The following is a 144,179-nucleotide window of genomic DNA, read 5'->3' as shown; positions in this document are numbered from 1 at the left end:
AGGAATTAAATGATTCTACATTATACAACAAGGAGTCAAGTGATAGCATGGAGATGATATGGGATTAGAAGATCTTTGATATTAAATTGTTACTGAACAGCTAGAGAGCAAAATATTCTGCTGTTTATTGTAGCATCAGCTCAGAGATGCCACAGCACTGCGAGTCTCTATTACAGAATTCCTATCACAGTGAAGCAGACTTGCTCTGGACGTGGCCCTTTCTGATTCAGAAATAAGGTAAAAAACAGCTGAAATGCATGGATTAACTCCTATACTGATCGGCCTGAATTCATAAAGTGATCTGTTACCTATTTACAATTGATTTAGAATCTTAAAAGGCACAGTGATCTGTTTTACAAAAGTAAAGCATATCAATTTTTAGATCTGTCAAGTCAATGCCTTTCATAACTGTTATTCTGCTTTTCTGAAAAGCAGATTTTTAAAAATCTTTTTCCCATGACTAAAAATCTTGATTTAGGACAGAGCCAGGAGCAAAAAATAGTGGGAAAGTTTTTCTTTTGATGCAACTACTATTAGGAGATACTCTGAACAATAGGATAGATTTTTGTTTGGAGATTTGCAGTCTAATCCCAAGGAGACACAGATTTTAGAATAACCTTAATAGCTGTGGGCTCAGCTGACAGTTGGCTGTAGACCCATTTTTAGTTACGTATTACAGTTACGTTTACTGAATTTCAGAGCAAATGATAACTTAGTTTACTGCTAAAATGTCAGTAAAATGCTGACAGCAGTTTAGGAATGCCTAAACATGCACACCCTTTTTCCTGGGTGTGCATGTTTACCATTGGCAGTGACAAGTAAAACACCAGTGACATAAATTCGCTGATTATAGAAAAAAAAAGTTTTGATTCAGTAATACATTTCCAAAGGTCAATGAAAATTTTCACTTTTAAAATCCCCTCAATCCTTATTGACACTTTTTGGTGCTGCTGTATTGTACTACATGTTTAAGCTGTCTGTCTTTAGAAATATATCTTGTGTTTTGATAGCTCAAGGAAAACTTAGCATCTGACATTTGGGAGTCCATCTCTAGTCCCACATCCCCCCCGATATCCCTATCTCATGCAGATATGGTATACAAGATAAATTCAAATAAAGACAGTGTTAGTGGTACTGGTTTTTAAAACCAGTTTGAATGCTCCTTTCTAGTCTGACAAGAGAAAAAAAAAACAAGAGCTTCGAGAATCTGGCAAAATTTTGTCTCATAGAGAAATTCTGCCTTCAGATACATACTGGCTGATGCTATATTTCTTGGTGTCAATGGAACTGCACTTATTTATAAAAACTTCCCCTTCAGCTGTTTAAAAGGTTATAGGGTCAGAATATTTCCCTTAATCTTTAAACTGGTCTCCCTGCCATGCACAATCCACTGAGATTCTTCTACAAGTTTCTTCTTCTAGTCAGTGTCAGGAGTAACTTCCCCCTGTCTTTCCATTGTAAAATATAATCAACTGAAAACTGTATAGCAACCCTCTATAGATTGTTATCAGGATGAATGATTTCATTTCTAAATACACCACACTGTGAAGATGGGAATACTTAAGTTGTTAGTTAAGTTCTGGTTTCTATAATTTAAATATGAGGAAGATCTTGTCAGAAAAGTCTCTTTATGAAGATTTACTTGTTGAACTGCTTCAAAAAAAGTTTTATATGTGTAAATCTTCCAGGAGTACTAAAAAGAGGATTTTATCTCTAACATTTGGACAGGACATAGAAGGATGGAAAGAATAAGTTTTAATGAGATTTCCTTGTGGGATGTAGTTATGATTCTGGTATTTATTAGCGGGCATTTATTTGAATATGAAAAGCAATATGAATAAGAGTGAGTTGTTTGAATATATATCCTTTGCTCCACATACTGTCATTCAAAGTTGTTGTCAGTTATATAGAGGTTGGAGGGTCCTTTTCATTTTTGTATGAAGGTTTGTTGTTTTTGTGTTTTTTCTCTTTGTTCTGGTGATTTTCTTCCTGGCAGGAGGAAAGCAGAAAGGTTAACACATCAGGAAATAAAGTAGAGAAATTATTTTCAAGTTTCCCAGAATATGTATGTGTGCAAGACATGACTGAATAACTGTGATGCTAAGCATTTTTCATCTGTTGTTTTTAGTGTTTAAATTACTTTTTCAGTTATTTGATTTTATCCTTACCAGACTTTGTCTTAAGAAAATTCAAGTTGTAGGAGGGAAAGAAGCATTGTATTATTCTGGAAATTTCAGAGCATGCAGAAAAGAAAATATAACAAGAAATACTCTGCTGTCAGAGGTATTGACTATTCCAAATTCTCATTAGTCTTATATTTCCTTACTAACTAAAGTCTAACTGACATATGTAATTTCATTATGATAGGTATCAAAGCAGTGAACTGACTGGGTTTACTTCAGTGAATCCCAGGTCCACTACAGATATTATGTGTAAGCACAGTGCACATTTTCAATTGCCTGTCTAGGTCTTGATTTATTTTGACTTTTTTAAAGATTATGGCATCTTTTTAACAGAATTCTGACATGTCCATCTCCTCATGATTAGCCTATATATTCTAAACAATGAAGGCTCATGTAGATTAAAGTTAGTTACAGTGAGTTTAGTTACAACAAGAGTATATGTAATCAAATATATCCAAACTAAATAATCCCTTACATTTTAAAAGGAACCACAACCTAACTTGCTAGGCAAAAAGACTGCAGAGGGCAGTGTTATACCCTCACCAAAAAGGGTCTTTCACTCCAGATGTTTGGCTAGCTGATAATCAGGTCCCTTACACCAACAGAATAATGACTCTGTTGAAGGCAAGGAAATTACATCAGTGGATAGGCCCAGTATTTCCAAATCACTGCATAAACTTGACAGATAGAAAATCAATAGCACACAATTCAATCATACCATTAAGCTGCTTGACAGAACGTATATATGAACAATTGATGAACCAAGTATTAAATGAAAGGGTTTGGCACTATATGACTAAGTGTATAATTGATAATTATTGATTGCCATATGAAAACATTAAAGTGCATTCAATACTCTGTGGAGAATGTTTCAAGAGGTGACATACAGCACAAGTGAAGAGAAAGGAAAGCTCTAAATATTACTAGAATAATGTGTTTAGGAGAAGTTTTCTGTAAGTCCTTTGATTGTCTCCTTTTGTTGTTTGTGTGATTTTAGCTTTTTTTTTTTGTTATTTCCAGAAATGGAAAAAAAACCCAAAACTAAAATCAAAACCAAAAACAACCTCCTGCTAGGGCAAACAGATGTAGAAATGCAAATAGAAAAGAAATATAGTGTTGCCACATAAGATTTGATTTATAAGTTCTCAATTTAAATGGGATAAATTAAACATCAGTGCAAGGTAAAGTGAAGACTTCAATTTTGTCAAAAAGTATAACAATTGGGATAATATATTTGTAAACATTTAATTACAAAATTAATTAATTCATTAAAATAATAAGCATGAATCTTTGACTATTAAAAAAGAATTGGTCAATGACAGATATACCGGGCATAGTGGATCACCAGGGATCTGCAGGATTTTCAGTTGCTTTGAAAGAAAATTAATTCCCTTGACTCACAAACTATTCATATCCATGAGACACAGGTGATGTGATCCACTAGCCTCTAAAGTCAGACATTACTAACTAGTTTCAAGGAGCAGAAAACCCTGCTGTGAGCAGCTGGGAAGCACAGAAAGGAGATTTATGTTCCAAAACAAGTTTGTTCACTTCCTCTCTCTGCTGCACTGTGGGAGCAAGTTCCACAAGAGTTAACAATTATTTCTGACTCCTAACTCATTTCTAGTAAGATATTCATCAAATGTTTGCAAATCAAATGAAAGGAGTTGTTTTGCTCCCGCACAAAGAGCAGAATTAGCCTGGGAAGCTGTTGTCCTTGTCTTGTTCCCATCCTCTGTTCTGTGTGAGCAGAGGTGAGGAGGCTGCACAGTGAGCTGCACTGGAGAAGTGAGGGGTAAAGCCAAAAAGGAAATAGTAAAGGGATAGAAGATTTCTTTTAGTCATGTCATTTCCTTACTTTGCATTTCCATGTGGTGTGCACACAGATATGCTGGCAGAGCAGGAAGGGCAATGTTTGAGTGGGAGAAAGGCTGTGGGCAGTAGCTGATTAACTGTCCATGCCACTGAGAGTGAAATCACATGTTTCTGGAGCCTAAAGTTCTGCTTCTGTGCACAGATAGAATTTCACTGCTATTCTTAAGTCTTGACTCCTAAAGGCCAAGACTATATATGCACTGAGACAGCACTAAATGATTTTTCCTAATGTTTCCAGCATGGGAGCAGAGAGAACTGACTTAGTCTGTGATGACTTTATTTTCTCCAACAATGTACTGTGTGTTTGGGGTTTCCCCTTTTTTGCCAAATATCTCTGTAGGCAGCACACTGATGTGAAAGCTCTCCATGGATTCTCTCAAAGCCACTCAGCTCCTGTTTTTGACAAAAATTATTTTCCTGTATCAGTGTGGCAAAGAATTCAGGGCTGTATAGCCACTCATCTTTGAAAAGGGTTGATTAGCTGTGGTACAATGTTGTGCTGCAGCACCAGGAACACCAGCACCTCACTCCCATTGTCCTGTCCACAGATGGGAATTGAGCACTTCTGTGGAGAAGGGATACAAGGAGATGTGAGCAAAGGCTTGGCTACCACAGGCAGTTCCCACATGACAGCAGCAATGATGTTTGGTTTCCAGGACAAATGTTGTGTCATGAGTTTTAAAAAATTAAACTTCAGTAACGGATGAATAAGACTAATAGTAATTAGGTTAGTGTGGCTATGTAGTTCCCTTGGTATTAATATTTCTTCAGTTCTCAAAACACACCAAAGAGAAAAGTTATCTTTCAAGGAAATGTAATGTTTTTAAATCTGTAGAGTAAAAATTTTATTTCAAGAAAAGTTCTTTTCCTGTAGCCATAAACTGAAAAATCAGTACTTGTAGTTAACAAAATGCTTCATCTGTGTTTCAATCTATTCCAACATTGTTGCAAGAATCAGGACTAATGAATCCTTTCTTCTTTAGACTTAATTTATGACAGTGAACAAAAGGTAATTTTTAAGTTTTGCCTACCCATTGTTACACTCAAGTATCTATGCAATGAGAAAGAAACGTGTTTATAAATTAAACATCACTTTGTACTTCAGTGGCATTAACTGACTAATTTAATTGAAAGTCCTTTGTAGAGACTAAATTCAGAAAATGAACTTCATTACATGGTACTATAAAAATATTTTACTTATTTGGAGAAAAATGAAGATTTAAACATCTATTAGATGTTCTCTGCACTATTTATTATGGTTGCAGAAGATAAATCTATTCTGTACAAGCCAGCTGATGAAAATAGTTCCACTTTCACTATTTGCAACAAAAATGGAGATGACCAGACGTTCATTTTCCCTGGGATACTGAAATATGGCTTTCATTATTGCTGCTGGGCTTTTCCTTATCCTAGCTGCAAATTCAGTCAAATGTTGAAAGTGTGCCCTCCAACCATTTGAGATGCAGTCCCAACTGCAACTTTACTATGCTTATCAGAAGGAAATCCAGAGAACATTAAAAATGAAAAATTCTTCAACTTCCTCAGCATATCTAATTTTGAATTTCAGGCATGAAATAAGAATTAAAGGATGTCATAGCACAAGTCATAGTACAACACTAAAATAATCTATGTGAGGATGCTCCATTTGCTAAACAAGCTGTTTCTCATTGATAAACTTTGAGACAGTCAGTTCCACTTTGGCATGCACAAGAAAAATACACTTAAAAGTTTTGAATTACAATAAAGTAATCATGTAAAAGGTTATGCTGCTCAGCAGGAAACAAATGTAGAATTTTTGCTTTATGAGTGGTTGCTGGTTATTTGGTTTAATTAGTGACAATACGAATGGCAATGGAACTTCCTGAGGTAAATGAAAGCCAGCTCTGAATAGAACACCTTATGATTTGGTTTGTATCTGAAAGACTTCCATCTGCAGTTGGCACTTACCATCGTGCAGAGCAGTATTGAACACTAAAATCAGTGATAATCAATACCAGTATGGTGTATCAATAATAATACAGGTGCCGCATGTGTCAGAGCACTTTTGAGATTAAGGATTAATTTACCTTCTTTACAGTGATTATTGGTCCTCTATCAGCCTATTGAGATTCCATTTGCCTTTTTTCTCCTTGGAGAAATTAGGAAGCTTCCGCTCTATAGACAGTCTTACCTGATCCAATAATCTACTCTTTGCCATTACCATCATTTTGTAATAATCATAGCAGCTTATAATCAACCATCAATTATAATGAGGAGATAAGCAGGTTGTGCACAACTATGTGTGGTAGAAACATGTCCAGTGCAATTTTCACATGGAGCAGTGCTACTCTGCAAGGATTAGAAATATTTTTATTTTTCCACTGCATTGGTTATCTTGGCTTTTCATGGCTTCATCAGCGAAGAGTTGATTTAAAGAAATTTTGCACTTCTGGTTTGCTTTCCAGCAACACATCATAAAGCAGTTTTCAAAGATAGTCATAATGAGTGTTTTACAGATTGAGAAACTGAGTCCAGGCAACTTTCGAAATTTATTTGAAATGATGCAGTGAGGGATAGAACCCAGGTTTCCTGGCTCACAGTTCATTGCTCAAAGCACTATGTAATGCTAAGTTACTTTAGAGGATACCTTTAGATGGCAGAAAGTAACCAGAGTAGAATAGCATCTCCTCCTGCTATTCATGTGCAATGTGTGCAGTCAAGCTCTCCATTTTCTCATTCCTCAGGGGGTCCATCATCTCTCACCTCCTGTTTGGCAGACCCTACACTAAGTAATGCTGCACAGGGTTAAGAGAAAAGGAAGAAAGAACGAGAGAGAAGGGATGGCAGCTGTGCTGCAAAAGGGAACCATAGCAGTCCTTTTTAGTCTACAAAGTGTTTAGCATTCACACTTTACATTTTAGAAGAAACTTTTATCATATCTATCACAGAGACACCACAGGCAAGGAAACTAAGGGAAAAATAATAATTAAAAACTCTTCCTCTCAAGACATGGCTGAGCTTCTTTTTAATTCTGGTTTATTTTTTCAGTAAATATTCTTTTAATTTTTATGATGTTTATCATGTATGAATTCAATCCATGATCCTTCTTCCCCAAGTTCAGCCTCACTTACACCTTGAATAAACTCACTTGTATCCAACATTTACTATTTGCCACTTAGCAGCTGTATGAATAATGGCAATGATTGCTGAAAAAGAAATTCTTTTACTGAGGAATGTTGAAAGGCTAGGCTTCTAGGGGGAAACATGGGAAAGATGTAAATGCAGGTCTCAACTTTTATTCACCACATCCTATTACAGACAGTGAGAAATTTTTATGAGAGATTTTTATGCCTTTATGTTCTAATATATCAGTCAAAGGCAGAGCAGACTAAGAGGGTGCAAGCAGAAATTTGATGTGAGATATTTAATGTGAGTAGCTTTAAAAGATTATACTGTAAATTCACTTTCTACCTAACACCATGAACCCCTTTGTAGAAATAAGTGTTAAATGGTATGGCTTCTTCACCTCACAGTTTAGGTTGCTATGTAGACTACATTTCAGAGATGTAGAGACCTTTTTCCTTTTCACTTTTTTTAAACTATTTTTCTTGTAATTTTTACAGCGTTCACCCAACAAATATCTTCAAATAATAATTTGAGGAAGTTGACAAAGGCAGTTCATAAGAAACAGAAAGCAGCATTATTGAATCAAGCTTGGATTAACTGCATTGACAAACACAGACCAGAGTGAAATTATTTTCCTATTACATTTTGATTAGTTTGTGGCTGTCTTCAATTTGTAATTTACCTTTTAAGAGAGTCTGGATTGCTCTGTGGGAGCCTCCCTGGCAATATTTGTCTCGGCATGGTCAGTGGAATATTGAGGTTCCAGACAAAGAAAGACTTTGATTGTGCTTGGTGAAATCATTAAGATGGGCTCCAAAATTGGAAGACTTTGAAATAGGGAAGAAACTCATGCTGGATGTCTGGAGTAAGACACTAGGACTGGTGAAGGAAACACCTGCAGAAGGACAGCTTTATATGGTAGAATTTGTTTCAAATTCTTGTATTAAGGGTATAGTGCTAGCATACCCCTCCCACTATATAAGGTATTTCATTTTATGGTATGAAAATTGTCAATCAAAAAGAAGTTGGCTACTTCCAAAATTTTCAAAGAGGATGTTGCCCTTTTATATTCTGGACATGACTGGGAAAAAACCCAAACAAACAAGAAAAAATTCTTAAACCTCTTTATAATCTACTTTCAATGATGCCCTAAGATGTTTCTTTCCATTGCAATTGCAGAATTTGTTCCATCTCTCAATGCAATGTAATATTTATATATAATTAATGAGACTTTAATCTTGTTAAGCCACTGAGCTTGAAATAAAAGTATATTGTTTCTAGATTTATGGCATATATTTATTTTTATTTACAATTTACTAGAGTAGGAAATTTAACCTAGTCTCCCTTCTCTGTCTGAGTGTTCCCTCCTCTGCTGAAGGACTTCTCATTCTTCTGCTGGTTACATTTCTTCCTGATTGGATGAAAAAAAATAGTCCCTCAAATGAGGAACTCATTCAACAGCAAGCACTGAAAAGCCTCCCGCATATTTTCTCCTGCTCCTGAACACATTTCCAATGCCCTCAGACAGGACTGAGCTTAGTTTCCTTTCATTAAAATAATTAATTTATCACAAGTTTGTCAGAAGAATACTGTCTACTACATCGTTAAAATGTGACTGAATTTACTAAAGCTATAAATAGGCAAGTGTCTGTACTTACATGATGCTGATGAACTAAAATAATTTCTGCCTCATATATTCCCCTGATTTCCAATAAGATAACAGAAGAACATACATGTATACACTGTCCTTTTCAAAAGCCTCAGTCTAACCCTTCTCCTTAGAGCTTTTTATCCCTGATCCATGGAACTTTGAAAGAAAACAGGAGGTATACAAAAAGCAATGATGAATATTTATTATCATTTTATGAACTATAATTCATGAGTCTTCAATTGCTTCCAATTTAAAAAAAAAGGTCACCCCCTCCCACCCTGCCAAATAAAAAAAAAAAAAAAAGGCACTTGAAGAGATAACAATAAGCTATTTTTGACCTAGGTGGAGCCAAAGAAATTTTAGACAAAATACAAAATTTTAAATCAGGGAAATAATTGAATGACCTCTGCCTGAAAAACTATGCCATAAATTATCTTTACACTCTGTGGAAACATTCTCCTTTGCCTTTAGAGTAAATCAGACAATTTTCAGGCCAAACCAATTTTCTAAATCATAATTAGACAAGAGGCTAAAATAGGTCTTTGTAATGGAAGTGGGTTATAAATTTAACATGATATCCATAATTCATCCCTGAAGAAAGGTCGTTTACATTCTGAAAGCTTGGATAATATAACTTAAAGAGCTGGCCTGCTAAATGGTGTAACAGTCTATCTTGCTTAGTTTACTTTAGAATTTTGATTCATACTGTGCTCAGTTCTTTTCCCAGTGGGAAAGCTAGATTCTTAAACCTCTTTCTCACACTTATTAAAATAATTCCCTCCTCACCAGGACATCAGCCTTGGGCATGCCCAGTTCTTTTGCTAATAATTTTGTCTTTTTCAACCCTTAGATGATGAGTTCTGAATTATAATTGACTAGCAAATAGCTTAATTTTTGTATATATACACAAAAATGCTTAAAATACTAATCTAACAGAGGAAGAAAACATCAGCTGCCATTAAATAGAGCATTAGGCATTTAGCATACACAAAGGAGTTGGAAATGCATTTGAGTGACTATGACAAATATGTCAGTAGACAAGTATATGTTTGAAAAAACCTTAACCTTTTAAAAAATGAGTTGTGAAATATATATTCCACATAGCAAAATTAGAAATTCTTGGAATTTCACTAAGGAGGCAACTGAATTTTCAGATTTCTTTCATTATCATGTCAACCTCCTGCCAATTTACATGAAAATGAATTCATTTAAATCAGATTTTTTTTTTCATTGTAAGAAAAGTAAGATTAGTCTTTCATTAGCAAGAAAGAGAAGAAAGGAACATTCTCCATAAACTGATAACAGCTGTATTTTCCAAGAATTTTTAGAGAGAATATTGACTTTAATTGTGCTACAGCTTCTATCACAGTACAGAAAAATCTATAATGTTTTTATTTTCATAGCATTGCTTCCACTGCTTTAAGTACTGATCAGAAGTTTCTACAATGCAGATCAGAGATCATTATCATGGAATAAATCTGACAAACTCTTGCTCAAGGCCACAGTAGTTAATTTGTAAAACTAGACGACACAGGTACCCAAATAGGAAAGCCAGAGTCTCTTTTACACCAGATTCTAAATCTGTCATTTAGCTAAATGACACAGTAGTCCTCAACAGAGGAAATCATCACTCTCTGTAACTCCACTGTGCCAGCAAGCAACCTGCATCCTGGGTGATATTTCACATTGGAAACGTTTGGCCAAAACCACCAACCACTTGCCCAGCTCTTACAAAAAATTTGCTAAGTCCATTCCCTTTTTGACCTCATTTTCAGAAACTGTGTTTCATCATTTTGGCCTTTTTCTAGGCCACAAGCAAGAGTGGCCCCATGCCAGCACTGTTTGTCTCACTCAGGGCTGTTTTGAAAATGTTGAATCAACATCTAATTGAGCAGACAAGCTGTCTCTATTTGCCCCTACATATCCATTTGTGGTTTTTCATCCTCCCGCAGAAAGACTTTCTCATAATAAGCCTTTGATTAGATTGCAAGCTCTTAAAGTCAGGTATTGGCTTTCTACTAACTGTGTGTACAGATCAACTTTAATAAGGCCTTGAAACTTGTTTGGCCTTTGGTCAATACTGTGATAGTAACAGATGACAAATTTATCCAATTCCTGACTTTCAATACTCTGTTTTTCTCTACAACACACTGAATGCTGCCCCTGCTGCAGCATTTCTTTTTTCTGCTGTAATTGCCTTCCCTTGCATACAACCTAGTAAATAATATATGCTCACATTAGAGTGTTTGGCCCTGTGGGAGGACGTTCCAGTCACCTCAGTGGTTTTTTCATACATGCTACTGTATGTGACACTATGAGATAAAGTAAGTAAACAACCAGATTGCAGTTTGAATGGTGCCACAGCTCAGATCTACAAATGCACAAACAGAATAAAGAACCTTTCTGGTCAGCACCATGTATTTGATAATTGGAGAAGTATCTTGCAATTACTTTACTTGTGATTTAAGGGATTTGCAGAACAATGAAATAAGGATTATTAATGTTCTCTGAACATTTTACACATTAAGAAAGTGAGGTCCTCTGAGGTAAAATGACTCATACAAGGTCACACAAAAAACCAGTACAACAAGAAACACGACTTGTTTTTTGTATTGATATCTACAATTAACCCCATACTAACAGGTGAAATTCCAGGGAAGTCAACAACACAAAGATTTTACGAAGTTCCATGGTTGCAGGGCAGGCCCAGCAGGTCACATAACATTTGCAATATACTAAAGGTATGAAGCCTGTTATAAAAATTGGCTAATGTGATTGCACAAGATCTACAAAGGCAAAAAGAGTGCTTCTTAGAAATATGAAGGCTTACAGCTACTTATATCAGAGTACAAAGTGGGGAATGTGACACTTAGGCAGTAACCTTTCCTTTATACCATGCACCACCTTTGCCCCACGATTGGAGGGACTAAACTCAAGGACAAAGGGAGCAAGGAGTAAGCCATTTGGTAATCTTATCATGTAGCTTCTGCAAAATATTCCCTGCAGTGTAGAATTGTTCAAAGATGCACATGCTGTGTGTGGCTGAGTGAGAGAACTGGCTGCCATGCACTGAGGTATATTGAGAAGAGAGAGAAACCCAGTGACCTGTTAATAGGCATGCTGTGTGTGTTCCCTCCTGGCTCTGAGTCCCTGTATCAGTGATCAGCTGTATCCTTTTCAAACTAGACAGTGCTTAAATTTTGCTGATTGTTGCAATGGTTTTGAGTCTGGGAGATGAGCAGTTTATAAATGTTTTTCAACAGCAAGTGACTCCTCCACATCTCAACAGGAGCAACTTTCGTCCTGCTCAGTTCCCTCTTATTCTTCGAACTGAACATGGACTGCGTGTTAATTAAATCAAATATAGCACTCTAGCAAAGCTGGCTTTTAAATCTAATACTGTGAATAATAAAATTAAAGCACATAAGACTATTTTTAAATGTTTGTTAGCTATGCAATAATTTTGTATCTCTTTAGAAGCCCCGATTTTGAAAATGATGGGAAAAAATGATTTCCCTTATATTAGGTTGGATACTGTAGGATTATATTTTCTTGACAGCTTCAAAAAACTAGAAATCATGAACCTCTGGGTTAAAAAAAAAAATGTGGGACTAGTGCTTTACTTGGGCACACATCCTGAGATCATTCAAGAGAATTTCCAAAGATGGCAAGAAATATCCACCTACACATCTGTTATTAGGACCTCAACTTTCTAGTGGCTGGTTTTCTTACTGGTCTGAAAGGCTATCAAAAAGTTCTATGATGTGTGTAAAGTGCTGTTAGCTTCACTACAGGAACATCTGCTGAGTGATAGCTAGACAACATATCCACAGAAAGATATTTTTTCTGCTTATTTTCCTTTCAGTTAGGATGGTGGCATAGATGGGAAAAAAACCTAACAATTTAAAAATATTAATGTCATAGTAAATTACTGGATAACTGGGATATTGTAGCCTAAAAACATGTTTGGAAACAGATTTCATATTGCTGCATTTTTCTATTTTTCAAAAGTATGGTTCTGTGAATACAGAGAAAAAAATAACTAAAGGATAGGATAAGTTTAAAACTGTGTATATGTAAATATATGTATCCTATATGTAAATAGGATCACTGCATAATTTGTGTATACAAATAAGTCACACAATATATGGCAGTATTCCATTGCAGTAGCAGCTACAACTGTTGTGGAAAAAGGACCAAAAACCTGTAAATGAACAGGACAAGCAGCCTGTTGCTGTATGTTATCAGTACAAAAACTGTTTACAGGTTCCTCTGTCTATCTATATATCTTTCCTCACCAAATTACAAGGATGTCATAGTTTAAATGCTCCTAATTTTTTCTTATTTAATATGATAAGGGTAGTCTTAGTTGCTTGGGGAAGACAGCACAGCACAGTGTGAATAATAACAATCACATGACATACTAATGGAGAGTAAATTTAGCATTTTTTTACAGAACCACAGTTGTTTCCTGTTTTGCTCATTTCAATGTTGCATCATAGAATGTTTTATGAATGTTATTCATAAAATAATGTGGGGCATTTTTAATATTTTTAAAAATAGTGAGCTGAATTTGGATAGTTTCATTTGCAATTTAAGTAATGCTTTGTTCTGATGAGATCTCTGGAGGTGGTTTTGACATTTAAAAGTGATGTGAAGAGATTCAAAGTGATTAAAGCTGTCAAATGTTACCCTAATTGTGTGACTGCAATCTTTTCAGCCTCTTTCAATGAGTGTATACATTATACACGCTGCACAGCACTTCTGTTTAGATTGAGGTTTTTTATTAATGCCATCCTGATTGACAGAAATTATTGCAAGATCACAAGTGGAACTAAATTAGTTTGCCACTGCATTCAAGCAACATGCATAGCCATGAACTTTCAAGGTGCAGTTATTTACTCAGCCCTTCCTCCTTTTCCCCCCAAAAAAAACAATGTTATGGTAGTGACAAATGATATCATTCACATTCATACTGTCATACTGGTTCATAGGAATAAAAAAGTTTTGCCATATTAGAATTATTTTAACCTTCAGTTTGTATTCAAAATGCTACTTGACAGGTCATTTATTTTAAATATGGTTTCTAGCTAAGAAAAGTATCAGATATATTCTAATTAATTATGAACAAGTCAGATTTTCATGACTGATATTTTATTAATATCTTGCTATGTATTCATGGAAGCTGTAATACTTATTGATACCTTCTTGTCTATTAAAAATAAGAAAGCTTCAGAACCACTTTGATACCCTTAGATATTCATGTCTTTGCTATCTGGAGTAGTACTATTCCAATTATTTAAGAATATTTGGATATGCAGTGGGGTTTTTTTAAGGTAATTAGGTTCAAATGCAGTACCGCCTTCACAGATTTGTCTTTCTATGCTAGTAGGAATAAAGGGTAAAAATTAAATGTTTCATGAATTTTTTTTGATCTTGCAGAATACTTAGAGATGGTGGTGTGGTTTAAAAACCTTTGTGTCACAACTGTTCAAAGAGCCAGAATGAAATGCAGTGTGTTTGCTTAGGACAAAATGGCTGCAACCATCCCCAGGAGTTTGTGGCAATATGAAATGCCATGACAGTGATGTTCCTGAGGATTCTTTAGACAATGAATGAAGTGTCTCCTGGCCTCCACATTTCGAGTGACCACACAAATACTGGAAATCTTGAAGCTCCTATCTCCCATATCCTGATTAGTTGTGCTGCCAAAAGAGCTCAGCAAACGTGTAGGCTCAAAAAGAAATCAAAATGAACCTTGATACTGATGATGACAGCAGCAATTACTATGACAAGATTATCTCAACTGAAAATATAGTAGTGAGGACATCACACTACAGAGAAAAGTTTTTAATGGGCTCCAAACTCTAGATCAAACAGTCTTACAGCTAGGAAATGACAATATTTGTTAATATTACAATTTAAAAGAAGAAAGAAAAAAATCTAAGAAAAGTAAAATTTGGGTACAACTCCTGCAGAAATATGTTTCAAAGAAGCAAAGACAGATAACATACAGATATTCAATTTTATTTATGAATATTTAGAGGATGGTGGAGTGCATTTCAAATGAACATTTAATCCATGCTTGTCTTGTAGGTAGGATGAACACAGTGAACAGGTGTAGAGGCTATTGCCTCTTTCATTTTCTGCCTTTTTTTAATTATTTAAAAAAGACACAGAGAAATATTTACATAGCATATGTCTCAGCAGCACTAAGCTATGAGACAAATAATGCTTTAAAAATTGCATAACAACTGCTACAAAGAGATAGGAGGTAATTCTCCAAAGGAATTTTTTCCCTCTTGTGTTGTCCAGTTAGATTTGCTTGCAGCTTTCTCCTGCTCAGTGGCTCATTGTTTTCTGGACTACAGAGAATAGAAGAATTAACATGTGAAATGTTAATTGTCTTAGCAGTAAATTATTTTATTGGTTACTCATTGGTGGTGATCTATTTTCAGGCTTTTTTAATGCCATGTTCTGCATTGAGGGAGTTATTTGTGTCATTGATACCTTTGGAATGTTGTGCACTTTTCAGTCATATTGCAGTCTCTTGACAACATCGTTAAGAATTAATTATAATTCACAATTATAATGGTTAACAATAAAGCTCAAGTTTAGATGGCTTTAGTGTCTGATGAGGGTAAGTAATAGACTTGGGTGAATAATTCATAGTGAATAATTTATTCAGTGAATTTGCCAAATAATATCTGCAAATAATTCTTTAGGTTGTTTGCAAGCAGTTCATTGTCAGTATTCCCACATTTGAAATCTGAGCTCATTTGAATGGACACATGGGCTTTTATGGTGTTTTCCTGCTCTCTGGTAGTAATTCTAAAACAGAATATTTTAATTTACAGAACTGATAATTTGCTTTGTATAAAATGTTTCCCAGTGTTTTCTTTAAATTGAGCAACTGGCTAAAGTGCCTTTACATTAAAGATTAAATCAGAAGTATTTAGATAAGTAATTTCTAAATTAGTTGTTTTCAAATTCAGGTTTAATTATTAAAGAATTATAGTAGGTTTTAAAGCACAACTCACTCTTTCTCAGAGATAGCATTACTTTAAGTAGAACCTGCATCTGGTATTGGCTGCCTGTAATTGTGGTGTGGGGAGGTGTCTGAAAATGCTCAAAACTCAGCATTCGGCTGATAGGTCTGATTTTGTTCTAAGGAAGAAAAAGCATGGGCTCAGTAAGCTCAGATGATTCAGCTAAGCTTAACGAAGCTGTGTCCTTGATCAATGATTTAATTACCTCCTGGTTCAGCTGCCTGGTATGGCGTCCACGCTCCCGCATGATTCCACATTGCTGGGTAAATTCCTTGTGTCACCACTGCATATGTTCATTTATCTTTGTTGCCCAGGCTGCAGCACTGCCACTGCTTTAGTGCCTCCAAGCTGGCTTTTGGAACCAGCAAGTTTGCAGCTGCTGGAAGCTGTGCTGAAATGAGGCTGCACACAACTCTTCTGAGGAAGAAGCTGCCTCGCTGTTTCATAGCAGGAGCTTGTGTTCTGAAAAGAGAGCAAGAGAGTGTGAAAGATTTTTCCTCAGTTTTCCCCCCCAGTTCTCTGTTAAATGAACATAAATCCACAGAGGAGTTTTATGTAACTCCACAGTGACAGAGCATGCTGTTATCAAGCACATAAAAATGTAGGAAGAACCACACTGAGTCAGACCAAAGGTTCCACCTTACTGAATATTCTATCCTAAGCAGTAACCAATTGCAGATGTTCACAGAGGAATATAGAAAATTGATGAGTACAGAAGGCTTAATCCTTACCTGTATGTAGATTTCATAAAAGCCAGTAGACTGTTTGTGCCATCTGAGGGAAAAGCTCTTTGCATTCCAAGACTGCTTTTATATTAGTGGCTTTACAGAGTTTGAATGGGAAAAAAAGAGAAAGAAGTAAAAATTGAATAAACTTGCACCCAATATTAATATATAGGGAATAAAGATTCTCTATTAGGAACTATAGAAAACTCTCCTTTAGCTGGAGTACACAAATCAATCCTTTATCCCTGTAATATCTACAAAGTTCTGGAGCAGGCAGGATAAAACTACAGTGATGATTATGATGTCCTGCTGCAGGCTGTATGTATTACATGGAAAAAATAAATCCTAAAAGAAGAATGAAGTGTTCAGTTGTAACTAATTAACTTTTCCTAGGTATATGTGTACTTCTTTAAATATGTGCAAATATTTATTTGGAGGTGAAATCACTGGACGTGGAATAAATTTAGGAGGTTTGGCTAAAACAGATTCCGTGTGCTTAGTCTTTGGACATGATACCTTTGAAAGGGCACTATCAGCTCAGCTCTTTTACTCAACACCTCACACACCAAAATTGCCATTCTGAGATAAAAGTCTGACAAAAAAGGTCATCGTTCAATTGAGGTCTGAGAACTTTAAAAGTTCAATCCTTGTCAATCATTGAGAGATTTTCAGATCTTGGCATTGTCCATCACACAAGGGTGTAACAGTCCTGATATCCTGCTCTCCTCAAAATACAGAAGATCCATGAAATAAAATGCTAGTTTGGGCTGAATTTGGAGACTGACTTAAGGGAAAAAAAGAAAAAAAAAACCCAACAAGTTCTGAATACTTTAGAACATAATGCCTTAGAGAAATGAGAAAGGACAAATTGGACAATGACCAATGAAGTCCTTTTAATCTATCCTCAATTATGTAGGAAATTTGATTTTTTCTAATAGAGAGCTAACATAAGGCCCTGTGTTACTTGCAGCATAGATGGCTGTGAAAATGTGAAGTCTATTCATTTGATGTAAAAACATATTCTCATACCAATAATACAGATGATGACAAAAGAAGCATTTGTTACATATTAAACTGCACTTTCCTAGAAATGTTTTGTTTAGCTATTACAAATACCTAGTAAAGCACACACATTTCAGATTAGCAGATTGTACTGTTTGGGATATGTAATTTGAAAAGAGGTGAAACGGGGACTTTCAAAATTAGATAGTTAATACATTTAAAATTAGATAGAGAATACATTGGTTTATAAAATTTTATGGAAAATCACAAAATGAAAACCCAGTGCTCATGTAGGAGACACAGGAGTCCTGCCCCTCTATTTGAATAAGGGAGAGCCCAGCGGGGCACACCTGCGGGGTTCCTCTCTGGAGCTTTCAGAGGGAGTTCTTGTCCTGAACTCCTGGCCCATGGTGTCCTCTTCCTTTCCCCATTGCTGAGGTACTGGGAAGGTGCAGCCTTCCCAAATCACCTACCCCATATTCCCTATTGAACCTGTCCTTTTACCCCAAGGTTCAGAGGTTCAGGCTTGTGCAGACTCTTTTCCAGGAGCCAGCCTGCCTGGGCTCTGCAGCAAACCTGCTGCCCCAAGTCAGCAGAGATATTCAGACCCTTTCCAAAGACCTACACACCCACACCTGCACCCATCAAATTGTTTGTAAAGACATTAGCACACCTCTTCCCTATCAAAGTCAACGTATTTTCCAATAGCTGAGAAGTTTAAAGTTTTATCCTGTTTCAAAATTAAAATTGTACAGTCTGGAATTATTGCATTTCGGAGTTCTCTTAGGGACTTTCTTATGGCTCTTATTGCAATGAACCACTTATGTGCAAAACCTCTGGGGAGAAATCTTCTTATACTTTTAATTAGAAGCTGACATCTGGGAGAAATGAACCGCTCCCAAATTTACTTCAATGTTTATGATATATTTTTAGCATAAGGCATCCCCTGCCACAGAAAATTATCAACGTACATGATCCAAATCAATGCTGTTTTACCTTGACTTATCTTGACCCTTGAATTTGCTGGCTGGAGGCTGCATGAGCCCTCAAGCCTTTCTTGCTCCCTCTGTGCCCTGGGCACCTTGCCCAGGTACCCTTTGTGTGCTGTGCCCTGCTCCAGCTCTGCACTGCACAGTGCTCCCTCCCGCAGTCACTCCCTGCTGGTGCTCTGCAGGATGTGCTCTCCCGTGTGCTCTGGGAGCTGGCTGAGGATGCTGTCCTCAATCTCACAGTCCTCCTCATTATCCAGTCACAGAAGAAGGATCTGAACAGGAAAATCAGGGTGATAGGTAGGAGTAGGGAGACAGAGTGTCTCAGAATCTCTTTTAAAATAGGTCTTTCAAGCTACTCTCGCTATCAGGGCAGTGGAGACCTTAGGCTGCCTCTTCATGAAAGGAGTGTGGATGCCCTGTAAAAAGCAAAGATTTCCTATGTGCACCCTAGGACACCAGTAAGCCTCAGGAAGGTTCCACATTGAATGTAGTTTTTGTCTTCCTCATTCAGGAGCAGAAAAGCAGTCCACCAGCCCAGGATGCATGCAGGTACAAAGCCAGGCACTTAGGTAGTTGAGAGTCAATGCTTCAGTATAAAGTAGTTTAGCAGCTGTTACAAATATTGTATTGAGCAATTTTAGGCTAGTGGGAAAGAAAACTTGGTGAAGGAATAGCTTATTCAAGGCTCTCTACAGAAAATAACTGTAAAAAAGTTTTTCAGACACACATTTCACAGAACAGACCTTGCCTCCTGATAGCAAGCCCACTCTGCAGGCTTGGAATCCTGGTGTGCTATTTTGGTATGCTGGAAATATACACTCCAAAGTATATAGTAATACTACAAGAGAAGGGAATAAGAGTAGGCTGAAAGGCTGGAGGGGGAGAATGAGTCTGTGGAAAGATAATATTTAACACTTGTGGGTAGCATTTCATTTTCCTTGTACTTCACAAACATTGACTGATTAATAATCTCACAGCAATACACCAAGTCAGGTAGTACATTTCCTTCCTATTATTATTCCCAGTGGGTGGTGCTACGAAATGTATAGAACTAGATGGGGATGGAGGGGATACATCAAGAGCTGTCTGAATTCTCAGTAGTATCCTAGAGAATTCTTCCTTATTATTTTGATTTAAGCAAATTTTAGCTTTTGAAATCAGAGCCCATAGAGTGCCTCATTAACAACATTTTGCTGGCAGTGCTTCCTTTTTTTCATTTCCAATTATAAGGCAACAAGTGAGTTCTTTCTTTGTGTACGACAGCAATGCCAGTCATTCGTTTCTGCAATATATTTGTTGTTTCTGTTGGTGGAGGGAGAGGAAAGAGGCACTGAGTACTGGCAGTGAGTGGTATGCTCTCAGCAGCTGTCACTGCTGTCAATTACTTGGTTTTCATTTATAAAAGGCAATATGGGATCTTTAGCTTTTACAGTACCCAAGAAAGGCTGGCTGGTGATTATTGATTTTATTTAGTCCAGGGGAGCTGCTCGCACACAGACTACAGTGAGTTGTGTGCTTCCTGCTGCTAGCTCTCTTGCCACTTACTGTTTTCAATTATTTATAAAATCCAAGGCACATCTCAAAGCAGTTCAGCACAGCCTCTGAGACAGCTGCTATTACTGTGGTAGTGCTCCATCCATGTGCCTACCATTTCTGTAACAGGAATTGACGTGAGCAAATTGCCCTAATGAGGACTGGTGCACTAGGAAGGGCTGGACAGTAGAACTGTACAAGTTCTGGTACAACCATCACAAGCTGCAAGTGCCATGGTGCTCACTTTCCAAAGCAGCCACCACTGGCTATCAGCAATTTGCTGGGCTCTTTTGTGAATGAGTCCATCCATTTTGTGTTTGCCCTACCTTCTCTGAGTGCTCCGTGTGAATAATGGAATGAACAGGTCTGTTTTCTTCAGTGATGGAGAAAATGATAAAAATGTTCAAAAAAGCAAAAAAACTGTTTTGTTCACACAAAAAGAAAAAAAAATCCATGAAAATTTGTCAGCAAGGTTTTCAAAGAAACTTGATTTCAGTCAGGTATTGAGAGAAAAATGATTTTTTAAAAGAGCTTTAAGGGGAAAGAGAACCAAGAAGGCATTCCTGGTCATACTTGTTTCCCACTTTTTTCCTTGGAGATGAGAGCTATGAAAGAATGAGGGGCTGAACTCCTTGCTATTTTCACCCTCAGTTCTGTGAGCTAAAAGAGGGCATTGAGGCTGTAGTTGAAGCAGGACAAAAGATCAACAGATCTTGAAGAAGTGCCTGTTATTCCAGAAAATAAAATTGGATAAAACTGAATTTTTGTGGGAATTTTTATTACTCTGAGAGGACCTAAGATGTCCTAGTTATCTTCAAAGCTACACCAGAACAGAAAAGGAGTCAATTGCCATTGTTCAATGAAGAGTAAGCAGAATATAAAAGGTCTGGTCAAAAAAAAAAAAAGTGATGGGGATTAGTTGAGAAGTTGTTGACCAGCAAAGAGACAGAAATCTGAAGTTTCTTCTAAGGAATTTCCAAACATACCTGTTTTACATATATTGGTAAACTGCAAGCCCAAAGATGTTTCAAGAAATACAGTATATAACTCAAAGTGTGGGGACACTATTAATTTGCTTTCATATAAGGGCCCAAAACAATTCTGGCCAGAATAGAATATTCATATTGCTAGCAATCACAGAAAATAGGGTAGTGGCACTTAGAACTCATAACTCTGAAAATTGAGCACAATATAGTAGATGCAGATTGTTACTTTCAAGAAGCTGACAAAATGTTTCTCATTTAATGCTATTGCTGAACCTTTTTAGAGTACATTACATAGAAGTCACTTATTTTGTGTTTTTAGCTTTCTCAGAATTGTGTTCCTAACTTCATAGTTCCTTATTTGATTCCCAGAAAATGGGGGTAGAGTAAAACCCTGATATATAATCAGTATATAGAGTACACTTGATATATAATTTTTTAGATTTATGTTTCAGGTAATATGAACTTGCTCTTTAAATAGTGTTTTAGATTCTTTTTGTCTTAGTACGCCCCTAGCAGAAGTAATGTAGCTTTTAACTCTATTTCCATGAAAATTGCTGAAAAAATACTTCTAAGATTTACTTTGAAAGCATATTTACAATTTTGGTGTCACTTTTGAAAGGAATTTTTTTACCTTCATAACTTATACAACTGACAAAGGAAGCAACTACATAGAACAGTGTACAAGAATGAATATATATTTATGGTAAACTTTCTAAAGTACTGTCTCAGCTGCAGTCCCAAGTGCTTTTAGAGGTTTCTTTTCCTAAAGGGAACAAATTTATCAGCTATAGTTTTCTTTAGGAGCCAGACATTGATGGTGCAGTTCACACCATCTTCCCAGGATGCTGATACTGGAGGCAAGGAGCTAGATTCACTTTTCCAGCCCCTGGCACACAAAATAAGTGTCATGAGAAGCCCAAGCTTCTTATGCCATGTAAAGGAATGTGCTCCACATTTTCAAGGCCTGTGTACACTGTAAGAAAAGGAACTAAGAATCTAGAAAGCCACATTGGAATGAACAGAAGTTTCATCATTCATATCAGAGGAAATGATAATCAGCTGATATTAAAACAAACAAACAAAAACCCTATAACAGCCTTTTGTTTAAATGTAGTAATTGTTTCAAATTTCTTGTCAGCACTTGTTCATCCAACAAGTTATTATATCAAATACAGTGTGCACTGTAAAAATATCATGCAAGGACAAACAGGAAAGTTGCAGTATGTGAATGACACAGGGAAGAATGAAGATGCAGTTCTAGACTTTTTTCCAAAGAAAGTGTTGCTTGGGGACAACTTCTGTCACTTGTCTGAAGATTTGCACTGAATCAGCAGGGTCAAACACAGACCAGGAGGCCTGAGCAGAAGGATAATTTTTCAAGGTCAAGGCTTCTTGTAACACAGTCTTCTCTTTTGTACAGGTAGATCTTATTTTCATTGTTTGTCTTAATTTTCATAGACTGAAAAAAATTTATAGAACCAATTTCATGACAGATTTAATGTTTTCCCTAAACACTTAAACAAGAAGGCAAATTGTAAATGTGTTGGAACTGTAAGAGAATGTTTATCAGAGTACTCATCATGACAACATTATACACTTCTAGATGTGATTTCTTTAAACCATATTTTTGTTATTGTATTTAAGATAATAATCTTAGAGGACATAAGGAAGAAATTAAATCCCTTTTGTATCATTGGTTGTGAGCGAGTCAGTCAAAATATCAGATAGGAAAGCTCTGGTTTGTGTTACAGGTTATAAATAAACGCTGCTTTTAAATCCAGATATGTGATCCATACACTAAATCTTTTCTTTCCTGAAACGTACTAGAAAGCTTGAAAAGCAGTAAAATAAAATGGTTATTTCCTCTGAAGGAAGGCATTTTTGAACTGAGGCATATGTGTAACATGGTAAATTTTTGAAGATGAAAAATATGGAATAAAGACACTTCAGAGTAATTATTAAAAAAAAAAGCAGCTTAATTCATCAGCCTGTTTTTACACTAGAACACATTTATATGCTCATTAACACAAGTAAAGAGGCTTGAGATCAGTGTGGAGGATCTTCTTGTGTGAATTCACTTGTAGAATCACAGTCCAATAACAAATGATGCATTTCAGACCACAAATTATATACATCCATTGTCACAGAGTGAACAACAGGTCTAAAGAATACTGGAATCTCAAAACTAAGCATTCTCTAACAGCAAAAGCTGATTCTAATCTTAGATAATCTAGAATTAAATAAAAATTATATTACTATGAGATCACTGCAATCAATTAGTGTTTTTGCATTCTGTATAGATTTTACAGATCTAGTTTTTCTTGAATTAAATAGCAATAGTAATAGTACCGGTAACAGAATAGCAAAAAAAAAAAAATAATGAAAAGGCTTCTATTAATTTATAAAAAAATTATAGAAATAGGAAAGCTTCAGCTAAGCTGAGTATCCTATTTGTGTCACAATGGAAGTTCAGATTAAAGAAATAACTTTTATTAAAACTATTGTAAAATCCTTCAAGCAATTAAGAGAGCTACAGTGTTTTGTTTACCTTAAATTGAAACAGACATCTTGGGACTTTCCTTTTTTGATTTTCTTTATAAAATACAATAAATAAATAAGTAAATAAATACATACATATATACTTATATATATGTATATATACATACACATATACATATATATACATACATATACACACATATATATATATGCACTCCCCCAGTTTTGCCCTTGCTAGTTCCTAAAACTTCAGTGAAGTCACTAAGAGTCAGATAATGAAATTAGGCTGTGTGGTGATGGAGTTGTTCCAGTGAACACTCCCACATTTATTTACAGGCAAATCAGTGCTCCTAACTCAGAACATCTACTGTTTTTCAAAAAAGTAAATTCTCAGTCCAAGATTCACTTGTATATCCAGACATTAAGAAAATATTTTCCTCTCTATTTAAACATGCTTTTTTTCTCTCAACATAGAAATGGGGAATAAAGTGGAGTTTTCTGTACATCACAGCAAAATTTGTGAAGAAAGCTTGTGTAATCTTGTAGACAAAGTGCACTTGGATGTCAGGCAAGTATTTTTAATAAAATTGTAGAGGTAGTTTTAGAAAATATCTAGCTAGACATCTGTGATGTGTAGACATCATAAGGTTAGTCATCCTCGATGAGCAAAAAGGTTCTATTATGTGGTTTTACAATAAACTGAGTGCATTAAAGATAAAAGTCTTGTCCTGTCAAATTCAAAGGGGAAATCAGTGGGATTGATCATGATAATACATTATTTGAACAATGCTTTTAGATGGGGTTTTCACTAAGACAGCAGGCTGGACCATGCAGATGTTTTAGTCCCTTGGAAACTGTCCCATCTACATTTTGAGGTAAACATTTAATTTGAAAACTTCTGTTTTCTCCAGAATTCAATCATTCTATCATTGCTAAAGATTTTGAATTTAATTTACTGTATGACCATAAACTTGACTGTACTTGCTTGCTCAGATCCATAATCAAATAATCCTACCAGAATTTATATTTAATTCAGTATGCACTGTTTCTTATTGAAGTTAGTCCTTCATACACGTTGAAAAGTTGCTACTTCAATAGCCAGACATGCACAGGGAATGCAGAAAGAAATGCTTATCATTAAGAGTGTTCATTCCACAGAAACTATCACCAGCTTTGATAAACAGATAAAACCTGGTAAAAGTTTGATTCCCATAACTCCTCAACTTTCTGATATTAAAATATTAACTTCTATGAAATAAAGATTTATAATAAGTGGAATAGTGAAATTCTGTTGGGAGTTCTGAAGTTTTCATAATGATTGGGTATGCAGCTAAAGAGAATACCATTTGCATTGTATACTTTCCTATAATCAAATTTTCAATAAATCATGTAGCTATTGAAACATAAAGCATAAATCCATGGAAAACTTGAAACAATTAACATTTATTTAGTTTTACTGAGAAAATCCTTAAGCCATTTTGTAGAGTGCTAAAACTCTAGGGTTTTTTCCTGCTTGCCAATGCATAAATACTGGTTAATTTATATTATACAATTTAAATATGTAAACCTTACAAAAATTGTATGATTCATTAACTCTAAGTCCAAGTTTAGGTATTTGTTTAAAAGTCTGTCAAAAATTAGAAGGCCTCATGACCAGCTTCTCAACCCTTTTAAAGTAATGAATGTCTATGGAAGTCAATGTCAATGGGCATTGGGGAAAATCTGGTTGCTAATAAATGGATAGTTGTAGAATATCTTCTTCAGCCAGCTGACATTCTTGTTCAGGAAATGAAGCAGGAAACATTTCATTATCACTGAAGGAAAAAAACCTAGTGAAAAACAAACAAGGCACAGTGAAAGTTCAGACATGAAATGGATTAAATTTGTCCGAGTTCCATTAAAAATAATGTCACTAGACACCAGCTGAGGTTCAGGACCTTACTTCTTTAATTAGAGTTGATTCCAAGATATAAAACAAGGACCACTACCAGGCTTTCTGTCTTATTGCATAGCTCTTACCTACCCTATTTTAATCAACTGAGTTCAAACTGATCTTAATAAAAATAGATTAGCATTCATCAATATGTGGAGGGAGCATAATATAAGAAAAACATGTCCTTGAATGATAAAAATATTATCATTTACTACATGCAGAGGAAATTTTCAATGAAGTTGAACTTTTCCTTAGCTCAGTGGCTGCAATGTGCCTGAGGCCTGTGGGCTGCCTGAACAAATTAACAAACTGGACTATTTTTTTTTCCAATGGACAGAGACATAAACTCAATTTTGTTCTGAGTTGTTCAGGATAGATACCTAAGAATACAGACTTGCACTATGCATGCTGAGGTGATTGCACTGGAAAGACTGAAAGTACAATCTGGTCTCCTGGTTTTGTTTTTCATTAAAATGTCTGTAATTAAAACCTGTCTGTTCATATGTTGTTTTTTTTTTAAAGCAATGGAGACACTGTTTTAATGTAGGAAAAAACTGGCTAGAGTGTATAGGAAAGCCCAGGTCAGCTTTTACTAAGGTTAGTTGGGGTGTGCCAGGAAGAATGTCAGCTAGTTCTTTCCAAAATGCTGTGGACTTCTTTCAGAATCTCTTCAGAAGAATTACTTCTGCATTCTGTTGCTTTATTTATTTCACTTGTATTACATGGAATCTGGTTTTGTGTTTAAGTTGATAACTGATTTTTATTAAGGCAACACAGCCTCTCTCACAGTCCTAACCTCCAGAGGCCCCCAGACTGGGCAGTGTGGCAGCACCACTTCTACCCTGGACAGAACAAAGCTGGCACATCCTCTCTGTTGCTGCTTCCTATCACAGTGAGTAACTTATCCATTCAACTCAGGCAACTGTTTCAAGGCCACTGCTTAAGGAAAGGAGAAAATTCCTTTTTTTACCTAAGTAAAAAGTTAGTTAACATCTTAAATTGATGAAGAAAGAAATGAAACTATCTCTTCACCTTTGGTGACCGAGATGATTTTCATCCCAATGGAAGTCTCCTCATACCTTTCATGCAGCACATACCATCGGTGCTCCCAATAAAGGCAGTGAGTTTTCAACTGGAAAAATTCTTGTCACAATTTATATGGCTCAAATAGGAGGTAGACTTGGATAGAGCAGAGCATTCCAATTTGAGCCACAGGTAGCTGTAACTCTAGAAATGTGTGCTTTTTCATTAAAGACCTTGAGGGTTTAAGTCATCACTGAACAGCTTAAGACTTACTGAGATACAACCTGAGATAAAAACAGAAACATTCTTTGGTCTACCATGATCTCTGATTCTAATGTGAAATAGATCACAGATTAAAGCATAAACCCCAAAGAATTAATACACGGACATGAGCTGATAAGCTTGAAAAAAATTTTTTTTTCCGTTCTCTAATATTCTCATTTAAAAGATTTCAGATGGGTTTCAATCATTTTTTTTATTTTATGTTTACTAAAAAGATATATAAGAAATGGAATTATGACAAGTCTTTTGAAATTCAATTAATTTCTATTGTAAAATCATCTTTCAATAAAGACAAGAAAATCCATTCCCAGGAATAAGACTATATTTTATCCCTACTTAGATATCAGATATTGCAGTCACAAATGTAGAGAACATTTTTGCAGTCTCAATTTGAAAGTACATTAATAAATCTGAAGAAAAATATACTTTTTCTTCCTGTAGAGTAGCTTATTAACTTGCACTGTGAAATCTGAAAAGTGATTTAAATAATAAATTGTCGAGCCTAGTATCTGCCCAAGATAAAAACCTAAAAGATACCCATTCTCTCTCTTTTTACTTTTATACAGCAAGCTAATGAGGCCAAAAAGCAAAGCAAGAATTGTTTCTCCTGTACAGACAGTCACTACCTGTTCCTTTGCACAAATATCACTGGGATGTATCCACATATTTATTTCCTTTATTTAGTTTCAACCCCCAAAACCATAAGGAAAAAATATCAGATTATTAAGATCTCAGAAAAAAAGGGAAATCAGAACATTAAATAAAGAGGTAATTCTGGGCTCAGAGTTTAAGTGTTAATATATAAAAATTTTTTGAACCATTATTGAAATGTTGCTAAAACTAATTTGTTTTGTTTTGTTTTGGTTTTTTTTTTTTTTTAACAGAGATCACACTTTATTTTTAATGTTCAAGTTTGAAAATGCCTTTCAAGTAGGCTTTACTAGATGCCTTTGTTGAAAATCTGGCATTTTATGGATCACTCTGTCACTTCTCTGTGTTGGCAACAGTAAAGAACAGCTCAGCCAAAAAAAGGGAATATTTAAAGGACAGTTTTCAGGAAATATCAAGAGGTTTCAATAAAATATTTGTCATAATTTTTAATCTTTTAGAGAGGTATATTATATTTACTAACATAGCATGTATGCTACTATTGTCTTTGTTGAAAATGTTAAAATTACTGTTAATTCCTGTAAATTACTGTTAATAATGTGATTTATAAAGAAGAAAAAAAACTTCTTGCTCCAGATATGGCTTTGGTACTTAAGGTGAATTTTAGGATTAAAATAGAATATTAAATAAATGCTTAATATTTTCTTTTGAAGGAAGTGAATAATCATTTCACTACGAGTGAAACTATGCCAGGGGATCAAAGTAAAAGTAAAACCACAAAAATCTTGTAGTATAGTGAGCTTTGTGCAAGCAAAGGTATGGAAACACTTTGAGACAAATCATGCCCTAATTTTATTGAAATTGTGCAGGAATAACTTAACTGAAAATTTTCATCATTCTGAAATATGGATATAATTAAATTGCTTTTGGTTCTATTCTGTTTTAGGAGTGAATGTTTGTATTTTCTAAACAGATTCCCTGCTGCCTCTCCCCCAGCTGAATGCATTTCAGAGAGAGTTGATGTGCATGCATGAATTTGTGTGCACATACGAATTACTCATAGCAAACATTTGTTTGTTCAGAACTGTCCAGATTCAAGCTTTGAGTCAAATCTGACACTCATTGGCACCTGGACAAGCATATTAAAGCACATGTCGTGAGTTAGCACCCAATTTGGCTTTAACTTTGCATATATATATATTCTCCTTCTATAAATTTTCTCCTATGGATCAGATTCCATGAACACACAACAATACAGAAAGGCAATGATATTTCTCTGTTTCCAAAACACAACAATATGCTTGTAGATTCTTAAAACAAAATGCAGGATAGATAATTTGCTTAGTCTTAGATGTTAATGTACAATATATTTTCCCATCTCCTCCCATTTAGTGAAATTACTCCAGAAGAAAAATATCCCTTTTTATTGAAGTATACCAGATTAAAGTGAATTATTAAAATGCATAAAACAAGACAGTAATGTATAATGTGGTTTGTGACAAAATGTACTGTAACCTTAACTGTAATTATATCAAATATATTGATTTAAATTTCATAATCAAATTGTGCAGGTAACGATCCATATCTTTGGTAATTGAGTTGTGTGTGCAAATGTAATTATAGTAATGGTATAAAAATTTGATGATGCCATCTAGATTAGATTGAACTTTGGGTGTACTTTAAAGAATATTCAGGGATTCATAAAAAATCAGTTTATGTGGAACTATATTGTAACCCAGGACTGATGTTTTCCTGAGAATGGAGTTTAATCTCTGTTGAAAGTGTGGCCAAAAAAGTTCCAATCAGGAAAGCATCTTCAAGTTATATTTTCCTGTTAAAATATAGGACACAGCTGATGAAAACCTTTGTAGAAGACAGCAACTTTGTTTTGTGTAGAACCAATTTTGGGTTTTCCTGAATGGGTTTTTTTGGTTAACAGCACTTTTTATAGATGTTAAGAGCTTCAGTGCTGAAAAGTATTCTGAACTTCTAAAATAACCACCATTGAGATTACACTTTGCAGTGCAGAAGGGAGAGGTATTTGATAGTTCTATACAATGCTGAAAGTATTTAAGAAACAACCCCAAAACCCCATCCCTCAGCAGTTCTTTATATAGTTCCAAATGGTCAGGCATCTGAAATGAGAGACATTCCCTGGCTTTGTTATCAGATGCTTTCTTGTGATGGATACAGCCATGGAAGCGGGGCCTATAAATTTGCTATAATCACACATCTTTGTTTAAAAGCGAGCTATGTTCCAAACAAAATTTATAAGATCTGCTGTAAAAACTGAAGAGAAAAAAAATAAAGATACATTGAACTTTATCCCTGTTTCTGAAGAAAATTCTTCCTTTTGTTTTGTTTTCGGCTCATACAGACATTATTAATCTTAATGACCTCTATATGTGTTTTTAAATAACAGATTTTGACTCAAAAGTTCAATTAATTTTTTATGAGTTGATGTGAACTTTCATTTACTTAATGGGAATATATTGGAGCCATAAAACAACAAATATTTCCTGCAATAATTTATCTCATTAAAAAAAACTTGCTGTGATAAAATGTTCCTCACACAAATGTATATGTTGAATCCATAAGTAAATTTAAAAACATTAAATTGGTGCATTTCTTGCTTTTCTAAATCTGCATTATTCTCATATCAACATCCTATGGTTCATTTATTGCTGGCAGAATCATGTATTTAGCAGAATTTTTATTGCAGTATTGAAAAGGCAAGTAAGACTAGATTGTCTCAGTACTTGAAGATACAGATGTAAACAAAAAAAAGCTACACAGAATTTCAGATTAATCAAATCTGTTCCTGGAAAAAGTGAGATTCGAAAAGATGTAGGCAAAATTTGGATATGTGTGTGGATAGTGTTATGTGGTTGGTAAATATGCAGCTAATTAGAGTGTTCTTGGATTGAGCACATGAAGGAATGTTGAATGTTCTGTCACGTGGTCATGCACACCATTCAATCACAAAGAAGAACTGCTCTTTAGAATTAAGAAAAATGTCATGGCACTTATCTGCTTTCTAAGGCCAATGTGGCTGTATGCTCATGGTCAGATGTGATGAAACCAGAAAGAATATAGCATTGTTTTCTTATTTATTTACTCTCGTTCTCTTTCTTTATTGGAAGATATATTGTGTGTAGGAGACATAGGGGTACATCTTGTTTCCTTATCTCCTCTAGATCATCTCTGAAAAAAAGGATAAATAAAAAATTCAATAGAAATGTCCTTGTTCTACAAAGAAAAAATGTGACTTGTATGAACAAGTCTAACAATGAAGAGAGCAACAAAAACCTTCTTCCAAACAGAGGTGAAGAATAGAAGGTGACAAGGAACCACATCTCATATTTGTTTGCTCAAAATTGACTGCGTTTTATAGCAGCTTTTAAGTAATTTTTTTTTCAGATTCTATTCATGTCACAGAAAAAAATACTAATACTGATTTCTGCTAGTACAACATAGTTGTATATTAAAGTATATACAACTATGTATATTAAAGTCAGTGACATGTATTTGAGCAGGTATTTGTTTTCTGAGTTACAAGTATGCTTTTGCAGAAATCTACCTCTGGAAGGAGGGGTAGATTCTATCAAAGTAATGGCCAGTCTCTTTCACACCATTGCAACAAAATTGTCCCTGGGTCAGAGGGTCAATGAATATTCCCCAGTCATATGCAAATCACGTAATTGGTATTCATATTGTATTTCGTCTTAAAAAAATAAAATTAAGAAAGGTGATTAGTCCAATTGACGGTCCAATTGATTAGTCCAATTGACTTTTTCCTTCAAAACTTGTGAGAGTTCCCAGCTACAGTCCACTTAAATTCTGCTTCAGAATATCTAAGTTCATGGGACATATTTTGGCTAGGAGAAATATGAATCACTAAGAGTTTGGGTTGCCTGAGTGTTATCATAGCAGTGATTGCCCTGAGCCCCACACCTGCAGGGAGAAGGTGCTGATTCACCTGGTAATTATGTACATGCCAGAAGCTTAATCATGGCACTTGAAAGGTACTGTAAAACAGAATATGTGCTTGTTAGACACGGTTCTTAAAATCACATTGAAAAAGAAAAAAATAGGACTGATTAACAATTTTTCCATGTGCTCAGAAAGTCTCGAGAACAGACATATTTCTAAGTATTTGACATAAAAAGTGAATAATTAGAAATGGTCTTAGATTTGGAGGGGGACAGAAAGCAAGATTCTTTTTTCAAGGAGAATTTGTAATTAGGCCTGTGAGCTCCCATGTAGCCACTGCTACACTTTCCAGTGCTTTGAGAACTTGGACATTTTTACAAAGGTCAAAGGAGTTAAACAATGACATGCAACTAAACAAGAAGAAATTAAGAGTCATCTTATTTTTTGATATGCTTATGAACAAAATATATTTTTACCTCATATATTTCTTAAATGATATGCCTATTTATATGCTAATAAAACAGATACATCATGATTACTTCCCACTGTTTTTAAAATCTAGTTTAATCCTCAGAATAAATAAAATTATCGATGAAGAATGTGTAAGTAGTATTAGAAATTCAACAGGAAAGATAAGATTCAGATCATCATATTCTGATTGTCAAAATAATCTCATATTAAACTGATTTTTCAGTAAAATGAGTGGATTTGACCAGAATTTTTTTAAACTTAATACCAGTTCACTTCATTTTTTCTGCCTCTGTAAGTCAGCAGTTGTCAGAGGGATAGTGTGTTCTTCTTATGACATAATGCACTTGAATTTATTCATTTCTCTTTATTGATCTACTTATGAGTCTTAATAATGTAGAATGATCAGAATTTCTTTGTGAAGTAATAAGTGGATTGCTTTTGTAGGAAGGCATTTATTTTGTGAGCCAGATGCAGAAACACTAAGAATATCACTAATTGAGACTTAAAGGTATCAGAGAAAAGAATTATGAAAGGAAGAAAGCTGGCCCAAAGTGTTCAGAGAGAAAAAAGAAATTTAAATGTAAAAATGTCTATGTACAATATTGATCTACTTCTTATTGAATACATTTTTTGTGCAACACAATTGTGTGAGTCAAACTAGTTTTCTGTAGCTTATCCTAGAAAGAAAAGCTTTCTTTTAAGAATAAAATTGTAGCCCTCAATTTCTTCATTCAAAAGCTTTCTGAATGAAATTCAAGATTACCTTTTTTCTTCTGAAGCAGTTAAATGATTTAGCTGTTCACAGTGTAGTTGTCTCCTGATTATACTTTAGATAAAAGAATATTTTAATGGTCTTGCATACAGCAAGCAAATAAAAACAGACAAAATTATCCGAAACTTCTTGCTGATCTTTCAGTTTTATGAGCTATTCTACAGCAGGCTAAAATGGAATTTATGAATACTTTTGTTTCTGAGAGATATTTAACTTCCACAGTATAAAGCTCTTACTATCCCATTCAGTAGGAATAATTTGCTGCTTTGCACACCTCCTAGGCATAAAGCTGTCAGACAAACTATTCTTTAAAATACTGTAATCAGCCACCAGACCTGATTTCTAAAATCCACAGGTGTCTTTCCAACATGTGATTCCTGCTTTTTGAAAGATTAATCTAAATTATTTAAACAATTGAGCAGATATATGCACTTACCCATATTCAGCATTACTCATTTATTTCTAACTTTGATCTCAGCAGTCCCAGTTCAATAAAATGCATAATCACATAAGTGGTCATCAACACAGGGAACTAATAAACAAAAAACATAGATGTGCTGCAAAAGCACCTGAAGTGTATGGACATGAGGGCACTGATGTGCTGGAAGCCACTCCTGATTTGAGCTTTTGGGCTCTGAATCAAGAATCTGGAAGGTAAAAGAAATATTCATTCACATTGTGTGTTTTGTGTTTAGGGCTGTCACTACAGATTCAAATGTGAAAAATATTCTGTTGCCTTACACACATTTGTAAACATTTTTACAGCTCACAGAGTGTGATTGCAAATGAAATATTAACACCCTAAGAGAGTCTGGAAACAGCTGAGGGTCATTACAGGGCTGGCAACAAAAAATATCTAATGCACTTTCTAGAAATAGTGAGAGGAGATAAACCTGGGATATGAATATTGAATTGTTAATTGTTCAGAGCTGTGCACATGTTTACAGAGTCCTGGGAAAGCAAGAAAAGGGTAACAGTAACTTTCAAAACCATTGCCTTAATAGCAAATACATATTCTCACAATCAAAAATTATATTTTAGGAAGTAAACAGCAACATGCACAGTGCTACCAGATTACTGTTTAGAAGCATTTTGGGGGTTGCTCTCATTTATGTCCTTGACTTTCATCTACCAGTAAAAAACCAGTTGGGTTTATAGTATGTTTAGTCATGTTCCTAATTGGGTTTGAGCTGCTGCCACTGGAGTCACTCTGATATCTAAGTGCATAACTAATGAGAGTTCCCTGATAATTAGAGGTGATAGCTACCATAAAAGTGAAAAGAATACCAAACAAGAATACCAAACAAGAATAGAAATGGAAGCTTGGGTTTTCAATATTGTTCCCCAAAGTATGCGTTCCAAAAAAAATTAAATTTTCTCACAATTCAGGAAATTCTTCCTACTATTAATCTGAATCCTCACACATTCAGCCCAATTTCTGCATGATACTTTGTGTCTAAAACTCTTAGTAAATTACAGAGTAAATTCATAGCACAGAACAGCATCCCAGTCATCCTTCTGGAGCTTAAAGGATTAAGGGTTTCAGTTTACTTTAGTGTGTTTCTGAGAGAATACTTTAGGATAACAACACACAGATAAAGATAAGGAGTTGGGAGATAATGTTCCATTTTGCTATTTATCTAATTACTATTACCGCAGAAAAAATAAAAGTAACTATTATGATAAAGAAGATACATTAGAAGAGATAGAAAAGTGATCATATCATCAAATGAAATTACCAAGTTTACCTATTCAAAAATTTGTCCCAAAATAATGAATAACAACAACCTCTTTCAGGAGGCTTAAGATGAAAATCTACGAATAGAAATTTCAGGTTTCAAATACCTTTAGAAGTCCATTATTTCTTGGGTTGATGGTTCTGAATAACTATTTTTTTAAAATTAGCTGAAAAATAAATGTGGCTGAGAATTTAGAATGGAATTTTCCCACATACTTCAGAAAGGAGTATTTGCTTTGCTTCTGCTCTTGCAATGCTCTCTCAGGATGAAAGGCATAAAGACCATATGTACTTATTTATGCAATTATTCCCGTGAAGAGATCCTGTGAATGAGAGCTGTACAGTATGAGCAGCTCAGAAATTGGCTCTCTTACTAAGAGGCATGGTATGTGAAAGTACAAATCCGAACTTCCCATTACACAGTAAGTCACTGATCTTTTTTTTTTCTTAATTGTAAGGTTCTCTACTTTCAAACTGACATGTGGAATTTTTAGCCCATGCTTAGGGCTGAAGTAAGGAAAGAACAAAAGCTGAAATCGATTACAGTTTCAATCAGAATAAATGAAGAAATCATTATTGTTTTGTTTGATCTTGCTGAAAAATAAAACCTAAGCATTTTAACATTGTAATTGTCCTTTAAAATAGGATAGGTTTAAAAAAACTAGAAGGTCTAATGGATAAAAATATAAATTGAAAAATGAATCTTCTCCGATACCATTTTTGAAATAGCTGGATAAGTAAACCACAATTTTGCTATGGAAATGGGAATTACTGCTGTAGCGACTCTATCATTTCAGCAAAATCCTACCAATAAGTTACCATAGAGTTTGATTCACTGTTAAGTATTTTGAAGCTTTTCTAGAATGAAAGGCTGAGACAGCTGTAAAAATTGAGTCTCCACCATTCCAGCTGATTCAGCAAGGAATTAGCCATGCTCAGGAAGTCCTTTAAAAGATACTCTATTCTGAGGCATCAAACCATGAAAATATGTGGAGTTACTGTAATTGAGCAGTGCTGAACACATGTCCACATATTAAATACTCTGATTTAAACAGTAGCACAAAATCTCTGCCTCACATTGGAGGCTTTCTCTTATATGTATCTGTCTTCACAGAGCAGTTGGAAGAAAGGATAAGGCCATGATTTGGAATCTTTATGTCCAATCTTTCAGAGCAGCCTTCCCTCTTGGTTTTGGAGCACACCAAAAGGGCATTTTTCTGTCCATGCAACAGCACAAAGAGTGGGATGACCCTTCTCCAGGGTGCTTGTAGGGAAATTGCCAGTCTCACATTCCTTCGTTGCCTCTTGAAGTGCTTAACCTTCTCTTCGCAGTTTGGCTCCAACACGCAATTTTATACAATTATCAGCACTTTGATTGTAGTGCCATCAATTATACCAAGGAAAAAATTCTAACCTTTATCATTCTGGGGAATAAAAGTGGAAAATTTGAATGATGAATGGAAAACAAATGAAAAGAAATTAAGTATTATTAAATTCGTTATTGATTATTCAACTTCAGGAATTATGTAGGTACGAACTCATGCTTTTCAGCACTCAGAAAGGTAATAGCTAATAGATCTTCAGTCAAGCCATTGCAGTTAATACTACCTCATTATACTACCTCATTACCCTGCTGCTCAACAGTGCAACAAAAACCATCTTTAAAACCCCTGGGGCAGTGTCCTAGAGTCTAGAAATTCTAGTCTCTACTCTCCTACTCTACATGATAAATTTAGAAGAAGAAGAGTTATATTATTCTGTTCACCTCTACTGTAGTCTTCATACTTCCACAACTGTCAGAATGTTTCAACATCTGCTGTGCAAAAAGGCAGTGAATGTGTAATCCAATTTTAATACACATTATTTCATCACCATGTTAGTCCTTATGATTCAATTATCCCCTCAGTGCAGGTCCTGCAGTGAAGTTCTAGCCTGGATGTTTGCAGGAAGACAGTCATGCTTTCAGGGATGGAACTGGAACTGCACAACCTGAGCTCTCAATTTCATGAACTGAGATCTACTTCCACTTTTCCATAGTAGGCATATAAAACTGCTGTGCTTTATGAAGTCCTCAAGAAGTTTTCCACTTAGACATGAACTTCCCCTGAGGAGACCAAAGTACTTTTTTCCTAAATGGACTATATATAAAGATGCCAAGATTCATTAGTGTATGTTAGGAAAACATTGCTGCAATTTGGTTTAAGGAATGAGGAAATTTGAAATCATTGTATGGTTATGTAGAAAGTAATTTGCTAAGAAGTGGCCTTGACTTGGGGAGTTACAGTAATAGCATAACCAGGTTTTCTGTTCTGATCATGCTGTATCAACTGTCTGGGTGATCTGAGCCAATTTGGAAGGTATCTCTGAAAAGAAAATGTTTTCTGTGCTTTGTAGTAATTCCTTTCCCTAGGAATTATTTATAAATGGCCTTTTACATGAAATAAGTATGGAAGGGTTTAGAAGATAAGATCTTTTTTTCCCCCTAAACGTATTTGATCCTCTTGAATTTTTAGGCATTAAAATTTCAGTTTCACACATACAATTTTTTTTAATTGTTTTTGATTTATACTGCCAATTTACAGGTAGCCATGAATTCAAAAGTATTTTCAGAAACAAACAACAAATTTCCCTTTATATTCTGTGCTTCTCTAATCTGCTGGTACCCTTTTATACATGAAATAAAAAAAAACCCACAAAATAGGAAAAAAAATCTGTTATCCCTTCTTCTTAAATGTTTGCCACGTGTGTGAGTGCATCGACACTTTGAACCATCTGTCAGTTTTTTTCCATTAGTAAATGATGCCAAATCTTCATTAGGCTATGTCACAATCACAGCTAGATATGTCTAAGGTCCAGTTACTTTTCAACTGGACAATTTTTCAGCATTTTTCTTTTTCTTATTCTAATTGTTCTTTGGAAGTATGGTAATGCCTTTTTAAGTGGTTTTTAAATCCATATTTTTTAATCAAAGCTTTCACATATGCTGGGATTCCTTCTTAATTCACTATGTCTTTTAGTTATAAGTTGAAGAGTATCTGATTTCTCATTGTGTGTTTGGTTACATTTCCTCTTTCTAGATCATTGTTGATCATGATTCTTTTAATTTTTTACTTCCCTAATTTAGAATGGATATATGCTATTGAAGAATTGTTCTTTTTAACCTAATATTTTATTAAGCAAAAATCTATAGTAGGCTTAGTTGCAATAAGATTAGACTGGAAAGTGAATTTTCTTCTTTCTATTTTTCCATCTCCATCTCTCCATTTTCATCTTCCATAAGAGACCCTAAAGCAGAGCTATACAAGAAGAGCACACTGCATGGGTACTGCCAAGGACACCTTTAGATATTCCTTCAGCCTCTTTCATGAATCTGGTCACTCTTTTTAAGTCATATTTGGAGTGTAATTTTTTTATCTTTCTACAACTTTTTTGAGTGTTTTATTTAGAGCAAAATTTAACTATGACAATGAATAATTTTTGGAATTTTATACCTAATCATATCTGTAGCACGACTATTTTGAAGGCATGATAGAGCAATAGTCATCTTCTCCAATAAAGCAGCTTAGCTGAAATTTATGTGAGTTGGAACCCTTCTAATTCAATATTTAATTCAGTGCAAAGTGTTTTAGTATACAATAAGGCTAATGTTATCAATATCATATGATCATGTTTGGTCATTTGGTACATCTTACATATAATTTATCTGCCTGAAAGTGTATCCTTTTTTCCATAGCTGTATTAGTTGATCTAATGAAAGCTACTACCTTTCCCCTGTGAATTATCTCACATATCCTTAGACCTTTAAGATAATACCAGTGGTGCCCCTACTTGTATAGTCTCAGTAGCTCCAATAAAAATTAGAAATAAGAGAGACCTCCATTGCCAGAGCCTATTTGGCATACTCATAATTCAAGCAATGAATTGCAATACACTGAACTTGGATTTGCACATATACACACAGGTTTGTTAGAGGAAAAATAAGACTTTGTTGCACCATTATGTTCTTATCCAAACATAGGTGTCATTCTGTTTTTCCTATAGCTTGTTAATACACACTATTCAAACTATGCAAAGTAGTAAAATGAGATGAAAATCTGATCTTTCTCAGCAGAGTAAAACACTACTTCAGACTCAACTGTCTGAAGTATCAGTGCCTTTTAGTTATTTTCCCTGAGAAACCACTTTGACAGCAAAACTGTGTCTACTGAATTCAGCAGAATTATTTTCAATTTACACAATGTGAGAGGAGACCAAGGCCTTTACTTGCAGATTTCCCATCCAGCAGTTTATCAGGCTCTCATATTCACATGCATATGTACACACATAGATATTGATATGAGCATGTGAAGAGTCCGTTTTACTTTTTCCAGGTTCTGCTTATACAGATGTTAATTTACATATTTGGAAAAGGTAGCTTTCATCCTGGAGAAATGGGGAGAAAAATCCTCAAACACATCTCATTTTGTAACTCATAAAGCCTTTACATGTTTTTATTTTACAGCTGAAATAAGAGGAGGGGAAAATCCCTTTCTCATCTGTCTCTGACTTCAGTCTCATAACTGTTCACAAAATAAACGTTATTCCTTCATGTCAGCAGGCTGTGAAAGTGAGGCTTGAAATGGCTGCCTGATTACAACCTTAACACCAACACCTCCTTAATCAACACTCCTTAACTCCCTCCAAATAAGCTCTCTATGATGTTATGATTTATTATATTGACCATGGCTTTTTTCCATCTACATCATGTAGAAAGTTGTAATTTAGTTCTTCCCCATCCCCTGCTTCCCCTTACTGAAGTGACTGCCTTTGATTAGATTTCCTAGGATTTAGTTCAGAGGGAATTTATTTTTATTAAACTTTAGAAAAGGAAAAAAAAAAATAAAAAAAGTGTGAGTCCCTAAGAATAGATTTTAATAGGTTCACTGCCAAAATAAACCAAAACAAAATCCACAGTATTAGATCTTTGATGTCATTTCCTTTAATATTTTACTTACTACATAAAAGCAGAATTTTCTGCTCTCCTAGTATCTAAATTTACTTTTTGAGGAAAACCTTGAATCAAAAACGATAAGACTTCATAGATTTTTGAAGCAGAAGAGGCAATTTATTCTCTACAGTACTTTCCAGAATGAACAACTATTTCTCAAGAGTTTTTAACCAATTATAAAATGAAACATGCCTTCTTATTTTGAACAATATATTCTTCCTATGTGAAACAGATTACTTATACTAAAGGACATGTATCTATTAATAACTATCAGAGCCTAAGAAGAGCTGCAGTACATCAAAATACCATTTTAGAAATAAGAACATAATCAGAAAATATTCCAGACAATTACAGTCTTCTGCAATACATTATTAGCTGTAACCTTGATCCCTAACCCTGTCCTATAAAAACTTTACCTGTTGGGCATATTATCATTTATCATTCTATAATGTGATTTTCCCCTGCTCAGATTCTATTGCATATATTGTTTTGATGCTTTTGAAACAGATACACAGTCAGACAGACCAATTATCTTACTCCTTGCCTGGTAAGGATAAAAAATATTATGAATCTTAGGCTATAGGTGACTTACATAGCTCTCTAAGGAAGGAGAAAAGGTTTTAACAGCTATTTTATCCCATGCTATTTTTGTGACTGTCAGCATGATAAAAATGTTATTTGCTGTAAAAGCTTTGGTGTTGGATTGTACTTACAATCTCTATTTTGCTTGAGAAATCAGGCTTACCTCAATCCATTAACATTTGGAATAAGTGTAACAATTACAGTTATAAGAACAAGTCATGTGTGCAATGTGATTTAAATGTGCAGTTCTACTGGAACAAAGTTTACTTAGAGATGGCATTATGATGTCAAGAATTATGCTTTGAAATAAATTCTGCATCTAAAATTTCCACACCTCTCACATTCATTATACGATTTTAGGCTGCGCAACCACTTTTCCAGGCACACCCTTCCAGTGCTCACCAACCCTTTTGGTGAAGAAATTTTACCTAATATCCAATCAAAACTCCCCAGGGAGAACTGGTTGCCATTTCCTCATTCCTATTTCTTGTTACTTGAGGGAAGAGCCTGACCCCCACCTGGCTGCAGCCTCCTTCCAGGCAGCTGTAGGGAGTGATGTGGTCACCCCTGAGCCTCCTCCTCTCCAGGCTGAGCACCCTCAGCTCCCTCAGATGCTCCAGAACCTTCCTGGTTCCACTGCTGCTCTCTGGACATGCCCCAGCATCTCAGTGTTTTCTTGTGATGAAAACATCTCAGTGTTTTCTTGTGATGCAAACACTGAGATGGCCCCAAAATTTTCCTTGTGGTGACTGGCCCCAAAATGAGCACAGGATTTGGGGCTGAATACAGGAGGATGATCTCTTTCTAGCTACATTTATTCTAACATCCATGTGAAATATGTATATTTTTGTGTGTTTTTGTTTATATAGGTACGTTAGAGAGCAATTCTGTACTTACTGTACAGTTTGGAAAGGTAATGAGAATAGGAAAATAGACAGGAGTACTTTTGCATTTAGAATTAGCCAGAGATACATCTTAGTTTTCTTACAAGGCTTAAAAAAGATGCAAACTGTAGGTATAAGGGAGTATCCAGAATGAGAGAAATAGAGGTATTTCAGGCTTGGTTCTATATATATAAATTTGTCCTTACACTGTCTTCCTTTTTGGATCTTTCAAGAATTTTATAACATTTTCAATGCCGCATAATATATTGATCAATAAAACCTGCTAATCTTTTTTAAACTCCTTTTACAAAGATTTTAAATTTGAGGTTTTTTGCTCAACCTTTCCTGGAATTTGCCACCCTTTAATATCTGCTAAGGAAAATATTTAATGACTTGCAAATCAGAAATATTTGTAATGCAGAAAAAAAGGCACGTCAAGTTTTCCTGAGTAAATTACATGGAAATGGGTCAATTACATAGTATGGGCAAAAATAATAACAACAAAAAGAAGAAACCTTCTCTATTAGTTGTGATCCAAAGTATTACAGTGACAAAAGCTAGAAAATTCAAAGATGCAGCACAGGCAAGATACAGCCAAGATACAGACATCAAAGTCTTGGGACTAAATTCCAATTATGTGTCTTCTTTTGTAAAATGACTCTCAGAATTCTTAGTCATCTAATTTTGTGAACTCCCTGCTATTACAGTAGCATCAAACTATTGCAAGGAGGGCTGGTTCTCTTTCAGGACAATTCCATTTTTAACCTGTTATTAGGTTGTTCTGTGTGCAGTTGAATTTCTCTGTTAAATGTGTAGACTGCAGGCTAAAAGCTAGGCTTTGATTACAACTAAAATAAAATAATAAAATAAGCATTCAATTAAAATCTTGCAGAAGTAAAAATTAATAAAATTATAGCTTTGGTGGGATGATCCTCAGCATAATGGTCATTGTGTAAATAAAAAGACAGCAGCATGTTTAGATTCTAATGACACAAATGAGTTTCTAAAAACCTTTATCTTTTTCTGAAAAGGAGATAGAAGATTGCTTCTCCAAAGAGAAGATTGAAAATTATTATCTGGAAGCTATATGAAAATGATACATGGAGATCCTCTTTGATTAAACAAGTCAACAACCTTTCCTTCAGAATTCCTCTGCTTCCTGCATCCTTCCATCTGACAGCAGACAGTAATAGGAAGAGCAGAAAAGAGACTCTCCAGTCTTTGGGTCCTGTCAGAGCACTGAGAGCTGACAGTGGAAGTGTGTGCCCTGACTTCTGCATAAGAAACTCTTCCTTCCTGCAGTGCCTCACAGTCCCAGCTCAAGAGGAGCAGTCCTACTTCAAGAAATAGATATAGATGTATTCATATCTTAACTCTAACACATTAACTGCTTTTAAGTTTTTACACTCGTAGTTCAGGAGCTAAGATAGAGAAAATGTTTAAGTGCAATTGTGCAGGAACAGAATAAATCTGAGAAAAGGGAGAAAGAAGGGGAAGTAACTACAGGGAAATTAAGGAAAAGCAACATATATGCCAAAAAAGAAAATAAACCAACTATGAAATTGCTCCTCAAAGACAGGGAGCAACTGAAAGTAATGTACCTGGGAAGCTCCAGTCTTCAGCCAGATGACCAAACTACTGAGTCAGCTAAAGAAGGAAAGTGACTCACAAGAATAGTGGATCCTGGCAATAACTTTCTTGGTGTGAGCTTCTGTTTGTTTCTTCTTCTTTTCAACCATAAGGAAAGGGAAGGGAAAAAGATTACCTGAAGATTTATAAATAAAAGTGAAATTAATGAACTTGCCTTAAAGCAGTAAATAGAGTATTCCATGGCATTTCCCTTAGTTTTGATTTACAATGTGTATGGATTTGGTAAAATTTGAATTGACCAGTTAATTACTGTATGTGCATAGATGGAGAGAGATAGCAGCTTATTTTAGAATGTCTATATTAATATTATATATTAATTGGGAGCAAAATCTAAAGTTAAGACTACCTTTAACCAGTACAAAACCCCAGTGATTTCTCTGTGCTCACTCTTAAAAAGGCTTTCAAAGCACACATTAACTAATGCTATATCAGATAAGTCAGTGACCTAAATATACTTTTTTTGAGAAGGATGTGATATCTTATTCATCATTCATTCACCTAGCTAAACTGATTGTAGTGCTGAAGGCTGTGTATGGGACCTATTACTGCATATTTAATGGCTATCATTTCTGTACTGTGCAGATTATGAATCAACCTTTAAATCAATTTTTTGCAGAGCTAAGTGGATACCAAGCATAAGATAAATATCTGTCCTTCAATTTCAGATGATACACACTCAAATGATGTTGGTAGAATTGACAAGACATCCTTTAGTCTTTACAGGAGCATGCCTGGGATGCCACTTTTCAATTGGTACAAGTGTTTCAAATGGTCCCCAGAAGTTCTCTGCACATGCCTTCTCTTCAGGGGGCAGACAGAGTGTGCCAGAAGCCGAGTCAGCACTGTCTGAGGAATATTCCAGAACTGGGACATCACCCCATTTTCAGCAGTGCATTACTGCTGCTTTCCTGGCAGTGCTACCCTGTGCCTTTGCCTTCCTCACCCCTCACAGCAGCCCTGGGGAGCCTCACGGGCTGGGGCACTGATAAAGGAAAAGGACCTGGTAGTGCTTACATCCATCTGTGGAAACACCAAACACGTGCCTCCAATGCAAGCACTTGTGGTATCTAACATGAAGGTTTCCCTGTTAGAATAGGTGGAAGATGAGCTACTACTTCTGAATTACATCTTTACAGTCTTTTTGGGGCTTACTCAGATGGTGCACTGATGAAATGTTTTATAGATTTTCGTACTTTGTAGACATACAGAAAAATTAAGACTGTGCAGTACCAGATACAGAAGATAAGGAAACAGACAAAAAAGTAGTAGATATGTGGGTTTATTCAGTGAATTTGCTACTTGGTTTTAAGTTGTAGCTCTATGCTACACTATACTTTTGGAGTAAGGTTTTTGGTTCCATTATTTGGATATTAATTTCAGCCATCCCATCTCTCTTTTTTGACAGGGATTAAATTGGTAACACGATTGATTTTAAAATATTTGGAAATATACAAGCTGAAAAAATTTAATGGTGCAGAATGAGTTTTCCAATAATTCTTTAAATGTTCTGGAAATTAGAAGAAGTTTGTAAATTCAGTAAAAGAAGTGTGTAAATTCAGCACCTTTCACAGAAAAGAGATTTCTCCAATTGTAAATACATTAGTCAAAGCTTAGAATTTATTTAAAACTTATTAAAAAAACCCCAAAACAACAACAACAAAAACCAACACAATACCTGAAACCTTGTGCACTCAGATTTAGCTTGAGGTAATTTTTTATAGCTAAGTAATAAACAGCTGAAAATAGGTTATATAATAAAAGTGCTGACACCACCTTAACTACATCCTGGAGTTGCAAACAGCAATGCTATAATGAGTCAGACTCATTGTATCTTTCTCATCCATGGTTTCATTTTTAGAAGTCCTATACTGCTGTTGGCCCACATTTGCATTACATAAACTTCCATGATGAAATATCTTACCATTTCATCTGAAAAGTATGAAACAGAGAACATTTTTTATTTAATTAGTTCTGAGTTTGCCCAAAGGCTTTAGGAACTAGAAATTTTTCAGGCTTGTTTTTACAAATTAGTTGTGAAGTAGAATCTGTCTTTTCTGTTTCTCCATCAAGGTAATGTTCTTTGCTCACATTTATCTTTTTTTTTTTTTTTTTTTTTAATGAGCTATTTCTGATAGTCAGCTGCTTTTTCTGCTGTATACTTCACTGAGGGCACCATGTTATCTGCATTATTCATTACTGCAACAGTGGCATACCTTGGTTAGAATCTAAACAAAAAACAGTTTCTAGGCATAACTCTAAGTCTTCTATAAAAATCATGAATTATGTAATCCACAAATCTCTTCACAATGACATCACTTTTCTCTCTGTCAAACCAGCTATTTTTATTTAATATTGCTCATCTGCCATATGGACTCCCGTATCCAAGTTAATTATGAAACTGAAATATGGCAATACACTCTGAATCTATAAAATAATTCTCCAATTAAAACTATTTTAAAACATCTCACGTACAAAATAATTTTATATGATTCTGCATGGCAAGAAAAAGAGGGGCTTTTTAATCACCAAAACATTACACAAATACCCATATTTGTAGTTGCTCAGAGTGCTCCTCATGGAATTAAACATGCCTCAGTGAACAAATTGTATTGTTGTTTGAGAAAGCCACAGTAGATGCAGCTACTGCAGACAAAATATCAATAAAGAAAGATCTACATGATACTTTTCTCCTGATTCCTAGTTCTACTATTCTTAGATTATTCTTAATGTTACATATGTATTTGGCGTGCTGCTGAAATGGGCAGTAGGTGGAAAACTTTTAGACTCATTCTATGATTCATATTTTTAAAATTTAGGAAGTTTTTTTTCATATGAACAGGATGATTTGCCTCCAGGAAGAAAAAATTTATATGGTTAGACAGGTATTTTTTATGATGAATTAAAGAAATCACTCATGATGGCACCTAGCACACTTTCTGCTAAAGCATAAAAGCATGATATGTTGCACATTAGAAATCAGCATAAGCAGTAGTTGGTAAATAACCACATCCTGCTTGCTAGTTTGACAGTTCCTGGACACTGCATATGACTCTGGGTATTTAAAGAGTGCTCCTTAATTATAAAAACACAGACCAGCCTTCAGAAATGTCCTGCAAAGGACACTATTCCTATCGCCTGAAATGTGCCCTGCATTATCAGCTGCATTTCAGATCTTTTGCTAATTCAAAGTGACCAAAGGCTTAGCATAACATTTTGTAACATCCTGGTCACAAAAAGGGATTTTTTATTTCAGCATGAACCTGCCCTAATATTTTGCTGCATTCATACAAAATCCTTCATAGGCATCAAGCACTCACTTTCAAAAACAGCATCCAAACTGTGGGAGAACGCTCACTGGAAACCACCATTATATTCTCACAAAACTCTGATATTTCATCAGAAACTATGCTGAGCTTTTCCCCACATTGTCATTACAGTTTACTCATAATAATGCAATGAAATGTAAAATGTGTTCAGTGAGAGAATCAGCAGGAAAGGGATGGTAGTTCCAATGCCACCAAAGCCTAGTTACTATGTGCTCTCTCCATGTTAGGAAAGTTACTGACTGGATGTGTCTGTAAAATGGCTAATTTTATTTTCCTAACCTAATTGATAACTTCCTTTTCTTGGGAGGCCAATTAATAATATAGTTGAAAAGTATCCTCTAAGATACACTCTTGAGAATGAAGAAAGGCAGAAGTCTCTGATGAAATGAGAAATGTTTGAAATAAAGTATTGATGAGGTAATGCATGGGGTCATTTATAAGCCTTGGTTCTATCTGTCACTTTGATTAAGAGGTGCAGAACAAACATATTTAAATGTGTCTGTAAGACTACAAGCATCATCAAATACTTCTAGTAATAACCTTAGCTCTGCTATTAAAACACTTGATCAATGAAATAGAAAAAAGATATAAAAACTTTTACAAATAGTCCAAAGGCAAAGAGAGATTTTAAATAATGAAATAGAGTGGTTGCTCTTGCTGCATGATTCTCTTTGGTTTTGAAATGGAGTGTAAAAAGATAATGCACCTTTTAATAATGGCACATGTTAACAAAGAAGGATATTTTATAGAAGGAGTAGCTATCCAAGCAGTAGTAACTATTTAAAAGGAGTGACATTATGAGAGATAAGCAGATTTACTTGATTTCACATAACAAAAGGCAAATGCAGTACATACGTAAATTAGATACTTGGTCATCATAGGCAGCTATTTTCCACTGGTCTTACCTCTTTGATAACACTTTTCATTTTATTGTCAGCATCCTCCATTAGAGAAGGATGATACAGTTTGCAAAAAGTGCAGGGAAAACACATGTAAATGCTGTTTTACTGTGATAAATAGAAGAGATAGATACTGTTTAATGCCTTTAATAAAGATGAGACAAAAGGTGCCTTCAGCAAGCACAAAGTGTGAAGAGCTGGCAGTATCTTGGAGGAAAAGGCTCAACAGACTGAAGAAATAGCCAGACAAAAGCCTCTCAAAGAAAAATGCAAAGTGCTGCATCCTAAAGAATGGCATAACTCATACAACAATACATGCTGGATAACAACTGGATAAAAAGCAGCATTGGACAGAAAGACATGGAAGATCCCAGTAGACAGCAAGATGTACATGAATCTGTGATTTGTCCTTGTGGCAAAGAAATCCCACCACATTAGCAAAATTTAGCTGCCAGCAGGTGAAAGGAAACAAACTCTTCTCAGCACTTGTAAAACTCACCTGAAGTATTGTGTCCAAGTGCAGCAGAGTGGCACAAAGATGGAGCACATATTGTGTGTGGAAGTTTGAGAGACCATTCCCTAACTGAGATGGTTAAAGGAGGATTTCATTGCCTTCAGGCACGGAGAAGGCCGTGGAGAGGATGAAGCCAGATTCTTCTCAGAAGTGCACAATGCTGGGATGAGAAGGATGGGCACACACTGCAGCATAAGAAATGTGGAGAAAATACTAGGAAAAATAATTCAGAAGGGAGCTACCAAAACCTGAAATAGGAGTTCAGTGACTGTGGAATCTCTGTCCCTTGATATCATCAAAGCTTGTCTGGGGCACCCTGATACAGATTATCTCTGAGCTCTGAGATCAGACCAAAAGACACCCAGAGTTCATTTGCATCGTAAGTTACATTATGAAGTTATTCCAGCACTGGGAAACAGACATTATAGATTTTCAAAGAACTGACTCTATTAAGCTGTGTATCTCAGAATGGCCACAATTTATAAATAATACAGAAGAAAAAAATGTTGGCAATTGAAGACACTGGATCTGAGGAAAAATCCAGGTTTTGGAAGCTTGAGCTAGGTATTCAGTCTACATACAACATGCACATTTCTAACAGACAATTAACAACTAGAAAAACACTGTGGTGGAGAAATTCATTAATGTAAATCTTTAAATAGATATTAGATTTTTTTCCTAAAGAAAATCTGTGGTTCAAATGGGAAATACTATATTTTCCTTTAAACAAGGGTTCAGATGATGTGATCAGAGGGGTTCTTCTGGCTTTAGAGAAAATGAATCTGTGATCCCCAAGTCCTTCTTTAACATCATAATGTATATGACACACATGTTCCAACTGAGCACTTGTTTCTTCAAAGTGATCCTCTATGGATTGTCCAGGAAAAAGATAAAGACAAAGAAAGCTTTCAAACAGGTCTGAATTGGAGCTGTCTTTTCTATCTTTTAATCTAAAGGAAAATAACATATCAAATGGGTAGATCTGAGGTCAGAGACTTTCTAGAAGCTACTATTTCAGATATTCTCCCTAACTCTGAGCCACTGGCACAGTCAGCTGTAATTACCAGCAAGGTTATTATGCATCAACAATGACAAGCCTGTATTTCTACCAACAAATACTTGAGCTTTAGGGGTATCCTAAATTAGCTTTTTTTTTTTTTCCCCTTGAGACCTTGAGAAGCAGAGAATACTTTGGATGATGAATGAACTATCCAGTGCAGAAAAATGTATGCAACAGAAGCAGTGAACATATTTCTGTTGAAAAACAGAGTGTGACAGGCCTATTTTAAAAATCTGAATAAAATTCTGCACTAAATTCTGCTGAGTATTTGAGCATTGATATTTGTACTGTAGGACCAGAATAATCTCTATGCTTGATAGGCATTCTCCAGCTCTTGAAATAAGTTTATGAATTTTCTCAGAAAATGTGGGATTCAATACCTAGATTGGTATGTTAGAATACTCTTTGATGTACAAACTGTCTTCTAACTGACCATTGTCTGTCTGTAATAAGGGCTGTGAATTCATCTCATATACACCTTTCATGTAGGCTGGCATGCTTTCAACATCCATTGCCCAGGCATAGCAGTGTGTTTTAAGCACTAAGCCATTAACCTGCTGTGGTAGAGCATTATCCAGCTCTAACATGAGTAGTATTGTTATAATGTACCTCAATGTGTTTGACATATGGAGAAAAATTATTAAACAGACTGGATTTCTTTTTTTTTTCCTAGTAGATTGCATATGGCATGATTAAGTCCATGTAACCTGAATTATTTGACAAGGGACTGATCTGGAAATAGTTGCTGGGGGCCTCTTTCATCTCCTGTAAAACTCACAAGAGACAGAAGTGAAAACTGGATAAGATTCAACTGAGAAAAGGATGGTTAATAACATGCATCCCTGATTACAAGGAAACAGTTAAAAACTTTTTAATCTTTTTTTAAAATTTTTATTTTTTTATCTTTTTCTTATTTTCTAAATTAAATAAAAACAACATTAATAGTCTTGATTAGGATTATTTTTTTTGTAGCAAAAGAGAAATTTTGTGCAACCGATGTAATATGATGTCAAATAAATAATACTGCAGGTCCTCCAAGATGAAACTCTCATTGTTAATCTTAGGTATTCCAAAGGGGCCTACATTATCAGGTCTTTATATTTTGAACTAATAGAGGCATAATACTAGAGCAAAGCAACAATGGAAGAATGTACAATCCCCTGTGGCTGCAATTGAAACTCTAAAACCCTGTTTTTCATTTTTAAACTGTTCCTCTGGGCATAGATAATGTTCCAAGAAGCATTTTAAAGAGAAAATGAAACTCTAAAAGCTTTAAAATGCAGTTGCAGGAGATCCAAGATGTTGTCTGTGACAACTCCTGTCTTACTGATAGTCTAAGGGAAACAGCAACATTCAGAGCTGCTCTTGTTGCACCACAACACTTTAGAAAGGTGGACCATGCCTTTCTGGAGGATCACTGCAACTTTGACAAATGAGAGTCCTTGCCATGAAAACAAAAAATCCAAACTATACTTGAGAGAAGTGTATTCCAACTGGAACATCAGAGCTTTTGAAGGCAAAAGAAAAAAAAAATAGAAAAACCAGTAATGTTGAACATATGAAGCAAGTGAAAACAGGAAGGAATCTGTTTCAGCTTGTGGCACTCTAACAATGACCCTGACCATGCAGAGCCTGTGCCCAGAGCTGGGGAAGAGCTGAGGACAGGGACTGCACAACAGGCTGGTGCCTGAGCAAGCAGGGACTAGAAGTGGGCATGGATGCAGACAAAACCTTCCAGATCTTACAACTGTGCCTGGTTTCTGGACAGAGCTAGCCAAGTGTTGCCAGATCATGCATTTTTATTATTAGTTTCTATCTTGAACATCATTTGTGAATAAATAAAGGAAAAGGAATCTTACAAGTTTTAGATTTGCAAGGTTCTTGGGACTTCTGATGAATTATTAAAACACTTGCAATCTGTAGAAATTAGAAACTTTCATTATTTCTCAATAGATCACTTTCTGAGATCATCCAGATTCACTGAGAACTTTGACAGAGTGACATCATTCTCTTGTCCCTTTGATACAGATTGTTAGACTTCAAAATCAACTTAAAGCAGCAATGTCTGTCCTCTATTTTTTTTTTATCTTTCACAAGTCTTGCTTAAAGAAGAAATAACCAGTTAAACACAAAATTTACTTACAGAGGTAGTGAGAAGAAGATGCATTAACAGCATGACCACAGACATCTCATTTCCTTGGGAAAATATGGCAGTGATGGTAGAACATTTCTTCTGACACTAAAACGAAACTGGATAAAAACAACTTTGAGGCAAACTCTGTTTCAAATCAATCCAAAATTCTTTATGAAGTGATCTTTAAAGTTTTTCTATCCTGAATAAATCCCAGTTTTTACACTAATCCCTGTACAGCTGTAGATGTGTAAATGAGAGTTAGTCATGTATGCCTGAAGTATAAAGTTTCTATTAACTGTACAACCAGACACAAAGAAATAAAAAGTTGGGACTCAGAAGCATTTTCTGCAAGGGCACACCATTATAGGATAAGAATTTCAAACTGAGATAGAGGGGGAAAAATCCTCTGAAATACGTTTATCAGTGAATGACCCTGATCAGCTGTGCTCCATCTGAGGAAGATCATTACTGCAGATGTCAGGGTAGTGTAGGAGACAGGTTAAAAAATGGCTTTCAGATTATTGACACTTACTTTTTATTAAAGTTTATTTACAGCTGGGGATAAGAGAATATAGGCCCAGAATTATGGAACTTTTTAAAACTCCAGAGATGATATCTTTGAAAACGTCTGCAAAATTCTTAAAGTTTGTATTTCTTGCATTAATCCTATCTGAATGGATGTCTCTCAAGTGCAATGCTCTTATTCTTTCAAGTTATTATATTTTAATATGTTTTCATTTATGATCTGTTTTCTGCTGAATTTCTATCAAAGCCTGAGCCTTTCTTGAGCAAAGGATGTGCTTAAAATCTTTGCTAAATAAGGAAAGGATTAAATAAGTGTAATGATTTAAGTTCACTGTCTAGTCAGGATTTAAAAGGCAATATCTAGCATATAGCTGCCTGCCCAAAGGAGAGACTCTATTGGAATTGCACTTTGAAATGTACAGCTCACCTGCAACTATTTTCTGATTCTTTATAAATCTGAGAGTCTCAGAGAACAGATGCCAATGACTGATGCCTAAAAGGGTGCATAAAATTAAAATGCACCCTTGTATTCCTGAAGGGACATAGTCTTCTCTAATCAATTGGAAAAGATAAAAGAAATCTGTAAAGTTCTAACTCCTTTAAAGTGAAGCTTTCTTTAGGAGGGGAAATGGAGTACGTTTACATATAGACTGAGCACTAAGGAATGGAAAAGCACACGGGTGATGGTTGACTACTTTCAACAACAAATTATAAAAAGATAGTTCTAAATACTGATTTCTAGGGAGTTTTCTCAGCCAGCTGCAGCTGATAATTATGTCCCAAACGTTTGTATTTTATTAATAAATAGTCAATAGAAGAAAGGCCCACGTGCAGACACATATTCTTACATCAACTCTTCTGTTCTGAAGAGTAAGAATATATATTGATGTAAGAATATATATTTTTGTTGATAGTTTCTGAAGGCTGTTTAGAAATAATGATGGAAATAAAATATTATTAAAAATCAGATGTAGTAATTTAATACTGCTAATCATAGTAATACATTTGCATCACTGTCCTCATTCTGAGCTGTTTTATTGGGCCTCCTTTTAAAACAGGTAATGCTAGCTTAGAACTTGCATATAATTTTGTCAAAAGATAGGAAAGGATGAAAAAAGCAAGCAAGGTGTTGTCCACAGGAGCCTAAAATGCTGAAAGGTCCAACATTTTCAAACAATCTTCAACCAGTTATAAATGTGAAAACATTTGTAATCATACAATCATAGAATGGCTTGGGTTCAAAGGGACCTCAAAGATCCTCCAGTTCCAATCCTCTGCCATGGGCAGGGTAATGTCTCACTAGACCAGGCTGCTGAAATGTTGCAATACAGCAGGCAAGAAGATGCAGAGTACATCTTGATACAGCCCATATTGCAGTTCTGAGTTCTGAGAACCCTGTTCCCTGTTCCAGGGCTCCTTGACAAGAGAAATAACTCCTGAAAAAATGAAATTTCTGTGTCACTTTCATTAATGATTGTAAATTCTCCATTTAAAACACACACATAAGTGCAAGTACAGATATTGACATTTGGAAATACTGAAAAGATAAACAATTAAATGAAGTCCATAACTATTATGGCAACTCATTGCTGAGTTCTAGCTTCTGTGCTCCTGCTTTTGGAAGGTAGTTCCAGAATGTTATTCTGAAAGTTTAGAACTCTCTTGTTTCCAGTTAAATACATTAACAGCCACCACCATTTTTTTCCTAGTGACAGCACTGTCCTTTAGCTTACAGTATCACTGCTCAATATTTACTCCTACAATGTGTTTTTTTAGACAGCCATCATATGTGCTTGCAGACTTCAGTTGTTTTGCTCAGTTAAACTCTTCTGACTCTAAAAATCTTGCAAAACAGGCTCGCCAGTGCACTGGTCATTCCTGAAGCCTCGCTCTGTACTTTTTCACATTAAAGACGACTTTTCTTGGACCTCAGGACTGTTGCAGAGCCCAGTGTTCAGATTATGTCTCCCCAGGTTCTAATTCAATGGCTGCTGTGGAAATATTGAACTCCACAAATTAGAATTTCCTGAAGCTTGTTGATGTAATACCATCAGAGGAGATATTACAGAGGGTAGAGAAAGAAAAAATCTAATATATTTATAGCTTTAAAGAGATGTTTTATCCCTAGATTTACATACAATAAGTATCAGTAGGGATGATTCAACATTGTTTCTTGTCAAATTCGAGTGAGGCTTATGATTTTATTTTACAATTTGAAGAAACAGTCCAAAATATTTTGCTTCAAAGTACATAGCAGGGTTTATATGTTATATTTTGGGTTTTCCCATCCCTGTGGAAATTAATTATTGTTGGTCTTGAGACTGTAGTCTAAGAAATATAATTTTGTAAGTACAAAATTTCAGCTTTAATCTCAGAAAAACTGTAGTCTTTTATTTTAGTGAAAGAAATGTTCAACCTGTATATTTGAAAGGAAAATCCATGTATGAATGATTTAGAAGGGACAAAAATTGCGACAGCCATTTCAACTGACTTATTTTTTTCATAAAAAAAATATTTTTGTTAAAGATAGACACCATAATAGTGTAGATCAGGCCTATACACAGTGACCTAGCATCTGATAAAATATATATACCTGTAGCAGATAAGTATTTTTTAAAGGCATATAATGTAAAGCACAAGGCATGGTAGGTAAACATATACAAGTTACATTTTGATACTGAATCCAAGTTTATGTTAATAGCTAAAGAAGGGCATTTTGCAGCTCTTGGATAACTGCAGTATTAAAAATTTCTTTTAGCAAAGCCGCAGTTCAGTTCCAATACAAAAGCTGGGGCACACCATCCCCCTGTCCCATGATCTGTCTGTCAGGCCAAGCCTTTGCCAATGCAGGGCATCCTCTGCTGCAGCCGAGACCAGGACATGTTTCTGCACAGAGCTGAAGGGAACACTCTTGATCCATTTCAAGCGTTATTTGACACATTTCATAATCACAGAGGAGGCAGTTGAGCTCTGAACTTTCTCAGCTTATGCCTTCTATCAAATGAGAAGAGGGAACTGTTGGTTTTTTTTTTCTTGCATACTTTTTTGTAACCCACCAACTGTTTAGCTTAGCTGGTTGGCACACAAATCAATATTTTTTCATGATGATAACACACTCACCATTTTTTGTGGATATTATCTCTTTGCTCCCTTAAAAAAATTCTCCAATTTCAGCATGTTTTTGCCCTAAGCAGACTCCTTTTATTAATTTCATTGATCTTCATGTTTGGTCTGGGTTTTTTTTTTTTTTTAAATCTTTTGAAGAACCCTGTTTGTTTGTTTATTTGCTTGGTAAACGAGGCTGGTGAGCACAGATACTGTGGCAGTGAGAGGCAGGAACAGCTTGCCAGTGTACTGGCTCAGCAGTGCACAGAAGCTACATCTGAGCTGCTGAGGGGTAGATCTTCAGCTTGCATAAATTGTCATGGCTCTTTTGATATCAGCACTACAGTGATAACTTCCAGCATCTGAGGCTTTGCCCCCTAAGCCTGAGATGAATTCAGTGATGCCATAGACTGAAATTACTATTATTATTATTATTATTGAAATTTGTTTTTCTTGATTCTCCTCCTGCCTGAAATTTATTGATCATTTTCTATCTATCATTTTCTGTCTACCTCGTCATGCATCCAGCATTATTTCCTACACTGTAGCTCTTCCTTGTCTTCTCACTGCTCCCAGTATTTCAGCCTACTTAGAAGTACAGAATCCATTACATATCTATATTCAACATCGTTTTGCATAATTTTTATTTTTACTTTTACTTTTACCTTATTTTTATTTTTACTTGGCTGCCAAGCACAATGTTACTGTCTATTGTGGGTCTTCAAGTTGTGCATTACTGAATAACGGGGGCAGGTCAGGATGAGGGAAGAGCTAAGGAATTCTTTCAGATCTGACAAAGCCATGAAGAACTCTTTTGTGAGGGGTCCTTCAGTTGCTGATTGTATTTCCCTTCTGCAGTTATCATTCAGTCCTGTGAATCATGCAGATGCCCATGACCAGAAGATGTGGAGCTCTGACATCTAACAGATTTTGCTGGACATCCTGGAAGGCTTCTTTGTTATTCAAAGCACGAGGTGAAGGACGAGCAGCAAAGAACCTGCCCACCAGCCACAATGTGCTGGACAAGTGACAATGTCCTGGAGTCAAAGGCTGCAGATCCTGAATGGCCCATGAGAATTCAGGAAAGAGTTTGTACAGGTTCATCAATAACTGGCCAAAGAAAACCCTCTAAAAGCTACATGCCATTTAAAGGATTTCTGAAAGATATTCCATTTTGGACACTTAGAATGGATGTTGCATGTTAAAAAAATATTTGCAGCTCACCAGAATAGATTGCATTAAGCCAAAGAAGTGGAAATTAAATAGGCAGATTTCTCAGTATTTTCTGACTAAAATTTAAAAAATATTACAATAGATTCTTTTGGAAGAATAATGCTAGTTGAAAGGCTAATCATTTTTAATTAATACTGTTCTTAATTGTTGTTTTACCTACCTTTGAAGATGAGTGATTAATAAATATAAAGTGTTTAAAATAGAATTCACTCCACAGTAATAAATTACTCAGACTTAACAGTATTTTAAAAGTGATCAATTATTTTCTTTGCATATTCTTCTAAGTACCAAACCATTACACATGAATGCATTCCCAGCAATACTAGAAATAAGTGTCTGATCCCGAAAATAATGTGGACATGCAAATAAGTAGCAATACTTATGTCAGCTGAGGTTACTAGAACCAGTCACAAGTATGGTTATTCTGGTACATATATGAGGGAGTAACTGGGTGGTTGATATCTGAAACCAGCATCACTGTTGCTTGGTTCAGGGAAAAAATCTATCACTGTGCCTGTAGTTTTCCACTGCTGTGGAGCCAAGTGTTCTTTTAGTGCACTGTCTTTATCTGCACTCTGCTCAGTGTCACTGAACAGACACAGATATAAATGCACTCCTTTCTTTTAGAAGCCTCGACCAGAACACCTGTGCCTGCTATTAGCAGTGCAATTCTCCATTAAGAACTGACAATACATTGATTAAAACAAACTTAAATTGGTGCAATTTACTGTGGATACTCCCCAAATGACTGGATTATGAGTCTCTTCTAAGACTTTGCATTTCTCACAAAGATAAAGAATTTATAATACCATCTATAACAATGACGTCTGCACTGAAATATATATAGCAATTGTAATAATAGCTGCAGATTAATGCACCACCTGGAGGTTGGCTACCAAGAAAGCTAAAGCCTGTTGGCATATTTCTGGTCAGCAGTACCTCCACTTTTATCAGGCAAAAATGCCCACTTGCCTTCATCATTGCCTCATAATTATATTTTAAATGTAGAGAAAGTTGCCATTGTGAATTGCAGTATTTAATCAGAAAATCTCTACATTTTAATATTTAAAAAGCCAAAAATAAAAAATATGCACCAGCAAAACTAGTCTCAAAATCAAAAACAAAGACAAGCTTTTGCTTTCATTAACTGAAATCAACTAAGCTCTTTTATCCCTTTCTTCCCACTGCAATAAAAGACGACCTGAGCCCCCTTTGAAACCAGCACAGTGTGATCTGAAGAATGAAAAATGTTGATTGACTGGCACTGCATGCAATAATTTGAAATGAGCATAATCTTTTCAGGTAGAAGTGGAAGAGTGCACTGCTGGTATATGCATGAACATGGACCCTCCCCAGTGTCTGGGGCAGGCAGCGGAGCGGGGCTGCTCTGTGAGGATGGCCTGGCAAACATGACAGGATCATTTTGTCCACACAGTTCTCAGCCAATCTGCAATGTCACACTCCCACTGCTGCATTTTCTGCAGCTGTGCCAGCCCTGCTGCTGCTGCTCCCACAGCCATGGGCTTGTCCCCAGCACTTTTCTCCTGCAGGGGTGCAGAGCGCCCAGCCCCAGCCAGCAGCCGGGTCTCAGTGGTGCCGGGGGCAGAGCATCCTCGCAGGCATGGCTGGGAGATGCTGCTGCAGCTGCTCTGGGCTGGGAGCAGCACAAATGCTGCATTTAACAGTCCTGGCCACTATCATGTTTTGCCCTTTATTAATATTTCAGAAAAATGATCTGAAGGCCAGGGCCACACACAGGCAGGATGCCCCACATGGACTGCTTGGCTGTGCCTGTGGCTCCAGCAGCTGCAGCAGCTCATGTCCCAGCTCTAATGCAGATCTTGCAGCCTGGAGAGAGGGCTGAAGGTTCAGCTTTTTCTGTTTGTGTTTCAATAGCTGTGTATTTTTAGGTCTTATCCTTTCTAGCTTGAAAAAAAGACAAGACTCAGGAGTCATGAATTCTGGAAAGGTGATGTTTTGTATTTTTTCCTGTTTGAATCCTTTGTTATAGATAATTTGCTCAAAAATTCCACATGTAAAATTCATCTTTACCCATAGAATCAAACAAAAAAAGAAAGAGAGCTGAGGAACAGGTACAGATGTTCTATTTACCCATTCAATCACTGAAATTATTGCATATGACATAATCCTGTATGTCTATGAAATATCAGACTTTTCATTCATGGTGATTCAGTATTATGCTGCAGAAACAATATGGTTTTCTTTTCTGCAAAATATGCTGCTTCTTTTAAATGAAAATATCTTTTAATTTTCAGTGAAGCAAATTTAAAACCAGTATGAATAGATGAGTATTTTAACACAAAATTTAACTGGAAAATAAACATTCAAATGGGCACAATGAAAGTATTTTTTCAATAATCCTTGAATTTGAAAAATTAAATATCTCATGTAGAAGCTATACAAATAATTTGTTGATTCTTGCATTTTTAAGCTCTGCTCATAGCTGAAAGCTTTTGAAATCATCTTGGGTTTGCAAAATCTTAATTCAAAAGTTTCAGATTTAATTTTTTCACAGTTCAGTCAGTTTTTGCTTATAATAGTAGAACGTTAACTGGCACAGCCTTGAGTCTTTTGTTTCTTTTGCTTTTTGCCAATTAAATTTTCAGGTTTTGATTTTATATTTTTGTGTGCTATAGCTATGTTTCCAGAATAATTTAAGCACCTTGTAAATAGCAGAGTACCTTACTCATTGCAACATTAATCAATGCTGTATTCTGTCCACCTTCCTGTTTCCCACTTGTCTCTTAGGCAGCAGACATGCTGCTTTGTCCCTGTTTGGCTGTTTTAAGACCTGTGTCAGTATGGCTGGCTTACTATAGTGTTACTCTAAACATTGGTATTTGAAAATATGGACATAGAGGGACGTAGCTTGGAGGCAAATAGCACAATGGTTTAGATATATAGATCTTAGAAAGGGTGATGGTGCCAAAGTAGTGTGCTAAAGTAAGGGGCTGCTAGTTTCAGTAGTGCCTGATTCTGTCTCAAAGGTAGGAACCAGTAGCCAAACCAGAGATAACATTTCTTGCAAGAAAAACATGATTTCATGACAGGGAAAATGTTTTTTCTGCTAAACTCTGTAAAGCTCATTGTTTAACAGAGATATTATATTTCACTGGTCTCAATCAGTGCTATTCTCATTAAGGGCCTCCAGTCTTACCCCCGGCAAAGATTTCACTGCAATTATTCTGTTTAAACAGAGCCATTGAGAGTTTTCTTTGTCACAGAACTTCTGGAACAGGCCTTAAGGCAGCTCTGTGAGAGCCAAAGGATAATAATCTCACTACACAGCAGCATATTTCAATTACAGTATAATTAAACCAAATGTTGAAGACATACCTGACAATTGGTCAATGGAAAGCTGAATCAGAAAGCCCTGAAACATTTGAAATTACAGGTTGGGAGTTGGGGTAGAATTTTGGGCTGAGGTCTGCACTACAATGTGTAAAGCTGGACTGGCTGTTGATTGAACCTCTGTGTGGAGCAAATGCTTGAAGAGTTCTCTGCCTCACTTTTGTGAAACACTGAGGGGTCAACACATCTCAACTCATCCCATCGAACTGGTGATGATTTCTCAAAGCAGCAAAACTCCACTAATGGATTGAGAACTCATGAGATGCTGCAGTTCATCTTCTTGCATGGGAGTCTTCTAATAGACAAGAGGAGAATGGAAATACCTCCAAGATCCACCCTTGTAGGGTTTAACACAGGGTAGGAGAAGTTTTTATGGTCAGAGGTCTCGTGTATTTATCAATTTCCTTAACAAGAATACTTCTACTTTTTATTACTGAAATATAATTCAATATCAAGTTATCAAAATGGCATTAAATGCATACCAGCTTAGCTAAGATGATCTTCTTAATAATGCAGCCATATTCTGATTTTCTTCATTTATAGTCATTAACTTAATTTGATGACCTATCTGAATTATTGCATCTGTCACAAAGATACAGTTCTTATAATTATTCCAAAACCAAAGCCACCCCGTTCCCCAGAAAGACTTGGAACGATTTTTAAATTTTTAATAATTTTTAAAAATACCTAGAACAATGTCTTACACTTTAAAAAATTTATTCTAGGCACTACGTCACCAAAGATATTTTAAAAAGACGATTCAATTAATACATAACCATATTTGAATATTTCAGGCATTTACAGAAATATTTAATGGAATTAGATTCAATGAACTTCTAACAGTGAGTAGAAATAAATTATTGCATCCTTACTGTCAAAGCAATTTCAGTTTTTTTATTCATCCTCTGTTGAGCCTTTTAGTTTATTTCAGTTTTTAAATCACACACAATAGAGCTTTAGGGGCCTGCATCTCTGTGATTTATAATACAAAGGAACAATTATTTCTGCAGGTAAAATTGTGCTTTCTGGAAAAGGTAAGATAAACAGATGTGCCTAAAGCATCCTCAGAAAATCATGGAGAAATGGCTAAATGTATTACAAATAGCAATAATAATAAAAAATACAGCCATCAACTGTCTAAAGTACTTTGTGAACATTTACGTGTCTACTTCTATGATTCAAGTGGCTATAAAAAAACCTGAGAACAGAGAGCCAAAACCTTTTGGATAATCCCTTAAGCCCCCAAACAATAAACAGGAACAGGTTCTGACATGTAATTTATCAAGCTGTGAAGTTTCTATTCTTATGAACAAAAACCTAGTAAAACAAAAATAAATGAATAATGTGAGCACAGTCTTGGGGAAAGTTGAATTTCTAAAAAAGCTTTAGCATCCTTTCTTCAAGTCCTTAAATTAAGGTATTTGCATTAGACCAATAGTAAAAAATGTTTTAAATGCACACAGGTGAAAGTAGAAAAAAATCTTTAGTTATATTCCTTGACTTTATAAGAACTTCTGGAATTAAAAAGGTTTCCTTGTCTGACATAAAATTTTCTTTGGCAAAGGTTTTACAAGCATTAATATTTACTCATTTATATGCAGCAGAAAAAAATGCCTGTAGCATTCCAGAGTGTGAACACTATATTAACTACATTCTAAACACCCATAAATATTACAGGATTGGAAAAAAGAGGCTGTTAACACTTCTCAGAAGATTCTTTTTCTGGTCTATGTGAGTCTTCACCATGCTCAGTGCTGCTTTGGTGGCATTTATTGTATTCCTTGCTAAACAAACCAATGAAACCATCATAGCAACACTTGCCCCATGAGTTTAATTGTTATGTACTCTATTAAAATGAAAAAAAAATATTGCCCAATTTCCAAACTAATTCTTACATAATCTTCAAGGACTATTCTCTTCACACAAATAAGCACTTCATAGTTTGCAGGAATTTGGGTCAGCAGAGGTTTCTAAGTGTCTTTCACTTACCCTGTGTGTGTGTGTGTGTGTGTGTGTGTGTGTGTGTAAGGAGTTGTTTATTCAAGTGCTTGTTCTGTGCATCCCAATCCTAAAGCTTGTATGAAGGCTCCAGTAACTGCACCTGTGCTTCAGATTTAGTTTAGCTTACCCTTTCATTTCTAAGCTTCAAGCTAAAATTACTCAAGTTAGTTTCTTTGAAAGAAAAATATGCAATTTGGTTTTCTCTCAGAGGAAAGTGCTCTAATAACTTCTGGTTTTTCAAAAGGGAACCAAAGGTGGGCAATTTTAATGATAGTTATACTTCAGAAGTAATAACTTTTGCTTTTGTACATGTTCTAAATTATATTCAAATTTTGACTCAAAATGGAAAAGAGGAGGCCTTGCCTAATAGCTCTAGAGGTAGGTTTATGTTCTTAAGTGTCAGTGACATATTATAGAATAGTTAACTGATGAAGGTTCCTGTCACAGAATTTTTTTGACTGATTTCAATTATATGACATGCCACCCCTCAGCTAATTTTCAAAGGGTTTGTTTTGTTTTGGGGCTGTTTTGGCCCAATGGTGCTGAAAGTCACTTTAGTGGATTTCCTCTTTGTGAAAAGTGGGTTTGTTCTGATTTTGACCTTCATGTTAAGGACATATTTATTTAACTCCTTTTTTCCACCTCCCATTTGCAGTCAGCTGTGTTGTGCTCATATGATCTCCCAGCCACAGCCAAAGGACTCCTCTCACAGCCTGCAATGACATGTCTTCTGAGAATTGCACATTTCTCTGCACAATTAGAGCTTCAAATAGTCTGTGTCACATGTAGCCAAGGCCTGTGACAGCTGTCACTCAGGAATAGGCTTCCTGACAAAGAGAGATTATAACCTCACAGATCATGCAGGCTTTATTATTTCTATTTAATTATCCCCCAGTGGGAAATAATAACTGCAGTTTTCCTTATGCTTTATCTTCGTGCAAGGTTGAAGCTTGTAATCACATGTACATTCCTAGCTGCCTTAAACTAGGTTTTTTTCCTGTTTGTTCCCAATCTTTGCAGCCTCAGGGTAAACTCTGCACTCTTCCATTATTAATTTAGACAGACAGACAATTTCCTAGAAAAATAATTAGTCAACATGTGGCAAACTTTTGTAATAAACTAGATATAAAATGAATAATTAAGTTTTTTGTTAAATCAATAACATCGATCTTGACTTCTTTTAAAATCAGATTGTAAGAGAGCAATTTCTTCTGCCTTCCGAATTTTGCATCTTAGAATGGAAGACTGACATTTGATTTCTATTTGACAGATATTGAACTTTAAATAGTTTTATTTTCTGTCAAAGCTGAGGCAGTGAGTTAAGGAGCAGATTTCGTGGCTGCATTGCCAGAAAACAGCTTCCAGTTCCTTAATGTCTGCCTCAGATCACCAACATACCCAATCTCATGTCTTTGCCACCTTTGTAGAGCTGAACTTCTCGGGGTTGTGTTTAAGACAACAAATTAAGTCACTGAAATATAACCTGCTGTTTTCCAGTTGCAGTTGCAGCTGCTGACATGTTCTTGGCAGCATTGCTGCTCTCTTTTTGAAGAATTGTTCCCAAGAGGAAATGACATTTAATTGTAGGCTAGGGTTACCTGAGCCTGGTTTGATACATTCGATCTGCCTGCTAACTGAATACATTCTTTTATAATTTTTTGAAGGATTTAATGACAACAAGAGTTTGTTCATTAACATGAAAATTGCAGTTTTGTCTTTGCAAAATCAAGGCATTATTTGACATTCACTAATATCAATCTGCCTTATCTTCCAGCACAAGTTCATACACCTGTAAGAATTCCTCTCGAGGATACTATTTTATTATGCCAGAGCAATGGAAACTGATCAATGGTGTATATGCAGTTAAAGAGCATACCTAAAATGAACTATAGGTTACATGACCCTTGCAGCAAATAAAAACTTGCCTTCTGTAGCCAGTGAAAGTTGTCAGGCATCCACTGCAAGGTCACAGATGCTGTCACCTCACTAGGCAACTTGATGAAGGAAATACAATTATAAACATGAAAATGTGTCATTTAATCCTAACTATATTTTTCAATAAGTTGACTGAAATGGAAAATGCTTCAAGAATATACTCTTTTAATAACCCAAAAAATTAGAAACCCTCTCAGACTGTGCATGGTATATGGAACATAACTATTAATCATTTTGCCTGTTAGAACAGAATGTGTCTCTTTTCCAGGCTGCTTTGTCTCATGCTGTCTGTGCCAAGTGTCACTAATGCCTGCATTTACCAGTGGAGGCATCACCCAGAGCATATAGACTTAGTAAAGGGGCAAATGCCAGCATAATTCTCCAACCATCTGCTTGCCTGGGACTTGCATAGGAAATGTGGCCAAACCTGCACTCTGCCCTGAGATTACTGGATACCATAATGAATGTTTGGCACAATTAGCAGCCAGAGTAATTTAGAGAAGCATTCAGACATCTCTGGCTAATGCCAAGAATCTGGTCCCATGTATCTGGAGCAGGACTGGAAGTGTGAAGGTGACACACTGCTGACTTTGAACCCTACCAACAAGTTATGTTCTGCATGTGCCATCAGCTGATAACCAGACCCTGTATCAATCTTATAGACTCGACACAGAAACAAAAAATTCCTCTTCTGCCAATGATTATGGCTGGAAGAAAATCAATCCTATTCAAACACTTAATTACTTAAATACTATATTATCTGTGATGGTTTGAACTCTTCTGTGCTACGCATTTAGAGAAATTAATTTGAATAGGAAAACTAACCTCAGAGTATGTATACTACAATATCCCTTTGAAAGTCTTGTCACAGAAGCATTGCACCATTGGAGAACAGGAGTTCATAGAATATGTTTTAAGAAAATTCTGGAAATGGATTTCTTGTGAGGTTTTTTTGACAGCTTTGAGTTTTATGTACTAAAATGTGAGAATTTTTGAGCTGACTATCCAGCTACCATAACTTTTCTTAATTGTGTAGCTCTGGTTACACATGTTCCAAGAGGAGCAGTTCCATCTCCAACACAATAATTCCCTGGAAGGAAGACAGAAATTTCAGCTTTTCACAGAATGGAGTTCCTGAATGGGATCTCTTAGCTGAGTTCATAAAGCATTCCAGCCTCTACAGATGATGGACACTATTCAACATTATGTTAGCAGAAATGTCAATAGTTTTCTGATTTTGAATCCTGGCTAGTAACAGTATTAATTTTTAATTGAAAAGAAAATCAGCTGGCAGATTTTCTGAAAGAAGTTATAGAAGAAAAATACGAGCCTTTTCTGCCAACAAGACCCTACCTGGAAGCCTCATTTTTACGTTTTCATATGCAGATTTGTAGGAGGTGATTCACTGGTCAAGAACTGAAAACCCAATTAACACCATCCTCTTCTGCCACTGGTCTGGCCTTTTAGTGCAAAAGCTTATTTATGAATGTGATTCATAGCATTGTGGTGTTCTTACAAAGAAAATGTTTTATGAGTTTTAGGAAGTAGAGAACTTTCCATAATTAGCTATGTACTAATTGCCTAGTTTGCTGTTGTTACCTTACACACACGTGTGTCTCATGCAGGACAACAGGAACTGAAATTCACCACTGAATTTCAACGCGTGCCTGTACACACACACACACACACACCTATCTGTCTGTAATATACATTACAAATACATATATATGCAAGTACACACATTATGAAAACTTCCTGAGTAATACACTGAATTCAGCTGAGATACAGCAAGCCTCAGTGAATATATCTCCAGTAGAAATCACTTTGACCTGTTACAGTCAGTACAAATCAAAGATATGGAGGTAAGAACAGGAAATATGACTGAACAATTGTTAGCAGACAAATTTAAGGTGATGGAACAGGTTTATTTCATAGTGTACAACAATATTGATGGTGCCTCGATGTTGTCCTATGAAAGGCATAGAAGCACTGTAGCCACTGCAAAGTAAAATAAAATAATCTGGATTTTTACTCAAAAGATTTACTCAGCAATTACAATAAAAATATACTTGAAAAAGATGTCTTTATCCTATGGGTACAGTAATCATCCAGCACCATCATTTTGAACACTTCAAGCTCTTGGTTGCATAAACAATTTTAAGTATTCCCATTTACTAGACTGTAGAAAACTAATTTATTTTGCAAAATTAGAAAGTGAAGCAGAAGTGAAGGCTGATGTCTTCAAGTTTGATTAGTTGAATGAAGCACTTATTTTGATGATTAAACATCTTCATTTCTCTAGGTTTTTAAATACACTGACCATGAGCTTTTCTGCAAAATTTGTAATCTAGGGATGTATTAAAAAATATTTGCCTTCTTTATTGTTTTAAACAATAGGCAACCAGTGAGTAATATGCATTTATATAATCAATATATATCTGTATCTTTTAAAGGTACATTGTAATTCTTTGTGAATGATGTATTATTCAGTTGACAGTTCACAATAATTCAAAAAGGGATTGTTAATTCAAATAAATAAATGTATCAGATAATGCCCTAGCTTTCTAGCATAGCACACACTGTAGGACATCAGGACAACTGTGTGAGACGAGGGAGAGTTTCCCTGTTGTGCTGTGGAATTTTTTAATGCAATTTTCTACTCCTTTCTCTAAATGAGGAGAACAGTTTTATTTAAAAGTGTAAAGACAACAGAGGAGAAGAATTGCATGAGGATTTTTTTTTTTTAAAAACCCATTATTTCCATCTTATCTAAACCTAATGGTTGTAATACTTTATTACAATATTTCATGTTGCCTGTGTTTCTAAGATATTTGCATTCCACAAAAGTTTTCCCAAGAGCATCTTTAAATAGAATACTTTCAAAAATTTTGAAGAAGGCTTTTCTTTTGAGACTTTTTCAGTTTCAAAACATGGTATTGTGACTACGCTTTTCAGAAAAAAAATGTGGCTAGCAGGACATTAAGTCCATATAAGAATATTTAAATAAAGTTGTGAATTTTTTATTGAAAGATTCACTTTCTCAAACAGCATCTTATCTAGATTTGGAAACATTATAGCATGCATACAGAAGGAGTTACAGTTGGAAATACATAAATATTTTTAGTGTATCATTACAATTTCAGTAACATATTTCTCACTTTCAGTGATGGTGGAAGTACTTCCACTATGGAAACCAAAGTAAAGGTATCAGTCTCATTCAGAATACAAGCCTTGAATAAAGTATATAGAGCAGGATGTCAATTTATGTCATAATACACAGTGAATTAGCACAATCATCAGCAGAAGAATAGATGAACATTGAGTAGCAATCATTACATATTAATAAAACACTGCTTTTGCTCAGTGGTTTGTAACCCCATTTGTGCCTTGAATGTCTCACTTGAAAGAATATTTGGGGGTGGGATGCAGAAGGCAGAAGGAGAGTGGGTTTTTTCTTTCCTTTTCTGTGTTTCTAAGTCTGCTTTCCTGGTTTTTTTTTTGCTACACTTCCCAACCACAATCCATTTCTCAACCATTTCATAATGTGAGTTCAAAAGAGGTTCATAGCCTAGCGAAAAAAAAAAAAAAATCTGCCAGTCTGTCACTGTTTAATGTTTCATTGCTGCAGTATTTTTAAGTGTTGATGAACGCAACCATGACAATTCATCATCAACCAGAAGACTGTTACTTTACACAAGCATTTACTTATCCTTTTCTCCTTTTCTCCTTTGTCCCACATATGAAGTACTTCACTTTCCCTGTTGTTGTTATGTGTGTTTGTGCTGCATCTTTTCTCATTTAGAAATTCTGTGATCATCAGTCCAAATTTCCAGGGGAGATTTCTTGTATTGGAATACAGCAAAGTCCTGATCAGATCAGATACCACCTGTCATAAACAAGTCCTTTTGTCCTTTCAACATGCAACTATTTATATTTAGATATGTCACTTGAAAAATTTGCAGTACTAATGCATAACTTTCTTTCATTTTATTATTTTTGTGTTATTGCTTATTGAAAACTTATAACCAAGATCTCTCTGATAAGGCCTTCACCTGTTTTCTAAGCTTTTCTGTCCTTCCCTCCTATAGTGATATCCCTGTTCAGAAGAGATTTTAAAATAACTATTACAATGATCACCCAGTGCTAAATGTATAGTACATTGACGTAATGATCTGTACAGGTCAAAATCACTACCTATCAGAGCACCTCTCCCAGAGAAGACCACTGCTCACTACAGCAGGACTTCCGCTAATGACCTTTTATCTCTCTTTTGCTACAAGGAGGACAAATGACCTCATTTTGTAACATTTGGCTAAACAAATGAATAATGAAGTGGTGAAGAAGCCAGTCATTCTAAAAGTAAGGCATTGCTTCACTGATTTGGATACCTAGGGTCTCTGGAGAATCAAACACATACAATTGATGTGCTTAATTAGATTGTGGAAGGCAGAAGTTTCTCATAATACTGTTTGCACTGTTAGCTTCAGATCTGAAGTTTGCAGAAAAATTAGTCTAAACTTTAAACACCAGATAAAATGCAAATGTTAACCAGACCTAATAGAAATCTAGCTGTTAGTTAGCCACATTTTCAAGAGAAGAGAGAAGCACAGGGGATGGTAAACACAAGAGAAGTACAGGAGATCTGTACAGATGTTTGAAATGTGTGCTGCTGTGTTTGCTTTCCAGTGAAGCTTTCAGCTCAGCCCATCTGCTGTGCTCAGCGTGCCACACATTGTGATATTTGTCTACACCTTGGCCCGCAGCCCATGCGGCTGGTACCAGGCTGCAGAGCGCTCCTTGGGAGGATGCTGGGCTGTGTGCTCGCTGCTGGGGCAGCAGGGACCAGGGCACAGGGTGGACACTCACCTTCCCACACTCAGGCCTTGACTCGAGCATCCTCACTGGCACCAGCACTTTGGGCCGCAGCACTGCTGACCCACAGCGTGCACAGAGCTCTCAGTCTCTCCGACTGCTGGTGACACAAAATCTCTATAACAAATACATTAATTTAAGTCATCTTCTCTGAGTGAATCATTCTAGCTTGGAGCCAGATAGTAGTGATGTTTGCAAGATGGCCTTATTAGATGCTATTTATTTCTGTATTAAAGAGAACAATTTGGATTGAAGTCACAAAAAGAATTACAAAACCTAATTTATGGATTGCTCCAACTGGAATCCACATTTCTTCCAGGCAGACAGACTTTTTTGTTGTTGTTGTTATTAGCTTAATGAGGAGCATAGTCTCATTTCATTTCCTTTGGAACTTCTTACTGCTTGGTCAGTTTGTTTTCATAATGCTGGGTCTCATCCAGCTGGATTTGGGCCCATTCTGGTATCATGCTGCTCAACTAGTTTTATAGCAGTTTATGGCTCATATAGTTAAAAATGCCACCTCTTCTTTAGACACAATAATTTATGATATTGAGCATGTTGAAGCGGCTTCTAAATGTGCCATCATTCATCTTAAAAATACAACAACCGAAACCACCACCAATGTGAACCTACCCATACACACATTCACATACTCAGTATTTTCAGTATTCATACTCTGAGTAGTGTGCTTTGCAGTATTTAGAAAGCTTATTCAGCTGTGTGAACCTAGGTAGAAGATGTTCTCTGTAAAATTGTCCTTTCCTTTATTGATGCCTAATCTGAAATTCTTCTACCAGAATGCTGCTTGAGCCTTTCCTTCTGCCTGATCCTTATCAATTATAAAGAAAAAAAAAAAAGATAAACCTCTGCCTCTTAGCTGCACAGATATCAACCCTAAGTAAAGGTAAAACTTAATATAAAATTTGGCCTTCTGTGCTTAATTCTTTTTTTTGGCTCTGAAAACCTAGTTGGTCCCAGGTCTCTCATATGATCTTAAATTATTTCTCATTCATATACATTTTCTCTCTTCCTCCAGGGCTTTCTCTTTTCTAGGCTGTGTCCTGCAAATACCGTTTTCTAATTCTTGACTCTTGTTTTCATCATCATGACTTGCCCCCGTCAGATCCAACTGAAGAGCATTCTGCACAGCCATGATTTAGGAAAGCAAAGCACCAGGGACTGTAATTACTGCTGCTCTCAGCATGTCGAGCAGTGTACTGGCAGCTCCTGAAACTGTTAACCCACTACATACATGCTGTACAATTTAAGCAACTTAGATCACAGAGTCTGTCAAACAGCTAATTTGCATAAGTAATTTGAATAACAAAGATAGTTGATTAAATATGAAATGCATATTCAAATGTTCTTTACAAAAAATTAAAGATTAAGACATTCTCTATAATGTCAAGGAGAGTTTCACATCATGGACTGAGATACATTAGCAAACTTTGCAGTGACATTTCCTAAGGACAATTAGACAGAAATTATAAAAATATACCTCAAGTAAAACTGTATGTGATATTAACAACATGTATCCAGAAAAATGAAAGAAACTTAAGTACTGCATAGGTGTGAGAATAGGATACTTAGAGATGCTGATATGCTAGTTCTGTTTGAATTGTTTAACTTAGATTGCACACAATGTGGATCCAGGCAAACAGTCATTTTAAAAGAATAGACTTCATTAAAATTATATCTAAATGACATAAGATGAACATATCAGTAAAAAAAAAGTGTATAGAAATCACAGTCTTTACTCCATATTTTTTGTTGCCTAAAGGGTCCCAAGATTTGATTCATAAGTAAAAGACAAAGATAGAAATAAGAGAAGATAGAAAAAGGAGATAAGGCTGCAATTTACCATGGTTTTGGATAATTGATTGAAAAGGGAATTTCTAAGAATTCAGGTCCATATTTTCGTATTAAAATAGATCTTTGAGATGTACATCACCACTACCTTCATGTTCAGATTACACTGGGAACATCATGTGTGGACACAGCACAGCAGACCAGAAAGCATCTTCAGTGGGATTTCCACTTGAACAACATTCCAGGCAATGGAGGAACCTGTTGGTCACCCATCTATCAATTCATATACTGCCCAAGTGAATATAATTTTGTCCATATTATCTTGTTTCTGTTAATGTTTTTCAATTCCTGTGACATTATTCCATCCAAATTAACTGGAATGAATGTTTTCCAGCAAAAAACCTCATAAGAGATATTATGAAATATTCTAATAAAATGTCTATGCAAAAATATATTTACTGAGCTTCTCTGAACTATTTAGCATGGATACTTTATTAAATATCAAGAGTCTGCTTAGTGCTGAAAGCATATAACTCTGTGGGTCAATCCCGTACATCAAGAATACTGAGGTAACAGTGCCCTAGTGTTTGCTCATTTATATAGAACTAACATTTAGTTATTGTCAAAACAGTATCTTGAATACAGAGAAAAGTATATCACTTTGTAGCAGGGGCAACCTAAAGATTGGGTGGCTATGAACACTCATATTTGCTGAAAGAAAAAGTTGGAAGAATGATGAAATTATCTTCATTCTTATCATATGACCTCACTTTTTTCCTTCTTAAAAAGATTCTAAGATTACTAATCTTCTAAGATTACTGTAAAGGGCAACAGGAGCAGGGATTATGTTACTAACTGTAGTCCTATGGACTGGATACCTGTAGCACAATTTAGAAACAGACTAAATGACTGAAGGAAAAGTGGAAATGAAATAGCATCTAATGAAACTATTCTGGAAAATGAGTGAAATACTATTCAGGTGTTTATGGTTTTGCTCATGGCCTGGCCATTGCCACATAACAGTTACAAAATGCAATAGCTCCCAAGATTTCTGGGAAGGCAGGAACAGACAAGCCCTGAAGGCTGAAGCAAACTTGTTCCCTCTACCTATCAGAGTGTACACAGGGGAGAAGGACTAGAAATATGGAACAACACAGATTTTGAGAGTGGAGCAGGAAACTTACAGACACCCAGAACCATGAGGTCCCAAATTAAGCAAACACAGAAGATTTGCTTTTTTCCAAGTGGATCTCTGGCAAGCGGGCGGCTCCTGCCTGCTCTCTGCACTGGGGGTATGAGCACAAGTACTTGGCTGCCTTGTGCTTGGGTGAAATAAGATAGCTGGTTTCTTTGAAAAGGAGAACTATTAAGCTGCCAGAGTGAAACTGGAATACTACATACAGCTATAAAGTCTTTTGAATTTACTGTTGTAGTGAAACACTGATTTATACGCAGTACTTGGATGCCACTTTTACATGTTATACCTTCATTGCATCTTGCACTACTCTGTGGATGATTGAACAGTGGTATACCAATAAATAATTATCAGATGGATATCAAGAAAATGGATTTTTCCTTATATTTATTAGTATACTGAAACTAAATAGACTATAAATATTTTAATGAGGATATTTTATAGAACTGTGGCTTTCAATAAATTTTAGATATTTTATTTCCATTTTGCCTTTTATTGACACAAAAAGAAATTCATTTGGTTCTTGAACAATAAATTTATAAAACTTGGTGTTTATATGCATATTTCAATGTTGGCTGAGATTGTCAGAAGTAACAGCTAATCTTCTTTATGTAGCAGGGTGCTGAGTAGGCTTAAAAGTCCTTTGCTTCCAGAATGCAATGTAATTATAAGATGTGATTACAACTGATTATAATCAATCAGCATAGTCTTAAGTGTAATTTATATTGCTGCAGCTGTGGTTAGATTAAATCTTCATATAAAATACAATTTCTCCAAGATATGTAAAGTTATTTGAACAAACCCAAATACAGTAAACTCATAATGCCATAAATATAGAGTAAATGATGCCAATTACGTAATAGTTTAGAGCTGTGTGTACCACAAAATAAGTTTTCCCTGGAAGAGGATATTCTTGATTCAAGACACAAGATTATCCTTTTGTTATTGTGACAAGACAATGTTTCTGGCCTTCTGAACTCTTCCTTACACCATTTGTCACATATAACGTGTCACCACCAGCACCAGAGCTACCATAGGCACTAAGAGCTCTTTTAAAACAATAATAGAAACTAGGTTTGAGGATTTACAGAACAACACGTTTTAGCAGGATAAGACACATGCTAGCTGTCAAAAACTGCTGAGCTCTCATTGCTAATCAGCTAAATAGCTTTGTGCCGTTTCTTCCCCTCTGCCTGCAGCTCCGTGCTGGAGCTGGGAAGCTTTTCTGCAGACATAGCTCAGCCAGATTTGCTCCAGCCCTTCTGGAGAGCCCTGGCAGGAACCCAGGGCTGCTGCACAGGGCCTCCTGCTCCAGGGGACAGCAGGACAGCAGCCCGTGCCTCTGCGCTGTACCCCAGGCGATGTTTGGCTGTCTGCACCTCTGTTGTATTTCTGGCCTTGGTCAAGGGTTATCCTCAGTTTACAGCCTGCAAAGTGTCTGTAACAATGCTGGCTGCCTTCAGTGGGGATGTGTGGAGGGCTGATGGAATGGTTTCGCACTGCTTTCATTTTTCCACACAATTTTGTGTCCAAAAAAATATCTCACCAGAGGATATCTTGTCCAGCAATCTGAGATTAGAAAAACTGCATGAGCAAAAATACCATTTTTACAGGATACGAATAAATTCATACACCCACAACCCCACCTCAAAATTAAAAAAAAAAAAGAAAAATATTGGGGTTTTTTTTCAGGGTATCACTTTAGCCTACGACTTTAATATTAACAGAAGATAATCAACTGTTTCCTTCAAAAAATGATAGAGTATGAAACCTATAAAATAACCTGGTTCTCCTGATGCTTAGAATAAAGCTCTTCACTATTAATTCTAAGATTCTGAATTCTTGCCTGAAGCCCCTTTGTCCAGTGAGAATTTGAAGTAAAAATATGATTTTGGGTGTGTAATACAAAACCCGATTCAGATCTGCCTAAACAAGAATATATTTCTCCCAAAGTTTTCTCAATTAAAAGAAAAATCCATCTGTTCCCATTAGGAAAGAAAAAACAAAACCAAAAAAACAACTATAAACAAATCCAAAGTCAAAGAAAGAAAGAAAGAAAGAAACTCCCAAGCCCTGTGGCTTTTAGTAGGAAAATATTTATTGCTTGCTTTCCTCCAGAACTAATGTGTCATGACATCAGTATAAAATTTAGAAATAGCCACCCTAGAGCAGTAGGTTAGTTGAGATAGAATCTAATTAGTTTGCAACATTAAGGATTCTATATTTTAGGTATGAACTTTAAATTTCACTAGCAATTAAATTCTTTAAAAAGAAATTAATATTCTTGAAATTATTATGTGTCATTAAGACACTGTGCTTTAATTTTTCCTTGCTTAATAAAGACACATTTTAAAGAGTAAAAAAATGTGTGTTCAATAATCTAGAAACTGAGCTTATTTAATTCATATATTTATTTACAGAATCAAGGGCCTGTGAACTGTAAAAAATGTACAGAATAGTATAAAAATATATTATTTTTATGTAGATTTAAAAAAAATAACCAGTGACATAATCAATTGATATTCTGTTTTCTCTGTGTTTTGACCTGAGGTATCTCTGTACTCATAAGCTGCTTATTGATATCCTTAATTTATGAGCTTGATCCTCAAAATTAATTCCTGTCCCAATGAATTATTCTGTTTTGAACCTTGGTGAATGCTTTAATTCTTTGCTATTCATACTTTGTTTGTATGTAATATTTTTTAGAGCAGTGTCTGAGAATGCCCACTAGTGTATAAAGAAGCATAAACAATATCTGCTTTACATATTTGTTCTTAAAATAATAAATATTAGAGAAAAAGAGACACAAAACTAGTAGAACAAAATTTTATGAAAGCATATCATCAAAACACATAAAAAGCCAAAGAACTGAGGATGTTGGCTGCCATTGAAAGAATCAATGGGTGTGTTTAAGTATGAATGGTCCATACCCAAATAGTATTTTTCATTCAGATGAACTAGTATTTTGAATTTAACAAATTCCATGATCACGAGCCCTTGCTATGATAATATTTAAATGTAATTTTAATTGAAATATTTTTAACCTGCTACTTTCAAACCCAAATTCCTAACTATGTTTATTTTAATTTAACTACATTGAACCAAATATGGCATAATTTCAAGATTTAAATTTTAGTGTTCATCAAATTTCCAGTTATAAAAGTCATTTTTCTTATTCAGTACTGAATCTGTGTTTGAGCCAAGCAGCTGCATATGAGGGCTGCCAGAGTTGTTCTTCATACACTTTTCAGTTAGCTGACTTTAAATTACTTTAGGTGCAGAAAAAGCTATTTTATTGCTTTAAAAGGAGAGGTCAGTATAGTGTCAGCCAACAGACAGAACCCTTATGTATGAAATTGCTTTTGATGCTTTACATTTTTAATTTTAATGGGTTTCTAGCAATGGTGGCCATAAGAAAAAAGGTTGTATGGACAGAACCTGCTGATTTCTGCCTGTTTGGATCTTCAATTTTCTAAATTCCTTTCAAATCTACTACCTAGAGATACATTGCTGAATGGGAGCTGGAGGGTCTCTGGAGTCAATGAGTAACAATCACTATATCTATTTGGGAATATTCAAACAGGGATATGTTTATTAAGTCTATGCACCAAGATGATAGTCTTTCTGTAAAAAACATAACCCCAAAAAATCTGTAAGTAATTTAAGTAGTCTTAACTATGGACTTGCCCGCTATAACAGTAGCAACAATTTTTTTTCTTTCAGCATTAATAATCTGACTGCAATTCAGAAGTTCATTTCTATGACACTCAGGAAAGTGACTACAGTAGATGGTTGGTGAATTTTAAATTTAATATGCCTCAGAATTTTACTAGGGGAGCACTAAATGCCTAATAACAAAATTCACAATGATCACTTCAGAAGTTTCTTGCCTAAATTAAAAATAAATTTTTAGACAACATATGTTTTCTAAAAAAATATAATATAATGTAATAATATGTAACAATAATGTAAATAATACAATATCTAAAAATATTAATATAATGGTGAAACAGCAATGACAAAGGACAACAGTGTACTTTTTGAAGTTTTGCAATACCCTTAGTTAAAAGTACATATTCAGTTATCTTTAAACAATTCTTATTTATCCATAGCAGGGTCAGAATGTCCTCCTTATTAATTATATTAAAAATCCCTTAGTTATCTCTTACTCAATTATCTGAACAGTCTCCATGTCCAACATGACATTTAGATAATGAACATAGCATTTTAATGGTATCACGCATACCCACATGGATTTATTTAGCACATGCTTAAATCTCTAATTTTCAGGGGCTCTTAGAACCTTAAAATCAACGCGACCGATGTGTTATCAATTTCACTTCAATCAGAAGTATGAGAAAGCTTTGAAAGGGTAAAACTTAAAATTAAATTCTCATAACCAGTTTGTCAACCAGTAGATATTGTATTAAAATATGAGGATTGAGGTACAAAGTACTTTTGTTTTTAAAAAGGAAAGCAGTTTAAAATATGGGAATATTTTTACTGCTACTATTATTATTAGAAGGGGATTTATCCCATTAGGTTGTGTTAGAAGACTTATTTTCTGTTTGGAAACAATGACAATCAGATTATTAACAAAACATGGCATACCTATTTTCTCATTAAAGTTGTGTGAATTTTTTATCATGTTTCTGTTTCGTCTAGAAGACCCCAATATGTAACATATAAAAACTTTACCAAGAAATCTTTTTTCTTCTACTACATTTGATGAGGACAAGAAAAAATGAAACAAGAAACATGGCATTTCTGTCATCAACAAAATGGTGAATTTTGTTCATTAGGTTTGGGGTTTTTTTTAGCCTAAAGAGAGCTATTTATGTCAATAATCGGCTAAAGTTAAGAAAATCTATTTGTGGTGATTTGCATACATAGCAGCAGAATTGCTATTTCCAGAAATAAATATCTTCATCTTCCCTGCCAAATGAAGAGTTTTGTTTAATGTTAGTGAAATACTTCTCCTGTAGGAAAAACTCCATGTAAATTTTAAATTTATAATTTATATTTTCTAGTTTAAACATTCACTTTTTATGTTTGCATAGTACTTTTAAGCCCTTTCTACAGTCACCTAGGATTGATATCAGCCTTATGAACTGGATATATAATTATTAGGTATCTAAAATAGGAGACATGACAGCAATGATCAATAACAAAATTTACATTAGAACACTAATGTTAAAAATAAAAAATAGGGAAAGTCATATAAAAACACATTTAACATGTTTTATTTTCCATCAAACACGCCTACTGTTAAACCAAAGAAACAATAAATAGAAATCTGATTTTGAGAAGAATATAGTAATGAAAATAATTATTCTTAAACTTTAGGAAGGTATAGAAACATCATGTCTTCCAAAGAAACAATGCAGTCTAGATTTATACATGAGGATCTGTGGACTTATACATTTAATTCATTTTTCTTGAAACAAATTTATGAAAACATTTTGTAGTGAAGTATAACTCTAGGTTTGTGAATGCCTTGAATTTAATTTTAAGAAAAAAGCATTTCACATCAGCAAGTCCAATTGTATATAAACCAGGGTGTGATCTCTTACAAAGTCAATATTTTTTCTGCATTTTCCTCTACTCCTCATTATAAAGATCTTTTTCCAAACTGCATGAATCATAGGTCATAATCTAAGACTTGACTTCCATTTCTTTGGAATTAAAGAATTCTCTGCCATTGCCACCATGACAGACTGAATATTGCCCTATTTACAGAGCAAAGAGCCCTAAATCCTCGAACCATAAGATTGAAAGGAAACAGAACAAAAATGTGGTTGGTGGAGCTATTACTTATCCTAAGGAGGCAATACCATTTCAGAACATATTCAAAGCATGGTAACTCCAAGTTTTATTTATCTGTCTTACATAATTAGGTGTATTAAGCAGGTTTTTTTCCATGAATATGAGTAAGAAGATGATGAGTAATAATAATTGGGGTCATAAAAGGCTTTCTATTTCACCACTGACTTCTTGCAGCTCAGACAAGTGTAACACTCAAACTTGCCACTTGAAATTGTTTGACCAGTGATACTAATTTGTCTTGAGGAGCATCTTCAGATTATTTATGATTATTTGCTATTCCTCAACCATGGAATCTTATAGTAGTTTTTCTGTTTGTGTTTGCAGTCTTAATTAATATGAGTTTCTCCTACAAATCAAAATCAAAGATGTCTAGTCTTTATTCCTGTCTTTTCCATGTCTAGTGGTAGCTACTAACAACAACTGATGCTCAGCTCCATTTTTCCTCAAAGCCCAAACTGTAAATGTGAGGAGTGTCTGTAACGTCTTAATTTATTTTTCCTGCCCAAACACTAAAGCTCCTGATCATCCCTTTAAGTTTAATCTGTTATTTTCTAAACTGTGGCAATTTATTTTTAAAAGAAGTGGTTTTGAGCTACTTTGAAATGATTCATGAGGGTCTTTATTAAATGTGAAAATTTTAGTTTGCTTTTGAAATTCTCTTCATACAGGAAGTCATAGGTATAGGTATACCCACTCTTGTGAGAAAAAAATGAACTTTGCAATTTCATGTAAGACACATCTAAAAATATTGCTGGACTTTAAAGCAGACTGATTTATGTGAGGACCTGGCTGCACATCATCTAATCCTCTTCAATGTTTATTTTCAATTATTTCTTAACAAGTATATTATTGATTAACTATTTGCTATAAGAGTTCTTCAAGTCTGATTTCTACAAAAGGAGATCTTTGAGGACCAAAATTATCATGGATTCCTTTGTATGAAGGATATGATTACCATTTCCCCTTCATAGCTGCCTTCCTTGTTTCACTTACAGACACCATCCAAGGGGAAAGCATGTAATGGATAAAAACATTGATTGCCATTCAACTTCCCTTCAGATCATGATGAACATTGCCATGAACACATTCCCATTCTTTCCTGTGGAATGGATACAAATGTTGATTGGCATGGAATTTTGGTTGCAAGAAACACTGGAAGATTTGGGATAGCAGCACGAAACTACCAGGGTTTCTTTTTTCTTTTCCTTTTTTTTTTTTTTTTCTTTTTTCTTTGTTTTTTTTTTTTTTTATATAACTGGAAGATAAGTGAGGCTGCTTTATCTGCAAATTCATGGGGCTTCAGTCAGGTGAGAACTTTGAAAAAGTTGTGGATTAATATGAAAGGAATTATGAAAATTGGAAAATAGTAGTACAGCAAGAATGGAAATAGAGCACTAGTAAACTTGTTACTTCTGTGTAGGATTCATTGTAACTTCTCTCTTCTCAACTCTTCTCTCTTCAGGAGTTCTGTTTTTCTCTAAGGAAAAAAACAACTTTTGAAGTGAAGTATCATTTTCACTTTATGGCTGCCAACTGGTGTATTGATGCTAAAGCAAGAGCCAGCTTGTTCCCCTGAGATGGAACCATTTTAAAGCCCAGTATGTTGAATATTTATTACAGGCCTAAATTATTTTGTGGAAAGGCATCACATCAACTCTTTATGCTAATGCTCATTTAGGAATACTGATAATCTACAGCAGAGTACAAATTCCATCATGATAATTTATTTTAATCCCCATGCCACCCATTTTAGGAAATTTTTTCTCAGCAGCTTTCTTGTCTGGAAATGAACAGCGCTGAGGTCAGTAATTGGTGGAGTAACAGCAGGCTCCTGAATCTTAGGGTACTGAATGAAGGGTTTGCACGAAGGAGGAAACACATCATGAGAAAAATTAAATTAGAAGATGTCTTTTTGTCTTTTTAAAGGGGAGCTAGGAAAATTTGAGATGGTTTTGTCTATAGAGTATTTCTGGAACATCAGTTTGATGTCTCAGCTTCAGACCACAGAACTGTGAATGGGGGGGTGTTGAAAAATCAAGTTTACTAAGGAAGAAGGCTCTCTTTACCATCTCTCATTTGTGTTACAAATCTATTTACAGTAGATATCAGTGAGAAATTGAAGGGATGGAGTAATTGGATGCCATTTCTAAGTTACTAATGGTTAAGAGTTTGTACCTACTGGTACCTAGTTAAAGTGTTATAACCTAATTGAAACACATTAATCCTTATTATGTCTATTAGAATGAAATTTTCTATAGCATAGATTAAGTTTTTATTCCTTATTTATGCAAATTAAATTGAATAAACTTGTTATTTAAAAAAAAATCACTGAAGAGAATTTAAATACTTCATTTATACAGGTCTGGAACAGTGAAAATTCTGGTCATAAATTAATACTGATTGTACACATGTGCTTTTATTTCTATTGCCACTTCTATTTTAATAATACCACCGAGTCTAAAATAAGGCTGTACCAAACAATATTCTGTTTTGTTGTCATTGTGCTTTGAATTTCTAGAAGTGAAACATTCCTAATTATGGGACGTGATTCTTTGACAATGCCTCAGATTTTAACAGGATTTTTGACTTTTATTTCAGATAACCAAGTCCTAAAATATTTGACCTTAAAGAAATACTGTAATAGGTAATTAACAGATCTTAAGGAATATGGATTAAATATTAAATAGAAAAAACACTTTGCATTTGCTTCCCTAATAATAAATGGTCTGATTAGAGTGAACAGTAAATAGCCACAGTGAATTGCAAGCAAATATCAGCTCTGGAGACTGATTCAAATATCAAGCCAAGGTGCCTATAATTTCTGAAAGGAGTGATTGTACCATATTATGATGTATTATTTACCTTCTCTCTATATTTTATACATCAAATATGTACTATAATCTACATATATAATACATATAAAATATGCATTTTTGTGATTACATTCTAACATTTGAATTATAGATTCAGGCCTCATACTGAGGTTCCTTTGGGGAGAGAGACTGTCAGTATTTTTATGTTATCTTAATTTTTAATGAAAAATCTTACTGGGTGTTAGTTCAGACTCTTGTTCAAGAATAGGTTCTAATGCCTGTCTGGTGTTTATAGGTCATGTGTCAGTGGCCACCTTTGAGGACTGATTCTGATGCAAACAAACCTCCACCACTAATTACCAGCAGCCCCTTTTGCTACACTGGTAGTTAATTTTCCCACAGACATTCTCAAGTAAAATAATTAACTGGATTGCCTCTGACACAGTTCAAATTATCACTTGTTTTTTTAAGCCTTCAACCAATAGAAGAAACTATTCACAAGGCTGAAAATGTTTGAAAAATCATTGAGGCAGTGTCTTTAATTTTTTTTTAAAACCACTAGAGTTTAGGGGATAGATTTAGTGTGGATATAAAATCAAGTTATCTGAGATTAAAAAAAAAAAAACAACAAAAAAAATTCAGCATTTAAAATGTTAAGGTAAAAGACAGAACACATTGGTACTTATTATTTTTGGATAAGATATGATTTCAAAGGAAACATCAAAATACCTCTATGGGCTAGCATACTAAGGGAAGAAGACGGCTGCTCTTGATTTCTAATGCCTGAAGTCAGGTCAGGAATACCAGCTGTGATAAATTGTAAAACAAGTGTGTATAGTTTGACAAGCCAAGTAAGGATTTGCTTTCTGGAGTGTTTTAAATCTTTTGTTCTTTAGTTCTGTACCTCAGAATCTCAAAGTTAGCTAAACAGAGCCCAAGATCAGGCATGGGGATTGCAGCAACACTGGAGCTTGTACTGCACTTTGTGTGCATGTTACTCTCATCCTAAATCTTCAGCTGCTGAAGTTAAGAAGAAACTCTTGAACACTATAATCCTAATTAGGGAGGAGGAATATGAATGGAGCTCAGCAGTAACACTGTATTACCAGTAACTAAAACACTCTTCCCTCTCAAAAATATTTTTAATATCTACAGATAGATTACAATAATTACAGTCTATTAGTATTCTTTTATTATTTAAATCTTGCACTGTGATAAAAGAATAGAGTCATTAAATATAATTATGAAGAATTTAGATAAAGAAATTATTTAGAAGATATGTGTTTCTGAGAACAAAACCAGTAATTTATCTGAGTATAGTACACACAAAAAGAAAGTATTTGTGTTATTACTATATTTACTCTTCCACTACCTCATTACTGCCAGTATTATTTTTTAATTCTGTTCTGTAGTGTAATGGTACCATTTGCTTTTGAAAGGATGATGTATTAAGAAAGAAGGCTTCTTAAAAATATTAAACTCAAGTTTTCAAAACATATATATGTATACATATATGCATACATACATAGTTTCACTTAAAAAAAATATGCTTATGAGAGGCCTATAGAACCATCCATGGCATGTTGTTTGTTTGCTTAGCCACATCTGTGTCCAGGCACTCAGCACATCTCTCCAAATCTGTAGGGCCCCAGCTTACAGCAGTAAAAGTTCTGGGAGACTGGGGAAAGAGGATGTGACACTTGTGCAGGAACTTAGTGCCCCACCCATCACTTCTGGGAAAAAATCAGAGTCCCAAGGTTCAGCTACTGAAAAGGAGGAAGCTCTGCCACAGTGGTCATGGGCTATTGTAGGCAGTCAGGATATGGCAAAACCTGGAAGAGACTTTCAGCATTGACATGTAGAGAGGATTCCTCATTTTAGTAGCAGGATTTTGCTGCTGAATCTTGGCATAATTTTTTAATAATTTCCATGAACTTCCTCACATACATGCTTTTGAAAATGCACATAGTTTGATAGGAAAAGTAAAGTCATCTGAAATTAGTCAGCTTTGATTAGACATTGTTAATTTTGCAACGTTAGGTTTAAAAAAAAATCAGTGTCTTAAGGCAGTTTAAGACTAAACCACTTGGGCAAAACTCTGGACTTTGTAAGGGAGTAACAGATAATGTAGTAATGTTTTAATAGTACCAGGGTTTGACTCAAGTTTGAGAAGATGCTCAAGTTCTCTATTCTTTGTATACAAAGATATGAAGGATCCCCAGACTAAAATCCAGGAAATTAAGGAGCTTCTGGAAGATGGAAATAATTCATTCCCTTCTCCCCCCTGTTGCTTTAACATTAGTGCTGAAGCTCTGTTTGATGCAAAAAAAATTTAAAAATTAATGCAGCTTCTGTTTGGTGTTCACTTCACCCACTTATATATTTATTATCGTTTCTTGTGAGGTGCAAACTATAGAATATTTTCAAAGGCCATTGTACAATGACAGCATGCATCCATGGCTCTGGTGGAACATTTATGATGTTTTATATATTATTATTATAACAGTTCAAAAAGCCTTAAAAAATCATATTGAAAAGGCTGAAATACCTTCATGAAATTATTTATTATAGACTCAGATCTGTACCTTTTCATGCTCTAGGTAAGCATCTTAGTGAGAGGAAGACAACAGTAGACTGAGGGATGCACTGAGCACTGCTGGCCACATACGCCTTCCTCCATGTGCTGACTTCACTTTCTATTCAAAACAAATTCAATTATTCAGGGACATTTACATCTTTACCTCTGCAAGACATCGGGGGACTTGCGTGGACATAAAGGAAATATAAAACTTTCCATTGTGTGGTTTGGAGGAAATTCCTGGGGGCTGAGCTCAGTGTAAAGGTGGTTTATTATTGGAACTGGTATAAGCAAAGCTTGTCACCACTGATTTGAATAGCTGACGTAAGGTAGAATCCATTTGCCTTCCCTAGATGGGCACTTCTGCTGCAATCAGCAGGAATTATTTATGTGCTTATTCTTACATTTAGATTTGCAGGGCTTAAATCCATGCATGTAAGCACATTTGGAAACTCCTGTGGCAATGCAACATTTTGCCTCCTTTCTTTCAGTGTTGTTTTGGTTGTGTTGCTTTGATTGCTTTCTTAAAGATCAGTCATTCTTAATCAACTGTATTTATATGATTATTTAAATGATACATAGTTATGCAATTAGTAAAAGTGTTTAGTCATCATCTGTTTAGAACATTGAATTACGAGTTTAAAATTGAACTTGTTTATCTTAGGGATATTTAAATGTCTTTCTCAGGTATGTGGCTCCCATTTTTTCTGGTTCTACTAAACCATGAAAAAATGACAAAAATGAATATACTTCTTCAGGGTGTTTTGATGAAAATAAATCTACAAACATAGTCAACAAAATTACAGAATAGGGCTGGACTACAATGCTCAGATGTATATTTTATTTCCCACCCAGACACTGTGACAGAAAATCATGATGAAAAACTACTGCCAAATTGATTTTTGTCTCAGAACTGCACAGAATACCCTTGTAATGAATCAAAAATTAAAGTCTAAATATTTTGATGAGGATAGTTTCATTACATTAGGCACAGCTTAACTTATCCTACTCAGTGTAAATGAGACTAGGATAAGATAAGATGAACCCACTCTATTTCCACTGTTTATTACAGTCTTGAATCTGATAAAATGCTTAGCATTGATCACTGGGGATGTGGAAAAGCACACAAAGGAATAGAGGCAGTAGATGCTAAATGATTGGAATTTTTTTCTGTAAATGTATTACATTTCAGAGGTTAAGTGGGTAAGGGAAAAAAAATGCACTGAATATTCACCTTTGAGAGTAGATAACAAATTTGGTTTTCAATGTAATCATGTCCAGAAATCATTCTGTTTTCACAGCTGCATGCCACTGCACACCATTTTAAACTTTGCATTTTGGCACCAGGAAGGAATAAAAGGTTAAAACGTGTGGAACAAAGATATTATTTCACGTTCTTGCCAATATTAGAATTGAAAGAGGCCTCACAGAGGCTGGGCTGTGAATTTAATTAAGCATCTTTTTAAAGGGGATCATAAAATGGAAGAATTTCCTTTCTACTCCTGTGACAACTTCTTGGAGTACAGTCATTAAGTATGGGTTGGGAGAGGAGGGAAGATAAGGGTGAGCAGAGTGAGGTGTGGTTCCACTCTTACGGCTCACTGACCACATCGTCCAACCAAGAGAAGGAAAAGGTAGAGAAAAAGTAATTTATTGGCTGTATAACCCAGCTATAAACCACTGTTTCTGATAACTCAGATTTAGATTCACATGATTAATTTCCAAAACTCTTCTTGAGACTGCCTCTCCAATGGGTCCAAGTCCCTCTGCTTTATGACTGGGAAGAAAGTCCGAGTCTAGCCCCATGTGACCACTCATAAATAATTAAAAATCTCACCGTGAAGAAGTCACTACTGTTTCTGAGTTGATCACAGAACCACCGAATGTTCTGAGTTGGAAGGACCCCACCAGGATCATCAAGTCCAGCTCTTGGGTGAATGCCCATAGAAGATGGAATCCACAGCCCCGGTGTGGGTTCAGTCTCACCAGCTTAGCTCATCTCAAGGTCAGTCTCGTGAAGATTAGCACACAGACACAAGATAAGAATGACTGTCTTTACTGCTGTTCAGAAGTCCAGCTAGCAAAAGAATAGCTTCTTTTTATTTCCCACAGTATTTTCTGAGTCAACTTGACCATTTCCCCTTTTGATAGGAAAGTAATTCTGTAAAGTGAAGTCACTGAACCAGAAAACATACATTTGGTCTCTCTGATTTCTAACATTCACGACCAATTGAATGCTTATAGGAGTTAGTGAAAAATAATCCCATTTGATTCACTTCTCATTTTAAGTTATTTACAATACAGAGTATGCTGACTAGCACTTTCCTGTGCTGTGTGAAAGTATTAGGCTTGACCCACAAAGAGATCTCTGAGAAAAAAAGCTGCAAAAATACTGGAGGTGTGTGCCTTTACCCCCTTCCTAAAGAACAACAAAGGATTTTGTTCATTCCAGGAATTTTATGAGGCATATTCTTTTAACTCATTTTTTATTTGATTATAAACTAAGATCCCAAAAAAAAATTTCCTGTATGAACTGCTTTCCTCACAAGACATTACATTTTTTGCAAGTTTCATTGCAAAATCACTAATTGAAGAATTTGTTTTTCTGTGCTAATGTTAATTTGTTCAGAATACTGATATTTAAAATTTTTTCTGGATCACTTAAAATTTCTTATAAAATCAAATCTGTTCTTCCTTTGTGTAGAAGACTAATGTACATGAAGTCAAATTCTGTGGCATCAGTCAGGGCCGGTCATCAGCTGGGAAAGGGAATTTAGGCTTTGTTCTGATTCTGTTCTGGTTTACATAGATTTCTTTCTAGACTGAAAGAGTGATTTCAAATAGAGCAGAACATGCATTGAGTCAGAGAAGAAGAAAACCAAGATCTAAACGTGATAGATATCTGACCACATTAACATCAAAACACTGGCACAAAAATACAGGAATGCATGGAAATGTTTTACAGGAACTCTTAAAAGATGGAGACAGGAAGAAAAATCATCTCTGCATTAACTTTTATATTGTTGGAACCAGCCAGCTTTAGGAAATGATTTGGGATAAGAGCATATTTATATTCATTCCAGAAAAAAGTTTTCGAAATACCCACTTCTAAATTCCCCCTTCCATTTCTACTAAATGAGTTTCTTTCTTTTAGATACCCCACAGAAAACCAGAAAGCCTAATTGATCCCAATATTGTGCAAATTTTTTTTCCTGACTTCTGTAGACACACAGGGACTGTAAGAAATTTTGAACTTAACCCATTGCATTTTTCAAAAAGGTGATTTTACTTAGGATAGCCCTGCTGCAATTTTCTGATATACAGTCAGAGCTGGAGAGATTGTAGTTACAGACAAGATCATGAAGAATATTTTTAAATTCAATCATGTTATTCTGTATCTATTGATATATTCTCTGAGGTCTATCATTCCATATCTCTCCTCAGAATCATTTTGATGTTTTGTATGGGTAACTATGTTTATCAACCTTGTTACCTTTTTAGCATATTTTCTCTAGAAATTCTAAAATTGAAAGCTTTCATATCTTCATAAGAAAGCATTTTGGAAAATATTTGTAAGGAGTTGGCAGTAATAAGTACAGTAAACCACAAATCAAAATATTAAAGCAAATAAGAATTAGAGTAATGAGAACTTGGAAAACCTGCCCGGAAAGCCAATATTTAACTTTCAGAACTTATAAAATCCAGTAGGAGCTTAAAGAGAATTCCACAGGATTTATTACTTTGTCCTTAATATTATTTTTGTGTAGTTTTTAAATAGCAACATCAACAATCCACTGTTTCCTTTGCAATTGAAAATAATTTGCTGAATGACATCAATATATTTCAGATGAAGATCTATCAGTTAACTTAAAGCAGCATAAACATTTAATCCTAGGTATTCTAGGTGAAAAGACATTTAAAGGGGTTTTTATTGTTGTTTTATATCTCAGATATTGATGGTCCAAACCAACAGATGTTAAGTTTTGTTCATATTTGCTTTGTGAAGCTGAATCTTTTTCATTAACTCTGTACACTTCCATTATTAAGTGCAACATAGATTTCAGTAAAAAAATATGTACATTTTAATAGAAAAAAGAAGAATTCTAGTATTGGCAAAGGATACTTTTTTTTGGTCTCTGCCCATCTTCTTGCCATTAGGACATGGGGTGAAGTGGGAAAATATTCTTAGGAAATCCTTTCTTGACTAGGATAACCATTAAACTTCCAGAACTTTTCTTCTCTTTATTAATGATACCCTATTTATCAATTGGATCTTTTTTATTTTCTTATTCTTATCATTCTTAGTCTAAACTAAAATAGTGGGAAAATCAAGGTCATGCAGAAACAGAAATTTTAAAAATCAAGATGAATTTAAGCAGAATCCAAAAATATTTCTGTAGGCTTGATGAAAACATAGTTTTTAAATATAAAAAAGCCCCAAATATTTAACTTCTAAAAACATTCTTATTTATTTTCATATTCAGCCATAATGGTACAGGCATGATCCTTTTTGCCAAAAAAATATATAAATTCCCTCTGCTGTAGAGTTTGTTGATTTCATTTTCTTTTCAGACCATTTTGAATCATGCTATAGTGAAATCATATATTTCCTATACATTCCTATTTGCTGTTCTCTTTAAGAATAGGAACCTCTGTCTTCCTATTGAATAATATAATTCCAAATATCATCTGCCTTCTGTCAGAATGTATCTCCCCCGATGGTTAGACAATGTTACAATTATCCATTATGTTGGCATTTCAGTTCCTTTTGAACTGCATGATACATCAGTCGCTACAACTGTTCCCAAATCATCAGACAGCTTCCTTGCTTAATGCGGTCCGTGGAGGGCAGGAATAAATTACCCTGGTTCAGGATCCTGTGTGTGCCTGCACTGCAGGAGTGGCAGGTGGGCTTCACACTGCTCTCAGTCTGACACAGAAAAACATTCAAAAATTGCAGCACTGGAAAGGATGGGGAGAAATTGTAAATACCCCGGTAGCAATGCTGGTGACAAAAAACCCCCAAAAAACTGACATGCCATAGGAAAATATCCTTAAAGTCCCCTACTTTAAGGATTCTGGTGGTCCTAGCCTGCATGAGGGACTCAGTGCAGCTGGGTTGTGTCAGTTCTGTCTCCAATGGTCAAAACCACCGTACCCATTCTGGCTCGGGACAAAAACTTTCATTTGCTCAGTGATATGTAGTTCTAGGAGATTTTGGTGTGCATAAATCTAATGTTAATAAACTCCAAATGATGACCAAAGAAAACTTTTTGAGAGACAAAAAATTGTCTGACAGTGATTCTAAGGAGAGCCAGAGAACATTAAAGCAGCCTCAAAGTGCAGATCATAAATACAGAACTCCCCACAAGCTCATGAGATTAAAACCTTTTGCATCCCAGCATCTGGGGAAGCTGAATGAAGGTTCTGTCCAGGAGAAGCTAGACTACAACTGAGATGTGGGAATTTTATCCTGTCTGTAACAGAATCCAAGTCCTAGGCCTCACCCTGTTGACTGAATCCCACAGCTTCTTTAATCAAAAAATAGTATTTTTACAGATAAAAGAAAGTTCGCAGTTTCCTTCTTCCCATTCATCATGAATGAAGCACACTCTTTCCAATTTACTATGAAAAACCTCTATTTACATTCTCTAAATTTCCAAAATGTTATTGCAAACTAGTACCACATGTCATGCAAATATTAAGTATTTAAGGAGAGAGAAAAACTCTGAGTGACTGAATTGCAAACAAAGTTTGTTTAAACAACTTCTGTTACACTTTTGCTAAAATTCATGTTTGCTAATCCAAGCCCCAACACAATAATAAATTGATAATAAATCTGACTGTTATACTAAGTATAGGGTGTTCCTTACAGGCATTCAGAATATCAGTTAAATTTTAGAATTTTTACTTATTCTACCTTGAATTCACAGAATTTCCACAGTACTCTGTCTTATCTCTTTGCCCAACAGAAAAATGCACCTCATGTAAGCTAGTTTGATCCTCCAGAGTATTTATGCCATGATAGTTCAATCACAAAACTTATTTGAATTCTCCTGTAAAAGTTTCTGGTGTTGTATCAGACTTTGCCCTTAAAATTAATGAGCTAAGTATTTCCAAGAGACAACCTTCTAGAATATTATCATATCCTCTAATGACGTCTCCATGGCCTTCATGTGATCTCTTTCAATTAGCCAGTCTTTCTTCAATAAGATCAGTCTGATGGGAGTGGACAACACATTTGAGGCAAAAGATTACAATGAGGGACAGTTCCTCAAAACTCTTGACTTTAACTCTGAGTAACTTTGAGTTCTTATTAGCCAATTTTTCATGTAAGGGAAATATTTTATAACAATTGGATAAAATTGGCATTTTCAGTGGAATGAGCATCTAATGACATTGAACCAAAACTTGTTTGCCCTTTTAATTGTGATTTAAATACAGTTAAAAATATATAAATTATTATGAAAAATTGAGGCAGCACACTTGAAAGAATATAGTTTTAAGTATCTTCAGCACTGCATCCACTTTCTCTCTTGGAAGCACCTCCTTTATACTATGATTTTTTAACCATATATGTAAATAAAAGACTTAGGTATATCTTTGGGTTATTTATTTGGAATTTGTTTTTTAAAAATTTTTCAATCTTAAACTGAAGTACTGAAGTGGTCACCAGCCTTTTATTTATGGTAGTATCAATCTGATTTTGTAATCAAGAAGAGAGTCATACGCTACATACAACACATCAAAATCTGCCTTTGAAAACAAATATTATTAAATATTAAGAGCTAGTGGAATTCTACATGGTATACAGCAATGTGGGCAGCTTAACACATCATGACATCCACAATGGAAATCACATGTATTGCATTCTAGACTTAAACTTTTTTTCTTCTGGACTTTTTGGGTCACAGTGGAAAATTTAGAGATAACTTTGTCCCCCAGATCACCACCTTATTTATACCAAATACCATCTTCCTGTTGGAAAATGCTTGTGGAGATGGAGAGGAAACAGATCTCCTACTGCAGCCTCAGAGCTCTGATCTCATGGAGATTGACCTCCAGGAAAGACAGTGCTTGGAGAAGACCTTGTACAGCTGATCCCTGATGGCCTCTTGTGAACTACTGAAAAGTGGGGCATATTTGCACTTTTCCAAATATGAATGTGAAACAGAAAATAGGCATCCCAGGTTGGTCCAGAAAACTCAAGGGACTTCAGGACACAGATACCTGGACAGCTAGCCAGATTTCATTTGGGGTTTTTCATCATGTTTTCTGTTTCTGGTTGTTTCTTCAAAGTTTTCTTGCATATCCCTAAGGCCCGGTAATGTTTTGGGGATTTTTTTGGTCTGCCTTCTTGCCTTTATGCAGAGAATATGTTGTTTTGTTTTGTTTTTTTTCAAATTAGGTTTTAAAAATCCATTTTATAGGATACATTATTTACCTAAAAAATAAAATAATCTGTTAAGCCCTCTTTAACCACTGAATATATGTTCAGTAAACGTAATGAATAATTTGAAAATTATTTATGCTTTGACAAAAATGAAAAGCAGAAGAAAAAGGATAAGTGAAGTTGAGCAATAGGATTTTAGCTACGTATATATATTTTAGCTATGTATTGAAGTAAATTCACATATTAAAAAAGCAATCTACTGTGTCACAGAAGTAAGGCTGTTCCTGCAATGCAATTCTCTTTATTTTTGTTTTCCTCCTCTCACCTTTAGACAGTTCTAAGGAAAGCTGCCACGGATTTCTATGATATGTCTTGTTCTGTTATGCCTTAATTCAATGGATAATGCATTAGCCAGTCTTCATTTTTACTGTGTGTACATGAACAACACTATATGGAAAATAAGTTTATGAATGTTCTGACTTTCACAGTATTATCAATGCCACTGGCTGCACAATCTGGTAACTACTAGATGAGCCTTAAAATTGCTGAGAAAAATAAAAATAGGCAGCTGTAGTGTCAACACATGGCAGTTTGTTATAGGAGCACATTCTTTTCAGTGCTGTATCTAAATTCTTCGGATCAATATGTGATTTGTGGTTCTTCAAATACTCAATTATCTCAGGTTTTGAAGATCTTGCCTGAAGACAGTAGAAAGAGTATTGATTTGTCTTTAATGCAATACTTTTTGAAAGTGGTTCTTGAAACAATTTCAACTTTAAATGTCATGTTTTCCTATAATTATTTTGATCAAATAAGTATAGCATTTGATCATTATAGGCATGGGTAATTTTGCCAGTTTTTACAGAAAACATTGCAGGATCTTTGAAGAAAATAGTTGTTTAATCCTTTCTATTTTCTCCCTTGCGTACAATGTAAGACAAATGGTAGTTATAGTACAGTGATCTAACACACCACTACATTTTGAACTTTGTGTTGTATGTTAACTGCAGGAAAAATTGTGGTGATGAAACATTGCAGAGCACAGTCAACAGACAGAGGACACTGAAAACTGGACATTAGGTCATTGATAGTAGGTATATATATATCAGTGTTTATTGTTTCCTTTTTGAGAATGAGAAATAGTACAAATGTTGCAGTAAATGGAAGGATACATGCTGTGATAAATAGCCATGTTTCAGTACTGCTTATTCAATGACAACTGCAGCCAAAAATACTCTGAAAGAGTTTAAGATTATTTGGGAGATGGGTGATCAGAAGATGAAATCATACTTCATTATTCCTTTCTCCAAAAACAGCATGAGCAAACAAGACTGTAATTATGACCCCTTTAATTAAAACAATTCATCATACAATGGTATGAGTGTAGAAGTCTGCTGCTATTTTTTAAAGATCTCCTCCCTTTAAATTCCTTGCTTTTATTCCTTGTTTGAAAAATCAGTGAAAGGTTTTAAAGAGCCAGGTCTGTGACACTGGAACAATGTTTTCTGCAGTGACTGCTGCTCCCTAACTGATCCATGTCACACAAGTCTCATGCCACACAGTGCATTATGTGAATTGCACGTAGGCAGGTTAAGAGATTTTGTAAATCAAGTCTTCCGAAATGGCTTGTCTATTAATAACCCAAAGAACCCAAAGAATTTTTACAAATGGAAATAAGTTTCTCTTATTTCTTTTCAACTAAAATAGACGGTTGTTAGCAAAATACTATCTCGAGGAGAATCCCATTCAGTGCTACATATTGCAATTAAAAGCTATCTAAATAAGGTGGAATTCCTACCCCACTTATTTCATTTTTGCAATATAAAATGCAAGTGAACACTTGGCTGCATCATTCTTTGTGCTGAAGTTATAGCCACTTAGGCAAGTGGACACCACTAAAATGATGAAAAAAGATTAACCTTAATTAACACTGTAATTTATTTACTTTTGTTAAAACTTCCCTCAGCCTCTTTTTTGGATGAAATTCAGTCTTCCTTCAGGTCTCAGAGGAAACCTGGAAATTATAGCATCTTATTGGAGACATAGAAGGACACTTCCCTGCCTTGGGGAGGCAGCTGAAGTAGTGATGCAGGCAGAACAGCATAGCAAGGAAAGATTTCACCCATGACCTACTCAATTTTGGACTCTATTCAGGAAAACACTTAAGCACACATTTCCTTCTCCTTATTATGTCCTACTAGAACTTAAACACATGCTTAAGTGTCATTTGAGGAGGAATGCTTTCCTGAGCAAACACAGGAGAGAAATGGACTCCTGTCCCACCACCCTGCTCCTCTGTGCCTCCCAGGGCAGGGCAGGGATGGAGGAGCTCCACACCTGTACCTGAGGGTCCCTGTGCCACACAAAATGCCAACTGTGCCTGCCCACGGTGCTGCTGCTTAATGGCTGTGCAGTCTGCTCAGGGCTTAATGAGCTCAAAGAGAAAAACTGTTGGGAGCTTCTGCTTATTTTATATCAACAATTAACTTCCTTTGTTCTTGATCTATGCAAATGAATTGAAACTTACAAATTAAAGGTATCCTCATTTGGCGCTAATGATTCAAAGTTCATCTGTGCTATTAGTTTATTTTCATGTTGAACAGAGCTTATTTGCAAACACACATCCACTTTGCTGTTCTTAAAATCTGAACTGAATACGTACGGAGCTACACTCCGTGTATTCCACATTACTAAGCATTCCTGTTTTGATTGTTTGTATGCAAGGCTATGAAGCCAGAGAAGCTCCATTGCTGCTCTTTGCTGGAGGGCTAGTTCCACTGGAAATGCTAAAATGATTTCACTGCTTTATGTATAATTCATTGAAATGTCTTAATGGTCAAAGAGAAATGGGAAAATGGGCAGTACAGTGTACATATGCTAACTGTAAGGACATTACTTTCTTTCTTTGTCCAGTTTTGTCTCCAGAATTTTTTCTGTGCACACACAGATTGTCGTAGGAAGCAGCTTAATTTCTAAATCTGATTTCTTCTGTTCATAATAAAATCTTTATTAAATAAGCAGTGGAGTAAAGCTAAATTAATCATGAGCAGCTAGATCCACCAATGCACTTATGTGCAACAACTGTGAAAACGACAGCACATAACAGTTAGGCATCTGCTCCCTGTAGCTGCTCTGTGCCCAGAACAAGGTGCCCAGGTTCCTGCTGCATTTTATGGAGGCACTTGGATGCTCAGGATTAAAGATCATAATGTGTCAAAGGCTGTGGAGAGGGAGAGCAGTTAGTAGTAAGAAAAAGCTGGGCACAGCAAAATGGATCTTAGCCCGGGCTCTTCTCTGAGATCAGGTTGATCCTAAAGGAATAAAACAGCTGATAAATGTGGCCTGGAGGGTGGGGCGCATTTGTAAACCTGCAAATATAGAAGGAATTCACATGGAACCTGCTTGAGAGCCTCGGAGGGCTCCTCTTTGTGCCGTGTGTGGCTGGTAGACACAAAGCCAGCCTCTCCTGCTGTGGTGAGGGAGGCTGTGCAGAGCAGGCCCTGTCTGCCTGGGCAGGCGCGGCACGGGCAGCCCGGCCCTGCCCCTGCCAGGGGCTGCTGCCAGCTGGGCCTGACTTCTCTTCCCTAAGAGTGGGCAGCCAGCTAAATCCTACACTTGCTCATCTGAGAAAAAGACAATAATGACTACATTTACCTCAGATGCTAACTAAATGCAAATTATTGTTTTCCTGAATATTGTACTCACCATACCATAAAACAAGATCAAGCCTCATTCTACCTCCCTGTGAGCTCTCTCCAGTAAACACCTGAGAGGCAGTTTTGCTCAACTATTCATCACATTTCTACTCTTACATGTTTTTGAGGTTTTGGCTTAATTGTAAATTAAATTGAACTATTTCAACCATCTGTCCTTGAAAAACAGAGAGCATAAAATGCATACTCAAATTCAAAATGCATATTCACATTAATTGGAAATAGGACCAATTACTAATCACCAGATCCTGCGTGGGTATATATTTCTTTATATATTTATATATATAAATATATATTTATATTATATATATATATATTTTTATATAATATATATATTCATATATAATATAAATAATATAATATATATTATATTTATATTTACATATATTTATATATATTTATATATTAATATTATATATTAATATATATTTCTTTATAAATCTATTTATCTACATATATATATATACATATACACACACCCATAATTATCTGGTCATCCATACCCTTTCAAAAACTATTAATTTTTGTTTGAATTCAACCAATTTACATAACGTAAAATTAAGTCAGTTGTGCAAACTTTAGAATTGACCTTACTGAAACCAAATACTTCAGAGAGGGTTTTTTTTTTTAACTAAAAAGATATCTGAGAGTCTGAACTGCTTCTGTATAAACAAGGAAAAATTCATGTTAGAAAACTATGGAAATGGAAACTATGGAAACTTGCTCAATGGAAATGTTTTTGCTAGAGTTATGTGACAAGAATTTGTAGAATTACTTCTAGTAGGAAATTGTTCTGTATTTTTTGCACCATGGACATTGATGTAAAGTATTAACCACTCAACACTGAACTCTGTCAGATGTGAGGAGCACTAAAAATAAGATTTGTATGTTTCAATAGCCCTGTTTACTTGAGAATTGAACTTGTTGTTTGAATTTAGACTGGTTTTAAATTTCCAGCACTTAGAAAATGGCATTTTTGCTGCACTAAATCTGTTAATTATTTTATTATTTTAAATATAAAAAATAGAAAAGTTAAGAAATGTGTAATTCTCAAGTTAAGGCATTGTATAAAAAAAAAAAAAAAGAAAAACAAAAAGCTGCTTTGAGACTGTTTCATTGCTAAGCTATAAAACTCATCCAAAATATATATTTTTAATAGAAATGGAAGCCACTATAATAGATGGAGAGTCTCAAAATGTAATCACAAACACTATTACTGTTAGGAGTGTTAAATTACCAAGAAAAGAAAAACAATATGCACACAAATACAGGTCTAAAATTTAGCTTCTTTATCTTGTCACCAGGTTAGGAGGTAAAGGTCATACTGCAAAAAAAACCATTTATAATAACAGCTGATGGTTTGTTCATAGATTTTTTTTTAAATGAAATAGGATAGAGCAACATTCTGTGGCTTATTTTACATTTATAAAAATGACTTATACTAATATTGATGAAGTTCTTCCAGATAAGGAAAAAACTTCTGCTTGAAAGTGTTTCAAAATCACTACTTCACGTGCAAAGAAATGAACCTGTCATTACGTAAATCAAAGGGTAAATTACCTAAATATCAGGGTAGGAATTTTCCTGAACCCAAGAAGCCTCTCGAGCTCAGGGCTCTTGCTGCTCCAAGACTTGGGCAGCTGTGGGCAGGACAGGGATAAAAGATGGACATTAAAGGGAGTTTCTCGGCTGTGAAAGACACAGGGCACATTTCTTCCCTCTGGGCTTTCTCTGAGGCTCTGCAGAGGCAGGAGCGGCTCAGGGCAGCCCTGCCAGGCTGGGCTGCTGGAGGGTGGCCCTGCCCCAGCCTGGGGACAGGGGAGTGTTTGCCAAGGGCCACCACGGGCATGCAGAAGGTGTGGGTGGGGCTGGTCCTGGCACAGGGTGGGGAGAGAGGGGAGCCCAGAGCAGCCCTCGGTGCCTGATGCAGGATGGGGGAGATGTGAGCCCAGAGCAGCCCCCGGTGCCCAGCACAGGATGGGGGAGATGTGAGCCCAGAGCAGCCCCTGGTGCCTGATGCAGGATGGGGGAGATGTGAGCCCAGAGCAGGCCCCGGTGCCTGGCGCAGGATGGGGGGAGATGTGAGCCCAGAGCAGCCCCCGGTGCCTGGCACAGGATGGGGGGAGATGCGAGCCCAGAGCAGGCCCCGGTGCCTGATGCAGGATGGGGGAGATGTGAGCCCAGAGCAGCCCCCGGTGCCTGGCACAGGATGGGGGGAGATGCGAGCCCAGAGCAGCCCCCGGTGCCTGATGCAGGATGGGGGAGATGTGAGCCCAGAGCAGCCCCCGGTGCCTGATGCAGGATGGGGAGAGATGTGAGCCCAGAGCAGCCCCCGGTGCCTGATGCAGGATGGGGGAGATGTGAGCCCAGAGCAGCCCCCGGTGCCTGATGCAGGATGGGGGAGATGTGAGCCCAGAGCAGCCCCCGGTGCCTGGCACAGGATGGGGGAGATGTGAGCCCAGAGCAGCCCCTGGTGTCTGGCATAGGATGGGGGGAGATGTGAGCCCAGAGCAGCCCCCGGTGCCTGATGCAGGATGGGGAGAGATGTGAGCCCAGAGCAGGCCCTGATGCCTGGCACAGGATGGGGGGAGATGTGAGCCCAGAGCAGCCCCCGGTGTCTGATGCAGGATGGGGGAGATGGGATCCCAGAGCAGCCCCCGGTCCCACACTGCCACCCCTGCCTGGGGCAGGGCTCTGCTGCTCTGGTGGCCTCTGCCATGGCTTCATCCCAGCAAACAGCTGGACAGGGGTGCAGGTAAAATCTTTCCAGTGGATGGAGGCAAAGCAGAAACATTCAGCCTGTTAGCAGACAAATAAGGTTTGTCCTTATTCTGCAATGACTCACAAAAGCATGTTTTTCTGCCAAAAAACCATCACCATTCACAGACTTATGTTTTTTGTGGCAACAGAAGCAGTTTTCACATTTAACATTGCATTTTTGGTATAATGATCAGCTCCTGTATTACACAGCAGGAGAAATTAAAAAATTGAAAAAAGAGAACAAAGAAAAACTAATGCCAAACATGATCCTTTTTTCTATCATTAGGAAAAAAAGAATATTTTTTTAAGATATATCCTCTCCATTAGTAACTGGTTTATACTGTCTTTAAACATATGTTTTACATAGCCTATATTCTACTGAAGAGCCACAACAGTTTTCTCTGCAGCTCTTATTATTTCATTCTGTAAACCATGGTATCTGTTGAAAGGCAGAAAAGGGAAAAGAATGGATAGTCATCCACAAATGAATAAAAAAAGCTATTCTGCTTTTTTTTTGTCTTATTAGGATTGATCTTTGCTGTAGCTTATGTAACTTATGTAACTTACTAAATTACAAAATGAGGCATACATATTAATCCCAGAAATATTCAAACTTTTCATTTCTGTCCTTCAGTTTCACAGTGGATTTGAAAGGATGCAAAGATAGTAGCCATGGTCTAATATTTTGAAGAACCAGATATATCCTGCTCAGCATATTTAAAAAAAACCACCCAAACTTACTATTTTCTACAGCTGGTAATACAAAAAGCACCAGGACCATTTTACATATAGTTTGCCTTTGAGAAGATGCAGAGTTGCAGAGTCTTAGGAGCAATTTTAAGAGCAAGAGACTGGCCAGCCATTAGATTCTTAAAAGTGATGATAAAGGCTAACAGCAAAGAATTTGTTGCCAAATACCAAGACTATACTGAGGGATTTTTAATTTTTTTTAAAGAGTAGACTAACATTACTTGAATTTAAAACAAAGTTTGTCAAAAAAGGGAAAATTACATGAGGCTCAATTAAAAGAACACAAACAGAAAAGGTGGCAGTTCTCTTGAAGATTCTTCACTGCAATTTTATAGAGATCAGCTTCTAGAAGTGATCAAAAGTAACCAAGTATTTGGAGGAAATACTTTTGAAAAACTGTTGACAAAAATATATCTAATGCCTTCAGCTCACAGTGAAAATTTAAAGTTTGTTTCAATATGAGCTGTTCCTAGCTCATATCTATAGTTCAGGCTTGCAGATGAATTTTTAATGATGAGCAATAGTGGTGTCAAAACACTTCCAAAGAGCATAATCTCAGCAAAGGATTCCTTCAAGACATTGTTTGTCTGCATGGACAGCATTAGACTGAACGAGTCTGAGGCCTGTAGACCTTCACAGAGGCTGAGGGGAGAGTTGTGTGTTTCACCAGTGACATGTGGAAAAGCAATCAGACACTGGATTACATGGCTGTCACTGTCCATTTGCCTTCTTTACCTCTACTCACTCTGAGCTCTTGCAAGTAATGACATTGCTGTGTAGAGCAAGACAAAAATGTGCAGGAAAGAATGGGTTTGGCATATTTAAGCTTTTTTATTTGCAAAGCAGTTAAAAAAATTCTTATTCTTAATACATTTCTTCAATTATATACTAGAAGGAATATTTGCTAAGGATAAAGGTTACTTTGCACTTATAAAGGTTACTGTTAAACAATTGGAAGGTTTTTGTGGTTCATTAATCTATGTTCAATGTTCACCTATATGTATTCGATTACTTCATTTCCAATCAGTTGCCCCAGTTTATAAATACAAGGGACATCTAAAAGAATTTGATAACCTGGTATGTGTAAAGAAGTGGAATGCCTGTTGCCTGGGGAGCACAGATTTTCCTGCACACATTTGCTAAAGAGTCTGGGTGTGAACTTTCCTGTTTACCTGTCTGCAGTCCATACCTTTATATGCAGTTCATATGACACTCAGGTTAAAGACAGTGTCTGTAAGTTTATGCATCTTCAACAGCAAAGTAGATGAATACAGCAGTGAGAAAGAAAATAGCTGAAGAATTTTAGGCAACGTGCTGTTTTCATTCTTCCCACTGCACTTGAAAAAGCATCATTTTGTCTATGCCCTTGAGGTTGGAAAAATAATAATAGCATCTTGCCTTGCTGAAAAATTAGAAAAACATAAGTCTCTGTATACTACATTCAGAAAAGATTTTTCCTCCTAATCTAAATGTATCACATAGATACATTTGAATTTTCTTAAATGTAGATGCAAAGCCTTCAACTGACTTCTTGAATTTTAGTGGTTCAGGGACAGAATTCTGCAATTGTTTATCGTTACTTCAAACCAGCAGTAAGCAGTGCCATCTTTGGGGAGCATGGGGAGGGGCTTTTTTGATTTTGATTTGTTATGCTGCAACCATGAACAACCATGAATAGACTTAATTTTTGCTTAGGACAGAATAACTATGTATCACTGTAATTAATTTAGACTCTGTGAGTCATTTTACATTAATTTCAATAAAAATGATACATGCACTGGAGGGGGCCTTGAGAGCAGACACAAATTAAATGAAGAGAAAACTAACATGCTTGTAACATACAGAGTCTGTTGGCTTGCTTTTTCTTACTGAACTTGTAAAGTGTATCTTTACCAATAGAATGTTCATTAGAATCACTTTAATGGTCATTAAACTAGATATTCAAACACATAGAAATTATTCCATCAATGCCTAGATTTGTCTTTTAGCCTGTTTTATAGAAAATATTGCAAACTATAAGCACTGCTTGCAAATGCTGCAGCTTAAGAGTCAAGCAACTGACATTTCTCAGAGCTTTTTCCATTGACAGCATAGCATTTGATGAAATAAGTCATAATGATTTTAGCTTTGTATTCATAAAGGAGTAAAGGATGATTACTTTCTGTGGAAATAAACACCGATAAGAACTCAGTGTCCTCTGCAGCTGATGAATAAACACCCCAAAGTGCATAGTACTCTGGGGACTGGAAAAGAAGGCAGAATTAGCTATTTCAGGCTCTTCTCTTATACTCTTTTTCCTGACTCTTTACTACTAAGGACCTTTGACTGCAGAATAGGGCGTAGCTTAGTAACGTATCTTTCAGAGTGAAATCTGCTTCTTTGGTCTTTATTCATTTCTGCTGTGCAAGTTCAAAGTAACTGTTTCCCTCAAAAAGCCCACGTTCCACAGCCCTCTGATAAAGTTATTCAAAACAAGCAATGTCTACTTAATAAAATGTTTTCCCTCCTTTAATTAAAACTTGGTGCATTGCTAACTTGACTATCAAACTAAGAAATAGCATATTTGAAAGAAATGTTTTTTCTCAGGATGCATGTGGAATTCTGTAGTGGGAAGTTCCTTACTTGAGAAATAATAAAGCTTCAATGTAGGTTTTTAATATCTTGGGTTGGGGAGGAGCAGTGAATAAAATATATTCTAAGCAATATATCTGAAGACTTTGTATCTCATTTGTATGCATCAACAGGGAGAAAAAAGTCCCAAAAGGACAGGGCTTGTAGAAAAGTCAGGTTGCTTATCAAAGTGAGTTCTGTGCAATACTTTTTCTAATGCTTTATTTAGTGTTATTTTCATTATCTTAACTGTGTGTGTTTCTTCATTTGGCTGGGAGGATTCACACTGCAGTAAATCACACAGCATATCTTTTTTCCGTCAGACATTTATTCTACATTTTTATTCCTTTTGAAGTCACCATTTTTCATACACCTACCAGGTCAAATCCATCTCCCACTTAAATCCAAGTGTCCCAATGACTGTAGTGGGAATTGAATCAAACTTATATTCCCTATGCCATGCCAAATTCATAATATATATCCTTAAAAATATCATCCTTTGAACACCTGCAAGACCATTCTTCAGTTGTTCCTTGGCAAAGCCTTTTTGTTATACCCATGTTCATCTTCCCATGAAAACACCTGCTGTCATTCTAAATACAGTATTTAGCTCTTCACATAGAAGGCACTGTGGCAAGAAATTAAGGACCAAGAAAGCAGTATTCAAGCTATGTGCATCTTTGGTCTCATCTACGTTATTCATTCTGCAGTTTACGTGATTAAAAAGCTTGTTAAAAAAAGGAATTAAAGTAATTGTCATCTGTAATTACGTAGGAGAACATGCACTTGAGAAAACTTCAAACTCACTTTGTGATACCAACATTGGCAACACAATGATGAAGAGGAAGTCTTTCACAAGCAGACATTGCCCCATCAATCAGTTTGCAGTCAGGAGAAAAATTGACTTTGTCATGATATGGTTCTTAAAGCAAAAGTAATAAATTCTATAGAAACAGCAAGCCTACAGCGTAGCTAATTTATTCATTATCCACCCCAGAAAAATAATTAAGTCATGCTTTCTTTCCTGGCTCTTCATTACAGTTTAGCCTTTTTCTGCAGCAGTCAGTGACTGAATGCTTATTAAAATAAATTAGCTGCAAAACTTTTAACTCTGTCTTAAAGAAAAACTAATCCACTTTTCTAGTGGAAACAACATTGATTAAATAAACCGAGTTTCATGCCGAGACAACTAATTCCTTTAGCCACAGTTTCCGATCTTAAATCATGTTGTATCTGTATTAGTTTGAGAAGTATATAATGAGCTGTGAGTTTATAATTGGTATTAACCTCTTTCTGTATAAATTCCATTTTTTCCTAGCCTGGGTGATTTCAGTGATGGAATAAAATCACTATGTAGCCTATAGATATTGTACTTGTGTATCCTTTTTTTCAGAAAGCACACATGCAGTCATTCAGATATACTCTGTTATTCCTCTGATCCAGCTGTTTCAGACAGACTGCCTTGACAGGAAGGAACTTCATCCTTATCAAACTGCTTCACAGGTACTACATAGGAATTTCACTTTAAGAAAATAAGTCTTTACCAACTTGCTCATATTTCATTTAAGGAATATGGAATACGAGCATTTAAAATAACGTTTGAACCTGATCCACTGACAAGCTGAATTAATGTAATATTCTCTCAAACAATTTATGTTTCACATAAAAGCACATCGAACAAGGCCAAATGCTGCAAAATGGGCAAATAAAGCTGCAGGAATTGTCACCATGTGAGCTGTGTAGAGTTGCCCACATCACTGTTTTAAAAAGGATATAGGTTCATATTTTTAAAAGTAAATATTTTCTTTAATGCCAGCAGCAGTAATCAACCAACAGTTTGCTAAGTAGAGCAATCTAGTGATGAATCAATCAGATCACACACATACCAGCTGCCACAACAAAGGAGATAATAAGAATTTGATGTGAAATAGTGATTAAATCAATATAATTAAGCCAGGGATAAATCCATCACCCCTTCCCAAGACCAACCTTGTCACAGGGCATCAGAGGGGCTGGCTGATGCAGAAGCACAGCTCAGCAATAACTGCAGCCTGAGGGTGTCGACATCCTCTGCACTCACAACAATCCCCTGTGCACTTGTGCACTTCCAGTGGCTCTGAATATTTATAAAACCCTCAGCTTCATCTTCAGCACCCCATTCAGCACCTCTGCCCTAGGAAGAGCCTTTTTCTAAAGATGCCATGTACATCATGGATCTTAGTCCCTGTTGCCCCTCATTACCAGCTGCCAAAGCTTCTCAGGATGGCACACCACAGCTGCACAGAGCAGCCAAAGGAGCTGCCTGCTGTTTGAGGCTGGCTGCTCTCCCAGGGCACAGCAGCCATTCTGATGAAATGGGGAAAAGAAAACACAAAAGTCTCCTCTGCCACACACGTTGATGGGTCCAACTGCACCGCATAGGAGGTGAGAAAATCTTCGAGGAGCGACTCTCAGATGACAAAGAGCATTCATCAGGCAGGGCACGCTCGCAGCTACAGCCCATTCAGAGGCAAACAGCCAAGTACCTGACAGACCTTGGTGACTGCTCCATCTTCTGGGCTGCCTGAGCCCCATGGGAGCTCAGGGAGCCCAGGGACACAGGGCCTCCTGTGAGGGTCTGGTGCTGGCCCTTTGTCCCCCAGAGCGGGCAGCCAATGCTTGCTCTGCTTGCCAGGATCTGCAAGACCATCCCACGCAATAACCCCTCAAACCTCCTATTTAAAACTCCACAGGTGCTGCAGGACTGGCAGAACAGAGGGAGAAAACATTCTTTATTGTCACATCCCCCCCACACACCCCTTTCAATTGCTCGCCTTCCCTTTCTCGGCTCAGCTCGTTTTATCTCCACCAGGCTGCAGGAGCCAGGGCGGGAAGGGAATATGTCTGCTCTGACAGAAAACTCCTCTTCTGCAGGCAAGAGCTCACCGAGGGACTCTGGCTGAAAAAAGTGGTCTACATCTTGTATTGATAATATCTTTAGTCTTTGCTTTACACTGTGGTTATAGCTGTATTGCATAAATGCTACTTCTCTGTTGTTTCTTTTTTACATTACAGTAATAAGCATATGAGAAACTAAAACCCAATAATCAATTGAAGAGAATCTTAAAAAAAAAATAGAAGAAGAAGAAAAAGTGATTGCTCTATATTTACACCAGTGAATTATTCAGGGAAGGCAGCTTACCTATTTCAGGCAAACAGCAGGGGCTATGACAGAACTGCTTCAGAATTTTTTGTTATAGTAATATGTTTATTTCTTCTAAGAGGTGAATTGTAGGAGATATATTTCCTTCGTGTATTGATACAGTAGTGAAAAAATTTACAATTTTCTCATATTAACTTGGTGTTCGTACTTTCCAGTGAAAAATCTGCTGTTATATGTGTGTTTCTATAGGAATATTTAAATTTGGTTAATGTGATATACTTTTATCTAGTGAAAACTGGAGGCCTCTAATAAACTAAACAAATGAAAAAATGTCCTCTCTCTAGTTGTTTTACTGGATATTCTCATATCAATGACAACTTATTTAATTTTATGTATGGCACTGCCTTTCTGTTCCTTAATTGAATAATCACAAATCCTATCATTAATTAGCCTTCAAGGTAAAAAAAATTGTTTATAATATCCATAAAAATCTGTTCTTAAGTATGGTTTTCAAAGTATTATTTTCAGCATAAAGTAAAAATTATTAGTTTCTGGTGAGACAAGATACTGGCCTTTTCTCAGAACCCCAGGTTCTGTGTGACAGCAGAGAGTATAGAGAAGTACAAGACGGTAGGGAAATTTTTGTAATGCTTTGGTGAAAATATCTTTTGAAAAGGAAGTGGTTCTAGGAACTTGGTTATTGTCACTGGGATGAAGTCCTGAAAGAAAGGATTGCTCTTCTTGCTAAGTACAATTCTGTTTCAGCCTGGTTTACACACTTAAAAAAAAGTTACACTTAAAATATAACATTGCCTGAGCTTTGATAGCTGCACTAAGTGTAAACCATGCTGGAGGACCAAACCATAAGAAGGAAAACAACTTCCTTTATACAATCCTTTATAACTAAATTGTTTATTTGGTAGGATTTTAAATAATAATATAATTTTCTGCAAATATTCACAGACTTGAACTCTAAAGTGGTTTACTAAAGTCTAGGAAAATGAGTGCATCTATAAAAGCATGCATGTGCAGAGGTGCATACAGGTACAAACATACACTGCAGTGAACACACAACTGTGGACAAGGAGGGACAGTTTTTGGGCCAAGATTTAGTCAGATGAGTCTACAGGAGCTGAGGTTGTCTTCTCACACTGAAGAGTGTCCTGTGATCTCCCAGACACAAAAGATGACAAGATTGTTTACAAATTCTCAGAGTACTTTAAATTTATACTGGAATATGAGGTTCTCCTTTGTAAAATTTGTATGGCAATTGAGCAAATAAAACTTGAAACTGTGAGGTGATGCAATAAGGGAGGGGACTGTTGTGTGTTATTTTTCTTGAGTCTGACAATTGTCAACAAAGAGTATTTCTGGACAGTCCAAAATTTCCTCTAACCTTTGCCAAGAAGATTTTTAGTGCCCTCTTTTGAGCATTTCACTATCTTTTTGCTCCACGTATGTTATTTTCCCCTGTTAATCAAGCATTTAAAATGCTATTATTTTTATATAGTAATTGGAAATTCATAATTACCTATTAAAAAAGAGGATGAGGGAGAATATGTAGCCTCTTCTAACTACATTAGATGATTTCTTTTAATACAGCTTCTCAGATTATACCAAAAATTATAGAGAAGAAGTATAGGGTAAAGAATAGACACTATATTCTTGTGCCACTTTTATTTTTACTCCTGTGTGTCTACAAACAATTTTTTTTCAAACAATTAATTTGTTTTAAGAAATACTAAAAATGTGACAATATATAATTTTTTAATTTTAAAATTCTTTAATTTGTTACATCACATGGTCCCACTTGCATGTCTATTCTTCAGTACTCTTAAGGAATGTTGAGAGGAATGAGATCTGACATTCTTGAAATTTTGGGCTTGAGATAATAATTCTTCTACATTCACTGTAAAGACATGGGCTGCTCACAGACTTGGATCTGGGAATCCAGAGCCTCCCTCTGGAGTCTCTGAGATGATTCAGAAGGGACCATATGGGGAAGAGTTTCCAAATTAGGCACTTCAGACAGAGTGGCTCACTCCTATTATGACTCAAATTTTGTGTGAACACATTTTCAGGAGTTTCAATATTATGATTTCCAAATCATAATAGCAGCCATATTTTACACAGATTGAATGTCAGCTTTCTAAAAGGCTCCAGCAATTTGCTGTCTTTGGTCTTCCAATCTTCAGGGCTGGAAAGGCCTGAACTCCAGCACACGTCAGTCCAGGGTTTTGGGGGAAACAAAATGTGGTTTCTTCTTTTAGCACCTGTTTTTCATCTCTATGCTCCTGTCCACTGGATCCTGCCTTCATAACAAGGTCTGTGTGCAAATAGATGCTGAATGTTTATGTCTCATAGAATTAGGACCTCTGACTTGTTCCAGTGCATGCAATTCCCCCAACTTCATACCGAGATAAATGAGGCAGTCCCAATACTTGGAAGAGCCTGTCCTTCACAGTCTTATGCTAGCATTCATTAAAGTTATTGTCTTCAAAATGGAAATTATTTTCTTTTATTTTGAGTGTTACTAGAAACTAGGAATTAGCTAGTTTTTTTTTGCTGTAACCTACAAATCTAAGTACTTTCAAATTAAGAGACATCCTGTACATTTTCAATGAACTAATGTACAATTTGTAACAAGTGAAATATATCAAATGAAAATGATTTTGCAGTGATCTAAACCCAATTAACCTCAAAGAATGTTGTATGAACATAGACTGTGAAAGATTTTAATTATAGCTGTAAATGCTATGCAATTATTGACCAAGTTTGGCAGAGATATTTTATGTTGCCTACTGTTACTATGTACTGTTAGCTTTTTAATTTGGAAGCAGAAAATTTTAATGTCAAATCACACTGGTAATTTGAAGAGTCATGGATTGAATGCTTGTTGACCACTTGAAACAATAATTCAAGCAGTCTTACCAAAATAAAATTGTCATTAATAAAAAGGAAATAAACCATAACTATTATACTACAGGTGTGTGCTTGAAACAAAATTAAATGAAAATATATTAGTAAAGGAACAGATATCAAGTGCCAATTGCCGTTTCTAATTATGAAAATGTTTGCTAGTAATCTCATTAGTCTGCTTAGAAGTCATCAGTTACATTGAGCTCTCTGGCAGTCAGAAACAATAGTTACAGGAAAAACTGTGATCTGAAGATCATATTTTTATAGCAGCTGGATAAAGTTCAAAGTTTTTCCAACCATTCCTCAACACATAAGGTTAGTGATAAAACAGTGGAATGAAGAGACTTTCATGCTTGTAAATACATTTGTTGCCTTCATGCCATTAGGAGGTTCAAATAGAAAGTACAAATAATATTCATTAAAAAAACCCCCAGTGTATAAAATTGTAGGTATAATAAAACAGAATTTAAGAAAAAAACTTATCATGTTTCTGTTTTGTAGAAGAAAAACAAATCAGTTCTCTGCATTCATTTACTGTTTTAAATTAAACACTCACAGAAGTACAATGATATTCCCATTTTACAGAGAAAAATAAGGAAAAGAGAAATTTAAACATTGGAATAAAGGATCTGCTAAGGGATTCACTATAAAGCTATGTTCTTTCTATTAAGAAGGTGTGGACATATCATGTATTTTGTGCTTTCATGTTATACAAAGCTCTTCTTGGACTGCACAAGGTAATGCTGCATTTGACACAGAAACAGAATAATTTAAGTTGTAAGGGACCTCTGGAGATCATCTGGTCCAATCTCTCAAAGCAGAGCCAGCTTTGAAGTTAGAGCAAGCTTCAAAGTTAGACCAGGTTGCTCAAGGTCATATTCAGTTGAGTTTTGAATATCTCCATGGACAGAGATTTCACAACCTCTCAGGGCAACCTATTCCAGTACTTGACCACCCTTATTTTGGAAAAAAATATTTTCTTATATCATGTTCTACACTTAGTTATATAGTCTTCCGTAGAAAAGTCTTATCCCGTGAGGTAAAAAAGAAACCTTTAAACTAAGTCAGTTTTTTCATGTTTTTTGGGTTTTTTACTCAAAGAAAGGTTATATTGACTGCAGAAGGTACATGAAAATATTTGAAAGAACAGAGCTGCTATTAATTTCCTATATACTACTTTTGGAGATCAGCTACACTTGAAAGACATTATTTCTAGTCATTGTGTAGAGCCTGTGTTGCCAATATGTATGTATTCTTGTGGGTTTATAAGTTAATTAAATCCAGGAAACAATATTCAGAATTCTGAATTGGAAAATATATTCGTAAAGATGGGGTTTGATCTCTTATCCAGCAAATTCTTACCCTTGGAAGAATAGAAACTTAATGATCACAAAAAGCCATTTCTCTGCAGGGTAAAAGGTTTGATCAGTGTAAAATCATCAGCAGAGAAGATGAAACAATAGATTTTAAGAACTGCTCTCCAAGCAGAGCAAGCATGATCAATAGGCAAATTGAGTACTTGAAGAGGTTTATATCAGATGGAAAACCTGGGCCTGAAGGCTGAACAGAGAGGCCTAGGAGGTCCTAGGAGGAATCAGATATTTCAGAGGTCCTAGGAGGAACCTAGGACTTCTGAAATATCTGATCACAAACCAAAGCATTCTGTGGATAGTGAAATGGAAGGAAGCTGCTTGCAGGGTTGTGGTTTTCCCTCCTTTGATCTATCTGCCATGTTTTGCTTATGAGAAGAAAAAAAAGTATTTGGATAAAAAAAAGAATTCAAATTTTCAATTTTATTTAGTCCATCTACCTCTAAAGAATAAAACAAGGTGGAATGTTTCAAGGAAGAGAATTCTATTACAAGGATTACACATATATGGAGTCTAGGTTGGTTAGAGAAAGAAGCTCCTGGCATGAAGTACTTTCATAAGTGCCCAGCTAGTATTTGGGAGAATATTAATCATATCCTGTTATGTCTTCCTATAGTAAATATAAATTAGCTAATTAAAATTGTAATCAAATGTTTAAATAATGGCATCAAATCCCATTGTGTAGCAAGTCAAAAGTTGTGGGAAAAGGCACAGAAGATTTCATGCATTCTGGAGTTCCTCCTGGCTTGCCTGAAGTGAGTTTCAGTACTTTGCAATACTTCTATAAAGGAACATCTCCTTCATTCTCTGCTGTCCCTTCTGTCCTGAATCTCTTTATTTTAATATGGCCATCATTATTCATTTTAGGATGCTAAGCCAATTTTAGGAGACTTATTCTCTCTGTAAATTTTTTCTTACTTCTGGACTTAAACTTGTGTCTTGTGATTTTTCTGAGCAGACCATGAAACCCTGGGTTCTTTGGGGGAGGGGTTTATTTTGAATTCTCCTTTTCAGTAGATTCTTGTGTAATTGAAAACATTTTCAGCCTAAGTACTAACTCTTCATTTCTGAAGCAGATAAAGTTGCTTGCATTGTTTTTTTTTTAATATAGTCCTCAGAGTCCAAGGTTTAGGACCTTAATTTGAGTTTGACAGATCAGCTTAAATTTTACTTTGAAGGGAAAGAAAAAACCCCACCCACCATGAACTGTGTGAGTAATGGTTATTACAATAAAATAACCTTGAAGAGACAACTTAATTAGTATTTAAGTGATCCTGAATTACAATGAAATTCCTATGGAAATGTGAACAACCACCTGCATATCAAATAAAGTCATGAGATCATTGCCTTTACAGTAAATATAATTTTGTTCATAAAAACTGGATTTCTTAAGGAATAAAGCTTCAGAAGATAATAATAATTTCAAAAATTTAACCACATAGGAGTGTATACATGATGCACTGGCTTATGGGAATGACTGAGAGTAAGCAAGCCCTAAGTGTTAGTATGAGCTGAGTTCATGCAGAATGACCTTGAAAAAGTCATTTTCACCTGCTTGTGCTTCAGCCAGCCCAGCTGGAATAGTGCATAAAAAGCAAAAACCAATTGATAAGCAGATGCTGCTTTTAAGCTGGCCATTAATGACATACATGAATTTCTGATGTGTATAATTTCACACTGAAGGCAGAAAGGGTGACTTGTATAGATGCCTCTCCTAGTTTTGGTTGTGGAGTTTTTTATTTGTTTGGTTCGTTATTTTTAATACATGTTTGGGTTAAATATATAGAAAACTATTTTGAATGGAGAGCTGTTATTCAGTGTTCTGTTTCTCCCCCTTTCTGTATCTTCATAGTAAGGTGCTGTGCTAGCTAGGGAGAAACAAAATTCTCTCAATGTCATGTTGAGCCAGAAGACATCCTGACATTAGCACAAGCACAATGATTCTCACTACAGATGAAGCCTTGCTGCCCAAGGGACTCACTGTTTTCTCTTTTTCCTGAGACACTTCTGCAACAAGAGTTCAATGATCTCTGAAGTCAAAGTTGGAAATAAGCACACACTCAAGAAAAATAAAACCCTTCCGAAACAGAGCAGCTGCTGGAGGCACAAACCCAAACCCGTTCTTCTCCCAGGTTCTGCAGCTAAGCAAGGGTCTGCCTTTCTCTCCTGTGCTCACTGCAGTCACTACTCAGGGAAGCAAATCCTCATCTGTGTGAATGAAAATTGGGAGAAATAGAAAGAAAATAAAAGATGTAGGTTTTTAAATCATTTTGGTGAAATTTACACTACTAAAAAAATATTTTTTGTCCCTCTCTTAAAAGCAATAACACTATTAAAAAGTGAAAGATAAGAGGCAGCTGAAACAGAGGAGGCAAGTAAGGAACATGACAGAGATCCTGACCTGGAGTTAAAGGGCTGCTAAAAAAGACTTTCTAGATTGGTGGCAAGTGGTTTGGGCTGAGACATTTTGGAACAAAAGCAAAGACTTTAGCAGGTTTATTCCAGGATAGATTGGATTTCGGTGAGGGTGAAATACATCAGTGATCTTCTGGGGATAGCAAAAAGAAAAAGTGAGAAAAGGTAATGAGGCATATGGTTTGCCTGTCAGTCTGGGAAATTATCTTCCAATATGTGGAAAAGTAAATTTGATCCCAATGAATGTGTGCTATAGATTATTAGGGAAAGATAATAAGACAACCAAAGAGATGTGGTAGAAAGAGTTATTCCCCCCTCCCTCCCCTGAAAAAGTCTTCAAATTTTATATTAAAACCATAATGAATGCACAATTGAATCAGTCGAAAAATAAAGTAAATTTAAAAAGAATAAATTTAGCAGAGAGGAAGGAAGGCAGTGCTTGTCAGACAGGAAAAGAAACACACTGAGTTCAAACCTACCATGACTAATTTGGCTATGGTAAGATACATTATTAATATGAATTTTAAAGAACTGAAACTTCATGTGTTCATTTGATAACAAATAGCAACAACAAAAATTCAAGTCATTTTAAATTATACATCTCAAAAAAGGCAGAGATCAAAAAAGGGGTATCTACCAGTACTCATGGTAAGTCTATTTTTTCAACACCTTTGGGCTGAGATATAAAACAATTTAGTTCCTCATGAAAACTTTTACAATTATCTCATAGGAGCTGCTGGCAGTGCTGCTGTGTTGTAACAAAAAAGAAAGTTACTGGCAATAGACATGAATCATTTAGGAGCTAGAACAGGTTTGTGACCTGCCTCAATTATTCACACAATGAATTGGTGGTGATCATGATGATGATGGTGATGATTCAGAGCAGCCTTTTTTTCTCTGTTTCACATTGAGGTCCAATATTGCTTTCAACTGCAGTGTGTTAAATTAAAAAAATTCTGTTCAGTGTAAAATGACAGCCACACTGCAGCACTAGGCTCTCTCCAGAGCTTTCTGAATCTGCTAAAATGTCTTTTAGATGTGCTACAGGGCACAGTGCAAAGTGCTGTAACAAAACACTTAATCAAATGCTTAACTTTAAGCATATGTGCAATACCATCCTCATTCAGCAAAGCAGTAACTAGGTGATTAATGTTAAATAAATGGGACAAAAGTAAAACCACGTGCTTAAAATCTAAGCTTAAATGCTTTCTTGAGAGTAGAACATATAACTCATTTCCTTAAAAGAACCATATTCCAAATTCATGACTGAGCACTCCTTGCTGTAGATTGAACGATGTTGTACAGGGACATCTGACAACATCACATGAGTAGGAAGTATTGTTTTTCAGCAGAATGGGAAAATGTCCTGTTTCCATACAGTCAGATGACAAATAAACTCGTGGATGGATATTCTTTGTTGCTCCCAGTCCAACATTTCCTGTAAGTGAGAGTCCTTATGTATTAAATTTGGTCATAGAGACTGACACCTTGGGAAAATTGTTTCTCTCAATAATGAAAAATTGTGCTAAAATTCCCTGATTAAGAAGTGGTGCTGTAACAAAGACTCTTTCATGGGGTCCAAACCCACTCAAGACCATTAACCACTGGTAACAATACTGTTTCTGTAAAAAACCTATAAATCTTTCAGTATAGTTAATGACAGTTCTCAAGGTTTTTAGAGCAAAGTATTGAGTTATAGGATATGAGCTTAAGCCTTAGTTGTCATTTGGACATCTACTTCCAGTAATGATTTTACATTTCCCTTGCATTTCCACTCCTAAATAAGTAGGTGTTTGTTCATAAATTGCTAAGAATTGTTCTAACTAGGTTTAATTTATTCTGTTAACTGATTAATTGTTTAGAAAATATTATAGTATGGCTACTTTGTGTCTATTCCTTAAAGTAAATTGTATTAAGTACAAAGCTTGGTTCTCTGAACTGCTACCACATTTTTCATAAATTAATATATACTGGGATATGCATAAGTAAGGAGGTTGTGGAAAATGTAACACATCTCTGCCACCACAGTCTCAAGATATTTCAAATATGCATCCACTTTTCTTAAAAGCACTCTGCACAGTAGTTCTAAAGACAGGCCACTAAAATACTTGCTTACAACTTTGAGTGTTCCTAGGTCCACTCAATTATCCTTTAATCTGAGGTCTACAACACTACTTCAGCATCTCCATTGTGTTTTGGGACTCCAGCCCCCTTTGTCCTGAAGCTTAATTGCATCCCCAATACTGTGATTGCTCTTGCGTTTGTATTGTTATGCAAAATAAAAGAGAAAAAATACAGCTGGTATTTTCAGAGAAACAAATTAATGACAAGAGATTGTGAAGTTCCTCCCTATATTTTTTCTTTCACTGTGTGGTGATCAAGCATTTTAGAATATGTTCGGCATTGCAAATTCTCTTTGAAGTCTTCCTATTTGTTTAGTTTTCAGTCCACTACAGTCCAAAACCAGTTAATTTTGAATTATGGTCATGCTGTAAAATTAATACCCAAGGTGTTCTATGCATGTGACTGATAGAGGTGTGCACACATTTCCAAATTCCAGTAGGTAACATCAGTGCCCAAGAATTCCCATTTAAAATTTGAATTGTCTCAATAATAAACCTTATTTTCTTACTGCAAGGAGCAGGAGTTCATAAAAAACCCCTTTTTTATTCCATCCTTCCTTATTAAAACACAACCATGCTACAAAGAACTGCAGTATTCTGGAACATATTGTGATATAGAATAATACACCTATACTGTCTGCAGCATTAAACTTTCATTCCCACAGGACAGAAAATTGTTTTTTCAGAGATTACAGATCCTGAGAAGTAACAGTTTTATTTTCATCCCAGAAAAGAAGTTACTGCTATTTTCTTTAAGACTGGAAAACCTTCACATGTTGAATGACCCCATTGTAGCTGTACTTAAAAAAAAAAAAAAAAAGGCATTCTTTAGCCAGTGAAGAATGGAACAATATTAGATTGAAACATTGTCTATTCAGAATTTCCCTTTATTTTAGGGGTGGTAAAGATTCATTGTCCAAATGCTACATAATAGTCTAAAGGACATGCTTCAGGGAACACAGTGGGTTGGGAGACATGGATGCAGTTCTCTGGTCACTGGTGTATAACGAAGTAGTTCAGATCTATAGTTTGCTTCAGGCCTGCCTTACAAACAAATGGGAGGCTGGGAATTACAGCACATCCGGTACCTTTTGGAACTTCCAAAGAAACACTTTTCCCATGTTTTAAGTAACAATGGCAGATAAAGACTGTCAACTTAATGTCATGGCAGATTGGAGGTGTCTATTGTTCTGCTTTCAGACAGGCATGGCTCGTCCAGCTGTGGAGCTGCTTAATCTCTGTATGATACAGCTTTGGTTTTCTTTGTGATATAAACACATTATCATGTACAGACCTTGGCATCTGTCAGCTGCAGCATGAGCATCTCAGAGGTGCCATTATGTTTAATTCAGACATTTCTTAAAGCTAGAGTGTGATGTGACCAAGTTTTGTAGCCTTATGATTTTAATGATTTTCAAAAATTTTTTACAAATGATCATGGTTTATGTGCTAAGGACATTCTGGACAAGATTAAAGAAACAGTGAAGAAATAGCACATAAATTAATTTTATTTTAAAAATTTAAATGTGCTATGAATTGTGATCAAGGAAACTATAATTCCTGAGCTAAAAAGACCAAATTGTTTCTTAGATCACTGAGATGATATAAAAATTATCTTGTGAATGTAGGGAAAGCTGCTGCAAATACAAAGAATAAAATTTGAAAAATGGTGAATATCAGCTGTGCTTCATGGATGTTTCGGCAAGCACCGATGAATTTGTCTAACAAATTATTTTAGTTTTAAATTACATTACCAAAGGTCATTGAGCAATTTTATTTTTACATTGGCCCACAGGCTCAAACAGTGAACTAGTTAAAAAGAGAAGTACTTCTGGAAGAAAGTATTCTTGTGAAACCCTGTAACTGAAATGGACAAGATTTTCACAACTCTAATTGCAATCATTGCACTGCAGGTTGCTGATTATTTTAGACTGATTTGTATGAAACATAGAGAAATTCTGAATATATTGAGAGCTATGATTGATATAATAAATTGATTGATATAATAAAAGGCTGCTTCTGCTTCCATGAAGGAAATAGTATCCAGTAAGCTTCCAAAGCAACTCAATATATTGCAAAAATATGTAAAATAAGATTAGGAAAGTTCTCGTGGACTAGCAAATAGTTGTATCAACTTATTTGAAATATTAACATTGAAATGGACCTTTTATTTGCATGACAACCATCATAGACATCTGTGAATGAGAGCAAACAGCTTTGCAAGATTTTGACTCAGTGCTTGGAAAATACCTAAGAAAAAAGTGAGAGCATGAGAGACTCAATTTTTTCCTGTAGGTTTTGCAAATAGAGACTATTGTTTCATTTTTTTTTTCCTAGTCCTTTATGCCCAACTATCTTTTCCTCTGTTACAAAGCCCCCAGATATCATCCTCTCTTATGGGTTTTGAAATTCCTCTTCCTTCCTTCTTTCATTGCAGGAGTTGTGCTGAGGTGGGGCAGAGTTTGATGCTTCCTGATGCAGACGTGTTACCCTACATCCTGAATGCACGGAAATGCACAATCATCTCCCCAAGATAACCAAACCTTTCTTCAGGATGGATGGGACCATGAGGCTGCAGTCTTCCAGTTACTTGAAATTTACAAAAACCTGCAAAACCTTCATTTTATTTGGATACAGTCTTTGACTTATAAATCAATTCTCTTACTCTATACAAAATCAGGTAGGTTGGATTTAGATCATACCTTGGAGCTGTGCCAGAGGGAGATTCTGGGCCTCTGCTCCACCCTTGTTAAACTCCACCTTGAGTACGGCATCCAGCTCTGGGGTCCCCAGCACAGGAAGAACAAGGACCCTTGGGGCAAGTCCAGAGGAGGCCACCAGGAATGTAAGAGGGATGGAGCACCTCTCCTATGAGGAAAGGCTGAGGGAATTGAGATTGTTCAGCCTGGAGAGGAGAAGGCTTTGGGATGACCCAGTTATGGGCTTCCACCCCTGAAGGGAGCCTGTAAGAAACCTAGAGAGGAACTTTTTACAAGGGTCTGGAGTTACAGGATGAGGGGGAATGGCTTTAAACTGGCAGAAGGTTCAGATTAGAGATTAGAAATTCTTTGTAGTGAGGTTGGTGAGACACTGGAACAGGTTGCCCGGAGAAACTGTGGATGCTCCATCTCTGGAAGTGTTCAAGGCCAGGTTGGATGCGACCCTGAGCAACCTGGTCTAGCAGTAGGTGTTTGAGTGAAATGTCATTAGCAGACATCTGTGTTACAAAGCTACTTTCCCTGTGGTAGCGCTTGAGAACCATCTAACTGGTGTTTGCCCTAGTGCGAAGATCACACAAGCTTCTCAAAGGCATGGAGAATTTTGTCCTTCGTGTTGAAGTAACTTCTCCAAAGGAAGGTGAACCTGGTCTTGCCCTCATCAAAGGAGCGGCATTGGATCTTAGCAGAGCTGAGGAGACATCAGGAAATCCCAAATGCCCTTTCAGGAGATGACACTTCTCTCTCAGCTGTGCACTCCTTCCTGGCCCTGGCAGGGATCCTATGTCAGTATGGCTACAGATGATTGCACTGCCTGCAAGACCCCCTGTCTCAAATACAATTTCCCATTTTGCAGTGAACAAGGAGCATTTTGTTTATTTCACTTGAGAAAACAACAAAAAAGAAAACTTTCAGAATAGCATGAATCTTTTGATAGCATTGAAACTAGCAGTTATTTCCCCTGGATTGATTCAATTGGATCATTAAATTTCTTTTGTTGGGTTTAATAGAGAATGATTGAAAAATCAATGTATACATGCTTGAGATCATGGAAATGATGATATGTCAAAATGTCAGAGGGGCTGAAGGGGTAATGATAGAGTGTGGAAGAAAAGTCTCCCTTTGACTGCTGCACTTGGAAACTGAAAGGCTGAAAGTTTCTCACTAAACACTGTCTTTTACTTTTTGAAGCATTTGACATTCATTGTGCCTCAATACACTTTTTTTAAAAAGAAACCATTCCCCAAAGAAATTACAGAAATTATTCTTCCCTACCCAAATGAAAGTGACAATAAATTGGTTACTCTTTTAAGTATATTTCAGCTACATGTGAAGTCATGTATGATAGTCAGATAATAAATTCAGTGATGAGAAAAATAAGTAATTGTGGAGTTTATAAAGTGGATGCTGTCAGTGTCAGGTATATCTAAAATTTTAAGATGAGTGTATTTTATACTGTAGATTTATAAAAAGATAAGTGGATGTCAATTCTTTAACAAAGTTATCAGACTATGACTCTATTTTAACTCACAAAGTGAGTTCCAGATATTCTTGAAACCTGAAAAAATACCTAAAAAAATAAGTATCATGAACTGAATATGTTTCGGATATTTGCATAGTATTTCAGATCACTTGTCTGTAGGTTCTGCCTGATTTGTTTTCTTTTGCAGTTTTTTCAAAAATATACTTTAAAGTACTAGCAAAAAACTTTCAGAATTTTTTGTTTCTAATTTACCTGAGCTTGGAGAATTGTTTGATAACTTCTGAGACCTCTTTTGTGACACCAGCATGGTTTTTACTTCAAGATCTTTGCTGCAGCCATTGCAGTTAGGGCTAATCCATGCTATGAAAGAGCTTCAGGTGTCCTCTTCAGGCAGTTTAAATTTCCTTTGCTCTGTGCAACGACAAGAACAGTGAGTGAAGATTTTCCCATTCAAAATTATTTCTCTGAGATCCATAAACTTCACTGTTAATTTAAAAAACTATATTTAAAAAAACCTAAAAACCCAAAGAGACAAAAACCCAAAGAAAACAAATCCACCACCAGCCCTATGTAAATGTAAATGTACATTTATGAAAATATTATTGAAGTGGCAAAATTTAAATACCCAACAACATTCTGTTGATTTATAAATTGCCAACTGTTTCCTACAGTCCATTGTCCAAATCATAGTTTGGAAGATAATTTCATTTCTACTCATACAGAAAAGCAGTACAGAGAGAAAGAGATTGCCCCTTTTATATTGGTTTAGGCATAGGGCCTCATAAAATATTGTAAAATGAGTGTTTAATAATGTCTCTCTTCATGACCATGCAACTCATATCTACAGTTACAAAAGACATTTCTTCCAACTTCAAAACTAGAAAAAATCATCTTGTGTTACTTCTTATGGTTTATGTTACAATAACATTTAGGAGTCTCAGTACTGACCTCAGACTTCACAATGATATGAGGTAATGGAAAAATAAAAAAAAATAGATTTTGCTTATAAGAGAAAAGGGATTGATAATAGACAGAAGGGGGAAAGGAAATCTAATTTTCATCATAGTTATGGGCTGTATTTCCTGCAAGACAGCAACTGAATTTTAGTCAAACATTTTGCAGCCAGGTGACTTTTTTTTACTGACTATGATATTGACTAGAAAACAGAATTTCTGTGTTGAATTGAATAGTTTATTTCTGTCAAATAAAATATTCATGAGGGTAAGAAATAACAAAAGAGTTCAGTTTTCCATTTATAAGGAGAGCTTTTCAACCCTGCTTTGTACTGTAATTTCTTTGTTTAAAAATAGATATCGCTGAAAATACTTTGAGAAATTGAAAGAAAAAATAACAATTTTGTTGTGAGGTTTAAAGAATGATTAACAAGTGTTCTTTCTTTTCCCCCTTTCTATAAACAACTTTTTGACTCCCAAACCCCACCCTTCTCTTGCTTCTGCATATGATCAGAGTTTTAAAAAGGCGTTTACCATCCTTATCTAGTATGGAAATGCTACCCTTATTTACACAGATCCAACTAATCTAACCATGAGCAGCAGTATGACAAAACTATGGTCTTTTATTTTTTTTGTTTTCTGAAATGTTTATGTTACTGGCCAACAGGAGAAAGAAGATTCCAGTCTAACAGCCAGTCATTTCAATCATGGTTTGTACTTTAGGGACTAAGACACTGGAGAGCCAGAGTGAAAACAAAGACAGCTCCATGCCTAGAACTGCATTTCCCAGTGAAAAGACAAAAAAGCCCATTGCTGGCCATTGTAGGTGTCTGCCCAAAGCCTGCCTGATGTGGAGCTAAGGATGAAACTGAAAATCAAAAAAAGCAGATTTTGTCTGATAGAATAGAAACAGAACCACTGGAATCATTCAAAAAATATTAGCAAAGTAATGGGTGATCCATTCTAGTGGAGTTACAAGCAGATGCACAATTTTTGAATATCTGTGTTTAATGACTCAGATGCTGGATGATGAAAATATAATTATTTACCTGTGGCTGCAGAGACATGATTTGAGCTGAAGCTGTGCAAATCCATTGTTTTAGCTTAGGAGGCAGAAGATCAGTACCTGTTGTAAGAACCATAGGTGCTAAAAACATATTCTGTGGTTCATGGCAGTTTTACAAAGAAGATGTGTTTAACTTTCTCAACATATTTTTGATTTTTCATTGTTTGGTTTGGGGTTTTTTTTCTGCACCAGATCTGAATGTAATTCCTTGGATTTAGACTCCTAGACTGATGAACTTCTACTAGAGTGATTTTATCAGGTACCTACCTGACATTAATTTCTGATGGTTTCTTGGTGCTGTTTTTTCCCCTCAGACATGAAATTACCCTGGTCTGCTGCTTTGATGGTTAAGGGTACCCTCTGCATCTTTACTGTACCTTACAAAGATTTTCTGTAGCACCAAAGTCACAGTTGCCCCTCGGATCATCATCATCTGATCTTAAATTCTTACAGCTCTGCTGGCTTCTCTTTTTAAGATGGAAAACTCACAAATTATTAATAGATAATTCTGCTCTTTTTATGTCCTCAGCAATTTTACCATTGATTTCAATGAGTAAAAGATCAGAAACTGAGGACTTGTTCCTGGTCATTTAAGTGTAAATTAAAATTTGATGGTCATTTCATTGAGATACCAATTGTAAATTGCTTTTCATAAAGCAGTTTAGATTTCTTGAAAAGTGAATAAAATGTCATCCAAATACAGAGAAATAATAATGAAATTTTTGAAACTAGGCATAATCAAAGGATAAAACAGTGTTTGGTCCCTCTTAACCTCAGTGAATCTCTTTTATTTGGAGTAAAGAACTTTGTGGTACTCACGCTGCTGTCAGTTACAGTGGAGCTAAACTTGGCCATTTCAGTATAAATCATGCATAAGAAAAAACATGAAACATTAACTGGCTTGTTTAAATAGACTTTTCCATCTCTGCTTCAAGTACTGAAAGAATCTTGTTAATTTCTTCGCTAAGAAATGGCTCAAAACATTCTTAAAACGTCCTTTCGGCTGCCATCCAAAAAAACCCCTTTAATAACACCTTCTATTTACTCTTTTTTAGTAATCAATCAGACCTCTGAGTTGTCATCATGTCTAAACATTTGCAACTTATCTCACATTTTGCACTCAGCAGTAAGTCTTCACAAAAGACTCAAGAGCTCCAATCTTGGACAAGCATAATTGAAAGCTGCAGTCCTGATTTGATTACAGCTGGTGACAAAAATTGGAAAAAGAAAAAGGTTAGCTTTTAATGTGCACGAAGTTAAGCAGGAGTTCTAATTCAAATAATTGAATGCTAGCATGGTTCATTTACCAGGGGTGGCAGTTGCACCAGGTTTCTTAAAAATCTTTTTAAAGATATCTTTTACTGAGCTTAAAAGCAGGAATATCTAATGTGAATTGTTTGACCATAAGCTTCCTTTTAGGCAACAAGCTGTACAAGCTGTAAGTCTCCCAAAAAAACAAAGTTCATATCTACCCAAGTATAATTCATCCTGCTGTATGCAGCCCTAAGGTGACAATTATTTTTGAATTCCATAAAAAATAGAGGCCTGATATTATGGTTAACACTGAATAGATGTTTTTTTCCTTCTTACAGCCTGGAGAAGACCTCATGGCTGATAAAAATATGCCACCTCTAATATTTTTTCCTATTCCCAGACTCTATTTTCAGCAAGATTTTGCATTTTACAATCTGATATAGCACTAGATTTTTCCATAATAAAAAAAATAAAGTTACTTTATCTAGGGCTAAAATGATTGCATGGGTTATACTTCCCTTCTATACTTTGGTTCTCTGACAGTGCTTATTTTTTTACCAGTGTTACTGTGCCAGGGAATGGGGATGGGGATAGCAGTAATGGTTTTACTTAAATGTCTGTATAGTTTCTAGGGAGACAATTAATTCAAGGGTGACATTGTGACACTTTTGAAAATTCTATAGAAAGACCTTGCCAAATTAATTGTATGTATACTTTATTTTGAAAGATACAACGATATACTGTGTTTTGATAACATTATTTTCAAAGTTACGTGGAAAAATGTTCATTTTTAACAGCATCTTCTTGTTTCATAGTACTGTTAGCAAAAAGATGCTTAACTATATGAGAAGTTTAAGGGCTGATCTATATGAAAAAGGACGACCTCAGCACTCCATTTTAAAAATAATTATAAAATTATAAGTGAATATTTTATTGTAATCAAATAGTCATCTGCCTGAAATTTTCTCACAGTTTCTCACATGGAGACTCCATCATATATGTGTTATTCACAAGCTGGTTTGGACTTTTAATGGTCTGAGTAGCAGTCTAAAACAGACACATGCCTTGTATCTTGTACCCTTCAGGTCAATCCTGAATATCTGGCAGATCTAAGCAAACACATAGTGCTCCATTGTCCTTTTGAAATTCCATTATGGCAGTGCTGCATACCTTGACATAACACGGTTCCTTAAAAAGGCACTAAAAGAGCATGAACTTTCTTGCACTCTCACAACTAGAAGGAAAGAGAAAAGCAAAGTCCTTAAACAGCTACTTTCTCCTTGATAGTTTCATCTCTAACGTCAGTAAAGTTTTCAGCTTTCTACAAGGTATAATATGAAGTTAATCCAGTCCTAAGTTCTTTAAAAGATAAAACAGAAAAGATAAGGAAGCTTAGACAGATAATTACTTCCTGAATTTTTGTGTCAAGGTACACGGAAACTTTGCAGAATAGTCTAATAATGAAAAAGCTGTTGCAGAAACCTTTAAATTCATTACTGCTAACACAAGCCATTTATTAATGGGTAAATAGTATGGCTGTATAGATTTTTATAGAGCTTCTAAACCTATAAGGAACCACATCCTCTCTTAGAATAAATTTTCACAGCACTGCAGGTTTGATGCCCACTCACCAGAAACAGCTTGAAAAATAAACAATTAAAAGAAAAAAAGATGTCAGCGGTTTACACTGTCACAGTTCAGAAAAATCTGAGCCAGCACTGTGACTTTAGAAAATTTTGCAGAGTCTAACTTATGACTTTCATAAATGAAGCTTTAAATTTCTGTTCTCTTAGGACTGACTAAAATTGAGTTGAATTTCTTGAATGCTCATGCAAGCTTATTTTTAATCCATGCATAGAAATAATCATATCAAACTCCTTCTATAATCACACAAGGTCTATATTTGTGCCTGTTTGCATGCTTATGCACAGATAAATTGTGATGGGAACTCTATGTCTCCAAGAGCCATAAGATATGAGTATGTAATACCTTAAGAGTACGAATGGAAATTTGAATCTTCCCCAGTGTACAATATGACTAGCTCAGGTCAACAATGAATGACTACTTCTTCCCCAGTCCCAGATAATACAAAATCAGAAGTCAATTGTGCCACAGAAAAATATGTCCCATGGGGAAAGCAAGTACTGTAACATTTGACACTACTTTTTTGGTGCTTGTTTTATTTTTAATTCTATGGGGAAGCATATATTCTGATACTTTAAAGACACTTACCAATCCAGGCACCACTTACAAGGGATAACAGGTAAAACAATTAATCATTCATTAGCAGTTTCTATTAATCCAGAGAACTAAAGAATTTATAGAAACTGTGTCAAACCAACTACAAGTAAAGAATTCCATTTAGGAAGTTGCAATTTCCTCAAGGATATGCTGGCTTATACTGTTATGTTCACTGGGTATCCAGATCCAGAGCATTTTGTGTATCTGTGGGTATCCAGTGCATCAGCAGTCAGAAAAGGCTCACCCAGAAACTGCTGACTTAGTTCAGCTGTCAGTGAAGAGTTTTGTCTCGAGGCATTACAGCTGGAAAGAGATGCAGAGGTGCACAGGCTGTTTGCAAACGGGGCTGACTTGGTTTATGGAGCCCCAAGTGCCCTGGCTTGCTGTTTCCCCCCACACCATCTGTGTGAGGGCATCAATGCCCCAGCTTAGCCACTGAAAAATGGAGTTCCAGGAAACTTCATGTTTCAGCTTGGGCTTGACTGGCACTTTGTTGGGTAGATGTGTCCAAATGAGATGAACTGAGCAGCACCCTGGGCTGCATATACCAGCCAGCATGCATTGTGTTTGAAGGCAATTTGAGATAACCCTGTGCAGTAAGTGGGCTTTATATACTGCTGAATTTCAGCTGACTTCCTGTGGTATCACATATTATATTCACATTAAAACCAAATGAGCTCATCATGATTAATGTTACTACAATAGATACTGAAGGAATTAAAAACGATTACCCACTCATTGTAAAGGGTTGCTGATAATTAGGGCTATTACACAAAAAGGTACATTTTAAGCAATCACCACAGTTAATTTATTCAGCATTATATTATTCAGTGCTGATAACAATGTGTTCTCTTGGCACTCCTGTGGTTCCCACATGTGTGTCCATCAATAACCCATTGTACTGTGCCTTCACTGGTTGAGCATCAAGTCACAAACACTTCAGTAATGTGCTACCTGTTGAGAGCATTTATTATGCTTTTTTAAAGTTATTTTTCTAACCCTTAGCAAAACATAGCTATAGAAACCATTTGAACTGCTTGGATCATGATGGAAAGTTAACTTTAATACGTAATTTTTTAAACAAAAGGAAAATGGGTGCTTAATGTGTATGGGTGCCTCTGTGTACAAAACAGGCCTGTAAGCTTAAAAACCAGGAGTTCAACCAAACAAACCCCTGCTCAGGAGGCCTTTCATCTCATTTATGGATTACCTCCCATATTCTTTCTCACCATTTGATGCTTTTTTCTCATATTTTGACTGAAATCAAGGCAGGAGGTGCATTTTCTAGTGTCTGTGAGCAGACAATTCAGAAATATCAGTCCTGATACTGAGAGGCCCAATGGGGCAATGTTCAAATTTCCCATAATGTTTGACATGACAAAGAAGTTTGTTTAAGCCTCTTCAGTGTATCTCAGTTGTGCCTGATTGCTTGAGACAAATTCAAGGTCTGAGGATAGCTGCTATATAAGCTACCAGCTTAAGGGGTCTTGTAATATTTTAATGAACAGCAAAGCATATCTTTGGTAGAAACCATCCCAACCATAACAACCCATGAGCAGACTAGAGAAGACAGAGCTTTTAGTGGGTCTGACATTGCTGCTATCAACCTTCTATTGATCTACTGCTATTTATTGTTGGTAACACTGATTTCATGTTACCTACCTTTCCTAAAAATAAACATGCAACAAAGTCCCACCAACAACGAAAAAAGACCCTTTTTTTTTTTCTTTTAATACAGGATTTAATGGTATGTGTCACTTAATATTCTCCCAAGTAAGATTAAGACTATTATTTTGTTTAAATTTAGGCATATGCTTAATCAATTTCCTGAATCAGGGCTCTAGGAGTTAGAAAAAAATTTTAATACATTTCTTTTTCTAAGGACTGCAAGATTTGCCCTTTAGCTAAGACTTCTTTTTTATTTAGTGGAAGTATAAATCACTTTTATAAATGTCCTTTCACTTGCATAACTGTCATATATTTCTCCCTTCTTTTGTATTTTTGACAGTTTTAACTTGCACAAAGCATCTAGAAATCATGTTTTCAACAAATGTATTCACCTGTGGATGATAAAATGAAAGAGGTGGAGGCTAATAGTACTGAATTATAGGGTGGCAATTCAAAGCTATGAAAAGAAAGTCTTGAGGTCTGCTGAGTGCCATACCCATTAAAATGTCGGTTTTCAAAACTTGATGAGAAGTAGAATGTCAGCACTCTGCTTGCTCTTGTCCCCAGTGATGCTGACAAACACACACCAGTCTGGTATTAAGTGCAGAGAACTATTTTTCAGGCTAGCTTATACATGGGAATGGTGGTTCCCTGTGAAAGAACACAACATTACAAGTTTCAATACCACATTAACAAGTTCCCATTTTTTTCATCAATAAACATTTTATTCCTGACAATATTAATAATTTTAAATACTGTAGCTGTTTTATTTAAGTGAAAGAACATATAGTTTGATTGTAATTCTTAAAATATACTTTTTAATATTGTAAAATCAAAGAGTAATAAATCCTGAATCAATGACAGGAAGCTGATCCTTTGGTGATGCAGTTTAACATTTCTCACTTGGATACATTTATCTCTGCAGTCTGCATACAGTCTGCATACATCAGAGTCAAAATTTGAATCTTTTCATCTAAGGACTTCAGATTTCTGCTAAATTCTCAGTTTGAAAAAACTGAAATATGGATTAATATCTATTTTGTCTTATTTAGTCCATGGATCAAGCCAGGAACAAAAGGTATCTTGGGATAGAAAGGACAGGTTTCCAGTTGCACTGCTTGTCAGAAAGGGCTGTCCATTTTTTGGCCTTGTGTGTACATGAATGTTAAAACAACTGCAGAATCCTAAAGAACTCCAGTATTCCCACACTGCTCACTCAGTAATCTTTCTGAAGGCATCACAAGGGAGCAGGCTGTCTTGTTTTGTACTGTCAGTGCTACTATAGGCATCACCTCAGTGTCTATTTGCATCTTTCCTCATTCTTAATGTCTTACCCAACGTTTGCAGAAATCAATGGAGTCAATGGCTGAAAGGGGATGTCATTTTTTGAGCCCCAGTTCATGTTAAAATGAAGTGTGGAGGCTGGGAAGTAGTGAAAGTTGTTTGCTTGACAGGATTTTGGTTTCAGTTTGTTAAAATAATCTGTGAGGAAGAAGAGAGATCGACCAGTGCTTTAGCTTGAGCACCAGTGTGCTACATTCTGCTCAGGACCCCCATGCCCTACTTAAACAAGGGAAAGGTGCTTTACAACTATTGCAGCTAGGTCAGAGAAAGGTAAAAGAATCTCCTCAGTGAAAATGTGTTGTGTAGTTTGCAGTAAATACGTTTCTAAATTTAATTAAATAGGAGCAACACTCTCGTATAGCAGAATTTAAAAGCAAGCTATTTATAAATAAGTGCTTACAGCAAACCTTATCTGAGGAAACACTAAAATTTCCTCACTAATGATGCTTTGTCATTGTATGATTAAATGCTCAGATCTTTATTTTTCTTTTAGTACATTGTTTCCAAGCTGAATTCATTCCAGCTTTGCAGATTTCAAGTGAAGACATTTTTGAGGCATTTGAGTGCAAATTAAGTGTCTGCAGAATGACAGCAAATGAGAGCACTGCTTCATCCTGCTTCAATAAATTTATAAATGAGTGAATACACATTTTGCCAACATTTACATATACATACCCACGCAAGCACACACAATCACCTTCAGTGTAAGAATATGTATGAGCAATTTCAACAGAAAGAATAGTTTATTCTGGAAAATAATAAATTGTTGAAATGAAAGGCTCTGAACAAAAACATTTCACAGCCAAATAGAGAGGCCCTCTGTGTTGACCACTTATTCAGCAGCAATAATTTGTGCAAGTCAAATTTCTGACTGGGCTATGGATTTACAGCAACAGATATTGAAACAATGCCACCCACTACTACAGAGCTGTAATAGTCCAGTAGAATTTGTAAAGAAGTTCTTTCCCCACAGAAATCTTTGAAAAACAATCTCTTTAGAAAAAAATCCATTTGCATAAGATGTTTTCTTCATAAGTAAAGACATTTGCATGAAAATAAGTCTTTGATTTTGAAGAGTCTTTATAGTCCCATAGTTTATTTCTTTATTTGAAGTCATAATTCCTGCTTTGTGACATCATTGTTGATTACAGTGAAAATGGCTATTATTGAGGAAACAGAGGCATTAACTGCAGTCCTGCTGAGTCTGGGAGTAGGGGGGATGGAGAGTTAACTTCCAGTAGATGCACTTTTTTCACTTGCTAGCATTTCTGCATGGTTTTTGCTTTGACAACAATGTTTTCCAATGCATTGCATTCAGCCCCCTGAAAAAGCTTTTATCTGTGTAGGTGGGAAGTGAGCAGAAAGATATGTATAAAGAAAACCAGGTACTCACAATTGTCTCCCCATTTTTTATTAAAATAAATAAATATATAGACACAACTTGCTCATTTCTCATTAAGGCAAAATGACACAGAAAGAGACTGACAATGAGATCACTGATCAGATATTGAGCATAATGATGAATTTTGCTGTAATTCTGGATGTCACTCAAGTATTCATGAAGGATTCTCTAAAGCAGAGTCAATGAACACTTTTATGGCAATTGAGTGTGGCAATACCAGCACCTGATTAGTATTTTGCTTTTACTCTCTCCGTAATTTAGAGGTTTTGACCATCAGAAAAGTTTCAGATTGGTTGCAACATTTTGTAAATAGATCCTTGCCATGAATTGTCCACTGAATGCCATGATAACAGGGGGAAGAAAGTTATAAGAAACATAAACCAACATTTTTTTCTGTTTGAAAACACATATATCCATTCAACATGTTCATATTACTCAAAACATGAGACTACAGCTGATAGCAAAAGGTTACCATATCCTGTAGATCTTGGCCTATTTTGAGGGTTTAGCAAGGCACATATTATACATTTCTGTATATAGCTGGCTTCTACTAACAAAGTGGTTAATAGCTTCTATTAACACAGTGGGCAGTAAAGGACAGCAAAGTCCCAGATCACCCTACACAACCTGCCATTTCAGGTATTGATGTGACTGAATCCCATTTGTAAATTGATTAAATTCCCTCTGAACAGCAGATATTTTTCCTGTACTCCTCCTAGTAGAAAACAGAACCAAAGTGATTTCCTGATTTCTGGGTTGCTGATGTCATTTAGCAGAAATCCCTCCTTTCCCACCCTTAGCCTTTCCAGTGTCCTCATTCAGAGCAACAGCACTGTTGATTTCCCACTCTTTCCCAAAGCCAGGGATGATGTCCCAGGTCCTTGTGTTGCTTACAGGGTTCTGCAGGCAGGGTCCCCTGACCAGGCACAGTTTGCAGCTGCCCCTGAACAGGAACCAGGGCAGCCACACAGTGCTCTGTCTCTGAGTTAATAAAGCTTTTTCAGAGGCTACCTACTTTAGAGAATATCTTGGGTTCTACTACCTTTTATATCCAAATTATTACCCTTAGGGAGAACTGTATCATGGTGTGTAAAAATATCAGCCTGGATACAGGTAGACAGAGACTGTTTCCTCTGTACTTCATTTTTCCAGACAGGCCTGACCTCAGTCTCTTCTCATTGGCTCTCTTTTTCTCCAAGGAAGCTATCAGTTATTCTTTATGCCTGTTTTGGTTAAAATTGATGTTTATTCACTGATCTTATGAATACTTTCAGAACACCATGAAAGAGTGCTCTGTGCAGAGCATGTACTTTTCTGATAGAAATAGCTTTCTTGATCATCCTGGAATCATGTCTGTTTGTTTCACAGCCACTTTAACTAATCTGTTCAGACCTGTCTCCATGACCAAGTATTCAAAATTCAAATTACTGTTGTTAAACACTGATTATTTTATTTTTCAAGGCTGCTTATAAAGATCAGTCATCAATGAAGGCACAATTTTGGCAAATTTAATAAAGTACATTTCAAAGGAAATAGAAACAAGGAACGGCAAAGATATTTGGTAGGTAATGAGTTTATAAAATCGAACTTAAAAAAGCATTGTGAAATGTCCTGAGATGCAGAAAGAGAATCATACTGTTCTTGCATGCACTAACTGGTGATCCTCAGGAAAACTGAGAAGTAGTGAACTTGAAAAGGGAATCAACATTTCTGGCACAGGTGATAGGAAACCCCTTCTCCATTGTTGCTTGCTGATATCGTTAGACATTGGTTTTTCCAGGGCGGTCTGTGGTGCTTGTCAGTCTCACATCATTAATCAGTGACACATTTTTCACAAATCCTTAATCCCATGTTAGTTCTAATAATTTTGCAGGGAGCTGCCAAAAATTACTTATTGTTCTGTTAATCATTACTAATAGGAACAGAGGACTGCCTTGAATTTCTTCATGAAAACCATACTAATTAGAAATGTCTGAATACATAGAAGTCCTCAGAGATTAATTTATTCATCATAATCAGTTAATCACTTTTCCTTTACATAATTAGACAGCTCCTGGTGGAGAGGAAGACCCCTAAGTTTTCTTGGAAAGAAGTAGACTGTAAACTGATGTTAGGAGAGTTATATTTTCCTTTGTGGGCATAGACATTAGTACAGGTGGAGGTTTTTTCCTGTTCACCACAAATGAAATCTCAACTCAGAAACACTTTTTAAAAATGTATTTTCTAAAGCTGCATCAGATAAAGTTTTCAACAGGCTTGCCCTTCAGCTGTCCACTGAGACTAGGCTCAAAGATTGCTGAAGAAACTGGTAAAGTTTTAGTATTGATGGGTCCAAGCAGAAAACTGCTCACTTTGCATGTAGAGGGACATACAGAGGCAGTCCAAATATTTAACCCTCCTGCATATTTCACAAGCTGAGCTTCTCTTAAGCCCCCAAGGGATTTTCATATGCCCTTCAAAATGATAGCAAAAGTATCCCCATCATTTACCTGAGTGGATCTCTTTTTAAGTCCCTTGATAATCCGTTTTAAGAACACTCTTATATCACAAGTATGGATTTACTAAGAAGGAGAGCTAACAAGGAAGCTGTGCCATTAACATTCTCTTTCAGAGAATGAATTCTCTACCTTTTGATCTGGAAAAATCCCAGGAATTAAATTACCCAAAGGACCCTGTGTGCCAGGGTGGCAAGTGCTGTGGTTTTTAATGTCCTTTATTGCACATTGATTTATCTAATTATGCTGACCCATTACAAGCCACTGAGAGAATATAAACACTAAATGCTCTAGAAATGAGTGCTCTGTACTCTTTGCTTACTGCTAACTGTTGAAATAGACTGGAGAGTAGAGATACATTCCTCCCCTCTCTCTTGAATATTTGTAGAGCAAAGCACACAGTCTTCTCCAGTATTAATATTTTAAAAGATAACTCCTATATTATGTCTCAGTTCTGTCAACCACTGAAATAAACTGCAAGCTAGAGCCTTTGCAACATAATGGTGACAGATGTGGAGTGCAGATACTTGTTTAAATCTGGATTTTATCCTGAAATGGTGTGCTATTCCCAGCAACTGTGATACCATCTAGTGTCTTCTAAATAATTATAACCACAAAGGTCTTGGTTTAGAATAAAACATTTTGCCTATTAGGCAAACCTGAGACTGGCAAAATCTGTGGTTAGATAAAACCCATTCTGTGCCATCTTATCTTTGTTTTATTGTCTTGACAGAAGGTCCGGGGAGGGATGAGGAAGAAAGTTGTCAGGTGGAATTTTGCACTTTGCTTTTGGGATTTTGCAGATGGTGTTAGTTAATGATCAACTTCTAAATGTTTCTAAGATGTGAGAATGTGAAAATTCCATAATTTTATTATGGAATAAAAAAAAAAGGTGATGCCTACATACACATATTAGGTCAAATAACAAAGTGTCTAAAATTGTATAAGAAGAAGATGACAGAATCTTGTACTTTGCTACTGATGAAGAATGAAAACTATTTTAGTCTGATGTTTGAGATACCTGGTAGCTTCCTGACTATTTGGGTGCTCTTTAAATTTCAGTGATTATGTCAATTAAAAGAGACATTTAATAGTGAAAACATGGACTAAGAATTCATGACCAAAAAAAAAAGGGAATTGGCTCCCAGTATTTTTTTCAATGTCTGTGTACAGAGACAGATTTTGTGGACTTACTCTGCTTTTATCAATGCTACAGAGCCACTAAAAGCCAACCAGTCTCAGTTTTTCAGATTTCTGCCTGCATTAACTGCCTGTTTACAGTATTTGAGTACTACAGAGCTCTCAAAACCTATTTAGGATAAAAAGCAAAGGAAGAATAAAGGATTTTCCTAATCATTACAATATCCATGTTCAGAATGTTTCTGTGGATATTTCAAATCTGTCGATCTTTACAAAATATTTGTTTTGCAAAGAAATGGGAAGCAATTCAGATCAAATTGTTGTCATTTTTTAAATCATAGCAGGTATGCAGTTACAGAAAATGGCTACAGCAGCTCTGATGTTCACTGTGTTTCACTTAGAGTGTAATGTTACATTGCATCACCTTTCCTCTTGAACAGTAAATGCAGCAAGAAAATGAAGAAACAAACACAGATACAAAGAAGAAATGTATTAGGCAGCAGTTAAACTGATAGCCATCAAAACCATTATAAAAATCTGGGAAAGTATGATAAAGTTATAAATGAAATAATGAAATAATTTAAAAAAAGTTTTTCTTTGCTTCCCTTTACATTTTTAATAGAAGCCTTAAGATTTTAGTAAAAACATTTAGTAAAGTAGGTAAATTACTTGTATTAACAGAAAACTGAATAAGAATGCTTGTCCTAGGCCCACACCAATCCCATTAAAGAACCCCAAACAACAGAAACAATAAAAAACCAAACAAAACCAAAGCAAAGAGAGTTGGATTGTTTCTCCTTTGTGCCTTTATTTTTAAGTTCATGCATTTCCTGGTTTTCATGTGAGCAGTGTCCTGTCCTTGTAATTTGATATTTCCATTTGCAAATGTGAGAGTTTCTGATTGTCCAGATAAGCTTAGGTATGTTCCAAGTAACTGTACAGTCATTTAAACTCAACAAAAGTCTGAGTATTTGGAGGTTTGTGATAGTAAGAATGATTTAAAAATGAAGGCTTTGTTTGACTGTGACTAATAAAAGTATTTTAACCTTTAAGCCAGATTTTGGTTTTCTTTGAATATTTTTGATGATGTTAGTCAGTTCATGCAGTGTTTGAATCCATTTTTGCTCCCTCACTGGATAAGAAGCTGCAGTGCAAAGGTACAGGGTTATCACACTATTTCCAAGGAAAGAACAAACAGTGTCCTGAATAATCTAAAGGGCTCTTACTCCTGACCTTGTTGAACTTCTTAGTGACTTGTTTTACATTAAAATATTTCACCAATTTCACTCTTTTATGTTGGCAACAAGGATGCTAAAACAAAAAAGCAACTATTTCCTATGCTTGATTGAATAATAGAATGTAAGTGAAACTGAAATAAATACTAATTTATTAACCTACCTTTTATTACCTATGTCTTGCTAATACTTGCAATTTTTGTAAATAAAGGCTTTATGGTTCTTTTTCATACTCTTCTCCTAACACAACTAAAACCCAAAAAAACTTAAAATTGGCTTTTGAACGGAAAATATTTTCTAGCATATTTTGCATCTAGTCTAAAGTTTTCTTCTTCACAACCACCCACAAAGCCCACTGGGCATGTAAAATCCTGTAGCTAACTGCATATTGCTCTGAACCTATATTAGCAGAGCTCTGAGAGAAGTGAGCCTTCAGAACAAGCAGTGACTGGCACTCACAAAATCGTTCTCATGACCCCCAGTGTGAGGAGGGACAGGCCTGACCTTTCTTTCACGTCAACAATGGCGCTGCTACCCAACCCATGTGCAAATGGATAAGAAAACTCTCATTCATTTGAAGCACATTTTCTTTGCATCATTTCAGGAAATGCTTGAACTTTTCACCCTTGTTTGAAGTGGGATCTACTCTGTCTCTGCCACTGCTTTGAGAATCTGTTCATTTTTCTGCTTTCTGTTATCATAAGCAGCATCCTTCTGATTACAAAATAGAATTTTTTCCAATATCATTTTAAAACTAAGTTGCATAAACTGGGGGAAGGGAGACTCATTGTAGCATAAAGCCATTAGAAATACTGTATTTTATTTCTCTTTAATAAAAGAACATCCCCAGAAGAAGTGATAAAAGAAAAAAATCTTGTGCTGGTTAAATCATCAGTGGGTTGATTAGACAAACCTCCAAATATCTGAAAATACACATCCATAGAGATGCATTGAGAGGGGCTGATTTAAAACCAGGGGTTTCTGAACAGAAAACTAGAGATCCTTCTGATGTTTTCATAATCATACTTCATAAAGTTGATTTTTTTCTTTGGGTGAAGAACAGAAGTTATAGTTAAAATAGCATAGAAGCACAGACTATCTGTTAAACCACATGCTGCTTCCATGGGACAATTATGTTCCAGATTTTGCTCTGCCTGATTTAGAACAAGTACCAAAGTCTTACAGGAGAAATCACTTTTGTTCTCTCCTACAGCACTTGTTTTACCCACAACAAATATTTACACTCTCAGACAAAGGCCACAGCCTACTAGAAAATCAGATGGGTAGACTGCTCTGAACCTTCTATTCCATCTCATCCTTTAATTATGCATAAGTTTCCTAAGTACTCTCTCTGAGAGTTTTCTGGTAATTTCAGTGTACTTTTTGAATATTTTACACAGGTTTTGTGTCTCTGTATGGCCCTTAAAATTTTGAGTTAATCAAAATTTCTATTCTTTAGCCAGCTTGTCATGTGCATAACCTCTGGCTTCATGCTTGCTTCTGCCCATGAATGCTATCTACACTGGCAGACATGCTAAAAAGCAGATGAAGAAAACCCAAATAATTAAAAGAGAAATTATTGCTTGAAGGGCAGGATATGATATACTGTGGACAGGCTACTGCCTGTTACCCTTGGAATTTCTCCCTTTCCTTTTTCAAATCCCCTTAGGAAAATAATTTCCTACCTCTGTTACTTGTTTTTCCTTCTAACCTATATATTGTCTGTGTATTTCTCAGGAAAAGGACTCTCTTATTATTTATATGAATACTGACTAGCATAATTATACCCACTCCTGGATAATACAAATAATGATCACTAGAAACTAGCGTATCAGTGGTCCCAATTATTATGGTTGATTTCACCTAGTTCCCATTATAATATTTTAAAATACATTAATTCAGAAAATTCTACTACTTTATTATGTAATTCAATGTCTTTTTCAAGAATATAACTTCTGAAATAGCAGAAAGGTATACATGAAATAAAAATAGCATGTCTTTGCTATATAGTACTGTTAGTATTTTTATTGTATTTTTCTTTATGCACTTTGAAATATTTGATGCATCTGTGTGGGTAAATATTTTTATACTTGCATACTTACCAAGTCAGATAACCTGATGTCTGAATTTAGTGATAACATCCATCATCATGAGTTAAAAGAAATAAGAGACTAGCACAAAGCAACAAATGTGTTGTTCTTTGTCTCCTTGCAGAAACAGGAGAATATGCAGTACACTTCAATTTTAAAGAAAAAGAACAGATTTGTATTTCAGGACCAGGAAACTGTGGTGAAATAAGCCAGATTTGACTCATGGTTTTATTTCCTATCCTATGTATTATTATGTAGCAAACCCACTAGCATAAAATAGTCTGATAAAATCTGTAGAACTAAACATTATCCTCATTTATTTCACCTGTATTTTGTCTGTTAAAAAAAATTAGCTTTGTAAACAAGATACCTACCATTTTCAGTAATTGCTTTGCACTAGGGAATTTCTGGGCAACACTATAAATTCAGATAACACAGAAGTTTTGCAATTTAAGTGAAGTGACAATATTAAAAACTGTCATGTACATACTTTATAAGCATCCTGCATTGATAATTCAGTAAAAATTAGTAATCTTAAATATCTCAAGCTGAAAATGCCAATGAAGTTCAACAATTAGGAATTCATATATGACAGTTTTGTTGAGTAAGTTTTCTCAGTGGACCAATCTATTTGCAACCCCAAATTCACTTCAGATTTCACATGACTGGAGTCTAAGTGTCCCTGGCAAAGGTCAGCATTAAATATCTTAAGGTAGTCAGCTGGTTTTGAGGAAGATACTCTTAAAGTAAGGTTTCTGGCTCTTTTTTTCAATATTAGATTGTAAATTCTTTTTTTACAATATTACACTGCCTGAATTAAATTTCTACATATATAAATATAAATATAAATATAAATATAAATATATGTAAAAATCCTGTTGGCTTTAATGAAAAAAGACAACAAAGTCTTACAATGTGAATTAGAACAGCTAGTATAAAATGCTGTCTAAGTTCCTCTGTTATGTGATGAATTGCTGATGACAAATAGAGAGATGTGATGTTCAGCATTTTGGAGACAAAGGTTAGGCTGAAAATTTTTCTAGGTCCCCTTGTGCTCAGCCTGGTATCAGTGGAAGTCAACACAAGTCTTAAATGTCTGCAGCTAATAGTGTTCCTGTATCCTCCTCTGGAAATAAACCTTCCAGTCCCAAGCCTGTCCCTGGTGAATGTCAATGTTAACTGCCAGAGGCAGAAAAGAGGCTCTTGGCATAAAAAACCACATGGTACAGAGGTTCTACAAAATCTAAGTGCTGAATGAAATACCAGCTAAGAAATTGCAAGGCACGAGATAATTGATATTTTGGTATATAAATTGATGTACTCAAAAACGGAAATTCAGACTACTAGGAAGAAATCTTAGATAAATGCTGCCCATCAGAACTTATTTTTCTTCTATCTTTCTGGTCCAATTCATTTCACAGTCTTTCTAAAGACAAAGCAATTTCAACAATGACAGCTAACCTCAATGATATTTTAGTGTGTGTTTTTAAGAGCTAAAAAGAAGGAATATCAGGTATGCAGGACCTTTGTTCAGCAGCTCCCCTCTGTCAGCTGCTCTCAGCTGCATCCTCAGGCATCCTGGTTTTGTTTTTGTCCTCCTCTGATGGATGTTTCTTGCACTGAGTATTACTGATGTGCCTGTCTGGAAGGGTTTGATTTTATTCTGGTTCAGGGTCAGGTACCTGTTTTCTCAGTATTCAAATGATTTTCTGTATTTAGGCTTGTTTTTGTTTGGATTTTTTTAACTTGGTTGTTTAATGAAGTTCACACATCAAACCAGTGGTGCTAGAACTAGAAATAGCTCGGGATTTCTAGATAACAGCACTCTGTTCTGATTTCTGTGAATCCAGAGATACATGCAGATAATCAATAACAAGGATTCATTTTCATTTTTGTTTCTTCAGCCCTGTTCTTAGTCTTCATTGCAGAACTACAGATTTTGTAAGTGTGTTTTCTTCTTTTCCTCTTGGAATAATAATTACACATTGTCACTTTCCCTTCTTGCACGTTATTCCAGGACTAGTGTTTATAGTTTGATGCTGCATCTTATATTGGTCTTAGTCTGTAAAAGCCTAGGGATCTTATTGCAAGTTTAGATTTCAATTAATATTCTCAAACAGAGCTAAAAATAGCAGCTGTCATGTTATATTCTTTCCCAGCAGGATCCAAATGTCCTCCACTGCCTCTAAACCACAGTTAGAAGGACAATAATCACACACTTTATTTCTCACTGAAGGAAAAGGCACAGTACTTTGCTCTTTCCTCCATTCCTTAATTGGCATTGTTGTTTATTTGCAGGCATTTAATAATAGACTGTGTGACTGATATGATAATAGCATAATTCTGCAGATCTGAAAGTTTGTAGTTCTATTATAGGATCTCAAAGCACTTAACCCAATGTAGTTACGAGTTCCTGCCTCCGTCAAATTCTAACAGAAATTAAGCTCCCATGACTGATTTTTCTTTAGGTATAATTATCTTTCATTTCCATAAGGGAAAGATGAACTTAAGGTCACGATGGTGGGGTTCTTATGGTCCATTCAGGCTCAGTGACAAATCTTTTATGTGTGGTTACAACAAGTGCATTTTATGATTTTGTTTCAGCAATGATCTTGTCTCATAGCAGCAAATAGGGTTAGCAGTCTTTGCCTTTATTGTGCAAGGAGAATGAAAAGATGCAGTTGAAAAAGACAGGATTGCTTCTTGAAAAAATACTGTACTTTGTTCATTGAATATCTAGAAGTCACAGTATCTGATTCCAAGAGTTTATTTCCTTCTGAAGGGGTAGAAGCTAACACTGACAACCCTGCAACCCTGACTCCTTACAGGAAGTGCAACAAAATGTCCCTTTTTTTTAAAGTTCAAAGTCAAAATGGAAGCAGCATATTTACCTGAAACATTTTGCTTTTACTTGGCAATAAACAAAGGAATATTTGATAGCTTTCAGGACATTTTGATGATTAATTTACATCCATCTTCTAGCAACCTCTGTAAGAATTTAATGGATTATTTGAATGGCTTGAGGATTATTTTAAATGGTACATTTTCATTTCCATTTTCATTCTGGGGGAAAAAACCCTAAATCATAGAATTATCTTTGCAACCTTTCTTTAGAGATTTGGGAATATAAAATGGTGATACTCTGTTAGCACCCCCTGAAAGGTGGTAACAGGTCAAAGGTTTATTCCAATGACAGGTTTGAACATGTTTGGCTTGGAACAGGAATTTGAACTTAGGACTTAAAGTGGTTTAAACAACCTGCAGCATTATGAACATGAAAAGATCTCTGACTTTCAAGAACTATTCTGTGCATTTTTTTATGCCTACAGAAAGGAAAGATATCTTAATCTGTGAACCCATGGTCACTGGAAAGGTGCTGGACTGATAGCCCTGAAGAGAGCAATGCTGTGTTTGTCCATCAAACAGGGGCAGCAATGCCAGCCTGTGTGGGACCAGAGCCTCAGAGCAAGGGGACAGTCACCCTGCCTCTCCTCAGGAGCTGAGGAAAACTGTAAGGGCAGAAAGCAGTAGAGGGAATGGGAATAGAAATCTGAAGGCTTTTCTTAAGTTTTCCCTTAACTTACTCTGCACATTTTGTATCTTAAAATCGCACTCAAAATACATCTCTCAAACAATAAAATCTTTTGCTTTATATATTCACATACTCACTTGGCAGTAGTTTAATTCATTGCCACTCTATAGCTACCCATTAAATAATACAGTACCTGCAGACATTAGGGATGACTTTTCCACTGCAGCTATTTAGTCAGTAAATCTGACACATCAAAGTCCACGAAATTCAGCTGAAAGGCTTCCATTGACTTCACCAAGATTTGCATTATGCCCTTGAGCAGTTACATGTGCCTACACACACACTCACATGTTGATTAAGGTATTGTTTATGGGCTGGGAGGATAACTTCTGTATAAATTAAAGACATTTTGTGCCCTCTAACTCTACTCCTGGACAGGTGAAATGATCAAGGTTTACTGGCATTTTTGAAGTTCAGAAAAATACTGCAGTGTCTTCAAATGTCTTTCTTCAGGGAACAGCCAAGCATTCAATCAGGCCAGGAAATTCAGGGCTTTAGAACAGCCTAATGCCTATATCTGGCAGTAATCAAAGAAGAGTATTGAAAAAGGAGGGGGAACAAATAGGAGTTGGGGGAGAGAGTGAGAGCAAGGCAGGAGCAGAGGAAAGAGGAGAGGGGGAAATAGATGTGCCTACTGTGGCTTAAAGCACAATAATTTAATTATCACTATGCAATCAATAAAGATGTAACAGTGTGAAGGGAGCACGACAAACAGATTTGCTTTGTCTTAAATGGTATGTACTAAATGAATGTTTCCCAAACTGAACAAGATTGACTAGTAAATTAGAAGAAAAATTGATGTTATTTTAAATTTTCTGCTTACCCACAGAAAAAGACATTCATTTGCAAGAAGAAAACTGGAAAATTGCTGCTTTGTCTCTGGCAGCCATTCTTTCAGGTCATCCCAAAGAGAGGCAATAGGCATATTCTAAAGCAATAGTATGATTCAGTAAGCATCCTGGCTCAGAGAATCAAATCATTGCAGTCACCACATTGACACAAGTGGATTTCGTAGGATCAGGCCTTAGAATTTAATGTTCACTTATAAATGCAGAGAAGAATGAGAAGTATAAAGCAGTATAAACCATAACACTGCACAGATGGAGTTTTACATCCTTACGTAAATATGCTAAAGTTAGCAGGGAACCATGAGACAAATGAGTTCCATCCTTGCAGACACTGAGAACTCAGCCAAACTTTGTAATTGGTTCTGATGATGCAGGCAACATGTAGGATGCTGGTTTCTATACGAATTTGAAATGAAAATGATCAAATGGTGCATAAAGTGCTATGAAACAACAGTGCATTCTCATTGCTATTCCAGCCTTTTATGGGCTTGTATATTACACTAGTGTTTTTACAGTTGAGGCCAAATCCCTTCTTCTGAACAAGGTAAATAAAGCAATTAAATGAAAGAACATCTAAACTCAAACCGTTTTGGGATATTAGGTATGTATTCTTTTTGTTGTCAGAAAGTCATTGTTTTAAAAATAAAGCCAAAAAGTTACACAGGCTATGCTATCTTTTGCCTTTTAAAAACTGAATAAACAAGACTTTGTGTTCCATTTGGCTTCACTGAGAATTCATTAGGAAGCAGATATAATCTAGACAGAAGAGACTTAATCCTGGAGAAGCTTATTTATTAACACAGAATAAGTAAACATCTTAACCTGTTTGTATTTATCTTCACTTTTATTTGATTTAGCTCCAAATTCAGAACAAAATTCTAATTCTTTCAGTCTGGGGATATCTTTTCTGTCACCACAGTGCTTAACTTTTTTCTGCTAGACTTGGTAAGTCAGCAGTCTCAAAGAAACAACTTTTTTTTCCCCTAGAATTCATTCTATGGCATGAATCTGAGCAAATATCCTTCAAACATTATATCCCAGAACACTAGCACTGCATCTGAGCTATATTAAATTGAATAAGAATGAGAAGCCATGTGTGCAAGGACCAAAAATGCAAGCCACATTTCTTTAAAAACAAAACAAAATAACCAACCACAAAAATAATGTGATTCACTAACTCACACCACCATTTTTAAAACAATTGACAGAAGATGAAAAAATTTTGTTTCCTTAGAAAACATTGGGATGCCTTGTCTCTCACATGGCAGCCTCAAATGCTGTGGAAATTAGTTTTCTCTGGAAATGCCTATCATAAATGAGATTTACTGAATATTTCTCATTAAGATGCAGTCACTAATTGTGTTGTTCGCAGAAAAAATGCATGGTATATGCATTTTGCTGAAAGGCAAGACATTTGAGTATGACTTAAAAACTGCTGGAAAAGATACAAGATGATTGAAGGATATTTCAACCTGTTTTGGCACCACTACTCATCATTTAGCTTAGTGTTTTGAAAATTCTTTCACGTGAACAGCTTTTTTTTAAATAAACTTCCCATGGAGTGAACTCTATTTTTTATTCTTACAGTTCAAAGTCCTGTTTCTAAAATAAAACTAGTATTTATTACTGAAGTTAACTGGAATTCAAAATTACAAAATAGTGAATTGGGGAGTAATTGGACCATACTATGCTCACAGCCAGTTTCCCATTCTAGGTGAATTCCTTGCATGAGGGAGAATCTGTGCTGGCTACACTTTGTGAATTCTGTTTTCCTTGCATGAACAGTAAAACGAGCTCTGATCAAAATCATAGCCACTTCTAAGAAATTCTGAAAGTGTCAGCTGTTACAGGTAGTTGGAAGACATCTCAGTGCAAATTTGTTTATAGGAAAAAGTTCACAAAATTTAAGGCTTCATATGGAGATTTCACTTTGTATCTGTAAATAAACAAAGTCTGGGACATATCTTTAAGGAAAATATATATGTAGATTTGAGTGGTAAAAAATTCTTTTCCACATTTCCATAAACAATTTGAATAACTCTCCACAGGAATAGAATCTTAAAATCTCCCTGATAATGCTAAGTTATTTATTTGCATGACAAGTTTCTGTAGTGAATCTGAAATGAAATAAATAGGGTCTCTACCACACAATGAAAATACATGTATTTTCAAGTGACTTTCATATGTAAGTCAACTTCTTTTGTAACAGATGCAGCACAGGTACATCTAGAAGAAGGCCTCTGTTTTTTTTTAAAGTGCATTTATTTCTGACTGGTGGCATGCTGATTATACTTATCCACTGAACATCTGTATATCCGTCTATATCTAAAGGCAGAGAATAAGGATAATAGCTGTGCTATTTTGATGGAAAATAATACATATCTTGGTTTATTTGTATGGTAGTATTCTGAATTTATGGTAATAAAAGAGGCTGTAGGCTGAAATGAAAAACCAACTGCAACAGTGCATCTCCAGGGACAGCAGCCAAGGTCCTTAGGACTGTGAACCAGTCTTTTGAAGTTCCCAAGCTATATGTCACTAGCCCAAATAACAGGCCTTTTTTCTCCAAGGTCAGTAACTAAAATCAAAATTCTACAGTGCTGCTAGAAGTCGTGATTCTCAGGGAAAAAGGTGCTTCAAAGATACTGAAAGACAAACACAGGGTAAGTATGCTTATTCTTTCTGTCAGGGATTATCCTCAGAACTTGATTAACCTTCAATTTCAATGGAAAGTATGCAAATATGAACTAAAATATTGTTTTCTTTTGCCTGTGAGACCAAGTTCGTGTCAAATGCAGAAGAATGACAGAAGTTTCTAAGACCTTTTAGAAAAGCATATCCAAGCATGCTCTTGTGTCCCTCCAGAAACATTCAAGCTGATCCTGTGATGAGTCTCCTGGACACTACACAAAAGGTCAGTGTCAGGTAATGACTCTAAAATGGTTTCTCTAGATATATTCAAAATACTTTCATACTATATAACCTTAATTCTATGACCTAATAAAACTGTAGAGTTTTATTGTTAATTGACTTTGAGTATATGAACAATTATGTCTCCTTTGGGCTGTACTCAAAGAATATAAGAAATCACCTTGGATGAAAGAGGTATCTGTTGTGGCTGGTGGAGGTACACATATTGGTTAAATAGGTGGAAACCTTTGGAACACTGCAAGAAATTCCTGCCCAGAAAAACCTATGCTTTTGCCACAGGGGTTAAAGCACCTCATGGAAATCTCATGAGCAGACACTCAAGAACAATTGATCATGCAGAAGCTCAGAAGAAGCAGAGAACAATGGCTGTAGCAGCCCAGGCCTTCAAGCTACTTATACAGCTTTCTGTTTCCCTGATCCATCCAAGAGAATGAAGATGCTTCCTTTATATCTTCATGAATTTGGCTATACATCCCTCTGCCCTTCAGGTAGCAGCATATCTCTACTTTTTGCATGTCCTGAAATGCGAGGAAGAGCTTTCTGCCATCTTTGATAGTGCACAGTAATTCATGTTGTCCAGCATTACTGGAATAAAATTGGGATGTGTCATATGTTCCCCAGGGAAGGACCCTAGCTCACTGCTGCACTCTGAGCTCCTGCTCCTCCAGGCAAACCATGTTCTCCTGGTGCAGCCACTCCTGCCAGGGGCTGTCCAAGGCCCTGGGAGGGAGAGGCAGGAGATAACATAAATCACTGGCAGCTGCTGGGCTTTCTCGCTGCTGAGACCTGTGTCAGACAGCGCCGTGACGGATGGGGGAATCTATCCAGCAGGAGCTTTCATCCTTCAGCACCCAGACAGGAGTCCTCCAGGCCAGACTCATGGCTGAAGCCTCTGACAGCAGCAGAGGAGCCTGGTGATAAAGCTGCTCCCATTAGCTTGTGAAGTAGCTCTGGTTTGCATTATTTCAGCCTTCTACATAAGGAAAATCCCAGTGGGAAGATGAGGGAGAGCACGCAGCTGCAGCTTATGCTTTCCATTTTGTCAATTCCCAGTCCCTGTATGAGGCCCTACGCAGCTACGACTGCCAGGACAAATTAGGAGAGGCAAGAGGTGACCTCAGAGGACATGTTGGGTCTGTCTGACTTTACCCATCCAGCTTTCATAAAGCATGTAGGCAAGCAGTGTTCCCAAGTATCTGGAACCAAACTGAACAAAATGGGGGAAAATGTATTCTGGGGAACAATTATGTGCTACTAGAGGATTGGATTAGATGACCTAATGGGAATTTTCCATTTGTGATTGCTTTGATTCTTTGATTTACATTTTCAAATGCTTTGGTCTCTGAGGGAGAACAGTGAAAAGGAGTGGACATGATCAAATAATTAGTAACACTGCTCTTTTAACTTTTAGTGGAACATTTTTCAGTTAGTTTGCCAGATATGTAAAAAATGACACAGAACTATGTATTTTATATAGTGAAATATTAATGCTGGCTGGGAATGCCAGGCTGATGTTGGAACTAAGTAAAAAAGTGTGTACTTGACTGTGCCAGTGAAAACCAAGATGACAGGTTTTATTTTAATTTAATAAAATCTGAAGGTAGTGCTGTGGAAATCTGGCCAAGGCTGTCTGGCAGGCTGCCTTGAAGGGAGTCATTGATAGTCCCCTTCCTTTTTACTTTATTAAGTTCACCATTTTCCGCCATTTAACATAAAAAAAGTAATTTCCCAAATAGCAGGATTCCTTAGTTGTTTTATCTTGCTCATCTAGCATCTACATTTTGTAAAGCATTTCATTGAAATTAGGTTGCCTAAAACTCGCAGCATGATCAATCTGCATTTTACTGAGATTTCTTTTGTAAATTCAATATGATGCTGAAAGTCAGAGGCACCATTTACATACATTCCTCTATGGAGAGGTGAATGGAGAGTAGTAAATACTCTTGAGACCTTGAGGGGACATTTATAAAAATGCAGGGTTGAAGATTTCTTTTTCTTTTTCATTCTGTGATATTGTAAGGACAGAAGACTATCTATCAAACTGAAGGGTGGATTAAGAACCATTTGTTGCAAACCAGTCTTCTAATCAGCTACTCAATAAATATCCATTTTTAGCTATTAAATCAGCAGTACAAATCAGCAGGAATATTAATCCAGAATAATCAAGGCCAGACTAAATAGGTTTTAGTGCTCTGACCCTCTTTGTTTTATTTCACCTGACAAAAGACTTATAGCACCTTCCCACCCCAGGATGCTGATGCTACTCATAATCTTGTCCCAGAGAGTTACAGCTTCCTGTAACTCTCAGCCATATTATAGATTTATTTTCTCTAAGTTGGCAGTTTCTTATCTACTTCATGCCCATAGTATTCACCCCAATACCTGCTGTGTTAAGTTTCCCATCCTAGAATCCATGTGTTCCTTCTGAGATTCCAGATAGGAGCATTGTTTCCCTTAAGGAACTTCATATGAATGTGCCTAAAAAAGTCCTCCTCTGTTTCCAAATACTTTATTGTAGAAAGTCTAATGAACCATACAGACAGTTATATATTTGGACAAGATTTATGCCTAAACATGTCCCACAGACCTTTATATCATCCCATCATGCTATTTCTTTAATCTTTTGACAAATCCACCCTCACAAGGCAGCATCCAAATGCCTTATGCTTATCTGAGGAAAGTGGTTAATTGTGGTCCTCATTCAAGTGGGCTCTGTTGGTTGGAGAGTTTAGTGCTGCAAAAAAGCACAAAAAAGAAAGTGCAATGACATTTGCAAAGTCTGTGGACAATTCCTAGCAATGGATTAGGAGGAAGCAAGCCTGCTCTTTGCAGCCCAGAGTATTGCTCCAGTCATTTGTTTGGCAGCTGTAGTAAATTGAGTAACTGGAAAGACTGAATCAATTTGTTCATTCTGTGAATTCATTAAGCCTCAGAAGACAGCCTGTGGGCAGGGTCCTTAGTCCTGTGAGGTTTGATATGTTTATTCATATTAATGGATTCACCAATGGCGAGCAATTTTACTACTCATTGCAATTGCTCTTTGCAATAAAAAATAATGTGCTTCCTCAGATCTTTCACTTTGTTTCAGTTAGCCAGAATGTGTGAATTTAATAACCATTTACGACATTGATTCCAATAGGGATGAAAACCCTTATAACCAAAATTGAGCCATTGTGTGGCATTATCTCCCTGACATCAGGATACATGCTGTATTGAGACTTGCAATGCTTCACAGCCAACATTATGGGATGACACAACTAAAATTGAATAAGGAACAGACTTCCTGTAATTAAATTGCAGCTATCAGTGTGAATACCATCTATCTAATACACAGCACACAAAGTGAATGGAAGCATGTAAACGTGTTTGTAATGTTTACAGCAAGCCAATTAAGTCTTCAGGTTCCCTATCAGCAGCAATATCACTCATCTGCTCAAGCCATCGGCAACTTCCTTTGGTGTTCTGTATTCTGACTGCACACAAGAGAGAACTCTCTATCTGGTTTTGCCCATATCAACTAGCAGCAAATGATTCCAAAGATAACTTATTTCTTTCATGTCTAAACTTTAATTATTTTGCTTTCCAGGAATTTTAAGAAAATGGACCCTTAGTCAGTATAAATTGTCATAACTTTTGCTGATGTCAGTAACAATTCCTAGTATCTGAGAACTTGGCCCAAGGGCACCACTTTTAAATTGCAAGTTTAGACAAATGAACCCACAGTTTAGGAACAGATAAAAAAAATACTAAACTTAATAAAGTGAAAACAACATGTTTCACATACATTAGGGTTTGAACATTATATAGTTCATTAGTTACAACAAAGTTCTACAGTGTCAAAATCCAGTGTATGTAAAACCAAAATATTATGTACTATAATGAGAGCATTTATGATAATTGTCTACTTCTGTTCTTCCCCCACAATTGAATAAAAAGTGCTACTACAAGAAGCCCAATGGAAGAGGCCAAATTAATATAAATTACTATGTTCAAATACTTGTGAGATCCGGATGGGAAATATCAGGATGACACTAAAAAGCAAATAGATACAACTTTTGATAATTCTTGAGTACTTGATCTGATCTATGCTATCCAGGCTGAAAGAATCATTTTTGCTTTGTGGAATTATGAGAAGTCAAGTTATGTATTTTCTAGACCCTGATTGTGAAAAAAAAATACATAGCAAGGTCTAATGTTCTGACTGCCATACATTTACTGTGAGAAGTAGTAGTTTTCTGTCTGAAATCTTCAATACCTAATACTTTCACCTTGAAATAAAAATAAAATTATTGAATTCTGGTACTTAGAAAAGTTTTAAATAGCTGAACTATAGGATGTAGAAACCAGATCTTCAAATATTTCAATCAATGCTGAGATGTGTTAAAAGCAACCATATTTATCCAAGGCAAAGCAAGAACCTTGATGAAATTTCTACACACTTAGTGAAAAAATTCCTAGACTCAGCTTTCAATTTACGTCATACAACTGAATACACATATATATTGTAGATATTCAGTTAAACTATTCCACTTATTTAGTGGTTAGCCTTAATGAAGGAAATGAGCTATCTGATTATTTTTGTTTTCCTTTTGCACCTTGATCCTATTTCAATTTGGACCTTGATAGGAATGATTTTTCAGCACTGATGATCTCCACATTATCTATGATAAATTTATTTCAAAATGGGAAAGTTATAAAAATTGGAACATAGTAATTAAACTACCAGAATTGTTTTCTTTTAAAAACCTTGTAGGTTTGATTGCAATAAAATAACTAGGAAATTTTTTTCAGATATATATACACCTGTTAAAAATTTATTCTTGCATGAGCATACTATAGTGGTGGATACTTGGAGGATGACAGC

This window comes from Agelaius tricolor, unplaced genomic scaffold, assembly GCF_023055355.1.
Source record: "Agelaius tricolor isolate 1412-34295 unplaced genomic scaffold, bAgeTri1.0.p SCAF_11, whole genome shotgun sequence".
NCBI classification, from domain to species: domain Eukaryota; kingdom Metazoa; phylum Chordata; class Aves; order Passeriformes; family Icteridae; genus Agelaius; species Agelaius tricolor.
The sequence above is the reverse complement of the archived record's forward strand: the minus strand, read 5'-3'. Positions refer to the sequence as shown.